The sequence below is a fragment of the Epinephelus lanceolatus genome, chromosome 2 (genome assembly GCF_041903045.1).
Source record: "Epinephelus lanceolatus isolate andai-2023 chromosome 2, ASM4190304v1, whole genome shotgun sequence".
NCBI lineage: Eukaryota > Metazoa > Chordata > Actinopteri > Perciformes > Serranidae > Epinephelus > Epinephelus lanceolatus.
The window spans coordinates 24,148,754-24,251,444 of record NC_135735.1 but is presented as its reverse complement, the minus strand read 5'-3'; the positions used below and the strand labels follow the sequence as shown (position 1 = coordinate 24,251,444).

At 40.8% G+C, this 102,691-nt stretch overlaps 7 protein-coding genes across 11 annotated transcripts; 4 read left to right on the top strand and 3 right to left on the bottom strand.

Moving 5' to 3' along the window:
- The first annotated feature begins 683 nt into the window (after window positions 1-683).
- eif4g2a (eukaryotic translation initiation factor 4, gamma 2a) lies at window positions 684-10,689 on the top strand. The gene is made up of 22 exons (XM_033625505.2): window positions 684-715; window positions 1,610-1,835; window positions 2,917-3,023; window positions 3,153-3,209; window positions 4,122-4,247; window positions 4,391-4,493; window positions 4,586-4,714; window positions 4,814-4,880; window positions 4,979-5,130; window positions 5,322-5,432; window positions 5,517-5,699; window positions 5,818-5,959; window positions 6,545-6,708; window positions 6,802-6,909; window positions 7,068-7,178; window positions 7,271-7,375; window positions 7,462-7,677; window positions 7,799-8,054; window positions 8,213-8,417; window positions 8,522-8,730; window positions 8,832-8,953; window positions 9,543-10,689. Exons 1-22 carry the CDS (start codon window positions 684-686, stop codon window positions 9,606-9,608), a joined length of 2,997 nt encoding a protein of 998 aa, XP_033481396.2. The 3' UTR covers window positions 9,609-10,689.
- A 1,689-nt stretch (window positions 10,690-12,378) lies between these two features.
- Window positions 12,379-21,743, bottom strand: ctr9 (CTR9 component of Paf1/RNA polymerase II complex). The gene is made up of 23 exons (XM_033630947.2): window positions 21,583-21,743; window positions 19,736-19,834; window positions 19,397-19,636; window positions 19,190-19,307; window positions 19,016-19,105; window positions 18,282-18,538; window positions 18,071-18,178; window positions 17,752-17,988; window positions 17,446-17,664; window positions 17,053-17,236; window positions 16,876-16,964; window positions 16,590-16,775; window positions 16,319-16,406; window positions 16,084-16,232; window positions 15,878-15,994; window positions 15,642-15,787; window positions 15,468-15,539; window positions 14,918-15,053; window positions 14,618-14,764; window positions 13,645-13,796; window positions 13,470-13,560; window positions 13,236-13,348; window positions 12,379-13,159 (listed from the first exon to the last, which is right to left on the bottom strand). Exons 1-23 carry the CDS (start codon window positions 21,625-21,627, stop codon window positions 12,733-12,735), a joined length of 3,510 nt encoding a protein of 1,169 aa, XP_033486838.1. The 5' UTR covers window positions 21,628-21,743; the 3' UTR covers window positions 12,379-12,732.
- Window positions 21,744-22,338: 595 nt separating this feature from the next.
- LOC144458932 (inositol 1,4,5-triphosphate receptor associated 2-like) lies at window positions 22,339-27,443 on the top strand. The gene is made up of 12 exons (XM_078162782.1): window positions 22,339-22,434; window positions 22,920-22,991; window positions 23,095-23,214; window positions 23,305-23,485; window positions 24,529-24,587; window positions 24,675-24,735; window positions 24,833-24,991; window positions 26,710-26,827; window positions 26,929-26,979; window positions 27,066-27,143; window positions 27,229-27,285; window positions 27,372-27,443. The coding sequence occupies exons 2-12, from the start codon at window positions 22,973-22,975 to the stop codon at window positions 27,441-27,443; spliced, it is 975 nt and encodes a 324-aa protein (XP_078018908.1). The 5' UTR covers window positions 22,339-22,434; window positions 22,920-22,972.
- A 2,956-nt stretch (window positions 27,444-30,399) lies between these two features.
- On the top strand, window positions 30,400-72,359 carry LOC117268210 (inositol 1,4,5-triphosphate receptor associated 1). Of its 3 annotated transcripts, XM_078175530.1 has the most exons (23): window positions 30,400-30,886; window positions 33,431-33,578; window positions 39,202-39,230; window positions 47,535-47,756; window positions 51,818-51,924; window positions 52,040-52,101; window positions 55,193-55,357; window positions 55,573-55,650; window positions 55,775-55,818; window positions 56,005-56,061; window positions 56,301-56,756; window positions 56,892-56,970; window positions 60,782-60,899; window positions 61,054-61,084; window positions 63,316-63,456; window positions 63,664-63,795; window positions 65,905-66,055; window positions 66,374-66,423; window positions 66,711-66,845; window positions 68,523-68,584; window positions 69,298-69,420; window positions 69,627-69,755; window positions 71,368-72,359. In XM_078175530.1, the coding sequence occupies exons 1-23, from the start codon at window positions 30,437-30,439 to the stop codon at window positions 71,528-71,530; spliced, it is 3,132 nt and encodes a 1,043-aa protein (XP_078031656.1). In that variant the 5' UTR covers window positions 30,400-30,436; the 3' UTR covers window positions 71,531-72,359. The 3 variants fall into 3 exon arrangements, with proteins under 3 accessions (XP_078031656.1, XP_078031663.1, XP_033500543.1); XM_078175537.1 differs by lacking the exons at window positions 30,400-30,886; window positions 33,431-33,578 and adding an exon at window positions 38,449-38,465; XM_033644652.2 differs by lacking the exons at window positions 30,400-30,886; window positions 33,431-33,578 and adding an exon at window positions 39,003-39,033.
- Window positions 72,360-75,181: 2,822 nt separating this feature from the next.
- Window positions 75,182-78,717, top strand: lyve1a (lymphatic vessel endothelial hyaluronic receptor 1a). The gene is made up of 6 exons (XM_033640165.2): window positions 75,182-75,388; window positions 75,511-75,694; window positions 75,788-75,927; window positions 77,247-77,465; window positions 77,596-77,668; window positions 78,381-78,717. Exons 1-6 carry the CDS (start codon window positions 75,307-75,309, stop codon window positions 78,520-78,522), a joined length of 840 nt encoding a protein of 279 aa, XP_033496056.1. The 5' UTR covers window positions 75,182-75,306; the 3' UTR covers window positions 78,523-78,717.
- Window positions 78,718-78,732: 15 nt separating this feature from the next.
- On the bottom strand, window positions 78,733-93,453 carry ampd3a (adenosine monophosphate deaminase 3a). 3 transcript variants are annotated; one of them, XM_033639970.2, is made up of 15 exons: window positions 93,379-93,453; window positions 87,368-87,590; window positions 87,037-87,217; window positions 85,437-85,602; window positions 85,127-85,346; window positions 84,866-84,995; window positions 84,498-84,692; window positions 83,549-83,680; window positions 83,303-83,466; window positions 83,068-83,194; window positions 82,466-82,629; window positions 82,014-82,134; window positions 79,918-80,091; window positions 79,640-79,750; window positions 78,733-79,537 (listed from the first exon to the last, which is right to left on the bottom strand). In XM_033639970.2, exons 1-15 carry the CDS (start codon window positions 93,434-93,436, stop codon window positions 79,361-79,363), a joined length of 2,343 nt encoding a protein of 780 aa, XP_033495861.2. In that variant the 5' UTR covers window positions 93,437-93,453; the 3' UTR covers window positions 78,733-79,360. The 3 variants fall into 3 exon arrangements, with proteins under 3 accessions (XP_033495861.2, XP_033495936.2, XP_078031687.1); XM_033640045.2 differs by lacking the exon at window positions 93,379-93,453 and adding an exon at window positions 91,456-91,680; XM_078175561.1 differs by lacking the exon at window positions 93,379-93,453 and adding an exon at window positions 89,461-89,608.
- A 3,704-nt stretch (window positions 93,454-97,157) lies between these two features.
- Window positions 97,158-99,634, bottom strand: adma (adrenomedullin a). Its single transcript, XM_033618482.2, has 4 exons — window positions 99,510-99,634; window positions 98,818-98,920; window positions 98,549-98,674; window positions 97,158-98,405 (listed from the first exon to the last, which is right to left on the bottom strand). Exons 2-4 carry the CDS (start codon window positions 98,910-98,912, stop codon window positions 98,102-98,104), a joined length of 525 nt encoding a protein of 174 aa, XP_033474373.1. The 5' UTR covers window positions 98,913-98,920; window positions 99,510-99,634; the 3' UTR covers window positions 97,158-98,101.
- Window positions 99,635-102,691: the final 3,057 nt, after the last annotated feature.

Below are 102,691 nucleotides of genomic sequence, written 5' to 3'. Positions count from 1 at the left end.
GTCCTAATGGTGGTGCTACAACAAAGGTCAGGTGATCATTTTAAACATTAAGATTCATCCTGAGGGGGCCAGGAGTATCCACTGCCAAATCTATGGAAATTTTTCCCATTAGCTTTTGAAAGGTCAGGTAGTCATCAGAACCATTAGGAATCCTCTGGGGGCATTAATATCTGTGACAACTTCATGCAAATGTGGCCAGTGCTCGTTGAGACATCTTACCCTTTATATCCCCACGTGAGTAGGCAGAGACAGCAAGGATGACTGAGACATAAGCCTGTAAGTCCATGTGGTTAAATTCAATAAATGGTTTAACCATCTATTCATGTCCCAATAAATTCAGAATTACACTCCTAGCTGGCTCACAAACCATTTGAGCATCAGGGTGGCTGACTGTGGTTGGTTTGAGTCCTGTGTCAACAGCCATCGATCCTCCTTCTGTGGCATCCGCGAGTAAAAACAATGAATCCCTCGTGATTCATGAGTCAATGCTCTGTAGTTAACCCTGTGCTCAGATATCCCTGCAGGGCATGAAAACTGCGTCTCCCTGAGAGGATCAATATAGTTTCGCTAGTGACTTTATAATCCATTCAGTCTTTTTTTTTTTGGCTGTAATTGAGGTCATTTTTCTATGAAAGGCCATTCCCACCAGGAGGAGAAGAAAAGAAAATAGACAAAAGGGCAAGATGAAGAAATGGAAATTCAAAACTGTGAGAGGGTTAGTCAAAACCATGCTGAATTTATGAGATAGTGAGTTAAAGTTGTGAGACACTACAATTCCGACTTACCATCTTTTAATTTTAAGTAAAAGTTATGAGATGAAAAGTCAATATTAAGAGGTATTAAATCCAAATTAGGAGATGAAGGGTCAAAATCATGAAATAATACCATTCTGACTCCCCATTTAATAACCTCTGACCCAAAATATTGAGACACAAAATCAAAATTTAGATGAAAAAACATAATTGTGAGAGGGTTAGTACATTTTACGAGAAGTTAATTCAAAACAGCAAGTCAAAGTTATGAAACACTCACTATCTCATAAATTTGACTTACAATAATAAGATGAAAAGTCAAAATCATTAAATAGTTCAATTTTGACTCACTGTTTCATATTTCAATTATGAAATATTAAGTTAAAAATAGAGAAAGAAGAAATTGTGAGATGAAAGGTCAATATTATACAATAGCCTATCAGGTCAAATTTATGAGATAGTAAATTCTGAATAACCATCCCATATTTGTGAAATTATTACTTCATGCATAACTTTTCATCTCTATTTTTCTTTACCCGACAAAAATAGCTCTTCCATTGTTTGCTCTATATCCAGCTGAGAGAAATGTAACAGGGCAGTGCCTGACCCATACACACAAGTAAAGAAAAATGGATAAAGCGCCAAAGAAAATAGAAATAAAAATGAAAGTAAAAATTAAATGAAAAAAAAAATGAACATGTTCATCATAGTAGTCTTCCATTTCCGGCGGCACATCTCCAAATAACACGAACCCTCTGGGTAAGATACCAGACACGCTGTCCTGGTGAGAGCAGATTGCGAAACGTTAATGGGTGTTTCGTAGGTGACGTCGGCAGGGTGGGATGATGACGTGTGAGACTGCCCCCATACAAAAATTGGTTTCCGCATGACGTAGATGATCAGTCAGCATTCTTACCTCGGTGTAGCCGGTATCCTCCACCGTCTGAACCGTCGTGTCCAAGCAATATAACCAAACTTTCTAGATTTAAACACGACTTTTTGAGCTCAACTTTCTTTCCTGTCTTTATTTTTTTTTCTCCGGGTCGAAGAAACAACAATTACACTGACGTTCCTTTTGTAAAGGTGAGAAATATCTGTGTGTCTTTCTAGCCTGGCTAACGTTAAGCTAACTGAGCTAACCGAGCTAACTGACCGGTTTGGTAGGAAGTTGGTCTTTAGTCGGTAATGTGTGATATTTGAAACGGGGAAATACTAACGGGGTGCTCAAGTTTAGGTTTAGTGTTGCCTAATCCCGCTGACACAGAGAGGTTGGGCCAAACTGGTTTCGTGGAAAACTCGACTGGCTTCCAGGAGTTGTTTACGGCATATTAGCTGTTAGCTTACCGGCGGCCTGCTAACAAAACCCCTCAAGATGTCGCTGTGTGTGGACATCCGGTGTCAGAACAAAGACCTCATAAAATCAGCTGATGGGATTTTCTTCTTGGTCTAACGTTACGTTAAAGTCTTTTTATATTTGAATTCATACTGATTTCGATGGCATAGAGACAATTAAATTAGCGTCAAACACCCTTTGTTTTCAGCGTTTTTGTTAATCTTATAATTAACGTTAGGGGATATGAGTTTGACCCGCATACCTCTGATTACACAGAGAAGTGTTTACCATTTAATATAACTCCAGATTATCCCAAACCGACCTTGTTTAAATTGACGTGTGTTATTCCAACATTGTACATGTAATCCTGGTTTTTCCCTTGGGTGTTTTCCGTGTACCGCTGCCATCCGTGATTGAGGTCACATTGGGTTAGATAAGGTGAGCGTGTGTAAATCAGGACAACGTTAGCGCACGATTATGATTCAGAGAAGACGACCGGTGGGGGTTTAGGGTTGAGTTAAGGTAACGTTAATGCGAGACACAAAGCGGCTGGAGAACAGACGGCGAGTCGACACAGCCAACGTCACGAGCTAGCTCTACCTAGCCACAGTGATGTGCTAAGCTTCCACATTCACTTGTACGGACACGTGCAGGCGCTCATGTACGCAGCAGTTTGGCTGAAATCCGCCAAACAGTCGTTAAAACGAGGCATGCTATGTCAGATGCTACTCTTGTTTGATTGCAGTGAGCTTGATAACGCTGAAATGAAAAATGCATTTTACTCACATTGGGCGTCAGCTAAATTGTTTCTGTGTCTGTCTTTATTTCCAGGTCGCTATTTTCCTCCCCTCTCCCGGAACTTTATTCTTTTCAGATATACTTTGTCAAGCCGCCAAAGTGGAGAGTGTCGTCGCACCAGGGGGTCCTTCTCGTTTCAGGTATTAAACACTACCCTGCTGACTCTTAGTTGGCCTAGTTATACTTATAAACCTCTGCAACACCTAATACAAAATCCTAGACTTACATATCCTTATGTTAAGTTAAAACCTTTTCTGTTTGTATCACAGTGTAGGGGGAGGAGGTGGGGGTGCACCTCAGCACTATCCCAAGACTGTCGGCAACAGGTGATTTTTCAAGTTTTCCTTTCACATAAAAGCCCTAGCCAGTAATCCTTATCACACATTAAATCCATCACCATCTCCATGAGGCACAGATTGCACTCCTGCATGTGCATTTTTATTTGATGTCAACACATCAGGGGAGAAGAGGACAAAACACATTTTCTACAACGTTTACTATAACCTTTTACCATTACTGGCAGTGGTTCAGGCTGATTCTGTGTTGTCATTGTCAATGTTATGGCATAAGAGCCAGCAGCATGTTAGCTTCAGGGGTGTTTTCATTAGGGTTGGACAGGTATTAAAGGGTTTAAACTGGTTTGATATCAAGCCAAATACCAGCTGACTGGTATACTGAACTTTACCACTAGATGTCCCACATGGCTCAACAACAGCTCCAGATTGGACCGTAATGACACAGTGTCCCAACAGCAAATGAGCGTCAGATCATCACTGAAGGTTGCATTTCATAACATCAGAGCTTCTTGCCCACACTGAATCCATTAAATATGCATTTCTGTTACATCAAGCAAACAAACCATTGTAAATGCCAGCTGTGAGCTTGACAGCATATGAAAGATGTAATCACTTAAATGATGGATGGGTAGCCTATTGGCTATTGTCCTACAGTTTTTCTTTTTAAACAGAAAACACACATTACTTATTGTGATATTTACTTGAAATGACATACAGTGTAGTCATCGGCAACTTTGAACTCTCTTGCAATCTCCCTGCAGCCCGCTGCTACCTGTTGAGGTTTTTGTTTGTTTGTTTGTTTTAAGGTGGAATAAGAAGTTATCCTATAGATAATTCCTCATTTAATTTTCGTGAATCAGCTGTAAATCTGTGGTTTAGGGTCACGTTTTTCTGTTAAATATTTCTGTATTGTAGTATTGACAGTTTTTGTGTCCATTACAGCGAGTTCCTGGGGAAAACCCCAGGTTCTAGCGTTCAGAGATGGGTACCTTCTCGAAGCACTAGACGAGATGCCAACTCCTCCACCGAGAAAGGGCAAAATGATGCAATCTTCAGAAAAGTTCGAGGGTAAGTTTCCATTTAAATCCCACCACCTCAGTCACATAAATCATTGTAAATTCTTGAGTATTATTTAAGTAAGATAGGGCCTGAATCGCTAGTGTTGGTATGTTGTCTTTGAAGTGTGATGTTTTGTCCTCTCCTCCTTTTAGCATACTTAATAAACTGACTCCTGAGAAGTTTGACAAACTATGCCTGGAGCTCCTCAATGTGGGCGTAGAGTCAAAACTTGTCTTAAAAGGAACCATCCTGTTGGTGAGTGTTCTCTCAAACTGTACTCGTGTATTCATCCTATAAACTATTAAAATAGTAACTCAATTTGTCATTTTCTGTTTCTTTCTCTTTAGATTGTTGACAAAGCCCTCGAAGAGCCCAAGTACAGCCAGTTATACGCTCAACTATGTCTACGCTTGGCAGAGGATGCACCAAACTTTGAGGACCCAACAGAAAATCAAGGATCACATAAGCAGAATAGTGTAAGTTTTTGTAACAACAGGATCTACACAAGAATATGGTCTCACTTTACCACTCTGTGGTATTTTCTCTCTGGATTTTGAACAAATTCTGTTTTACAGACCTTCAGACGGCTTCTGATTTCCAAGCTTCAAGATGAGTTTGAGAACCGCGCCAAAAATGTTGAAAGTAAGTGAAATACATTTGATACAAGTGCTGGTTACAAAATAAATTTGGTCATGTTTTGCATGACTCGTTCCTTATTTTATCCTCCTTTTCCCCCGTAGCCTTTGACAAAAATGACAACCCACTCACCTCTGAGGAGGAGGAGCAGCGTGCTATCGCAAAGATCAAGATGCTGGGCAACATCAAATTCATTGGAGAACTTGGCAAACTCAACCTCATCCACGAATCTATCCTTCATAAGTGCATCAAAACAGTAAGTTCTGTCAAATAACATTTACATATTTAGGTGTAATCGTAAACCATGTTAGTATTCATAACTTGTGTGATCCCAAAATCAAGATGATGTTGCCAATGTATCCTGGAAGTTAGATGCTTGAAGTCATATCTGTAGTTGTGGAAGAAATTATAGTAGTTTGTATTAAATGCTTTTTTTCCCTTTATTAGCTTTTGGAGAAGAAGAAGAGAGTCCAACTTAAGGATATGGGTGAAGATTTGGAATGCCTCTGTCAGATAATGAAAACAGTGGGACCTAAGCTTGATCATGACAAGGCTAGGGTGAGTATGAGAAAAACAGCCCAATGATAACCCTGTCTTAAATGTTGTTTCTTCCATTTAATAACAAATACATTCTCCTTTCAGTCTTTGATGGATCAGTACTTTCACCGCATGCAATCCTTAACGACCAACAAGGAACTGCCGTCAAGGATTCGTTTCCTGCTGCAGAATACAGTGGAGATGCGAGAGAACAAATGGGCTGCTCGCAAAGCGTATTCTGAAAACGGACCAAAGACTATCAGCCAAGTTCGTCAGGATGCAGTAAAGGTCAGTCTGCCCCCGTCCACTGTGGGGTGAACTGAGTGAGAATGAACAGTATACTAATCTAGTTGTCCACAATCTGCCTTTATCCTCAGAATTTGACTGAATTTTAACTGCTTTGCAGGATCTGGGTGTTTTTATTCCACCTCCGACTGATGGAATGAGGAATGGATTCTTCATGGATAACGCCTCCTTCCTGCAATCAAGGATCAAGTTTGACAGGGAAACTCTGGGTGGGCTGGCTGATATGTTTGGACAAATGCCTGGTATGTTACAGCTTTTATCCCCTGAGTGATAAGAGAGAGATAAGGTGTGTTCAGACCTAACACAAAGTGAATTTTTTTCTCACATTACTTGCGCAAATACAGCCACTGGAGTCCCTGCTGTGCTAAGGGTTTTGCTAACAAACAAGGAGAGGCAACTATGGTAGTATTAAATTACAACGGGTAGCTGGAATTAAGTAACAAATACACATTTCTAGAGCTTACGATGTAGACTTATGGCTTTGCGCACTTTTCTCCAAGCCCTTTTCCCTTTTGCCCAGTCTCAATACTGACGTTGAGTAGTAGAGCTCCGGATGCGTACAGAGAGTGACAGTAAGTTTGTCCTCCATTTTGATTCCCAGTGAATCTTGACGCTGATAGGCTTTTGCGACAAAGTGTCGCGAAAAATCTTTTTTTTTTTTTTTGCGCAAGTTGGAACATTTCAGTTTGCACAGGCACTAATTTGTGTCACACAAAAAATTTGCTTTGCATTCAGTCTGAACACTCCAATACACCACCTCTCAGTTAGCATTGGTCTTTGGTCTTTCCTAGACCTGTTTTTAATTTTTGTTGATTTACTTTGGACAGGAAGTGGCATTGGTACAGGTCCAGGAGTCATTCAGGACCACTATTCTCCTACAATGGGGCGTCATCGCACAATCCCGCTCTACAATGGCCACATCGGAAATGGCAACAGTTCACACCAGCCTCAGTATGAAACGGGAAGCAAACCATATATGAAACCTAACCAGGTAAATACTTCATCTAACTTTTTAGGACTTTGTAACTGTGATTCTAGGTAGTCATCATGCCTAACTATAAATCTTTGACATCTTTTTTCAAAGGGGCAGGGCTCTCCCGTTTTCAACCACAAGCAGAATCACTCAGTGCAGATGCAGTCTAAGGATATGGCGCCACGATTCAGCAAGAAGGGGAAGGTCAATGCTGATGAGGTACGTCCACCTACATTAATAACTTGAGTTTTGTATGGGTGCGGAGTAGTTTAGTATATTTAAATGGATCCCATTGATTCAGATTGATAATATTATACACCTGTAGTTGAGGAGTGTTGAGTGGTATTGTTCTAAACTCGCTGTCTTCACATCTCCAGATCAGTCTGAGGCCAGCACAGTCCTTCATCTTGAGCAAAAAACAGATGCCAAAGCTGCAGCCACAGATGACTATGATTCCTCCAAGTGCTCATGGTTCCCCTCTTGGACAGGTAACATTTTTACCTTTCAAACAAATGCGTTGAACTGATGTGGTAATTGCAGGTTCCAAGGAACATATATTCATCTGACTGTCTTTGTTTAGGCTCCACAGCTTGGCCTGAAAACCAATCCTCCTCCGATTCAGGAAAAACCTGCTAAATCCACTAAAAAGGCTCCTCCTACAAAGGAAGAGTTGCACAAAATGACTGTAAGTTTCTCTCACTCTGTGCCTTTCTTATGCACAATATACTCCATGTCTGGCACACTGTATCTGACTGTTCTTTCCTTTTGTAGGAGACATTAGTGGCAGATTACCTGAACAACAAGAACATCAATGACGCAATTAATGCTGTGAAGGAGATGAGAGCTCCTAAGCACTTTGCGTCCGAGATGCTGAACAAGATCGTGGTCTTTTCACTTGATCGTTCAGATGAGGATAAGGAACATGCAAGCACCCTGGTCTCTACTCTCTGCAATGAGGGCCTTGCCACTGGTGAAAATCTACTGCAGGTCAGTTTTGTAAACCCTCAAGGTTTTTTAAATTAATCAGAATATTTAATATTCATGTATGTTATTACTATCTGAATATAAAGCCCTTATTTATCTCTAACCATTGTTTTTAATTCGATAGGCCTTTTTGAGTGTTCTGGACCAGTCCAAGATCGAGGAAGAAGTACCGCTGGTGAAGTCCTACCTGGCACAGTTTGCAGCACGGGCAATCATCGCTGACCTGTTCAGCATCACAGATTTGGCCCATCAGCTGGAGGACGGTGCACATTTCCCACTGTTCTTGCTCTGCCTGCAGCAGATGGTCAAACTGAAGGACCGCGATTGGCTGGCTGACCTGTTCCAGCAGAGCAAGGTCAACATGCAGAAGATGCTACCCGGTATGTTCAAATCCACTCTGACCATATGTCTACACCTAATCTCATTAGTTAGGCTCTCGGCTCAGTTTTCAGTGATGCAGTGCAAAGAAAATTAATGAGAGTTTTCATTTCTAAGTGTATTTTGGTGGTGCTGATGTGTTTTTTTAATACTTCCTTAGAAAACGACCAGAACAAGGACAAGATGCTGGAGATTCTGGAGGGCAAAGGTCTCAGCTTTTTGTTTCCACTGATGAAACTGGAGAAGGAGCTGCTGAAGCAGATCAAAGTAGATCCCTCTCCACAGTCGATCTACAAGTGGATCAAAGATAACATCTCTCCTAAACTCCACACTGACAAAGGCTTTGTCAACATCCTCATGACCAGGTACAACAGCGGATAATGGCAACCTCTGCTGATAAATTATACTGAACCACAAACATATTTTGCCTTCCAAATTCACAGTACACTCATCTTCTCTTCTCTTCCAGCTTCCTGCAGTACATTGCCTATGAGATCAACCCTGACGATGATGAAGACCAGCTCTCAGCGCCCACTAAGGAGCAGATGAACGAGGAGAAGCAGCTACTGCTGTCTTTCAAGACCGTGATGCAGAAGTTCCTGCACGATCACATCGACCTGCAAGTCGCTGCGCTGTATGCCCTGCAGGTCCACTGCAATACCAAGGGTTTCCCCAAAGGTATGTACACACACTTGTTATTGAGTGTCGCAGCTCAGGCCCAAGTCAGAAAACATGTCAAAGTTTGGCTCAGAAGCTTAATGATTACTCTGCTTTTCCAGGTATGCTGCTGCGCTACTTTGTGAACTTTTACGACATGGAAATAATCGAAGAAGAAGCCTTCCTTTCATGGAAAGAAGATATCACCCAAGAGTATCCAGGGAAAGGAAAAGCATTATTTCAGGTAATTTTATGCACATTTAATAATAACAATGTTTTTGGTTGTACAATTTCGAAACCGCTCCCTGACAGTGAACAGCAGCTCCACACATGCACACTAGTATCCTGGTTAAGATCAGGTTTGTCCAGTATCCCAGATTAGGTTTGCTAATTAAGACATTTATTTTGTGACTGATAGCTGACCCTTGTTAACATATCATTAATTGTGGGTGTTTGCTAGGGCTGTTAAATTGCTCGGTATTGGATGTTAGCCTCCACTGCTGTGTTAGATCGTGCTAATCTGGCAGATGTTGAACTGACCGCTCTCATGTAGGTGTCCACCCCTGCCACTGTGTCATAAGCTCTTTGAGGGGTGGTCGTTGGCGTCATATGACTCCAGCCTGGCCCTTGTCATGTCTCCACACATAGCGGCAGTACAAAATAACCAGGTTCCTCTGTTCTATGTAAATATCCCGATTAAGACTCAAGAAACTGGGGTACTAATGTGCCTGACTCACTGTCTAAAGCTGCTTCAAATATGTGTTGTGCTACATGTAGTTACTAGTTCACCATGAATAACTCAGCCTAATGGAGATACTGTGTTAATGGTGCAGGTGAACCAGTGGCTGACCTGGCTGGAGACCGCAGAAGAAGAGGAATCTGAGGAAGATGATTACTGAGGAACAGGCCAAAGCCATGTGTTATCAGGATGCAATGATTTTTTTTAACTTATCTCCATGTGCTCCTCTCTGTGTCAACCCTCACTCTTTCCTCTCTTCTTGTTTTATGAGTATTTGCCAACCACTGTTACAGATTCATTCCACTAAGAGATGTTTTACCAGATCAAGCCAGCATCACCACCATGATAGTCATATTATATTTATCTTTCTAATTTTCAATCTAATTTGATGTCCATCAGCAGATATTTATATACTTATCAGGCTGTGTTTTCTTTAATTGTAGGCAGTGTTTTGCAGGAAACTGTACCAGCACCAAAACCTGACCCATTTTTATCACCTTTTACATCTAGTAGGAGTCACTAAGTGCTGCCATAACTATTTACTTAAAAACTGTTTACAAAAGAGAAAATGCTCTGACGTATTGCAAAGAGACTTTTCTCATTGTTTTATCTGCATTTGTTAAATCAGATTTTAGATGCACTTTGCTCAACATCTTGAGTCGTTGCAATAGTAAGATACACTTTTCCTTGATTTGTCGAAACAATCCTAAGTTGCAGTTGTTGGCTGCCGTAGTTATAATGGTTTTCTTGTGCTTGAGACTGAGCAGACCGTTTTGTCTGAAAACTCCTAACAATCTGGATTTGACTAACAATAATGAGCTGTTTGGTTTTGTACAGTGTGAGTTCGGTTTCCCACATTTAGTTTAATGAATCAAGAGCTTTTTCAATGTACAAAACTTTTGTGCTGTAAGGAATGAAACTGTGTGGCCTTTTTAATTTATCAACTCATATGGATATACCTCTAATGTATCTCGGACTATACTTGAATGTCTCTGTTTTTAACATCGAGACAGCCAAAGCTTAGTTTCCTGTGCAACAGTTGTTCACCACCATGTGTGGAAGTTTTATGTTGGTTTGCCATATTTGTCAAGTTTTTAAATGGTCTTTTTTATCTTCATGAAATTACAGAGAATGTACTGTATGTGTACACTTTTTCCTTCTCTTGGGGTGTCACTGTAATGTTGAGTGCAAGAAGTTCAGTGTACAACTACAGATCAACCTTAAATAAAGTTTAACAGTCATGTCGTTGTCCTGGAGATTTTCTTGAAATATTTGTAGTCTCTACTTGCATGTCTTGAAAATCTAGTTTGAATAATGTTTAATAGGTTAAGTAAGTTGTTAAGGGGTGGATCATGAGTACTCTAACATATGACAGATGGACTGACTTCCTACAAAGACTACACATTTTTGAAATGTATCCAACCATTGACAGAACACAATTTACACCACATGATGGTCCTTATTTTTAGGTTGCCTTGGCTCGAAACAGAAAACGTGCTTGGCTTCATGTAGGTCCAGGACGTGCAGAGGTACTTATTTTAACCAGAGAACATTTGGGACATATGATTTCACTGCATAACATCCTGCCAGTATGTACTGAGGCTCAGTGACACTTTAAAACTTTGATAATCAAGACTTCACACTAATTTTACTCATTAATTTATTACTTAAATCTGTCACATCGAGGGATGCAAATGACACATACTCTCCAGCCACTTTATTAGGTACACTTGTTCAACTGCTTGTTAACACAAATATCTAATCAGCCAATCATGTGGCAGCAACTCAATGCATTTAGGCATGTAGACATGGTCAAGGCAACCTGCTGAAGTTCAAACCGAGCATCAAAATTGGGAGTAAAGGTGATTTAATCAACTTTTAATGTAACATGGCTGTTGGTGCCAGACAGGCTGGTCTGCGTATTTCAGAAACTTTCACACACAACCATCTCTAGGGTTTACAGAGGATGGTCCATAAAGAGAGGTCAGAGGAGAATAGCCAGACTGGTTTAAGATTATAGAAAGGTAACAGTAACTCAAGTAACCACTCATTCAGGCTGCTGGTGGTGGTGTGTGGGTGGTGTTTTCTTGGCACACTTTGGGCCCCTTAGTACCAATTGAGCATCACTTATACACCACAGCCTACAGCCTATCATCTAACGGCTACTTCCAGCAGGATAACACACCATGTCACAAAGCTCAAATCATCTTAAACTGGTTTCTTGAACATGACAATGAGTTCACTGTACTCCAGTGGCCTCCACAGTCACCAGATCTCAATCCAATAGAGCACCTTTGGGATGTGGTGGAACAGGAGATTCTCATCATGGATGTGCAGCCGACAAATCTGCAGCGACTGTGTGATGCTATCATGTCAATGCGGACCAAAACCTCTGAGGAATGTTTCCAGCACCTTGTGGAATCTATGCCACAAAGAGTTAAGGCAGTTCTAAAGGCAAAATGGGTCCAACCTGGTGCTAGCAAGGTGTACCTAATCAAGTGGCCGGTGAGTGTATGTGCAATTTTCTTAAAAGCCAATTGCAACAACTTTCAGTTAGTTGCAGAAATCAGTACATGTATCATCAGCAGGGTCATATGCTTGCAGTTATAAGAAATTATAAAATGTCCCAAGTTAAGGACACACTGCGGATAAAGTTTGTTGCTTAAATTTTAATGGATCTGCAGTCATTTTTTAATTTACCTCCAGTTTATCAGTATTCACAGTGACATTTCACTACAGAAGAACCATTTCAATTAAGTTGATGCTGTTTTTCTAATTGGACAATGTTACCATGATGTCGTTGGTAACTGAATACATATTACATGGCAGATTAGTTAATTTAATGCCTTTTCAGAATTTTTAAGGATCCATGGGAACCCTGATGTAATCCGTTACTACCGAGCCCTGAAACAATCCACATTACACAATTCTTTGTTTCCATTTTCTTTTATTTGATATTGTGTTGAAGAATCTTCCCATTTTTGGGTCAGTGTCTGGTCTGACCATCTGAGATAGAAAATAGATGTTTACACCGTTAAGTTCATTTCAAACAATTTGATCTGTCTTTACAGAAAACATCTTTAACAAAACACAGCATCCGTGAAAAGATAAATCCAGTAAGATGGGAGGAATACACCAGTGGCTGTGCCAACAAAAAAACTACACTTCTCTAGGCTAATTCCAAAATATCGTACAGACAGAAATCCCTGCTTTTAATAGAAAATAAAAATGCAGATGTGCAGAGTTTTCTCAGCGTTAACATGGGACAAGTCTGTGAGGAGGATTTAATCGCTGTCGTCGTCGTTGTTGGAGGCTTCGCGTTCAGAGCCGTTGTCAGAGCGGCGTGGGGAGCCCTCGTTGTCTGACCCCACCTCAGATCCCCTGTCTGATCCCCGGTCGGACGCTGCGACAGGGGAACCAGGCCGGGACTCATCGTCGGATCCTGACTGACTCCTCTTGCTCTCATTGTCCGACTGCTCAGAGTCGGACTGCCGCTGCACCCTCCTCTTCTTCACTGGACGGTAGCTGCCTGACTCATCGTCCTCAGAGCCCGCAGAGCGTCGCGGGCTGCCTGCCTCGCTGCCGGAGCGCCGAGGGCTGCCGGCCTCACTGCCAGAGCGGTTCCTACCTCCATCGGACTCACTGTCAGACGCAATACGCTTCCTGTGGTCGCCCTCGTCATCAGATCCTGAGCCACTGTCTCTTTGATGTCTGTATGGGAGAAAGTGAGCTTATCAATTTTCTGTTGTTTCAGTGTAAATTCTCAAATACAAGTTCACGCTCTTACCTGTCTTCAGCTATTTTCAGGCCATCCTCGTCTGAAGAGGACTCAGAGGAGGAGATGATAGCCTTAGACTTGATCTTTCCTTTCAGAGACGGAGGCAGACGCTCAGGCTGCGGCTACAAACAATAAAAAGATGTTAAACATATAAATAAATTTGTCCAAAAAGAAACTAATATCAGAAGGATTTCAAGAACATAAATCACAATAAAAGAACAAATCAAAGAAAACTCAAAGGACCTTTTCAATCCTCTTGCGCTCTTTTTGTTTACGCTGCTTCTTGGGTCGTGATCCTCCTTCTTCGTCATCACTGTCATCTCCTCTAGTGGGTCTGTAATGAAACACAGAAATCTACTGTGAGTATCTTATATGCCATGTTCAGCAGTCCAAATGAACGCGAGTGTAGCAGACTCACTTCCTTCTCTTCTTGCGTGGCTTCTTCTCTCCATCCTCATTCTCCTCCTGCTCGCTGCCACTGCCGGGCCTCCTCTTCTTCTTCTTCTTCAGTGGCAGGTCCTCGTCAGAGTCATCGTTGACAAACTCATCCATGTCGCCGCCTTTCTTGCGCTTAGAGACAAAAAACACAACAACTTTGTCATCCAGGCTTCATACAGTGCAACTCAGGGTGCTTTCAGACCTAGAGTTGTCTTGCTTTGGTCCAAATCAGGGACTCATTTTGTTACAAAGTTGCATAATTGCCTAGAGTTGGTTCGTGTTCTCACGGCAGCATTTACAAGCAGACCAGATCAAATGTCTTGCGTGAGAAAGCTGCTCTTGATTGGTCAGAACTTCCATGAGGGAAAAATCCAGGAAGTAAACAAAACGTTGAAGAAGAGTACACTTGCAAGATAAATGTGACACTTTCTAATGTCACAATGGAGGGACAACTACACAGGTTGATTGTAGCGCTGGTCATCATGGACTATATTGCTGTCATTGTTCATTTTAGTCAAACCATACAGTTTGAAAACGAGGCGCGGCTCCAACTAGAAAACAATCTTTTGATGCATTGGATGTGCTGAATGTGCATATTAAGGCAGTACAGGAGGAGGCGCACATTAATAATCCTCCAGGACTGTAACATGCTCATGTTTAACCCAAACAATGTGTCATGTGACTACAGTTGGTTCAGATCCAGGTCGGAACACGTTCTCACCACAAACGAACCACACCAGAGTTCATTTGTAACCGGACCGAGACCACCTCTTCAAGGTCTTGGTCCGGTTGTTTTGGTGCGCACCCGAGTGTGATTGCTGTGTTCACACCTGCCCAGACAAATGGCACTTAGGGGGCAAACCAACTGGAGTTCGATTGAACCGAACCAAACAGGGCAGTTGTGAAAGCACCCTTATCCAGCTGTGGAGTTTGTTATCAGTGCTAACACTCACACGTCCTCCACCACTCTTCTTCTTTTCTTTGGCCATTTCCTTTGATCCCTCTGCGAAGGTGAGCAGGTTCTTGGTCTTCTCCACGTAGAGAGCTCTCTGCTCCAGGAGCTTCTTCTGCTCCTCTGCCTCTCTGTTCCGCTTTTCCTCCTGACAAGATTTAAGGGTGACAAGCAAACCAGTTAATAGTCAGGGCTTTATTGTGGCTCAAAATGCAATGCAAAAAAAAAAAGAAAGAAACCTAGTCATGGTCTGTTCCTACCAAAACCTTCTCTGGTTTCCTGGTGGTAGCACCATAAGTACCTGTTCTTTTAACATCTGCTGACGCAGCAGGTCTCTCTCCTGCTCCTGTTTGGCCCGAAGCTCTTTCTCCTCCTCATCCTGCTTTCTGGCTCTCGCCACGTGGTACTGAGCCTGACTCAGAAGGTCAGAGCACTGCCTGCAATCCCACAACACACACACCAACGTATAAGGCTTAAATTTTTTTTTTTTTTTTTTTATTTAATAATTGTAAAGCTTAAAGGCAGACCGATTTTCCTAATTACAAAAAAATATGTATTGAGTAATCCCTCTCAATTACCACTAATGGCCCACCAAAAGTATGTGGCTGTGTATTTATCTGCCCACTGCCTGTATTTTCTTATTTTATATCCCTCATTTTGCCTTTAAAAAAATACACACATACAATTAAAAGCCAATATGGGTGGAATATTTGACATCAGATGAATTTAAAAACTCCAGTATAAATATTATAACATCAGAACACAGGCAGTTTCAGTATTTTACCTGATCCTTAAAAACAAATAAAAAACAGCATGTTTCTAAATCGTGACGAGAATAAATTCACACTGACCTGGCCTCAGAGGCGGCAAGAGCAAGGTCAAACCTCATCTTGTCTCCAGACTTGCTGAGGTAGCTGAAATACCTGTGTGAGGAAGAGGAGGAGGAGGAAATAAAATTGCAGGATTAAGCCCTGGACTGCCCGAGGATCAGACTGGGAGGAGGAGGTATAAATTAAGTCTAATACCTGTGAGCCAGTTCAAGCTCTTTCACAGCGCTGAGCACAGCCTTCAGGTTGCTCTTCTCATCTTTCAGCACGAGAGTGGCGAGTCTCTGAAGCACCAGGGCCACGTTAAACATCAGCACTGTGTCGCTGGGCGCCACGTGACGGGCCTTGATTGAAAACACATCAGAAGGACGAAGTTAAACTCCCCTCATATTGTAGCATAAAATAAAAGCCTGTCAGTTTTTTCCTCATGTTACCTTCAGCAGCATCTGCTTGCACTCTTGGAGTTTCCCACATTTGAAGAGCGCCCTCGCGAGGTACAGCAGCACCTCCGTGTTCTGATACTTGTAGAATTTCTTCAGGCAGTTCTCATACTGTGAAGCAGAATAAAATACTCAACTGTACAGACAAAAACACGAACAAAGACAATTACTTTATAGGTAATCACAAGTGAGGCCCTTACCATCTGCACGGCGCTGATGTACTGCTTCTGTTCCACGTAGATGTGAGCCAGGTTCAGCCAGACGTCGCTGATGTCTGCCGTGGCCTCCCTCACCTGCGCAAACACATCACGAGCCTCTCTGAAGTAGCCCTTATGGGCCAGGACGGCACCTGGACACAAAGCCTTGATGTTAAATACTTCACACATATACAGCAGAAGGACTAAAAAGAATAAAAAACATTTAAATTCTACAGACCGATGCCATTGGCAGCGTAGAGGTTTTTGGCGTCATTTCGTAGGACTTGTTTGTATATTGCCAGGGCTCGGTCCTGGTGTCTCTTTTCCTGTCAACACAAAAAAAATACATTTACTCTATTTGGGGATCTATTATATTAGATCTATACATCATAAATCATTACATTGTATGAAACATTATATTAAAACTTCAACTAAACTTGAAGAGAAGACAAGCAGAATCGCTCCATCAGATAAGCAAGATGATAACAGAAATAAACATGTGTCTGCACCTTTTCCCGATCTCTGGTGGGCTGATGCAGCGTCTGCAGCCACACGTTACCCAGAGCCAGCATGGAGTAGGTGTCGTTCTGTGTGGACGGCTGCTTCAGGATACGCTCAAACTTCTTTTGACCCGGCCCCCACTCCTGTTTGGCCAAGTGAAGGTTCCCTATCAGGGACCAGGCATCCGGGTGATCCTGCACCAAACAGAACGAGCATCAGATAATGTTGAAGACATACGGACATCTGATTTTACTGAATTCTGATGTTATAATATTCACACAACACGTGACAGACCTGATTAATCTGCAGGGCCTCTTTGAACCAATCAGAAGCTTCGTAGAAATTTCCTTTGTCACGAGCCATCGCTCCGAGACGCAAATAACCTGTGGACCAAAAATCAAAACAATTCTTCACAATGTACTTTTTTTTCTTCTTGCTCACTTTTTCTATTGTGTAATGTTGCGTGCTTACAGTCCACGTAGTTGGGATGTTCTCTCAGGATGTTTTTGTAGAGTTTCTCAGCTTCGTGGAATTCACACATTGCCTCGTACAGACGGGCCAGATTGTAGGAGGTGGTGACAGAAATGGCGTTGTAGTAATGCTCGTCATGCTCCCCTTCAGCTTTGGCCCGATCCAGAGATGCAAGGAAGTATTTCTGTAGAGGAGAGAAGACAGGATCCATCCTTTAAATACCACTGGTGTTTATGCGAAACATACATTGTCCTGCACACTTCATGATCATTTATAAACTTAAAATACCACAATGAAAGAAACGTGTTAATGTATGTCCAACAAACTGTCAAGTGAACGTAGCTGTTTAAGGGTGTTATGTTTATATAAGCTGTGCTGTATACTGATAGCTACCTTGGCCTCTCCCAGGTTGCCCAGTCTGAAGTGAAGAGCCCCCAGGTTGTTGAGGATCTCAGGGGGAACGTCAGCCTGCACCTTCTCCTGCAGGATGCGGGTGGCTGTGCCGTATGCGGACAGCGCTCCCTGAATGTCGGTCTGCTCCAGGATCTGAGCCAGCTCGATCCACGCCTCCACGTCATCTGGATACTGCTCTGTCACCTTCTTTAAATGACCCTAAGGAGCAAAGACAGTGGCATGTCAAGCATCTTAATAAGCCACATTATTAGAACTGTGATTAAATAACCTGTACTGGATACATACTTTGGCTATGTCTCTCTTTTCCTGATCGTCAGATGTTGCATAGAGGGAGCCCAGAATCTTCATAGTCTCGTAGTTGTTGGGGTAGGCCTTTAAGACCTTTTCAAAGCACTGTGCCGCGTTCTCCTTGTCTCTTCGATACACATACATCTGCCCCAGGCCGAAGAAGGGCAACACGAAGGTGGACGAGGCGAACTGAGTGGCCTGGTAGTAATACTGAAACGCTTGGTCGTAGTCCTCCTGAAGAGAAACAGAGAACAGAGACATCAGAGACGTAATGTGAACAAACAGTCAGCTGCCTCAGGATCAGTTAGGATCTTACCTGCACGTGAAACGAGCGAGCTAACTGGTAGCAGCTCTCAGCCTGCATGGCCTCGACTTCTGTGTTATGGAAAGCATGGAGGGCCAGATGCTGCACTTTACTGTAATCCTGATAGAAAACAGAGAACACACAGGTGTAAATAATACAGTGAAATGACACACCGATTTTGATCTGTGTCAACATTTCAACGACAAACCAGACGAGTAAGCACCTTTTTGAAGAAGAAGTGGTTGGCGAGGTGGTTGAGCACCATGGGGTTGCTGGGGTCGATGGTGTAGGCCCGCGACAGGAGCTGAACTCCATTCTTGATGGAATCTGCCTCCTTGTTGTTGAGCTCTAATACCGCCAAACCAACAAGAGCTCCCACACATTTGGAGTTAAGCTCCAGTGCTCGACCAAACGCCAGTCGAGCCTTCTCCAGTTTGTTGAGCTTGACAAAACAGTGGCCCATCCCCAGCCTCACCTCAGCTAGACACAAGAACAAGACAGAAGATAGGTGAGGAATAATCTATGATGCATCTCTTTTTATGAGAACTGCATCTAATGACTATTTTCATTGTTGATTAATCTGTCCAGTATTTTCTCGATTAATCATTTAGCTGTTTGTCTATAAAGTGTAAGAAAATTGTGAAAAATGTCAATCAGTCTTTCTTAAAGCCCAATATGATATCTTCAGATGTCTAGTTTTGTTCACAACTCAAGTATATTCAGTTTACTGTCATAGAGGAGGAAAGAAGCCAAAAAAATATTCACACTAAAGAAGCTGGAATCAGAGAAGTTTGACTTTTTTTCCTTCAAAATTTAATCAGTGATTAATCGATTACTGAATTAGTTGGTCCTTAATTTCATAGTTGACATCTTATCTATTAATTGTTGCAGCTCTAGTAAACAGTAATAATGTCACAGTCATCAGGAGGAGGAAGTGGATACAGGTAATGTGTTTACCTGGGCAGCCGGGGTTTGTACGAAGTGCCTTTTTGTAGTACGCCAGTGCTCCTCTGTAGTCCTTTTTATTGAAGGAGATGCAGGCCTTACCTGTTGAACAACAACCATGTCATTATTTCAGTGAATAAATCACAGTGGTCAGGATTAATCTCTTATCTTCAATTTTTAACTTGCCGAGCAAAGCAGGGATGTTGTTGGTGGACTGATTGAGCACAAAGTGGAACTGAGCGTCAGCCTGGTCCATCTTGTCTCCTTCCAGCAGGCAGAAACAGGCTCGTCCCAACAAATGGTTCTGAGTGAGCAAAGAGCATTATATATTTACTTCTGATGCAAAATTGGTGAGGTCATGACAGTTTTCTTTCATCGTCACTTTATTCTTACCTGATCATACATGATGATCTTGTCTGCCATCGTATAGAGCAGCGTGGCCTGTGTGATGAGCTCTTTCTTGGCATCTTTGTTCTTTTCTTTACGAGCTTGCTGGACATAGTAAGCTGCCAATGTGTCCAGGCAGGTCATCTGGTCCTTCTCGTGGTCTCTGTAGTCGAGGTTTCCATCGATACGTGCTGCCTCTAAAAGCTTGACAAAATCTTCTGTTTTGCCCTGCTTGTAGTACTCCAACTGAAAAAGGCAAAGAGTACACACATTTATTCATGAAGCTAGCATTCTACATCACAGTAATAAATATAACCACTGTCTGTGGTATCGCCACTGACTCACCGCCAAAGCGATCCATATGTGCAGCTGTGTGTGCTCCTGCTTCAAGATACTGATGACCTCGTCTCCTTCTGGCAGCTGGTCAAAGTCAAGCTCGATAACCTGCAAGATATGATTTATTCAAGTTACTAAGCATACCCGTCTGACTCAACTCACACTCCATGCGGCATTAAGCATGTTATGAATGAGGGTTTGGTGATAAAACAATGCAAACTGTGAAACAATATACATTTGTCAACTGTCACCATTTATACAAGGTTACAAGGTTCATTTCAGGACTGCCCCGTTTAGATGTAAGATGTAGCCCCTTCACGCTACACACACATAGAATCTCTATGCAAATATGTAAATTAGAATATATTCAGTTACTTATACAAATCCTTATTTAGATACCTGTGGTGACTATCCCTGTTACATGTCTGGGTATATTAGTCCATTACAAGTGATGTTGAAAATCAATGCTTTAAGGCAGTAACACAAATTTAGCCCATGATAGGGTGGCACGCCAACCATTTTCTAATCCACAATATAAAATAAATGGATTCATACTGGTAATTTTTTGTACTTTGAATGTATAAAAGGTGCCAGAGTGCATAAAAACACATGGAAATAGAGCTTGTTTATCTAAAAATGAAACAAAAAAAGAGCCAAAGGATGATCCAGGGTCTGGGCTATGCCCCAAATGTCCTCAAATCCAAGAAACAGCCCTGTGTACACCTAACCTATGTGAGGCTGCAGCAACTGGATTTGCCTGGTTTATTTATTTTATCTGATAAATGTTATTGTTTGTTTAACTGGCCCTTGGCTTCCTGTCATTATGCAGAAGTGGCCCTTGGGCAAAGCAAGTTGATTATCCCTGCTTTATAACAATACTGGATTTTCCAAAGCTGACATTCCTGTCTTAGTATTTTATTCATTAAGCAGTTTTTTCCATTGATTTTACAGAAAACACACTATATCACACTATATACACTCAGCTGTCAGTTAATTAGGTACACTTGTCTTAAACTATACAGTCTAATACAGCAGCTACTGCAACAAATCCTATCATAACAAAGGTTATTATGATCAGTGTTTGTTACAAGGGTTTTAAAGAGATGCTAATGCAAGTTTAAAGTCATACTGGAGGCTGTGCTGCAATTTAATTGTTTTGTGAGTTACTGAAAAAGTGTTTCCAATATGTTTTATGGGCATTTATCAATATAATAGACCTAATAAACATCTCTGTATAGTTAGTAGCAATGCAACTCAACATCATCACAAACACAACAGTGTGCTGTGTATATATTGACATCACAATATTAAAATATGTACACTGCGACCATTGCATTCACTGCTATTATGAATTAAGATCCAGATGTTTCAACACTTTTGATGTCATCTTAGCTTGATATAAATATATAAAGATGCTTAGAGAGTTAAGATTGTGACAGATGTTGTTGCAGTTTAACGTACCACATCATAGCTATATGACAAAATATGGAAAGTTCTTAAATTAAAATCTCTACATGTTGGACTCAATCACTGGGAGCGAAACTGACAGGAAACATCACAACAACTAACCTCACGTTACTAACTTGCATTAGAGCCTGAACCTGACAATAATAATGTTTGCTGACTTTTATTAAGTTACTTCTGTATTTAGTGCTTCAAACACTACTGGTGTTTACGTTTCGGGTCGATTTACAGACATGTAAATACCTCACGCTGACATTACCGTACGTTAAGTACTCCGCTAAGGAACATTAGCTAATGCTAGCTAGAGTTAGCATGAGCGGCTAGCAGCACAGCGAGGTTCACTTCGTCAAACAAATACAATAAATCAAATTTACATATTAGGCGACTTTTACCTCATCTGTGTCCCGTAGAGGGATCTCGATAGAGCCCCGAGACATCTTGGCCGAGGAAAAATCCACCCCGAGTTAGATTAATAATAAAAAATAAAAAAAATCTCCGGTCCGTTGTCTGTTTGTAGCTACTCCATACGGACGGTGCAACGGAAATAGTGTCCGGGTAGGTTGATGGGGATCCTGAAAAGTGTTCCGCCTAGAGGTGAACGCACGATGTTCTTTGATGGAAACACGGTTAAAATTGTAAGTAAAAGTACTAACACAAGAAACATTTCGATGACAATATACATTAAGCGTATCCTGGGACAATTTAGGTTGGTTTGCTGTTAGTCGGACGGGATTCGGTATCAATTTTGATCACAAACTCAACAGGTAGCTAAAAGAAATGAGACAATATTGTAAGAAACAATAGTTTCAGTAGCACTAGCAGTATTTTTAATGGAGTGTGAGTTATATCCTTTGCCACACACTGATTTACAAGGGAAATGCATGTTTAAAATGTGTCAGAAAGGCTTGGCAGACTGCATTTGATATGTTAAACTGGTGAATTTCAATTGAAATCCATTAACTGCATCATTGTCAGAGACCTCAGCAGGGCAGCACGTTGGCAGGAGAGGGGTGAGGTGAGGAGGAGGAGGTGGAGGAGGAGGATGGAGTGGGAGAGGGGGCTGTGAGGGGATGTCAGCTGGTTTTGATGTGAAGCAGGGAAAACAAGCATATGGGTATCTTGAAGTCTTCTTGTGCTTAAATCACAGTGAGTCAAAGAAGGACGAGAAAATTAATTTTGAAAATGAAAATTTGACATTTGACAATCTTGTTTTGTTTTCCAGAGGAACTGTCCCAGACTGAGAAGTAAGAATTTATTTTTATGACTTGTGTATCTTTATAGAGTAATATTTGATGACTATGTTACTGTAAGACAAAAGAAGTACTGCTCAGTCCTAATGTACACACAATTTAATAGAACACTGCCATCTCTGTATATTTAACACATACAAAATGAATTTTTTGGTTTAGCTGTTTTGTGCTCTTCCTTAAAAACATGCTATTATTTTAACACAATATTACCATCATTATTATAGACAAGAGCTAATAAACGTCACATTTTTCTACCTAATTGTAGAATGACAATTGGAAAATATGTGATATGTGACCCTTTGATTAGATCCCACTGCACACATGTAAGGATTAAGCAGTCAGATTTGGAGAGGAGGTATAAAATGTAATGGTTATTAATTGATTTTTATGTGTGGTTCAATTTTTAGCTGTATTTCTACTTTGATTTTTGGCCTTTAGATGAAATAAATGGAGATAAAGATGTATTTCATGTTTATTAGAATATAAGGCCATGTAGGAGCGTGACAGCAGAGGTTCAGGAGGAACACACACAATGTCTGACAGCAATGACAGTAAGTGTTACAGTTACTTTGTTCCTTTATAAAAGTATCAAACAGATATTTACAGTGTATCATCTTTCTTTACATCAACTTCTGCTCCTCTCTGCATGTTCAGTGTGGGAGTCAGCTGGCAGTGGGACAAGGGATGTGCTCGAGGACAGTAAAGACACAAGCGGATTCTCTGAACATGAACTCCTGGACATCATGTATAATGCATGTAACACCTCCAGCACAGGTACTCAGCCCTATGATTGATGATTGATTTTACCACAAATATACTGAAATAATCACATGATCTGTGAGAAACTGTCTCGCTCGTCCTCAGGGGAAGTGTTGGCCTCCACCATCGTGCAGTACCTGCAGACCATGACGGCTCAGAGTTCGGGGCAGGACAGACTGACTGCCCTGCGACGGCTGCTCGACCCGGATTGTCAGGACCCTCATGTGAGCAGAGAGATTTTCCACTCCACCATGAGAGAGTGGATCGCACAGTGCAGCCAGGACAGGTGAAGCAAGACTGCAGGAGGGAAACTGATTACCCTTAATCTGGCATGAAGTGTGTAGCTACATTAAAGAAGTACTTAAGTGTTATATTCAATGCTTCTAAAGTTGATTTAGCAAACACCTTTATATTAAGTGGCTGCCTTTACACTGCTTAAAGGTAGTCGGCTAAATGTATTCCGCTGTGCTCAAATATCTGCAGTCTTGAATGGCTAAAAAGCATCTGGAGTGTCACATTTTTATTTTATAACAATCATATTAAATTACAAAATGTGGTGTGAAATGCAGTCAACCAGTACATCTCTTAAAGAGCAGGACTTTTTCATCATTCTGGGGAATAAAAGAAGCCATGGTCATGTTCTTTTCAGCTGGATGTCAGTGTGCAATATGGATATCCAACCATCAAGTCTGTATTTGATATCCATGTCACTTGGTGACACGGCACAGTGTTAACATTGTCACCTCACTGCAAGAGGGTTTCTGGTTCAAACCCAGGGTGGGGAGTTCAGGATTTGCATCTTCTCCCTATGTCAATGTGGGTTGTGCCTGGATACTCTAGCTTCCTTCCACAGTCCAAAGACATGCAGGTTAATTGGTGACTGTCCTCAACGAGTGCATGTCTCAAGCCCATTACAGATGGAAGGTTCCAGACGTAAAAGCAGATTCACTGAGGTGATATGCCAAACAAGAGTGAATCTGTGGTTGGCTTTTATTTTTATTTTTGCTGGCGAGCATGTTCACAAACAATCCCCGGAAATCCTGCATAGTATACCTTTAATGTTTCTTTCATTACTGCTTTTCAGGCAGCAACAAGGTAAATTATTCCTAGAAATGAAAGAAGGGATGATGACCTGCAAGAAACTCATTTACTTAGATTTAATTAAATTCAATAAAACTATTGTTTTTAATGTTTATTTTCATTGTTCACAAACACAGTGGGTTATTTCCATTTAAATCATTCTGTTTCCAGTGAGTGTATGGTTGATTTATTTATCAGCTTTTTCTATGAGTTGTTGGAACTAACCCACTGACTCTTTCTGTGTTTTAGCTCTGATGTTGACGACAGTCATGTATCTTGCCCTGACTCTTCTAAAGTGCCTGTAAATGGTAGGCTGTGACTATTTTACTCAGACTTCAGACAAAAGTCTAAATCACATCAGACTCATGGATTCACTAAACCACATTTCCTTTCAGGGCTGGATTTCTCAGCTTCACAAAGCAAAGCTGCCTCTTCAGAGAGCCACCAGTGTTCCTGGTCAGTCATTTCACCCCTTTAATCACTGCATGTGTTTACCGTCTCTAATCAATGTGTTTTAATACTTACACACCACTAACTGTTTGTTTGGCTCCAGTGATGGAAAAGACCTGTTAGGCACAGTGGCTGAACTGAAGCACGCTCACCGCAAGCTGAGTGAGCAGAACAGCAGCCTGCTGAGGACGGTGGCTCAGTGTGAGGACATAAACCTGCAGCTCACTCTGGAGGTCACAGAGCTGCGAGCAAAGCTGGCGAGGTGAAGGGTTAACCAGTTTCTTCCTTATTGATCATCCAGTCACTGTACGTAGGATTATACTGTAACTAAGGATTATCTTATTTTAACTCACAGTCCTCATAAAAGCACATCATTGTCATCATTAAATTCATTATTTCCTGTGTCACTTCAGAGTAAACGTCCAACACAAAATATAACTTGTAATCTGTAAGAAAATAAAACACATTTAATATTTAAAAAGGAGCAGAGTTCAGGGAGTATAAAAGTCAACATCATACATCACAGTAAGCAACCAACTTCAATACAGCCTGATTCAGATCACATACAAGTGACACGTCTGTATCACATCACCTCACACACATCTTTTACCTGCCAGTAGCTGCAGATAATGAGAACGTCATCAGAGTTAGAAGCTTGAATTGTAAAAGTGAAAAGGTATGTTTGTAAGTTGTTGATGGAAATTGAGATTGACTATAAGAAACATGTTTAAGAAGGAGTAAACTAATAAGTGTTTATTTGACCTGAGGGAAGCATGAGACCAATTTGCTTAATTTGCAGTCAAACAGGGGCCGCTAGCTGAAGCCAGCAGAATAATTTAAAAATCAGTCAGATTAGCATTTTCTACTATGTGAACAATTTGTAGCACAGCAAACTCCCAAATAAACAGAGATCAGCGTCTCTGCCTGGCCATCACATAATATTAATATAATAATAGTTGTGTTTATATAGCACCTTCAAAAACCAGAGTTTACACAGTTCTTTGACAGACAAAACAAAAGCAGAATCAGGATATTCAGAAGGCAATATAGCAATAGAGAGCCAGACAGTCCAACAAAACATGAGTAAGACAAAACTAAGGGAAAGTTGGGATAAAGTTAAAACGAAGACAAAAAATGCAAAATGCAAGACACAAAATGTCAGAATACAAATAGAAAGAACAAAAGTAGTGAAAGCAAAAAAGAAAAGAAATAGTAATAATTGCAAGTTTATAAATACGATTTAAAAGAAGTCACTGATTCGGTAAGCCTGATCTCCTCATTCAGGTCATTCCAAAGCCACAGGGCCCTGATGGCAGGGGCTTCCTGCAAGAGGCAGGACTATATGTGTTTGGAAGGTTATTATTTGTACCTGGAGTTTATAGAACTCAAACGTTAAATTTCAAGTCAAGCAAATTTTAATTCTATAGCATGTTTAAAACAACATGAGCTGACCAAAATACTCTCCAAACATGCATAAAACATGTCAACTGAGCAGACAAGGAAAGCATGCATTATATGCAGATGTGATGTGATAGGACAGTTTGTTCCACAGACAGGGGCCCACGACTGAGATCCAATCCATGAAGTGCTTTGTAGACAAATAATAAAGTCTTAAAATGAACTCTGAAACTGAAACGGACCTTTAAGATCTGCATTCAAGTGATTGAGTCATTTATTATATTTTATGTTATTTGGTTTATTTTATTCTACCTTCATTGGTGACATTCATTCATTCATGGAGTGATTCATGAATCTTTCAAACAACAGCTGTCTCTCACATGATTCCTACAATATAGAGAGAGTTTCTTTATTAAAGCATACTGCACTATAGCCCCTCAGGTAGTGTGGCTCAAGCCTCACTCTTCCATGATTTGAGATTACAGTGCTAACGGATTAAAATCTCTGATCTTACTCATGTTTTTTGGCCGTGGGTAGAGGTGAATAAAACAATAAGTTCTGATGTTTCTGTGGTGTGTGCAGCGCTCAGCGGTCAGCAGTGAGAGCCAGATCTCTGACAGAAGAACTGGAGGAGACCCGTCGGGCGTTTAAAGAGGCTCAGGAGAGAGCCAGCCGCACCCAGACCAGCTGCACCAAACTGGTACACCACACGCTGACTGTCCTCCCAGTGAAGCCATACTCTGAGATCAATGTATATTTTATGGCACCTATTTGCATGTAAACCTTTTTTTTTGTCTTTAGAGTAATGAGGTTGAATGCCTGAAGGTTCACATTAGGAGGCTTGAAGATAAGGTAATGTAGATCTTATATTTAAGTCCAAATGTGTGAACTTTCCCTCAGAAAACTAACTTGTGTTTTTTTTCTTTGTGTGGACACAGAATGAAAAACTCACCTTTGAAAGGACGTGCTCTGAAGATAGCATCAACAAACTGAGAAAAGTAAACGCTGAGTTGAGGGTAGGGACAGATCAATAAAACACTCTTGTGTTTGTCTCTGCGTTATGATGTTTGAACAGAGAGTTAAACATCTGAACGTTTACAGGCCGGTCTCGAGGAAACCCTGGTTATGTTGACGCTGAGAGACAGAGAAATCACAAAGGTTGGTCTATCTGTGTATTTTCATCAGAAAAAAATGTCAATCCTTTCTTATATGTCTCTTAACTTTACTTACATGTTCCTGTATAGAAAGACATTCTTATGGATAAGATGAAGAACTCTCATGTGGAGAATCACAACATGATTGAGGTACGTTTTTGACACAGAGAAGAGACAACACTTTGAATTTGAAAGAAGTTTTATTGAGTAAGTATTTCACTGCTGGAAAGACAGTGTTTGCATAAGAATTGGCTGTCTATGTAGTAAAAAGATGCAGATACGTTTGAAATTGGTGCTACATGACCAGAGAAAATCGAGGAAAGGGGCAGTGGCATTTGCTTTTGCTGAAGAGGTAGAAAACCTACAACTACCAGGACCAATATCCTGCTGGTGGATGACATAATGTGAGCTTGGACGTTTTTGAACAGGAAACAATTTGACGGCCAGCTGGTAACAAACAATTTTGAATTACGGTTTAACAGTTAGTTAAAATATGTTTCTGAAAACATTTTAGGTGAGAAAATAGCATTGCAGTCACAGAATCTTGTTTCATACTTTATCAGCATCGTTTGATATCTTCAGCCTCTGTTTTTCCAATACAGGAAACAGTATGGCACTGACTTTCTGTTCTCAAATTCTCATATTATAGGCAAACAGTGCATTAAAATATGTATCTGAAGACATTGTAGGTGATAGATAGGCAGTACTGTAACATAATCTTGGCTTATATTTGATCAGCGCTGCCTAGTTATACCATTTGATGAGGGTTTGGTCTGTGTTTAAGAGAAAGAGGCAAGAGGGGTGGGTCTGTCTCTTTATCTGCCTCTATAGTCTTTGTATCCACGGTGGCAGGCAAATGAAAATGCGGGAGCACAATCTGTAGTTTGAGCAACAGCCAGAGATGAGCAGGGAGATCTAGATGTTGGTAAGATGGGGGAAAGTTAACCACATTGTTATGATACAGAGCTGGATGAAATTCGGCACAGTATCCCCTTAAGTGGATCTTACTTGACTTCTCATAATATAGAGTTATGCAGGTACTTTACATCATGTAAAATCATGAAAACAAACAAATTCTAAATGTGATGTGATGCAAACATTAATGTCAATCATTTCAAAGTGATGACTGAAGTATTACAACAATCAGCGAATATATCAACCTCAGAATATGTAACGATAAAACTGACTATTTGAAGTATCTTGCATGTATTTATATTTTATTAAATGGTGCTGAAATCACATAAACTGTGTTGTGGTGTTGCAGGGTCTGCAGTCGGAGCTGGCGAGGTTACAGGAACATTCACAACAAGCTCTTTTGAGGTACTTCCAACTGTGTCCACATCGAAATTTCTTCTATGTAACTACACTAAATCACTTATTCACACCTATTTTCCTTGTTTGACAAAGACGCACGATGTTGAGCACTGGAGACAGAATTGTGCATTAGCACGATGTCTACAGGTCCTTAAAGAGTCTTGAAATGTCTTAAAGTACGTTTTCTTAATATAAGGCCTTACATTGTCTTAAATTCAGATTTGATGGGTCTTAAATATTTTCGGTCACATTACCGTGAAAATTTCTCCAGCCTGACAGACACACACATATATATCTATAATGTGTATTTCCATTGCAGGTTTGGTCTTAATGTTCATATAAGGTGATATTAAAAAGGTCTTAAAAAGCTTAAATGTAACTTGGTTATGTCTATAGACACTCTGATTAACATCTCAGATACGTCAGCTCACATAGTTTTGTAAAAACCTGAGATATTGTACTGTTTTGAAGAAAAAAAGAGCTTAAGAAAATATAATTTAGAGAGAATTTCAATTTCACAGCCGAGAAGTGGACTTGTTATTGTAGGAAAAGCACTGGTGTTATGCATGAAATTAATTCAACTGTCCCAGTAAACCATGACAGTGTGAGAGAGAACCAGCATGCACAATAGCAGGACCCTGAAACTGAAGCAGCTAAATGTAATTCAGCTATCTTCAATTTTATCATTTACTTCTGTGCTTTTCCTGTCAGTGAAATGGATCTATTGCATGTTAATTGTACAATAATTAAATGTAAGTTTTCAGCTAATACATAGTGAGTTGGAGTTTTTCTTCTTTCTGTTCCTGGCAGGTACGACAGACACTGTATCAGCCCTCAGAGTCTCTACAGTCGAGATCCTCCAAACCACCGCTCTCTGCAAAGCGAGATGCAGGATATGCAGCAGGTCGGAGGCGCTCGCTGTCTGCAGGTTACCTTCTCATGGTGCTGATCTTCTGTTATATGTTGACTGTCACTGCTCTGCCCTCTGTGTCTGCAGCAGCATCACAGAGCTCTGGACGACATCAGCCTCCCGTCCCTGCACACACACAGTGATGATATTCAGAGTATCATCCAGAGGATCAAGTCTACAGAAATCGCTCATCTACTGCATAATAAGTATCCAGAGAGGGTGAGGAGAGTCAGTAAATATGATGATTGTTACATAAAGTGAGATGTATGTGGATAAATTTGTCCTATCTCTTTTGTGTCTTCTCACATGCAGGACTCTGCTCCTGTAGAGACACAGGAGAGGCCTCTTCCTCACCGCCAGCAGCAACAGGCAAGCATCAAGCAGCAGCTTGTCAATGTGTATGTGAGTTTTTTACCTCGCTTTCTCCTGTTATGGTAACAGGCTGAATTTGGTTGATGTTAGTCTCTCTAGTTCTGAGAAGCTTTCTCCGGGTGTCTGGTTTTAACAATGAATTTATGGGCATCTCCATTACGCAACAGATAGGATTTACTATCTACTGTGTGTTAGACCCTCAGGCATAAGTGCAGTTTTAGTACCCCTTGGTAACTGCAGACATAACAGTGTGTAGAGAAGATGTTTATAAAGCTGCCGTGGTGGTTTCAGGCTGCAGGAGCTGGAGCTGCACAAGTGTGTGTGGGAGGAGAAAGGGGAGAAGGTGGAGGAGCGGTGGAGAGCCTGGGAGAAGGAGCAAAAGCAAAGCCAGACTGGGAGCCAGACTCCCAACCAAGAGGCTAAGAAGGTGGCTGTGGTGAACTGGTGGAAAGCCCGCAGCGTGGAAGGGGCTAAGGCCCGGACAAAAGAAATTCAGTCAGGCCAGGAGCTCTCAGACACACAAGTAAAGCTCCAGCAAGCAGAGCAGACCATCACTGATATGAGGGAGCAGGTCTGCCTCCTGCAAGCCTCTCTCAGATCTGCACAGGTTTGTGTTGCCGAGCAAAAGAGCAGCAGTCTTCACATCGACCAGGGAACCAACACAGAAAGAGAGGAACCAGACAGAGCTGTGGAGAAAGTTGTGAAGGATCAGAGGGATGCTGCAGTGGCCACGGAGAGTACAGGAGGAGCCAGCGCAGAGCAGGAGCAAACCCAGCTTCGGGTGACCGCAGACGGCCTCCTGGAGACCCTCAGAAGGATGGAGGTGATGGTTAACAGCGCCCTGGAGACCGCCGAGCTGGTGAGAGAGAGTGAGCAGAGGGTGAGCCAGGTGAGAGTGAGGATGGAGAGCATCACTCAGAGGGTGGAGGAGGCTCTGGACCGAGCAGCCAACACTGACGAGCAGCTGAACGTTATGGAGGCCAGGATCACAGAACAAGCTCCAACTCAGGTTTGTCTGTGTTTAAAAAAATCAGTGTTTGCTTTTTGATAAAGTGACAGTTTTTAATGATCTTGCTTTTAAAAGGTCACAGTGGTTAAAGTAAGAAGTATGTTTCTCTGCTAAAAGTTATGTTGGAACATGATCAAGTATAGCTTTAATTAAGTAAATTTCACATACAGTAACACAGAGAAGTTAATATTAGCAGCAGAAAATTGCATGTCATTTAAAATCAAATGTATATCTATAATGTGTGTCCAGAATCGTCAGGTTAGTATTTAAAAACATGAATACCAGTGAACTATTTTCACGATTTTAACTTATAATGTGATCCAGATTTAATCTCAAATGGCTCCATGGAGATGTTTTTATTATAAGGGATTTATTTCATCATACAGAGCTCAAACACTCCTGCGGGAACAAAACCTGTCAGAATAAATCATGCTGGTATTAATGGTTTGGAGCTGAGGTTATGACTGCACTTGCACTATTATCACAAAAATAGAGGAATGTGGTCTCTGAGCTCCAATTTACTTTGCATTTTACTAACAAATCAAACTTTTGACCTCATGCGATGATTAATAATGTTTTTGTGAAAGATCAAAATTCCTTTAAATCATTTGCATAAAGTCCTTTAAAAAGCCACATTATCAGTTAAATGTAGGGCAGAGGTTTCCTAACTTTTTTGCTTGTGACGCCGTGATACAAAGTTCTGTCTCCTTTGAGCTCCTCGTCACAAGGTGCATGTCTCTGAGTTGTTAGTTCAAAGGGTCATTTTTTATTCTTAGACTGTTTCGTTTGCAGTGATGGAAGATTATTCATATCTGTTTACTTGAGTAGAAATAGCAGCGCTACAGAGTATAAATACATTACTGTGTTACAGGTAAAAGTCCTGCATTATGCATCAGACTGCATTAAAACAGTCTTAAGTACCAAAAGTATTAGTTCTTTGTGTTACAGAGAGAATGCCATAGATTCCAGAGTTGTGATATTGGACCTGTCGTTTTATTTGATCACGACAACTGGGGAAGAACATTGCACAGGCTAAATACAAACATCTCAAACAACCCACAATGTAAGACTCAGATAAGAAAATAAATAAAAACGTTTCTAGAAGAAAATGATGAGAGGGAGGTTGACGGACCACATTAGAGAATTGAAAGATCTTGAGTCGCAGCGTTAAAGGGAACAGAAACCCGACTTGTTGACAAAAATAAAGACAATTCAAAATGAAATAAATATGTTATATTTACAGGAAACTGAAAAAAAAATATGGTGTTTACAAAGTACCAAAAGTAAAATAATTAATTTTGCAGAATGGTCCATTTCAGAACCATGTATATTTATAATTAAATAAATATTAATACATTGATGTGTCGCAGCTGGTAAGGTGGAGTTCATTTCATTTACTGCATATTTTTTATCTGCTGAGTAGCTTGTGATCAATAAAGATTTACCTTATCTTAACCTATAATCATACATTGTAATTGAATTTTTAATTATATTTTGTGCTATTCATCTGAATCTGCAGAGTAACTTAAATGCCCAGTGTGAGGGATTTAGGGGGAAATATTGTCAGAAATGAAACAGAATAAGTATGTGTCCTCTGCCATGTTGCACCGCCATGTTTCTACAGTAGCCCACAACGGACAAACCAAACACTGGCTCTAAATAGGGACATTTGCGTTTTCATGTCAGCCACCACAGTCTCTTTATTCAATGTTTTCATCAGCTTAAATCACCAGGTCCTTTTCTTTTGGAGAGGAGAAGAGACCTTGCTGATAATTCTGCTCCTGGTAAAAAACCTCTTGAGCAATGAACACTGAGGAAATTCTAACTGGGAGAAGTTTCAGCTGGTTGCAGTCTGCAGTCTCCACCACTAGATGCCACTAAATCCCCCTAAATCTTATACACTGTTCCTTCAAGTTATAAAACAAAATCTAAGTAGAAAGGACAATATTTGCCTATAAATTGAGGTGGAGTAGAAGTACATTAAGTAGAAATACTTCAGTGAAGGTAAAGTACCTCAAAATTGCCCTTAAGTACAGTATTTGAGTAAATGTACTTACATCCTATTCAATCATGTCACTTCTAATGACCTCAGGACGTAAAACTATGCAGTATTTTAAAGAAAATGCAAAGATTAGATAAATGTCCAAAAAACAAACAGCAACATTTAGATTCTCTTGCATCCTGCACTGGTAATCATCTGATGACCCTTGTGGGCGTCCTGACCCCAGTGTTGGGAGTGACTGTTGTAAGGGAGTGTGCAAAAATAGAGATTTGAAAATTTATAGCTTTGGGAGGTTTTTCATGTTCACATTCAGTCACTGAACTTTCACCCAAATGCAAAAAAAAAAGTCTTACAATCTTAAATTTATAGTTGTAGTAAAAGTACTCGCACTAGTATTCATGTAGTGATTTCATTTTATTTAACGTTATATAAATTGAAGCTCCCCGACTGTTAAACATATGAAGTTGATTTGTTGTCTGTCTTTAACGTCTCTTACGTAAGACAGTGATCAAACAGTTCCCTCTGTCTCTACTTTTCTAAAGAGTCCAGGTCTCAGTCTGCCCGCTGATCCTGGAACAGACGTCACAGGCCTTAAGGCTGAGTCCGACGTGGAGCCTGAAGACGGAGACAGTCCTCCTCCATCTCCTGTAATCCCAGAAGTCAGCGAGCCTCCTCAGCTACCCATGAATGGTATGATGGCTGCAGCGCACTGTTAGTGTGGTTAAGGGGTACACTGTGAGACACAGATTAATTAAAGCTACTTCCTCTCTAATGGCAACCCCTGAGGATGTCTGAAAATAGACACGGCAGATATTTACATTGCACACAACAGCTGGTACAGTGAGCGGGAAGAGAGAGCGGGCTCTGAGGGAGTGTATGTTATTTATCAAAGTGGGGCGGCCGTGGGGAAAATTAGGGGGAGGTCAGACTGTTTGTTTTTTTTAATGTGAACACAGTGAGGGTAAGTATTTTTAGCCACTTCTCTTTTTTTTAAAAAAAAAAATTACAGCCCTCTAATACTTTGTTTTTGTGAGTTATTGTTTAGCACGCAGTTTAGGATTTTAGGTGCATTACAGTAAGAATTTAACAAAAGCAGAAAAGTTTAAATGTGAATAAGGAAAATATACTTTCTTCAGAAGAAGTGGAAAAGCTTCTAGCACACATTATTGAGACAGAAATATCTATTTCAACATTTTGAGGAATTCTTATTCACTCTTTAGATGACAGTTTAGATTGGTATCAATCTTCTCATCTCTTATAAAGACGGTGAATGTGTTTATTTCTTTGAATATCAAACTATTCTTTCAAAACATTTCTAAGATCAAATGTTATTTCCTTTAAAAAAAAAACTACATTCAAATATTTTATTTCTAGCTACAAAAAGGGGGAAAACACACAATCTTTATCTTATTTTAGTAAACCCTTTGCAACCAAAATATCCTCGATACAGCCATCTTGCTCTGATGATGTCATTTGGAGCCAGAGTCTGTGCAGTAGTGATCTCTGCGGTATCAAGTTTCCACTGTCCAGCCCTATTGCGAGCAGCACTGTTAATCATGAGCACATTGATTTGCACACATAGCTGTCAATCATGATGTCAAATAATTAAGTAAACCCAAACTAATCTGAACAATGAAACCTTGAACACACATCAGCGTGATAAAAACTACCTCAAATGACAGAAACCATCTTTGGTTATTTGACGTGTACTTTGATCCTTTAGTTGGCCCATGTTATATCTGCTAACACAGAAAGGGTGGGCTTTATGAGCTGTACTGCAGCCAGCCACCAGGAGGCAATCAAGATGTTTTGGCTTCACTTTTAGGAAGCAGTCATGTTGATCATCTTCATTGTGATTGTGCAGTCTATGTTTGTGACACCTTAATCCAGTGTTTCTTGAAGTGGGGATACAGGATTTAAAAAAAATCTGTCATGCAGAATTCCCAAAATAATAGTATTATAATAAGTTGAATGAATGAATGAATGAATGAATGATTTTATTTCGAACATTTAAAATAAGACAAGTGAAAACAAAAATAAAACAAAAAACAAGTGTCTCTACCCCTATTTCACCTTATTTATTACATATCTTTACTTAATTAATTATTATTATAAATTCAATAAATAATGTAAATGTAAAGTTCAATAAACCACATTTTATATTCAGTATTACTTTTTTCGATGCAGTTAACTGCTGCAACAAACACAGTTACCTCCACATTTATGTTTGTTCACTGTGTTTTTCTACCAGAAATATTTTTGCGCTGGCCAGGGGTTACTTAGCTGAAAAAAAATATTTTAAAGGGGTTTCATCATTGAAAAAAAGTCTGTTTTAATCTGCTCTAGTTGGATGTGCACTGATCATTTTGCCATTTCATCACATATTTTCCAGTACTAATCATGCTGAAACACATTTTTGGCCAAAGGAAAGGTCACTTTTCTTCCAACCCTTCAGGAAAGGTCATGGCAAATATTTCCAGAGTCTCCTTCCCTTGATGGCCCGGAGGGAAGTCTTATACGTAACTGTTTATTTGTGATGTAGAAAGGAGTTTGGAGCATGTTGAAGCTGCTGAGAACCAGTGAGAAGCCTCAGACGGGGAAATTACATTGCAAACGAACAGACACTAGTCGTTTCTGTGTCTGCTTGTTTGTTTACTTTATTACCTTCTGTGTAAAGTTTGCATTGTCCGGTGCCATGTTGGTGTGGCCTTTGTTAATTAAATGATGCATCACAGGGTGATGATGTTGGTCATTGCTGTCATAAAAGTTGATATGTGAGCTGCCAGTCTGTTGTTACTTTACATCAAGATGTGGATGGTGTGTCATACAATCCAGACATTGTCCTCAGTACGGCAAACTATAGATGCTGATGTGGTTCACAGTGATTTTGGGCACCGTGCACATCGTTAACTTACCACAAATGGTTGGTGTAGTTTGTCCGCTATGGAGAGATAAACAGCCGGTGGATTGGGTGGCAGCAATGACAGGTATTTCCCCAACACATCGATATCTTAATGGCATCTTTGTGGTTTTTTGTTTATTGACTGGATGACAGCATTGTGTATGACTGTTGTCATTGTGGTGGATTATGAATTACCCATGCTTCAGTTGGCAGTTGCTCACTTCAGCTCTGCGTTCAATACGACGATAGAGAGCTGCAGGGATGACGTTATATTTGTAGGCCAACCAGGAAGTTAACATCTCCCCGGTTCTCTTGACTAAAAGCCTGTGGGATTTTTCCATTGGATTTTGGATTGTTGCAGAAAATAAGCTCTGTGGCAAACAAACATTTATGATGCTCACATGCTTGTTCAGCTTACTAATCTTCACAAATAAATAAAACTGATATGATTTTTGAAGCCTGAATGTAATTGCCAGAGGTAGAAAGCTAATGTAAGGCTATGAATGTATATAAACGTCTGTCTGTCCTGGAAGAGGGATCCCTCCTCAGTTCCTCTTCTAAAGTTTCTACCATTTTTCCCCTGTGGGGAATGTTTCCTTTTCCACTGTGAGGGTCAAAGGACAGAGGGATGTCATATGCCTTAAAGCCCTCTAAGGCTTTTTTCTGATATACTTTCTTAATCCATGAGGAATTCCTTTTTTGTTCACTCTGTTGTCTTACACACAGACTCAAAATACACACACATGTACAGACAGGACCTATACATGCATTAAGTGGAGAGATGTCCGAGCAAGGGGACGCCCAGAGCAGTTGGGGGTTTGGTGTCTTGCTCAAGGGAACCTTGGCAGTGCTCAGGAGGCAAAGTGGCATTTTTCCAGCTATAAGTCCACACTCCATATTTGGTCCAGACGGGGACTTGAAGTGACAACCCTCCAGTTCCCAAACCAGGTCCCTATCGACTGAACTACTGCCGCTTCAATTTGTGATATTGGACTTTATGGATCAAATTGAAACTGAATTGAAAGTAATATTTGCACAGCCCTTGGGGGCGTGCTTTGTGATTGGGCTACAATGAACTTTAACTTGATTCATCTGTGAGCACTTTGGGTTGCCTTTGGGTACAAAATGTGCTGTATAAATGAATTTGCCTTGCCTTGCACCACAGTTGCATAACTTCAACGTGAGCACCACAGCGAGGCTGCAAAGCTACAGTCAGCATGATGATGTCCTGTGGTCTCATCTAGCCACTTGTTAGCAACTGTCTTTTTAAAACATGTAAAAGCTTATAAGTTCAGGAGGGTGGTAGGACTATTTACTGACGTTTTTTATGTCATAGAACAAAACAAGAAAGTCTCTTAAGCTTGTGTGAACCACAGACCTTATTTCAGGCATCTAACCAAAAAAACAACTCAGAAAACCCATTGATTTCAAGATGAAAGAATCAGGAGTGCAAAAATGTTGACTCATTCGTGCGTTTTAAGACTCATTACTGGAACACTATATAGGTGACTAACTGAGGCTGTAGCACTGAAATTTTAATGCAATCACAGCTGTGTGTTTGTAGAGTTTTTTTTTTACCATGGCTTTCATCTGTAATTCGTGGACATGTTAATGTTAAGCATTAAAAAACAAGCGAGACAAGAAGCACTCAAAACTAAATTAAAGCACATATTTTAGGATACAGCATAGATGAAAGAATGATAATCCCACACTTTGGATTTCTTGCCCGACATGTTATTAACTAGCCTGTGGAATAACTACAGGTACCAGCCCTGGAAATTAACATGACTCCTGTCTGACTGCTGAGCGTGGCCACTTCCTGTGTCTGTCCTTTCCGATTAAATTCCCACATGGTCCAGTTATATAGGTGTTGATATATTTTGACAATTAACTTGTTTTGAGCAATGAAATCTTGCCGACTAATGACCTTTCTGGTCGACTAACGTTTGGTTGACTATAAAGGGGCAGCCTTAACAATTCATCCACTGGTTGTTGAAATATTTCCAGAGAGCCACTAGCATGACTAAAAATTACAACCATGAAGAAGATGGAATCACAGGCAATAATAAATGTTTGACTTTGATGTATCTGTCAGTGCTGCAGTAATCCTGCTGCTGCTTTTGTATTTTCAATCCCATCCAGAGTACAACTGGAGTTCTCTGCCTCCATTACAGCTTTTAAAACTATTTATATTTTCTCTTTAACCTCCTTACACTAATAAAACATTAATGTGAGATATGAAATCCACTTTAGCCACATCACTGTAACATAACAAAAGATAAAGATGTGTTTTTAGGTTTTATGTTGCTGTTTAAAACAAGACAGTCCGGTTTTGTGATGAATAAAGATCCATCAGAGACTGAATGTAAATAATTTAGAAAAGCAGTGGTGGGTCTCTAATGCTGTGTGTGTGTGTGTGTGTGTGTGTGTGTGTGTGTGTAATTTGGCTGTAAACAGTGTGCTCTTTGATGGAGGAATCTAAAAATGAGACTAATACCAAAGTCTACTGTAGCTGGAATGCAAATTGATTAGTGGTGAGGTTGAATGCTTCCAGGAAAACAACAGTGTCACAGTGTCTGAAGTGAAAGCGAGGGTAAATCAGGACAAACGCAGCTGCCAAAACACTTTTAGAATCTATATCTTCATCACCTTCATCTCTTCATGCGCCGCTTCAGGTAGTTTCCCATCTTTTTTTCCTTCCTTCCTTCCTTCCTTCCTTCCTTCCTGTAATTTATGAAGTCAAATCTGGCTGTGAAATGCTGCAGTACTCAGGTAGTTTTAGAGTCTGATTTGTGCCCTCCAAAAGTCAAAATACTTGGAAATGACAGCATCAAATAAGCAACATAAAAGCAGATTAGTGTTGTTTTTTCATCTGTATCATATATGAATAACAGTGGTTCATTTAATTACCTAATTCGGTTCCCTTTAAGGTGTCAGCTGTGATGGTGCTCGACATAAAGTCACTGATATTTAGCCCTTTGCTTGGTATCACAATATTACCGACCTTTTCCTGAGAGAGCCTAAAGCAGACGACACAATAGCCTTTACTTGGGCCAAGAGCTCTCAACCGGCGGATCAAGCACCTCATGTACTCGAAATGGTTGCCAGGTTATTGTTGCCCCTAGTTATAGAGGTGGACGGGGGTGTGTGAGATACTTCCTGAAACAAGAGTTACAGTAGTTCTACCAATCAGATAAATATATCACCGCACCAGTGTCAACCTCTCAGGACAGAAAACTCAGAGTTTGGTTCTTCCCCTTTTGTTTTCTCATTCTGTTTCTCTCTCTCGCACACATGCTGTCTGACTTTTCTTTTTTTAAACCCTCTCATGACATTTGCATTGCACATGCTTTCCTGTTAAATGCAAATCAACTGTGTTCACTGTCTCTGTCTGTGCTCTGGCTCCAACAGGTGTCACAGGACCAGGCAGCTGCAGCAAGGTAAGACTCCGTCCTGCTCTACTGCAGTAAATTGTGATTTTATCTCTGTGTGTAGAGGCAGAGCTGCAGTGTAATGTGTTATGTGTTTGTGTGTCTTTACTGTGTTTCGAACTGGCTTGTTGGAAATGTTGTTTTTTTTAAGAGGACTTCCACTTTTTTCAGGCTTGCTGATGTAAAGATAAAGAGCAATGTGACATAGTGGTTTGGGCAGAAGTGGAAAATAACTTAATTCTGAAGCGCTTGTACTTTATTGTACTTTGTATTTCCATTTTATGCTACCTTATAGTTTTATACCTCTGCGGTTCAAAGGTGAATAATATACCCCCCCAGTCCTCCTGACATTCCCAGACATTTTAATGTGCAGTATTTATCAAGTTATAACTTCTGCTATGAACACTTTATATTATTACAACTATGTTTTATGATGTTGTCATTCATTACATAGTATACTAAATAATTATATGCTAACAACTACATTATAGTGTGTTATAACCTGTTAATTAAAAGTTTATGCACAGCTTATAAATGCTAAATAGAGGTACTTAAAGTGTTGTCCTTCTCAGATTAAGATTTTACATAAAACACCATGTACACTTACATATGATAAGCCTATAAAATACGTTAGATCTAATACAATATGAATAAATAAGATATAACCACTTGTTCCCAACGTTTTTGCTCCGTACAAAAGAGGCAATTACTACTTGGAGCAGCTTAAAATGAAAACTGGATTGAAACTGGAAGCTTTGACGTGACTGCTGGGCAGTGATTAGATTAAATAAAATTAAAAAACAAAAGCTTTATCCAGTGTTATACAGTATATGACACCAGTACAAACTGAATCTCAGGAACAAGGCAGGATGGCGACTGCACTTTTGTTTTGGAGAAACCAAAAAAAAGACAAGTTTGATGAATTCTCAAGTAAAGAGGAAAACATGAAACACAAAAGTATAGTTTACATTTTTACTACCTTGTCATTTTCAAGTGCTTTCATCATTTTAAGTGTTAATTGTAAAGAGAAATGTTATTTCATTACGGAGAAATTTGCCTTCAGACTTCTCATAGTTAACATTTTGAGGCTTACAAAGTAAAAGTGATCTGATATTTAACAATAAAGCAAAAATGATAGAAGTCCCCCAAAATTTGTACAGATTTATGTATCAGAACTTTGATTTTTCTTCTTTACTTTCTCACAATCTCTCAGATTTATTTGTGACCTTCTTGTGAACCACTGGACTAAACTGCTTAACTATAAGTTCAAACTATTCACACTTGAATAACCCAGTACCATGTAGTAACAAAATGTTTCAACTCAAACGATACCTACATTCAATCCTGTCCCAACCCACCGCCAAATCAGCAAACTTTCTGTTGCTGCCGTCTTCAGAGCTGCTCTCCTCTTGGCAAACGGTCAGTTTAACCTCTGCCCAACTATCACAAGCTGAAACAGCAGTAGTAGCCAACATCCAACACACTCAGTGGGTAGAGCTGGCATCTCATGTACAAAGGCAGTGTCCTTGCCGCAGCGGTCGTGGATTTGTTACAGCCTGCAACCCTTTGCTGCGTGTCGTCCCCTCTTTCTCTTTCCCCCGTCAATTAAAGGCAAAAAACCCAGAAAAAAATATTTTAAATAAACAACATTCCAGCAAACACCAAAATGGCTCAACTCAGCTAGCAAACCCATTAATAACTGCTCTGCAGTGTTAGCCATGTGATGCTAATAGATAGCCCTGTCACTGTGTGTGGGCATACTTTACCAACTGTCCCTGGCACAGAGCTCAAACACCAACAGCAGCAGCTACAACCCATATAATCTGTGTTGTGGTGAGGTCTAGTGAGGTGTATTGACAGAATTGGCAGTTCAGGGTGCCAAGATGACACCCAACCTTCGAAAGTATGCATGCATTATACGCTACTCCATTCACATCATGGGTATCCACTGAAATACTCTGTTGGTACATTTAGGGCTACTGGTATTGGTACTGGTATCGTAATTCGGTAAATTATACCCAGCCCTAACCTCAACCAGCTGCAACAGTAAAATGCTGTTTACATGTATGCAGTCATGTGTCAGTATTAATAGTCTAATAATGCAATTTATGATAGTATATCAGTCACTAGGGCCATTTTTCTTCAGAGTCCTGGTACTTTAAACTGAAAACTTTGACGCCACTGGCTTTGGCTATTTTAAGAAGATCTTCACTCGAGTCGAACTAACCAAGAAGAACATCTGATTTTCTTTTTTTTTGCACAAATTGCTCCCATGATAAACTTGTTTCCTTTTCTTACTTAAGATTTTCAGCTCACGTTAATTCAAACTGTGATGCTGTAATTCGCTGTGAACATCAGCTGGGTTCCTCCAAACAATGTGACTCTGTGTGCTGTGCTCTTTCTTTCCTCCCACAAACTTCGCCGCAGTTGATCGCAGCACTTAAAACCGAATCTCCCACCACTACGAAGCAGCACAAATGGTGCAAGGTTTGACATTGCAGTTTACCAAACAGTAATGAACTTCAAGAGCTCGGAAGTGGACGCGTGGATTCCTCTTAGGCTCCAGAGTAAACACAGATCGGACGGACACAATCTATCTATCTATCTGTCTATCTCTCACAAACACGCCCCAACATTCAACGACAACACAAAACAGTTTCCTTCTACTCCCACTTTGTGATTAGAGAGGAAAACAAACCCTGCAGAAAAAAATGCATAGTTCTGTAACTTTCCTTAGATTTAAGTGAGGGATGATCCTTGCAGCAGCAGCCTGAGAACACACACACACACACACACACACACGCACTCCACAGCAGCCCAAAGAGGCATACAGAGCCCTTCTCCTTAAATGGTCAAAGCTCCCAGGAGTGAAAGAGAGGCTGCTGCTGAAAAAAGACAGGGAACAGAGGGGACGGGAGAAGGAAGGAGAAGCCCCGAGGATAGAGGAGATTTCTGAGGCAAGGGCTGAGAGTGACAGTTTGACTGTGGGAAGTCGGTGTGAGTTGGAGAGATCAGCCGGAGTGCAGCGCTAGTGGTGGACTCAGGTAACGTGCGTGCTCTCTGTGGACAGGTTCAGATGATCGGGTGTGTGGAGCTGTGGGGTCTTAGTGGGTGATGGTTTTAAGTGGAGATGCAGTTTCAACGGCACCAGCCTACTGTCAGCGTCTCTGTGTCAGACACTGTGTGATTTTGGACTTTTTGACAGTCTGACTTGTGGCAGCTGGGGTGAGTTTACATAATCTGTCTGGAAGTGAAACTCTGTGTCATCTTTCCTTCTTTATGTGTACGCTTGTGCTTTTTTTTTAATGTCAGTGGATTTATCAACTTCCCCACCTGACCGTACATCTCTCTCTGCACCTATTTTTTCTGTCTTTCGCACACTTCCTCTCTCCCATTATCTCATATTGTGGCTCTGCAGCAACCACTTCCTCTGCTGGCCCTGTACTCCGGGCTTCACACAACCAAATTTTAAACAAATCTGGCAAGAGGGAGTGGGCTTATGTAACGGAGGAGGGGAGGAGGGTGCCGGTCCCCTCGTCTCCCTCTGAGAGAAGAGACAGCTAGGCCTGTCAGCCCTGAGAAGTTAATTCTGACTCTGATTATTCACAAAGACAAATACATTGTATTTTAGAGGATGGGTGTCTTCTTTAAGAGCAAGGTTGTCCTTGAGAAGTTGTTGTGCAGGGGCTGTCTGTGCTCAGACTTGTATGTACTGTCCTGTTCCCCCTGCAGGAAATAACCTGAGTGATTCAATTACTCTGCAATATTTATCTCAGTCTCATGGTCTGCTGGGAAAACAGTCTGCGCCGTCAAGCCTCCTGCAGTGCAGGATGGCATCTTTGTTTGGGCTGAGTCAGGATTCTGTCCTCAGAAGACACTTAAACTTGTTGAGCTGCATTTGAAAGCTTGTTTTGTTGCTTAGAAAGAAGTTTTTCCTAGAAATGGGCCAAAACAGACATGCTGATAGAAACATAGATAGAATCTGTTAAACTGTCAGTAATTACTTTGTTGTTTTTCCTTCTGTGTTTAATTATTCATCTCCGTATTTGGCTGTGGAAAAAGCAGAATACTGATGAAAGAATAAAATAAGTGGTTATATAAAAATACATTAAGAGTCATACGTGCTGTCAGTCAGTCACGACAAACGCAGGTGGTTGTTACCAAAGCCGTTCGGAACTCCAGGGGCGATTAGATAATCACGTTAGAAATATTTGGTGACTCACTCTCATATTCATATATGCAGTTGAACCTCAAAGCTGACCTTTTTTGCTCTGATTTGATCCAGCGGCAACATCTGAGGCTGAAAAATGAAGCCAGTGCTCAAGTGCCAAAAACTGCAGTTCATCTAATGGCCACTTGAGGCAGACTCCAAAACAGAGTTAATCCCCATAGACCCCCCTCCTGTTAAAATACCCGACTTTACAGCAGAAATAAGTTTGTTAACAGCCTGGTTTAAGATCAGGTAGCTTGAGTGACAGGCTGTCTGTACGGCCTCACCTCGGGCTTTCAGTCAGATCCACCCCTCACTCCTCCACAGCTCCACCCACTCACCACTATGGCCCCAAAAGAACATGATTGCAATGGCCAAACTCAAGGCTTTAAAATGGCACTCCGCAATCAAATGTTTGACGCCACTGTAGCCATGTTTTTTTATACAGTCTGTCCATCAGAAGAAACAGACTGAGAAGACAGTTCATATTTTTAGGCAGGCCTGCTGTCAGGAGGGGGTCAAAGGGTACAGATGACGCCGGCCCAAGGCCCAGCGGGGCCTGTATAAAGGTCTATGAACCTTAAATGGGGTCAAGTACACAGTTTGCTTACTGACTTTTATAACTGACAGTACAAGCTACATGTATTTTACATGATAAAGACATTGTTATTATTTTAAACACAGCAATTAAACCCGCTGAAGTGGGCTCAGTTTTAAAGTTGGAGTGTAGACACCGATATCATCTGAAACTAGACAACCTAAGGCATCCATCTATTTCTACATACTGGGGGTCCCTAAACAATGTTGGAATAGTGTAAATTAACACATGAAGGTGCTGGAGTGTGTTTGGATAAGGGGACCAATTCAGAAAATGTCCCCCTATTCATAATTCCTAATAGCTGGCCTGCTTTCAGGTATGAGAATCAGATGAAATAAGTTCTAAAGTGTTAAAAAATGTCTGCAACTGCAGGCTGAGAAAGAGTGTTGATTTTAATCCTGTATGGCAGTATTCTTGTACTCAGGAAATATCCTCGCAGCTCACTGAGAGACAGTTAAACAACCCATTTCCTCCCCAGTGACTCACAGCCTTTCTGTCCCTATATGTTCCCAAGAACTTGTCATGTTTGTGATGACACTGAACAGCGCGCTGCATATTCTGGCCCTGAATTCACAGAGGATTTGTTCTTGCGTAAAGTGCATGCCATACCTCTGAAATAACCAATAATTCATCACACCTTTCACTAGCCTACGTGCCTTAGTCATCATCTGCAGCGGCAGTAAAAACACAGCCACATCTGGACTGGTCATGCATATGTAAATCTTTCTATTTTGGGTGAGACCAAACAAATGGGTGGACATTAGCATCCTGTACACTAACCTGTCACAACAGTTTGTACACTCTCTGTGTGCAATGTGCTCCTCCAAAGGGTTAAATCTGCTCTGTACTGAGCTTTGCATAAATTTGTTACTAAAAAGGGAAGAGCTGCGAGTTCAAACAATGGTTCAAACAAGTTGCACACATAATATTTAACTTAATTAGCTCATGTTTCTCTTCAGTTTAGTCGGCCAGGTAACTGCTGCAGCTGTGATGGAAAACATCAGTTGCAGTGACGGAGACAAAGACAAAAGCAAAACCAACAAAAAATTTTTCTTTTCATTTTTAAACTACTGATTAGACAAAACAAGAAATCTGCAAATGTAATTTTGCACTAGGGATGTGCGACAGTATCGGCCGATATCAGCTTTAAACTGAACTATCAGAATCGGCCAACACGCTTTTTCTTATCTTGCACAGAAGAGGCTCGATGATCACTAAAATTAGGAAGGGAAAAAAGTGGATATATCGATATCAGTATTTCTTATCAGTCAAATAAGTTGTTAAATATCGGCATATCAGCAAAAAATCCAATATCGTGCATTCCTATTTTGAACTATGGGACACTAAACAATGATGGATTTTCAAGAATTATTTTCTCATGAGATGAAATTATTTATCAAGAAGTAAAAATACCTTTTAGTTGCACCACTATTATCAAAATAATAAAAAATAAGTGCAGCATGGCATAGGATTTTTTTTTTATATGGGAGAGATCTGAACACACACTCTTGAAAATAGTCCACTGGTTCAACTTAAAAAATTTGGGTAACAATTTGCATGTGTCTTTTTAGTAGTTCCAACTCTGGCATTATTGAATGAGTCTTTTATAATCTGACAAACTCAATTAGTTCAGCACAACCAACATGATTTGCTTCGACCGTGAAAAACCAACTTAATATTTATCCAAAAGTTGTGTTGATATTTAGTGTTCAAACTATTATATTTAAGATATTCTAACTCATATTGGCAGTATGGTGGTGCAGTGGTTAGCATTGTTGCCTCAAAGCAAGAGGGTTCCCTGTTCGAATCCAGGGTGGGGGGTACGTACATCAGGGTAGTCCTTTCATGCGAAGTCTGCATGTTCTCCCCATGTTAGCATGGGTGTTCCCTGGCTTCCTCCCACAGTCCAAAGACATGCAGGTTAATTGGTGAATTGCCCGTAGGTGTGAATGTGAGCGTGAATGGTTGTCTGTTTCTATGTGTCAGCCCTGCGATAGTCTGGTGACCTGTCCAGGGTGTAGCCCGCCTCTCACCCAGTGTCAGCTGGGATAGGCTCCCATATATGAAGTGTCCGCTATCCTTGAACATTCCCAGCCTCGATCGTAGGAGCAAGATACCTTTTTGGTCCAGTTTCCTCAGTTGCAGTGATTGATGAGTTGTTTTCTCCTTGAAGCAGCATGCTGCATCAGCTTGTTTACTGCTTTCCTCAGTCTGTGGTCTCTGTTATTATACTGACATCTGACATCTCTTATTCCACCTTTATAAATTAAGTTTTATGAATTCACATTGTTGATTACCTTTAAGTAAAAAAAACATTTAGTGTAGAGTATTTCTCCCCTCTGTTATCTTCCATGCCTTTTCCACACAGCATGTTCTCATACAAGCCCCTCTGTTTGCTTTACACCGTCCCTGAGGAGCTCACTGCCTCACTCAGCCTGTGAAAGCAAGTTACACTGAATGCAGCAGAGCTTTATAATAACCCAGTACATCCCTGTGAGTGTGTTACTGGTTAAAACGATAACTGATTAAAGTCACTGTGTGGAAATACAAACATACCTAACTTCAGGCTCAGGAATGATTAGTATTTATTTGCATTTTCGATCCCTGGTGTTGTAAAGCAGAGAACTGAGTGCTGCTGTTTTTCTCTGTTGCTCCGCTGAGCATCACTCAGATTAAAATGATAAAACTGCTGCTTGTTACTTCTTGAGTTTGGGAGAATCTAATCAGTGTTTCACCAGCCTTAGTGCATCTTTTTTCTCAACCCAGTGAAGTAAACATATTGACAAACAAACAGGTGCCCTGCGGTGTTTTCTTCAATTCAGTATTTCTCACCAAATGTTTGCAAAACTGTTTGTTCTTTTGTGTAGTACCACCATCTATAGTTCAGCTGAACAGCCTGAATCCAACAACAGGATGTGGATTGTGTATGACCTGTCTCGTGCACATGCACAAAACAAGGATCCACTCATACAAACAAAGCTCACCGGCGCTACTGGTGGTCAAAAACTCCACGTCTTCATTTGAATATTCACAGTTTTCGAGGCGTAAATGAAACAAAAATAGATTTCTTCTTCTTAAAAGTATTTAGTGAACTTCCACTAAGGAGAGTGCACCCACTGTGCCTTATTGATAGCATGGCTGATTAAATGTTTCATGAGATTTTTCCACTGTAACATTTAATGTTTACCTTATAATCTCACTGGAAATGAATGTACTCTTGTGAGAGTTTTGTTTCAATTGCCTGTTGGAGAAATTAGCTAAAGCTGCCGTTCCAAGGAAACAGAGAATTAAGCTATTTTGGGATTTATTTATAGTGTGACGGTTTTGTTAGTGTGTCTTTTTTTAGCTGTGGTTAACCAGAAAAGACTTTCTCCAGAATATCACCATTCCTGTGAAATTCAGGAGAAGATTTTCCCCCAACATCTACTCTATAATTAATGCACATTGTGTCTAATCATGCATATAACATACATGTGTGTGTCTTCATGTGTGCATGATCTTGCAGCTCCAGGAAGAGGAGGAACACTTCCTGCAGGGATCTCCTCTTGAGCAAAGTGACCATAACTCCGAGGATTCCCGCGCTGCCCCCTGCGCCGCTGCTGAGAGGCCTTTTATTTTCCCCCACACCCGCTCACGCCCCCCACTTCTCCCCGCCATGCCCACACTGCCTGAGGAAGAAGAGGACTCCCCCGAGGACATGGACAGTTCCTCCAGCTCTCCCAGTACAGTGAGTGTCACTTTTTGTAGCACACACTCTGTGGAAAAAGCATGTGAGGCCATAAAATCTGACGCTGAATAATCCATTTGGCTCAGGTGAGGAAATTCTATCAATGTTGCTACTGAAGTCTGGTTTCAAAAGAGGTCTCATCTTCGCCTTCAGAATGCTGCTCTCAGTTTAGGAGTAGAAGCATTCAATTTTTTCTTGTTTTTACTCTGGTTACAAATGTACCCTGTCATTATCAGACTCAGGCTGTGCTGTGCAGAGAGGTCACAAACGATCACAACAGCTACAAATTCTTGATACCACATTGATATATATTTTCTTTTTGGCTCTGTACTTTATTTTTTGTACTTTCCCATGTGTAATTCCACTGATTCCTGGATATTTTATGAGTCTTTGTAGGCCTCTGTCTTTGATAGTAAATCATCCATGTTAAAGCCACTGCTGAAGTCTTAAAAAAGATGTGTGTCTGGTGAATATCACGTCTCTATTAATGTCAGCTTTTCGCCCTTTGAGGCAAATTTGTGGTTTTGGGCTATGAAAATAAAAATAAACTTGACTTTAAACTTAACTGTTCATCAGATAATAGGATCTGGGAACTTTGGCAACCCCAGCAGAAACAAGTATTCCTGTCAAATTTAACGGATCAATTCAACCAAAATACTTTCTTAAAATAAGTTTTTCTCTGACCCCAGTGCAGATAGTTTGTGTTTTAAAAGCCCAGTGTGTGAGATTTAAGGGGATTTAATGGCATCTAGTGGTGAGGATTGCAGATTGCAACCAGCTGAAACTTCTCTGTCTTAGAAACCCTTCAGTGTTCATTGTTCAGGAGGTTTTTACCGTGAGCCGAATTATCCGCTGAGGTCTCTTTCTCTCCAAAACAAACAGACCAGTTGATTAAAGTTGGTAAAAACACTGAATAAAGCAGTTTCATGTTATAAATCAATGTTTTTCCAATGCTGTTTGGCACATTGGAGATGGGCTGCTAGCCTAGTGCCTGCAAATGTGTGCTCACCTTTTTTTCTCTGAGAATTTATGATCCAAATGTTCAGGAGGTTTTTATCAGGAGCGGAATTATTGGCAGAGGTCTCTTCCTCTCCAAAACAAACGGCTGCAGTGATTAAAACTGATGAAAACACAGAATACAACAGTTTCATGTTAAAAAAGGAGAAAACAAATATGTGTTTTTGTGAAGGGGCTCATATCGGAGGGTTGCTAATTACTGTGTCAAATGAGCAAACGAAAATGGCCCTATCTAGAGCCAGTGTTTGGTCCGTTCTGAACTCTGAATCTCAGTAGACAAGGATCTGCCCCTTACGTAGATAAAAAAAACGGCTTATTGAAAGGTAACAAAAACACAACAAATCTTATTTTCAGGTGATTATACACTAAAGAAAACATACTTATTATAATATATTTTTTCCAATATATCCCCCTAAATCCTACACACTGGACCTTTAAAGGAGCACTTCACCCAAATTAAATTTAAAAAAAAAATGGTTTTCTCAAACTTGCCCCCAGTGCAGATAGTTTGAGTTTTAACTTAAGCTTTGTTACTGAAACTATCTGCAAGTTAATGCAGGGGTTTTTTTCATATTCACCTCTGTTAGTCCTGCTGTCACCTCATCACAGTGGAGGTAAATACAATCTTGCGCTCCACAGAGCATTGAAAAAATTACATTTGTGAAACTTAACACCAGCGTATCTTTTTTAAGACAATGTCCTGATTACTTCATAATAAACAAAACTCATTGTCAATTTTTTTAGCCGTTATTTTCTATTAAAAGTGACCCTAGTGATGAGGACACTGTTTCTAGAAAGACATATTTCAGTTTTAGAGGCATTGAGCACCACAGATTCCTTTCATTCTCGCTGTACTGTGGAGGCAGATACCAGTAGTAGATACTTTTTCATCATGGCACAACAATGTGAAGAATATAATCTTTAAATGGGTCGGATTCAGAAGTTGATTCAGCAGCATCCTGCAGAGAGCAAATTGTTTAACAGTCAGAGAACATTGTCTTCCGCTGTAGTCGCTCATAAACACACAGGCTAAATAAGACATCTCTGCAGAATGTAATGAAGCCGTGTAATCAAATCTTCAGGGCAACACAATAAAAGTATCCACCTTTACTGCAGCACAGCCGTGGCCTTTCTGCAGCATTACCACCAGGAGGATTCCTTTTATTTGGCTTCTATTGCAAAGATAAGCTGAGAGGAGCTCTTAGGGAATTAGTCTTTGATCTCAGTCTGTGTTTACTTGCCTGCTTACCTTTTATGGTTGGACAGGGATTTTATGAAACAGGAATTGAACGACCTATAATTTGAGAAGATGTTTGAAACTGTGGGATTTTTAGAGGGGTGCTTCATCAATTTATTACATGAGGTTTACCCGCTTGATATTTAGCTTATGGAAATTCTTGTATGATGTGTTATGTGGCTCTGGACAGACGGCCTTCATTATGTGAGGTGTAGGATTTAGCTTCTGTAAAGCTTGAGACTCAGATGCGTCGGCCCCTGCTGCTTTGATTTTCACAGAATCTGTCTGTTGTGAGTCCCCCAACTTTATGGAAGCACAATTTTAAATCACTGCAGTGCCCCTAAACAGATTTATGACAACTGTCAAATTCAACATAATTTAACTGAGTGTAACTGATTTGTTGTTGTTCATTTCAAACACTGATCCTTAAAGGGACAGGTCACCCCAAAATCAAATATAGATATTTTTCCTCCTACCTGTAGCGCCATTTATCAATCGAGATTGTTTTGTTACACAGAAGAGAGCATGCATCTACTGCTAGCTAACCTAGCACCACTGAGCTAGGTTTGATGTTTTTAGGCTTTCTTTTTTCTGTCAATGAAATTGCGTGAGCAAGGGAAAAACTGCAAAAAAAAATGTTGCCTTTTTTTGTATAAGTCATTATTTATATTATTATTATTATTATTATTATTATATAAATTGCAGGCAGCTTGTCTTAGTGAGAATAAAACTGCAGTGTTTTGAGTCTGTGATTTATGCCACACAAATGTTAGCACTAACCATACATATTGATCTAACTGACATTGATTCTTTCAGCACTTGCAATAGATCTGGAGCCTCCGCTGTGGTGATTTGTCTTGTCTGGTGTCCATGTGTTTCAGCCATTTTCTGTGTGTGTTTTGTAGTAGTTTTGCGATGATTCTCGTTTTTTTTTTCCATCACAGCATTGCATGCAGCGCAAAATAGTTTACCCCTGCTTTAGTGCAGAACATCAAGGAAATAATTTGCACCTTCTTTACTAGTAAATTTTATTGAATGTGAGACGTTCGTGTTGCACATGCCAGCATCTTCACGGCCAGAAGGTGACTTTGATGACATAGACTTCTATGATTGATGAAATTCTCGGGAAATAACCAAATCTGAGGAAAAGTTGTAGTGATCGGACAAATTGCAAGTTTGCACAGAATTCATGGGGATTGATTGAATTTGCATTAATTGCTGCAAACACAACATCCCAGAGGGGCTCTCTTTTGAACCAAACCCATGGTTATATTTAGAGACATTTAGAGAAGTTTTGAAGTGTCTGTTGAATTTGTTGTTTTTTTGAGATGATCACAGTGGCAGACGCAAATCTTTCATGTATACACAATTGTGTGCAGAGTCCCTGCAGTTCAGGCTGTATTACCAGGTGGTGAGATTTGTTTGGGAACATGCTCCACCGTAGCACAATAAAAACTGCATCTTCTGGAGGAGTGTTTTTTGGGGAGGGGGGGGGGGGGTTGGTCAATATCTAGTTTTCATTCCTTTATTTTGTCTGTTAAAGGAGCATGTACTGGCAGAGATGGTATGTACTATCTGCCATGCTGTTCTACAGTAGCCCAGAACTGACAAACCAAACACTGGCTTGGTCCATGCTTGGCCTACTGGGGAAAATTTTTGGTTCTGCAACCTCACCACTAGATGGCACTAATCCTACACTCTAGACCTTTAATATTGTGCTAATATAATGCATGTTCCTAAACAATGCTGTGTCAGATCAAAGCAAAACATACTTTGACACGTTTGTATTGTTGTGTTTTTTGCACAGTCTGCACCAGGCGAGAGTCGAGCTGTTGTCATGACTGCCCCCACCATCGTCTACCCACAGCAGGCCACTATTGTTCAACAGGATGGACGCCCTCTGGAGCAGACCAGGTAATCGTCAGCCATCTCAAACACTGATAATAAATAGTTTTCTTTTTTTTTTTTCTTTTTTTTTTGGCAGTAAACAAGGCCAATGTGTCCCACTCATTACTGTTTCCTCTCTCAGGCCGCACAGTCCCAGAGCTCGCATGGCCAGAAACTCCTCGGGAGGAGCAATCACCACAGTTGGTGGGTAAACCCTGTATACACACACACACACACACACACACACACACGCATACACACACACTGCAGTTTTAATTATATCAAGATAACCACTGTGAGAGCTGTTTTGATGTTATCATCAGCAACATTTGCTTTAGTCCATAAAATTGAACTCACTGCTTGTTGAACTGTTTTTAAGTCGACATTTTTAATGTGAGTGAAAGATCTGTCTTTCCAAGAGTGAATAAAATCAAAGTAATGCTCCCATGCAGTGTAGTTACACCAGAAGCCTCACCGCATTTCGTCTAAGTTTGGTCATCTGTGTCCTGAGAGATGAATCTGTCGGTGTGTCCTCCCTCATGCCTGAAATGGTTCTGCTGCTGAGATTGCTTTTGATGTTTAGCTTGTTGCCCTTTTAGAGGAGAGGAGATAAAAAAACATCCCTGACTTGGCCGAACCTCATCACATGATTTATTGGCTCACATCCATCTGTGAATTATTTATTGGCAAGAGACTTAATACCGAGGAATCCCTCTTAAATATCTTTTTCTAATGAGTCCATTTTGAAAGCGCTTACAGACTTATAAGGGGACCTGTTACTTTTCTGGTTCATACTTGTATTTATGGTTTCTACTAGAACATGTTTACATGCTGTAATGGTCAAAAACACTTTATTTTCCTCATACTGTTTGTGCTGAAACACCTGTATTCACTCGCTGTCTGAGACGCTCTGTTTTACCACCTATCTCTATAAGGACACCCTCCCGAAAAAGCCCAGTGTGCTCTGATTGGTCAGTGTTTCAGGGTTTTTCCATATTTCAACATCTCTGCATCATCACTGCAGCCGAATAATGACTGTAACGTAACACTTTCTACCGTGAAAAATCACCAATAAAAGCTTCTAAACACAACCGAACATGTTCCAGCAGGAAAATGATACGAAATCAGGGAGAAATTGATGACATCAGCAATAAACATTACATTATTTTGGGATGTTAGCATGTAGCAGTGTACACTTCATAATATAAACACTTGCAGATGACTATATGACGAAATCCGGCACACTATGACATCATACTGTATCCAGAGTAGAAAAATCTATTTGAAACGGAGGGTTCAGAGCAGTAGGAAACCTGGGTTCTTTGCTTACAGGGATTACTTCTACATACAGTACAGGCCAAAAGTTTGGACACACCTTCTCATTCAATGCGTTTTCTTTATTTTCATGACTATTTACATTATAGATTCTCACTGAAGGCATCAAAACTATGAATGAACACATGTGGAGTCATGTACTTAACAAAAAAAGGTGAAATAACTGAAAACATGTTTTATATTCTAGTTTCTTCAAAATAGCCACCCTTTGCTCTGATTACTGCTTTGCACACTCTTGGCATTCTCTCGATGAGCTTCAAGAGGTAGTCACCTGAAATGGTTTTCCAACAGTCTTGAAGGAGTTCCCAGAGGTGTTTAGCACTTGTTGGCCCCTTTGCCTTCACTCTGCGGTCCAGCTCGCCCCAAACCATCTCGGTTGGGTTCAGGTCCGGTGACTGTGGAGGCCAGGTCATCTGCCGCAGCACTCCATCACTCTCCTTCTTGGTCAAATAGCCCTTACACAGCCTGGAGGTGTGTTTGGGGTCATTGTCCTGTTGAAAAATAAATGATCGTCCAACTAAACGCAAACCGGATGGGATGGCATGTCGCTGCAGGATGCTGTGGTAGCCATGCTGGTTCAGTGTGCCTTCAATTTTGAATAAATCCCCAACAGTGTCACCAGCAAAACACCCCCACACCATCACACCTCCTTCTCCATGCTTCACAGTGGGAACCAGGCATGTGGAATCCATCCGTTCACCTTTTCTGCGTCTCACAAAGACACGGCGGTTGGAACCAAAGATCTCAAATTTGGACTCATCAGACCAAAGCACAGATTTCCACTGGTCTAATGTCCATTCCTTGTGTTTCTTGGCCCAAACAAATCTCTTCTGCTTGTTGCCTCTCCTTAGCAGTGGTTTCCTAGCAGCTATTTGACCATGAAGGCCTGATTCGTGCAGTCTCCTCTTAACAGTTGTTCTAGAGATGGGTCTGCTGCTAGAACTCTGTGTGGCATTCATCTGGTCTCTGATCTGAGCTGCTGTTAACTTGCGATTTCTGAGGCTGGTGACTCGGATGAACTTATCCTCAGAAGCAGAGGTGACTCTTGGTCTTCCTTTCCTGGGTCAGTCCTCATGTGTGCCAGTTTGGTTGTAGCGCTTGATGGTTTTTGCGACTCCACTTGGGGACACATTTAAAGTTTTTGCAATTTTCCGGACTGACTGACCTTCATTTCTTAAAGTAATGATGGCCACTCGTTTTTCTTTAGTTAGCTGATTGGTTCTTGCCATAACATGAATTTTAACAGTTGTCCAATAGGGCTGTCGGCTGTGTATTAACCTGACTTCTGCACAACACAACTGATGGTCCCAACCCCATTGATAAAGCAAGAAATTCCACTAATTAACCCCGATAAGGCACACCTGTGAAGTGGAAACCATTTCAGGTGACTACCTCTTGAAGCTCATGGAGAGAATGCCAAGAGTGTGCAAAGCAGTAATCAGAGCAAAGGGTGGCTATTTTGAAGAAACTAGAATATAAAACATGTTTTCAGTTATTTCACCTTTTTTTGTTAAGTACATAACTCCACATGTGTTCATTCATAGTTTTGATGCCTTCAGTGAGAATCTACAATGTAAATAGTCATGAAAATAAAGAAAATGCATTGAATGAGAAGGTGTGTCCAAACTTTTGGCCTGTACTGTACATTTACCTCATTATTTAAAACTTTGGCTAGTTTAATGTGAGCATCCATAATTGTAAGACTAAGACACAAAATACAGAAACGCATAATAGGCCCCCTAACATCTTGTGCCCAAAATTTTCCTGTACAAAATGTGTATTTTTAAAGCTGTATTACCTGATGTTTGAACAGGCGAGCAAGCCGCCTCATTAACTTTGCTCTTTGTCTATAACTGCCTTTTGTTTTCTTTTAAGTTGGCATGTTAAAAACACAGATAAAATCAAGACAAATGTGCTTGTGCATGTGTGGATTCGTGTGTGTGTGTATTGTCTTTCTCAGACAGCACAGGTAATGTGATCGACCTGGTGAAAGATCAGCTGCCGGAGCTGCAGCTGTCTGAGGAGGATCGGCAGAAGAACCTGGAGCTGCTCCAACAGGCCAAAAAGGTCAGCGACCGGTTCCTGACACGCCGTGGTCGCCGCTCCCTCACTGATTCACCCACAGGTAGTGAATACACACACTCACACACACATATTTACTGTGCATAGATAGATCATTTCCGAAGCATGCGTTGATTGCTGTCTTGGTGAGTTTGATTTAATTTTCTATTTTTTTAGTTTGTTACCTTGACAAAGAGTTGACAGTCGCATTAAACTCAGTTTGTCCTGTGTTTAAATGTGTTTAATTCACTATATATATATATATTTTTTTCTATAAAGGTCTGTCTCCAATTCCAAGTCCGTCATCCTCGCCGTGTTCATCTAGAAGCAGCTCACTGACAGTAGCTCCTCAAACTGGTAATGTGCTATTTAAAATGACTATTTACTATTCATTAATAACTTTTCTACATTATTTTGCTGTTACTTTGTGATCATCACAGTTTGCAAGAATGTTTTTGTTGGTTGTTTTCTGTTCTTTCAGCTCCCACAGAGGCAGCCCATGTCAGCTCACAGCCAACTGGGCAGGTAAAGAAACTATAAACCACATTCACTCATTATGGCCTGACTTGTAATGCAGATATTTTTTGATGGACTCTCATTTTCCCCAGTTAAAATGGTAGTGTTAATGCTACTTCCCTTTGCTGTGTTTTAAAATGGTCTAAGATGTATTTATTAACACAAGAAAATTTGCCATGCTGTACTCTCTCATAGCATCTGGAGGTTCCTTCAGCGCGGGAAAAGCCTGACCTAACGACCCAGGATCAGGAGGTCAGATTAACAGATTCAGTCACTGTTTTTTTTTTTTTATTAACACAGATATGACAAAGTCAGTATTTGTCTAATGCATGCCAGATTGGAAGGTTTGTAGAGGAGGGGAAATGAGAACATTTATACAGACATTGATACTCCCCAGAGGATGAATCCCAATGACTTTGATCCCCTGCAATTGTAATTCACTACAGGAATGCTAAATGTATTACTAATAGTTATTATCTTGCCAACCTCAGGGTAACAGGCTGTTGGTGGACTGGAAGCCGTCTGAGAAGAGGAAAGTGTCCTCTGGGACTCTAACACCACGCTTTGCTGTTCAGAAGGAGAACTGTGATCCAGCTGTACCTAAGAGTCCTCCAGCAGGCAGTAAAGCGGACGAGGGATCTGGTCCAGGCCGAAACTCCAACCAGGCCCCGGCTACAGGGGTGGCCAAGCCCGTCCCCCGACCCCCTACTCAACAGGCCCCCTGTACAGCAGAGATCAAGACGATCGGGGCCTTTCCTCCACTTATGAGGGCTGTTTCCTGGGATGCTGTAGGCAGCCTTAATTCTAGAAACGGAGCACCGAGTTTCCCTCCTACACCCGAGGATACGTTCTCAGACAAACCCAGGGATGCTATCTTCAAGTCCTCAGGGTACAAGGACCTCCCCACCCAGCCGGGGGGTTTACAGACACTGTCTAAATTCAGAGAGGTAAAGCAGTAAACTACATGCTACTGTGTTTACTGCCTGCTTTTGTAGTCGGGGCCTTCCCTGGAATATGTTGTGTAAACACTTTGCTCCTGTGTGTGTGTGTGTGTGTGTGTGTGTGTGGGGGGGGGTTTACAGGAGCACAAGCTGATGCGGAACCAAAGCATTGTGGGATCCAAGCTACCAGACTTGAGTGAAGCTGCCGAACAGGAAAAAGGTAACAGTCCGTGTTTTCCCTCTTGTCCTTGTAAGACAAAGTACTTGGAGCGGTACATTCAGCAGTGTCGCCAAGGGTGTGTGCACTTCCTGAATCTCAGGGAAAATCTGTTCCAGTCAGAAAATGATAATGATCTAAACTGCTCTTGTTTTTTTCCCTCTGTGCCACCCGTTTACTGGCAACCTCACAACAGAGAAATACATGCTGTTTGCATTTCCCATCAGCAGATGGCATGATTGTTAAAGCGTGTGAGCCAAAGACCACCAGTGGAAGATGAAACGAGGAATTTGTTTTATGTATTTTGAGTGTTTTGGGGACCTGAGACTTGGATTTGAGTCACAAATAAATCAATAAAATTAGGACTTGAGACTATACTTAGACTTGACAGCCTAAAGATGCTCAAAGTTTGGCCCACAGTTCAATGACAGCCCTTAAGAAACATCTTTTGCAGGCCCTGAACGTGACATGAAATGCCTGCATTATATTGTAATCATATGCAGTTCATTTCAGTACTTTCACTTTTAATATCTTTATCAATCAATATCTTTAATCGTATCATTTTATACACTACTCAGCCACAGCTTCAAACCCTAACAAGCATCAAGTTAGGAATGACTACTTGTAGAAAGCTACAAGTAGCATGGCAACTCATGGCACCTCCTAAGTGCAGTGGGAATTGCGTTTTATTATCAGTGCAAATGCTGTTAGCTAAAGTTAGCAATTTCAGTGGAAAACTCAGCAGTTGTGTGTGAAAGTGAGAAGGAAAAGCCACCACAGAAAAATGCTGTATGTTTGAGGAGAAGAGGAGGTTTCAGGGAAAACATATAGACTCCTCCTGCGTCGGATCTCAGTGGGCAGATTAAGTGATCTGCCTCATCTGCAAACAGGTGAATTTGGTGCTCAAATCCTGTGAAAAATAATGAAGGTGTGACACAGGCGAGCTATGTAGAATAGGGCTGTCAACGAATATTCTAAATTCGAATTTAAATTCGAATTTGAAAAAAAAAAAATGGACCTTCGAATGTGAAAATTGATATTCGATTGTGGAGAGAAAAAAAAACACCACCGCAGCTGTCCTCTTTGCGAGTGGGCGTTGGCCTGGGCCACTGCACTGAAAGCAGTGGACAAGCGGTTCTGCTCCCAGCTGTTGTCTCTGTCACCCGGCTTGACACATCCACTCGCAGCTCGTGCAGAAAATAGACCAGAGCTGGCCACGGAGCTGTGCGGCGCTTCGAGGCTCTTCGCAGCGCTTCCGCGAGCGGTGTGGCCTGACGGGTCAGAGAGGGGGGGCGAGCGAGGGGTCCACGGTCATTTCTAACGTAATGTTATAGATAATTGTTTTATGTGTTTTAATGTGTAGGTATGTAAATGTTTTCAAAGACGTTTATGTTGAAATAAAAATACCTACAAGTAGTTATGTTTCCTTGTATTAATACATATACGAGTATGTTTCCTTGTATTAGTTTGCCCTCTTGTGGACATAATGCGAAAAAAAAAAAAATTCGAATGGTTCGAACCTATGAGTTATTTTTAGAAGGAATATTCGGATGTCATTTTTGAGCAATTTTGACAGCCCTAATGTGGAAGCTTATGAAATTGCTAAGTGCAATAAGCAGTTCAGTGATTAAGAGTTTGTGCAGGACTGCTTGGTAAAAGTGGCTGACACCATGGGCTGTAGTTTCCCGGCACGGCGCAAGGTGGCGAACCCCGCGCAGAGCTAGTTTCGAGCAGCGCAACCCAAGGCGCGCTCAGTTTGTTAGTTGTTTGTTAGTTTGGCAGACCGAGGTTAATGTGTCAGGCACATTAACAATGCAATAAATACCCACAAAACCACTATTCAATGCAGCTGTCTGCAATCAGCACATAAATGTATCTCTATATCGACTGTCCCGTCACATCTGATGTCAGATCAAAGGGGATTGGCACCGTTTGGCACGTTTGGCACACGTAATGGAAACCCAACCTGATTTGATTAACACAGCTGCAAACTAATGAGTTCACACCACTCTCAGCCAACCACACACAGCCACAGCATCAGATAGGGAGTATATATTCAGCATCTGTCATCTTAGAAAAGTCAAAAGAAAAGAAACAGAGTGAGACTGCGAGAGAGAGAGAGAGAGCGCGCGCACGAGAGAAACGCAACATTGATTTACAATTGTGGTGACCTCCTCCCAGGCTACCTTTGCATCATCAACCCGTGGAGGTCTGCTCACAGTTCCGTATATTCGGACACTGCGAGCTTGGACCTCCCGGACCAAAACATCAGTTTCCTCCTGGGAGAAGTTTGGCCGTCTGACGCTGCCGCTCTCTTCCGCCATGGCGAATTGAGTAAACTCTCATTACGCCATCATGCGGCGCATTTAAGGGCGAGGAGAGGGGCTCATTTGATTGGTGTGATGTGTGTAAAACCCACTCCACGCCTTCTCTCCTCCCTCTTTCCGACTTGCGCAGGTAGGAGGGACGGAGGTGGGAAGGAAGAGTAGCTGCGCCAGCACGCACGGTGTGTCAAACTTGCAAAATCTGCCTGGCCACACCCAGTTGGCAAAGCGCAGGTGCGCTGCGTCTCCGCCTCGCCCAGTCTGCGAAACTAGAGACCCATATGTCATGACTCTGTGCATCCCTAAATGATATGCTGTCTCCCTGAATTCAGTTCAGTTCATTCATTTTCATTTATTTACTGTAACCGCATATCCTGTTAAAAGTCTCAGGGGGGCTGGAGCATATCCCAGCTGACATTGGGTGAGAGGCAGGGTACACCCTGGACAGCCCGCCAGACTATCACAGGGCTGACACTTAACACGCATTCAATTCAATTCAATGGAATTTTATTTATCCCGAAGGAAATTCTTGTGCCAGGGAATGCTTCAGATTATTGTAACACTAAGAACAGTAACTACAATTTAACCAGTGGGTTCCCCGGGTCAGGGTCAGTCACTGGGCCCAGTTTTACAAACAAAAGTAAAATAAATATCTGGCAAAATATACAAATATACAAGATAAGAAGTGTTTTCAAGGAGAGAAAGCAAAACCAGTGCCTACTAGAGTAACAATAGGAGTGAGATAAGTACTAGCATTACTAAAAGTGAAAGTGGTGCAAAAAGCAGACTGCGCATGATGATCAATGTTATATTGAATGTGATATAACAATGAGAGGTAGTATTGCACATGATTGAGGAAATTATATTGCATGATATTAAAAAGTAATATTGCACATGATGTTGGTTTAAAAACTTGACTCGACATCTGAGAAAGCCACAATGTTCAAGCCTCAGGGTTTGACCTTATAGGATCTGTTTATAGTACCTAACTAACCATCAGCACAGCTTTGAAGGAGACTGTACAAATGTGTAATTTTGATTCAAATTTTAAAAGCTTTGGAGACTTTAAAGTGAGACTATGTCACTTTTAAAAGGAAGAAATATCACCGTCTAGAAATATCACCGTCTTTCATCAAATGAAAAATTGAATTTCTTAGAAATAGAATGCAGTCTTGTTCAAATCAACACTTGGAGGTTTTGATGCTGCAGCCAAAAAAGGTCTGGTATGACCAGTAGCTTGTGATGACTAATGTTAACTGTGTTGCTGTGTACAGTAACTCACTACTCACCTTACTTGTGCCACTGTAACACTACATTTCAGTACATTTAAAAGTTACCTAGTCTACCTTTAAAGACATGTGGTTTAAAGTAGACTTGAACAGTACTTGACTTTAAATCTGTTTCAATGACTTCAGCCTTGACTCAAAACATCTTTGGAAAAAGACGTGGTATTTTCTTCAGGACTGATTCATGTAACAATGTATCTGCAGGTGCTCCATCTTCTCCAAACTCAGCCAGTAGTGAAGCAAAGGAGAAATCCGACGCCATGCCAAACATTTCAGATGTGATGCTGAGAAAACTCAAACTCCACCGAGGTCTACCAGGCTGGTGTGTAACAAACCATCTGCTGCTCATGTTAACTTTTACCTTTTGTCTTGTTTTTCCTGTCTAATCACTAAAAATAACCCTCCATACATCCAAATTGTACTACTGTATGTACATTACTCACCATACTAACAGATCCTCTTTCATTTCATTCCAGTGCTCCTCCACTCACTGAAAAAGAAGTTGAGGTTAGTATCTGATCTCATCTGTTGATTTTCAGTCATTTTTTTCTACTAAAAACTAAAGATACAATATCACAAAAACATCAAATTAATCCATTTCATAATGAAGCATTCAAAGTTCAGTGCCTTCCCATGCATGCTACAGCTCATTTTGTTTCCTGTGGTGCTCTGCTTGTGCTCGCCTGCTATTTAAAGGACCTGTTTGACAGTTTGGGAAATACACGTATTTGCTTTCATGTCGAGAGCTAGATGAAAAGATTAGTATCACTCTCATATCTGTACAGTAAACATGAAGCTGGAGTTAGCAGCCTGTTAGCTCAATCTCAGGAACTAATGATGTTAAGCCTCTGCTGCTCAAATGTACAACATTACTTGGACTACAAACAGAAACTAGAACATTTCCAATACCGAAATCTTGTCCTGTTGCTCACAGATCCTGCATACATATGCAAATGTCGGGGAAACTGTTAGCCTGGCTCTTCCTGAGAGTAATAAAATTTGCCTACCAGCAGCTTTAAAGAGCAAAAGTTAACATGTTATATCTTGTTTGTTTAATCCGTACACAAACAGTGTTGTATAAACACAATTTGCTATTTTATAGCTGGGTATGTGCCGGGCGATTTCTTGGCCTACTAACTTCCTCGAGTCCATGATTGTTGTTAGGCAACTGGTTTTTGTATAGAATATTCAAGTGAGATATAACATGTTAATTAGTGTGCTTTATAGATGCTGGTTGGTAGACTTTATTACCTTTGGACGGAGCTGGGTTAGCCACCTTTTTCCAGTCTTTAGGCTAAGCTAAGCTGTTAACTTCATGTTTATGCTGCGTTCAAGTGCAACAAGTCAAAAACCAAGATGTACTAAGTAAGATAACAATGCATTATGCTGTATTTTGTGCATACAAGCACTTAAGCAACGTATCAACAGATGCAAGTTGGACAGGACTGTGTGTATGACTGTTTTAGTGAGACACAATTGAGACAGAAGTGCTAATAAACTGTATCTTACTACAGTATTCACAACTGTTGGAGCAGCCATGTTGGATTTTGAGGACATGGTTGGTGAGGTTCCTCTGACTTTTCAAGTTGGAAATCTGACTTCAGGTGTGTTCCAGTTGAAATTTCTGACTGGGAACTCCTAAAATCCAGCTTCCCAACACAAATGGATCAAGCATTAGTGAGCAGACATGAGAGTGCTATCGGTTTTGTCATCTTCCTCTTGGCAAGAAAGCAGAAAAGCATATTTTACAAAATATTTCTTGAACAATTTAACTTTTGAAAAGTCACTTTGGTGCCGGCCATAATAGTAGTAAGAGCCAGTTTATTTACAAATACAGGTATTTACTCACAACTTGAACTGTTTTATGGCAAACTGTAATTTGCTTCATGCCCTGTTCTGCTTTCCAAACAATATATATTCATTTTAATAATCTCATGCTCATTTCTAACTGCTCCACAGTCAAAGTACTGTGTGCATGAGTCATCATACAATGGGTCATAAAATCGACTGCCAACAGTAATCTGTTTACTTTGAGCAGTGAACTGTGTTCAAACACTGTTTCAAACAGAGCAGTCAGATCCATTGTTCTACTCACTGCAAACATTTGCCACATGCGGCTCCATGTTTATAATAACCTGTTTTGGTACCAGAGTAGTTAATTACACCTTCATAAAAATTGTCTGCCTGAGCTTGGCGGTGTTCTGTCAACAGGAAAGTGTTTTTCTGTTCCTGATCAGACCGAAGAGACTCAGAGTGATTTCCTGTGGAGAAAAATGCAAACATTAGTGACGCTTTCGGGCTCGGGCTGCAGCCCCTCTCGCTGCTCCCTCAGGGACGCGTCTGGACCGGGACAACGAGAGGTCATATATTTCCTCTCAGCCGCGGCCCATGTATGTTGGAAAACTGTGCAGACTGGCTTTGATCAATGCAGCAAAACATCAAGAGGTCAAATGTTAGAATCACAGCTTGTTCCCAATGCTCTTCTCCAGGGCTGCTTGATTCTCCCTCACACGTCGTTAACTAATAAAAATGCATATTAGTGTCACGTAAACAACCGCACTGACTCTTACTTAGCCTGCATGTGTGCGTGTGCTGCACTGTGGGAGAGTTTCCTATGGATCCCTCTGATTTATCCCTCAGAGTTGGTGCGTTGCCATCAGCAGCAGCTCATCTGAGTTTAATGTGCTGTGTTAATGTGCCATTGTGAGAGTTATATTGCAGTAACTTCCTCCCCACAGAACGCATTCGTCCAGCTGTCACTGGCATTTCGTAACGACAACTACACTCTGGAGATGCGGCTCAAACAGGCGGAGAGGGAGAGGAACCTAACTGAGGAAGACACCGAGAAAGAACTAGAAGAGTTCAAAGGAGCACTGAAGGTCAGCCCTCGAAAACAGCAGCTGATATTAGATTAACTTGCACAGAAAAATTCCCTCTGGCTCGTTCATCTGCTAAACGTTTCCTGGAATAGTCCCACAGTAAATATTTATCTTGTCTGAGTCCAATCCCAGGTACAGAGGGGGACACTGATGTACACTGTGTTGTCCCGAGAGACTTCTAACAAGATGTTGTTGTGTTTCTCGCAGATGACTTCTCCACAGTGGCAGAACTTGGAGCAGCGTGAAGCGTACCAGCGCTTAATAGAGACAATAGCGGTGCTGCACCGACTGGCCACACGGCTCTCCAGCAGATCAGAGATTGTGGGAGCAGTTCGACAGGTGCAGTTATACAAACACATGTAAACTGAGGAGATGCAGCACAGTTAACGACAGATAAAGAGAACGCTACATTGTGTAAATATACAGTACATCTTGTTGTTTAAAAGATACTGTCTTGTTCAGGATGTCCCGGGCCCACTGAGACGCCTGTTTGGCAACATTTTAAGAAATTATGGGGAAGATTTTTATCTTAACGCTGTGGCGGACCCCGTGCCGGCCAAAGCAAACATCAGTTAAAGATCAAATTTACTGTTTTTGCAGTACAAAGGTCTGAAGCTATTTAAAACCCCAGACCACTTAGATGCCGTTTTTTATCTGTCCTTTGCGCTGCTGTCATCAGTGGTGGAATACAACAAAGTACATTTACTCAAGTGCTGTACTTCATATATGAGGTACTTTTACTTTACACAAAATATTCATGCAATGAGATTTTATCAGTAATCATCAAGTTAAGTGGGTAAAGGAAAATAATAGAACTGCTAAAACAGTCTGGATTGTTTAGAAAATGACATGCTAAATGGCATTCATATACATTCACCAGCCACTTTATTAGGTACACCTTGCTAGTACCGGGTTGGACCCCTTTTGCCTTCAGAACTGCCTTAATTCTTCGTGGCATAGATTCAAAAAGGTGCTGGAAACATTCCTCAGAGATTTTGGTCCATATTGACATGATAGCATCACACAGTCGCTGCAGATTTGTCGGCTGTACATCCATGATGCACGACATCCCAAAGGTGCTCTATTGGATTGAGATCTGGTGACTGTGGAGGCCATTGGAGTACAGTGAACTCACTGTCATGTTCAAGAAACCAGTTTGAGATGATTTGAGCTTTGTGACATGGTGCATTATCCTGCTGGAAGTAGCCATCAGAAGATGGGTACACTGTGGTCATAAAGGGATGGACACGGTCAGCAACAATACTCAGGTAGGCTGTGGCATTTAAACAATGCTCAGTTGGTACTAAGGAGCCCAAAGTGTGCCAAGAAAATATCCCCCACACCATTACACCACCACCACCAGCCTGAACCGTTGATACAAGGCAGGATGGATCCATGCTTTCATGTTGTTTACACCAAATTCTGACCCTACCATCTGAATGTCACAGCAAAAATCCAGACTCATCAGACCAGGCAATGTTTTTCCAATTTTCTATTGTCTAATTTTGGTGAGCCCGTGCGAACTGTATCCTCAGTTTCCTGTTCTTAGCTGACAGGATCTCTGTGTGGTCTTTTGCTCTTTCTAAAATACTCAGACCAGCCCATCTGGCACCAACAACCATGCCACATTCAAAGTCACTTAAATCACCTTTATTCTTCTTAACTTCAGCCGGTCATCTTGACCATGTCTACATGCCTAGATGCATTCTGTTGCTGCAACATGATTGGCTGATTAGCTATTTGCATTAACAAGCAGATGAACTGGTGTATCTAATAAAGTGGCCGGTGAGTGTATATTCATATATTATATTAAGATAATAAACTGTTTCACAAGTTTGTGTTTGCAGCACATAACTTTGATGTGTGATCGTCCTCAGTGTCACAGTATCACATACTGTGTAAAGGGAAACTGCAAATATGTGAAGCAAGATTTAGTGTTATCATGAAGCCTTTTCCACCACGTATTTGTCTCAACATGTTCGGTGTTTATTTATTACCTCTTTAACATCTCACCTGTAAGATGTGAAACAAGAATCAAATAACTGCTTGTAATGTAAAAGTTGTTGCTTATACAGATGAACTACAGTAAATTATCCCCTAATTTTGCAGCTCGGAGGAGATTTTTAGCCTGTTTTAGCACATTGTTTTAGTTTTATGGCACATTTTACTGTGTGGTTCAGTCTCATTGCACTGTCATCAACCATGTTTCCAACAGCCATCAGAGGCTTTCAGCAAAAACCTCTGGTAAACCCTGTATGCTGCACGCCCAGCACCAAACAGCTTACAGACAGACTTCGCAACTCACTGCTGAAGAAAGTTGAATATTAAGAGACAGTTTTTTTTAAGGGAAATTTAACCATGAAACCATGAAACAAGAATATGTCAGTTAATATTTGACTTATATTCATCTGGTTAGTAAGATCATTTTTCTTTTTCATTGTGTAACAGGAGAAACGTATGAACAAGGCCACTGAGGTCATGATGCAATATGTGGAGAATCTGAAGAGGACGTACGAGAAGGACCACGCAGAACTGATGGAGTTCAAGAAGCTCGCCAACCAGAACTCAAACCGCTGTTATGGAGGCTCCGTGGACACTGGTGACCACATTCACATCAAACACAAGAAAACACAGAGACATTACAGGACATAGTTTTGAAAGGGTTTCATGCTTGTGGAAAAATATTTTTTAACTTTATTTATCCAGGCAAGGGTTTGATAAAGCATGCATGTTTTTTAGTGTCACTGCTTCATTGCTGCTCTGTAGGAATATTTTCACCAGGCAATGTTGTAACCTCTGTAACTGGTGTGTTACTGAGCAGCTTCACTGCAGTATTGAAACAATACCAGCATGAAACTACTGGTTTCTGTGCTTACATAGTGCTGTATTCTGTGTTTCTTCGTATGTCCTCACAAAGATGATGGAGTTCCACGACCGTCAAGATCCATGTCCCTCACCCTCGGAAAGGTAAGCACTTCAGTTTTTTTAAGAGATGTTTTTTGGTTTACCGTGTACACCAGTGCTAGCATGCTAACATTTGCCAATTAGCACAACAGGCTAAAAATGTCCCAAAATGTCCACATGCCGTCCTGTTTATAAAATTCTTTTGTGTTTCCTGTGCAATGTTTGAAACTGTCTTTCTGTGACATCATCATGTCTGTGTTGTTAAACATTTTAAAACATTACATCCTTGATACTCTCATTTTTTAAATTCTTACCACTGGCACATTTTCTGTCTTCTTTCACCTCTCTAGGCTCTGCCCAGACGTAGGGTGAGCGTTGCGGTGGTGCCCAAGTTTAACCTCCTGAACATCCCGGGTCAGAGCCCAGCTACAGCCGGCCCTGGCCCCAATGTGGGACCCACGGCTGGTGCTGCTCTTCCTGTCCTGGTAGGTCTTCCTGTCCTGTCCTGTTCTGTCCTGTCGGAAAATGATGGGAAATGACACATCAAGCATTAAATGCTGTGACACCCACTCTCCAGAATGACTGCTGAGTGAAAGATATGCGCAATGAGTTAGAAACATATGTAGGAGTCATCTTAGGACGCTTACTTACTAGTTCAATTTAAGGACACCGATTATTGTTGTAGTGTTTCTTTTTGTATTTCAAAAAGGATAAATTGTGTTTTAGAATGAAAAACTTGCTCATATTGCTGTAGTTCACTGATTATAGTAATAGATTTTGCTCGAAGTCATATCTATAATAATTGTCAGTGGTGGCAAGTGACTCAATACATTTACTCAAGAACTTTACTTAAGAAGTACAAATTTAAGTTGTTTTTTTTTTTTGCTTGAGTAATTATATTATATGACTTATATGACTTCATAGTTAGCCACTGCTTTTAGAGTCAAATATTGTACTTTTTATTCCACTGCTTTTATTTGACAGGTGAAGTTACTATTTAATTAACAGTTTAAGACTTTAAGCTTAAAAACCATATGATAAGGTTAAGAAATACAATAATCAAAAGCACTGTCTATTTGGGGTTTCTGTCATGTTTCAGATATTTTTGGAATTTTTGAACAAACTTCCTAACTTTGTATAATGTAGTTGAAACTAGCTCCACCCTGACCAGCTAGGAAAGTGAAATGCAGCTTTAACATTGACGCATCAATGCAATGACGGTACTGATCCATCGAGATGTTACAGATGCATCAAGATGTTACAGATGCATCGAGACAGCTTCAATAACATCTCGAGATAACGTGTCATATAATAATGTACCATAATGATGTACCAGTCATGGGGCTCATCTTTTTGCAGAATGATTACTTTTGTTACTTTAAGGGTAACTTTGGTATTTTTTTTCAACCTGGACCCTATTTTTGCATGTTTTTGTGACAAATGGAGACAGCGTGTTTGAAACTAGTCCAGTGTTTAGCAAGCTGGCAGTCACTAAAAGGCTGCAATGTGAACACTCGTTAATTTATGTCCACTAAAAGTGCTTGTTTTTGCCACTCAGATTATTATCCTAAGTGTCAACTAATACGAAGGGTCCCTACAGAGATAGAAGTTTTGCTAAAAGAGTAAGATCCTTTCTGTTTAATGAGAAAACGGCCCTGAAATCACCGTCGCCAAACCCACTAGACTTAAATTTGTTTGGTGATGCCGATCTCAGGGCTGTTTCTGGTTAAACAAAAAGGATTTTACTCTTTACTAAAAAGGTCTTTTTCTTTAGGATCCTTTCCATGATGTTTTCAGACCCTCACAATAATAGTCTGAGCCTGTCAGTGGCAAAAACAAGCACTTTTAGTGGACATAAATTGACAGAGCACAAATGTCCTGAGTGGTTACACAACAGTACTCTTGCTCGACTACTAGACCAGTTTCAAAAATTGTTTTCTCCATCAGTCACTTAGACACAAAAACATGGGAAATCTAGTGTCCAGGTTGAAAAGTACCAAAGTTAAGCTTTAAGTAAATTCAGCTCTAAATACGTCTGCACACTGGTATTGGTACTTTTACTTAAGTAAAGGATGTGAATATTTCTATCACACCTTTTGACTGTGTATCATTGTTAGAAGGCAAATATATTCCTCACCTATATTCAACTCTCTCCTCTCCAGTGTGAAGCGAATGATGTGAAAGCCAGCACTCCCACAGAGGCAGCTCAACCGGCAGCAGAATGGTATGTTTTATGTATTTGTGTTTTGCTTACACACACACACACACACACACACACACACACACACACACATTTCACATACACACGTGACTGCATGTACAGTATGTACACATACCATTGCTTGATTCCCAAGGTCAGCACACAGACCTTGAAACAATGGGCCAAGACAAGCCTGAACTTGTAATCATTCTTATCAAAAACGTTTTGTGCTGCAGTGGGACCTTTGTCTTGTTTGTGTGACCTTCAGGATGTGTTTTACGGTGCAGAGAAAGCCCCGCTGGAGTGAAAATAACCCTGACAGCATAAAAAATAATCAGACCCTGCTGCAGTTGATGGATATGCTATCCTGGGTCATAATCTAAACATTTGTGCAAAGAGTCTGACAAAGTCCAGGCACCAGGCTCCAATCATATCCTGGTTATAAAGTGAGCCTGAGTAGAGCTCTCAAGTGTCTAGATGTTCTCCAAGGAGACAAGAATAGAAATAACAAATGTGCAAAGTGCCAGCTCCGTGTCTTTTTTTTTCTCTTAATACTCGCTGATTGTGTCTGTAATGCACACTGCTATCATTCAGCCACTGCTGCAGTTTGGAAGTTATAAACAAAGCCAAGGTGTTGTGATGGAACCTAAAAGCACACTCCTCTCAGTTTTATAATGTCTGCTGTGATGGTGTTGGTGTCCAAGGCTGACTGTTCTTTCCCATCTGAAACAATGCAGTGGAAAGAGTGTGTCGGAGCAGGAAAATGAGCCAGCCAAGCCCCCTGTAAACGTAGAGGAGATCAGAGCCGAGATCAGAGCTGAGCTCAAGGCAAAGATCGAAGAGGAGGCATACAACAAAGGGTGAGGCCTTCTGTCCTCATCCTTAACTGCACACAAACACACTGTTGTTGTTTATTATAAATCACCACATTTATGGGACTCAGTTATGTTGCTGTTGTGCAGGTGTATATAATATTAAGTAAACAGAGCCTGCCTGATTATAGGACATCAGTATATTACTGTATATCCTTTGGTGCTGCTGGTAAATGCGAACATTTCAAATGCAGCTACCAAGAGGGACTGAAGCAAAGTAAAGTGCTCCAGGAGGAGAAGCAGGAAGAGGAGAACGCTGCAGAGAAGCTGCTGGAATCGAAAAATAAGGATGAAGAGAGTGGAAAGAACAGAAACACAAGCAGGTAAACTGAATCTGCTGTTTTAGAAGATAAATTCAGCATGTTGTTCTCTGACAGTGTTAACATAAGCAGGCCAAATGTCCAGTCTTTAAGTTCCATTCACAATGCAAAACTCTAAAAGTGAACCCAAAGCTCATCTACACCATGAGTATACATGCCAATAAGACCTCTCATTACTGTGTGTGGCACATCTCAGACCTTCAGTTTGCTGAATTTAAGAAATATACACTAATTTTACACAATTTTCAAAGGAATACTTCACCCACAAAATGAGTGTTTGTGTATCAGTTACTCATCCTGTGTTACACTGAATTCCTGAGAAAACTTTGCTCTTCTCAGATGTCTCCACGGTGAACGAAGAATCCAAAAATGCAGAAAAGTCTAGATGAACTGAAGACTAAAAAGGGTCTATGTTTAACAACAGCAAAACTACATCAAAACATCTGTTTAAAAGCTCTCACACAGCTTGTGCAGTATAATCCAAGTCTCATTTATCCTGCTGTATGCTCAGTACTTCCCATACACACCATCCATCCATCCACCCATGCATTTCATCCGCTTTTCTGGGGCCGGGTAGCGCAGGCAGCAGGCCAAGCAAAGCACCCCAGATGTCCCTCTCCACAGAAACATTTTCCAGCTCATACCGCGAGATGTTCCCAGGCCAGATGAGATATGTAATCCATCCAGTGTGTTCTGGGTCTACCCCACAGTCTCCTACCAGTGAGACGTGCCCGGAACACCAAAAGAGAGGCGCCCAGGAGGCATCCTGATCAGATACCCAAACCACCTCAACTGACCCCTTTCGACGCGAAGGAGCAGCGGCTCTACTCCGAGCTCCCTCCGGATGTCGGAGCTCCTTACCCTATCTCTAAGGCTGAGCCCAGCCACCACATAAAGAGAACTAATTTAATGCTTACAACTGGATAAACGAGACTTGGATTATGTGGGAGTTGTGTGGGAGTTTGTATGATTGAGTTTGAGTTGTTAAACATGGACTCCCATTGCTTCAGTTCATTGTCATTTGCTGATTCTTCGTTCACCTTGAAGGCATGTGAGAAGAACAAGTTAAAGTCACGTCTTTAGGGTGACTAACTGATATACAAATAGTGGTTTTGGGGTTGAAGTATTCCCTTAAGATGTACTTTGTCATTTTGCAAATCTATGAGCCACATGCAGCCACAAGCCAGATGGTCATGATCACACATTTGTAAGGAAAAAAGGTAAGGGAAAAATAGTACGTTACAGTTAGTGAGAAAATGTTGTTCTTCAATTTCTGTTACTTTGAATCTTTTTCCTGTGCAGGAATGCCTTCCTTTGGCCTATTTCCAGATATTTCTTTATCTCTATTCCCCATTTTATTTTTTTTATTTTTTGTCAAGGTATTGAACATGTTAAAATAATACAATGACAAAATAAAACTTATAAGCAATAAAAACAAACGGGATCCTCATTGTTAGAAAAGTAATCAAAAAGTAATCACATGTAATAAGTTTCATTACTTATTTCATTTTTAAATAAAAATTAAAATGAAAAGTCTTTGAAGAAGATGCATATAAAGCTGTTAACAGCAATAAAAATATGAGATGTTTATTGTATGAGGTCATTGTCTTCACAGGAGGATGGAGGAGATCCTGGTTCTTCTTGGTCGCTATTCTCCCAAGATCCCCTTGAATCGGCGACTTCTCTGGATGGCCCTGACTCTGTTTGTGGTGATGTGTCTGGTTATCAGTATTTTCACATTCTTCAGTGACTACTACAACAGACGTGAGGACACGTAAGCAGAGACGGACTGTGTGCGAGGCGAGATGAAGATCTTTGGACTGAGTGTAGCAGAACAACCAAAGAACCCCGGTGCAGAGTCACAGAGTCGCCCTCTGTCTCTGTCAGTTTACCATATCACCACACTCGGACTCACTTGAATCCATGACCCTGACTTTCGAGGGCCAAAGACGTTTTGGGAGGCTGTATGGATGATGTTGCCTTTGTTGTGGTTAACAGCATTAAGTTATAATTTTGTTTGTATGGAAAAATTAACAGATTGTTTGCTACAGTGAGCAAAAAGATAATTTCTGTATAGGGACCAATTATATAGTGTGATGACACATATACGTATATTTAAATTAGATGCATACGTAACGACATGTTCTGGTTTGGGTACTTTCTGATGATGAGTATGGCATTTTCCATTAAATGCCGCAGTAGAAAAAGTGTATATTTATCTACACTCTGATGTTAAAGTATAAATCTCAGGTCCAATAGATAATAAAGACCTCGAGAGATTTTGAACTAATATTTAAAGATACAGAAAATAAAAGGTTTTGATGTTTTGTTTTATTTCTGTAATGTGTATTTAAATATTTTAAAATATAAGCACATTCCAAAGTAGTTCCTTAAGTGCAATATTTTGCAGTTGACGGTTCTTGTTTGTGCCATTTTGGATTGTGTCTTCAGAGCACTGAGAGATTTTCTTCTTGTATGAGAGCACTGATTAGATGGCATGAAGCGTATTTTTATCTTCTTTGCACATGTGTGCCTGCCGGTGTTGTTTGTTCTTTGTGGATTTGATGCTCTGCCACTTCACCTTTTGAATAAAGGTGCCTGAAAAGATACCGTATTCATTTCCATTGAGAAATATCAGGTGCTACCAGAGAAGATTGATGCTTTAATCCTTCTTCTAAAATGTTGACATCTTACTTTTTTTTTCTTTTCTTTTTTTTTTTGACCATTTGGGGGCAGCAGAAACAAGTTGTGAACACAACATAGACATATCATCACCTTTAAGCTGATATGGTGAACCAGTGTGAATCCAGTGTGTAGGATTTAGGGGGTTATATTGGCTGAAATGGAATATCGTCATAAGTATGTTTTATTTAGTGTATAATGAGAATTGTTGTGTTTATGTTACCTTAAAATGAGCTGTTTATATCTGCACAGGAAGTCGGTACTCATCTGTGGAAATCGCCATGTTGCTCGGCCATGTTCCTACAGTAGCCCAGAACGGACAAACCAGTCACTGGCTCCACAACGGTTTGTATGATATCCTACGAATTACCACCTCACAAATGATGTTATGTCTTTAATATAAAGTTACTGTTCTAATTTATGTAAAGTTACAGAGCTTAGGTTTAGGAAAAAAAACCTCAAAGTTCAGACAGTTTCCATCATCAGTCTCCTGGCGAAAGTCCTGTGTTTTGAGACCCATCCACCATCCCAGCCTTCCTCCTTACTGGACCATTCAGGACACAATTTTGTGAATCCTAGATAAGTGAAGGAATGACCCACCCTACTCTCCCTATGATTGGATGGTACTCGTTGCCTTTGTTGGCTGGATTGGTTAGGTTTAGGCAAAAGGATTGAGACTGGTAGGGTTAGGGTAAGAATGTCAGGGTAAGAACCAGAGTAAGGTGGGCTGTCCCTTCGGTATCCTAGGATTTACAAATTCATGTTCGGCACTGCTTCCTCCCTTACTCTCATCATCGCATTGGTCACATGATTGCAGCCTTCCAAAATACATAGATGATGCACAAATTACTGGTTCATGATTACGTAGGATATGAACAAATTTGGATGAATTACTTTTTGTAGAAAAAAACGTACAAACAGTGCACCAGAACAGCCTGCGTACTTTCATGATGTAAAGTCATTGCATAGGCCACTGCAAGCTCTCTCTGTCATCTCTGGATGACAGGGTTGTTACCAGAACTCATCCAGGAGCACACAGCTGCAATTTTAGTGGATCAAAACTCTCTATTTCCATTATCCAGTGTGCTCTTCTTTATTATACATATTCATATTGTTTTCCTTTGTTTTGGGTTAGACTGGCACTCTTTTAATTATGCCATCTTGTTGTTCCCTCTTCTGCAGTGGCACCTGATGGGAGAAATGGAAGCCCAACAAATGTGGAGTTGTAGAAAGCCAAAATATCTCAGTTATAGCCGCAGCCATCTTGCATTAGTGACATCATTTAGAGCCAGAGTCCACGCACTAGAAATCTCCATGGTATTGAGTTCCAAATAACTAGCTATAACCCAGCTTATCAGAAAGATGAACAAATGAACACACAAAAGCATGATGAGAACTACCTAAGATGACAGAAACCATCTTTGGGAAAAACTTATTTGACATGTACTTTGATCTTTTAGTTTGGCCCATGCCTCATCTGCTAACATGGAGGCGGCTGGGTTTATGACCTGTACTGCAGCCAGTCATCACAGAGTGATCAAGACTTTTATGGGGCGACAATGTTGTCGTCCATCTTTATATACAGTCTGTGGTTTAGATAGCTTACACAAACAAGGCATATCATGTAATTTGTGATATTTAGAAGTGCTGTTTGGTGGATTTTGTTACCTTTTAACAGAGCCAGGCTAGCTATGTCCCCGTTTCAAGTTGTGATGCAAAGCTAAGCTAATCTGCTACTGGCTGTTGCAACATATTTATGCTACAGACATGAGAGTGGTATTGATCTTCTCATATAACCCTTGGCAGGAAAGCAAAATGTATTGTTAACTATGTTATCAAGGGACCTTTTTCACAGAAGACATCTTGACTTGTCACAGTAGGAAAAGCGCTGATGTAAATAATAAAATTAATGATGGCTGAATTCCATTTAGCTGCTTCAGTTTCAGGGTCCTGGTATTGCTCATTAAAATTGTCTGCGGTAAAAAAGGTCTGTGCTGATCAACTCTTCTTGCTCACCAACATGTCTGTTCTCACTTTACAGCACATCAAAATTCCATCATATTCTCTCTGGAGCAGCTTGATTAACTCAGGAAACCATTTACTGCAATGTAATCTAACTCTACAAGGTCTTAATCTGACCCCATCGACACACAGCCACCTTAAGAGAAGTTAAATATCCGTCCGTAGCTCCCAATGGTCATTTATTATGCCCTCACTGACACCTCACATCTGACAAAAACACCGCGGCGTGTTCGTCAGCACTGCGTAATTTCCTGCCATCAGGGCTTGTGTGGAGATGTTTTTGTGGAAGTGGGATGTTGTCGTGTGCCAGAGGCTCATCAGAGGGTACCAGAGATCATAAGCATGTTCATGACTGAGTAATTCCCCCTGGGAGGAAATCATTTGGACGGCATGCCCAGTGTCAGTTGTCTGTAACAGTGCTTAGACTGAAACCACAGGTATTACAATCTTTATTTCCACTTAAATCCAACAGATGTATTGCTCATCTTCCTCACTTAAAAAACACCTGTTTAAGTCCAGTTCAAATCCTCATTTAATGATTCCTGGAACATGAATTCATTGCCTTTTGCCTTCCTCAGAATTGCTGCAGCTTTTTTCTCCTGCTGACATATTAGTTTTATCTCTCTGTCTCCTGGGCCCTGCTCCGAGAACATATGATGGCTCTTGATCTGACCCTTGGGCCGTACTTCCCTCTTCCTTTTCCTTTTACTTTCTGGCAATGACAGAGTCCACACACCCCGGTGAGGAGAATCAACTCTATTTAACCCTCATTCGGCACACAGGCACATAAACTGTGCATCACTTGCCATCCCTCTTCATTCGTCCGTCTCAGCTCTGAGCAGTTATAAATATGATCTGGCTTTGCATCATATCAGCACTGTCAGTTACTCCAGTCATCTCTCATCAAAAGACTGACACAGACCACATCAGTGGTAAGTAATTCCACCATTTTTGATATTTATTTGTCTATTGAATTCTATCTTTTTTATAAAGTGTCTATGGATAAATGTAGGCCACTCATCTTCCCTAAAGTGTTTGATTTGCTGTTTTTCAGTTTTCCCAGCAGAGAACCAAAGTATTGCTGGAGTATTCCAGGTGAGCGGCTTAAATTACCTCAACCAGCCTCAGTACGTCTTCAATGCCTCTGATGCTCGCACGCTCTGCTTGTCCCTCAAAGTCAACATTGCCTCAAAAGCACAAGTGCAGGAAGCTCTTAGTAAAGGTTTAGAGACATGCAGGTAAGACCAGAGAAGAAAGGGATCACCTATATCTCAGTGGAGTTTAATGATGTTGATGATACTGATGTTGTGTCATACTTTGTTTTTACTCAGGTTTGGTTGGATTGATGAACATCTTGCAGTCATTCCCCGCATAAAGGCCGTTTCTACCTGTGGCAAAAACCAGATAGGCTTGGTGACATGGCGAGCCTCGGTTACAAAAAAGTTTGATGTGTTTTGCTTCAATGAATCAGGTATGACATGTTTATATGCATTTATTGTCTAGAGCTTTACACTACACATTAAAGGGGTAGTTCTGATTTTTTGAAGTGGGGTTGTTTGGAGTGCTTATCCATAGTTAGTGTATTACATACAGCAGATGTTAGTTGGCACGCCCCCCGTTTGAAGAAGCAGACTGGAGTGCGACATTGAAGCTCAGCAACATACTGCTGTGGATGGGGGGCCAGCAACAAAATGTCTTTAACCCACCTAAAAAAAATCAGTATCAGTGTAAATGTACACTATATTGAGAGTATTTTCACCACTTTACGTTGTCAGTCAGCTTGTTCTGATGAAGAAGCCGTCCTGGCCTCAGCTCCTCATATATGTTCCCGTCAAAGCTGCCAGACTCCACTGACAAAAACAGTCATTTTAGCTCGCTGAATACAGGAGCTTCTGGTCAACTGCTGCTTCGATCAGTTAGTGTGTTTGTGTCATTGCGTGAATTCGGTGAATCCGAACTAGCCCTTTTAAATGCCAAAGTCCCACAATATTACATACTAACTAAATGATCAAGGCAGCGGTAGATTACTGTCTGACATCATGATGAAGCAGTGAACATATTCTCAATATAGCGTACACTTAAACTGATAGTGATTTTTCTGGATTCGACTTTTAGATGGCTAAAATGCATTTTGTTGTGGACCCCTCCAGTAGATTGCTTAGCTTCCATGTTGGATTCCAGCCTGCTTCTCCCAACTGGGGGCACACTGCCTGACATTAACTGTATGTAATATACTGTTTATGGATAAGTACCCCATACAACCCCGCTTCAAAAAAAATCTGAACTATCCCTTTAAAAGACAACAGTTAAGTGAAGATATCATGCATGCTTTTCTTAATACAGCCCTACTTTGTTGTTGTTCTTTAAGGTTTTAACTCAGATTAATGTGAGTGAATAGTCCTGTCAAAGGCTGTGCTAACAATTTATAGCACTTACATTTGGACTGAATTTGTGTCAGGAAAACTTTTCTCCAAATATGTATGAGAAATTAGTGTTTGACTTAAATTGTGTAGAACATAAAGGTGGGTTTAAACCTCCCCAATCATGTTTATTTTACAAGATTTGAATAAATATCTAACCTAAATTTGTACCATTACTGCTAGAAACCCACCCAGAAATGCCTTTTAAATATTTTCCAGCACAAAGTCAAGTCAGCTGTACAAGGAAATCGCTATCAGTAGTTACAAATGGGCGGCAGACACATTTTTTAAAAAAACATACATTCATCAAACGCCTTGCACTTTATATAACACTTATCTACTTCCCTGTGGCCTCCGTGTACATGCACAGATGCAGCGGCACAACTGAAGGATGCAACGACTGATAACCCTTTGAACGGCAGGGATTACTCAGGACAAACTCATTCTTCTAAAGCAGCAAGCTCCACCCGCACCACGCACTCTACATCTTCCTCCACCCCTCTGTTTTCTTCCACCTCAACTCCTAGAAGCATGGACAGTGAGGCAGTACCAGCTCCAATTGTCAGCAGGGCACAGAGCTCTACTGGAGGTATGAGGAGGATTTTGTTCACAAGAGAACTTATTGTCATGTCACAAGTAAAAACATACAAGTTAAAGAGAGTTTGGATGTGATTTTTGTTTTGTATGACTAATGTCTTTTTCATGTTTTATTATTCCAGGAAAGGCTATACTCATCACCTCCACTTGTGCCCTTCTCCTTATTACATTAATCATCTTTGTATACATAAAAATGTGAGTGGTTTTCAACATGAACACACTGTATATAATACTAAGGTCAAACGTCTAGGGCTGCACACATTACGAAAAATATGCAATAACAATATAACTTGCGATAAATAAACAGATAATAAAGTGTACCCAGTTCTTGACTTGCACAATGCCTGTGCTTGTGCCATGTCATCTCCCCTGCATCCAAAAATATTGGCAGATGGCTTATGTGCAATTTTTGGCATGCACTAGTTCCTTGCTGGCATTCACACATTCGTCTGCACTCACACTTTCTTCCTTCAACCATGCAGACTAGTATGGCAGCCAAAGAGCTGACAGCATGGCATGTGTCAGACAAAATAGTGCCTGCAGACAGAATGTAACTTAATATGTTGTTACTATATTAAAAGTGCAAGTTGATATCATCATGATGATTAAAAAACGATATTGTGCATCCCTACTAGACATATTAGTTGTGGTTAAATGATGCCATCTGAAGAAGTATGTGAATGTATCAGTTATGAGTGAACTGGTTCTGAATGGGCTCTATATACACTAGTGCTACTCTAACGAGCTTTACTGTACATCAGCCCTGAAGAGCTGTGGATAAACTCACAAGACAAGGCACCTTTCTTGCTTGTAAAAATTCCCGATAGTGCGTATTAAATGTATGTTCTTTGTTGTTATTACATATATGAATGCACTGTATGATTTGTGTCTTTCTCTCTGTGAAAAGGAGAAGGAGTCGGAGCTCGGACATCAAGCAGCAGCAAGACTACATCCAGACAGAGGAGTGGGTTTGTGTGACAAAAACAAAAGAACCCCAGAAAGGTGCTGAGGAAGAGGAGAGGATAGAAGTGGGTGATGACGCAAGTTAGACATTTTCTGATGAGACATTTTTAAGGACATGGAAAACTACCGAGTAATATTGTATATTAAGGATGATGTGTCCCTTGTTGTTTCCTTTAAAAGGCTTTTTTGTTTGTATGTGTTATGTATTAGTATTTTCAGTTACATGATGCTATTAAATAGTGCTGTTTCACCACTAGATGGCAGTGTTTACTATACAATCATTGAGAAGACTGGAGACCTTTTATTCTTTCACATACTGCTTGCTGCTTCTGATTGCATACATGTGAATGCAACATTTCTACAACAGTGTCAAACATTTTTAATAAGGCAAGTCATTATGAAGTTAGGTAGCTCCCAAAACTTTATTGTGTTGATATCTTTCCAAAAACTTAGTGAAACCTCTTTAAAACCAGCTATTCAAGGGAGAGACAGAGGAAATGACCAGACATTATCTGTAAACTAACATTGTGTAACTCAGCCATAAGTGGTCCTATACAGTGTATACATGTTCTAAGTGTTTCTATGACATACCTCAATCACAAAATGGAGTGTAAGGTACAACTGTTTATACATTGTGGGTTTGTGTAATGACAAGCGTCTGAGTTTACTTCACACACGTCTGGTCCTCCACAGCTTTTGTCTAAACCTTTGAGAACCAAAGTGCCATCGTCATTCAAACATGCATCTTCACATTACCAAACTCCTTATCAGCTTGTGACCAGCTAAGCACAGTTTTGCAGCTGACAGGATATTGTATTTTTCATTTAATCATCACAGTGACTCACTGGCACTTTTCAAAATAAAGATAAATGGTGATTACTGGGCGCGCAGCATGCTTGGATTCTGTCTAGTGCAAGGTCCCTCTCATTCATAGATGGAATTCATGGCTTCAGACTTCACTGCGTCGACTATGAAGCTGAGTTCATTGCACAGTGTCTCGTGTCTGTAGGCCATGCGGATCTGGGCCACGTTGGTCCGACGGATATCGTTCCCCTCAGGTCCATCTTTCAGATAGTTCTCTCCCAGGAAGTGCTTCTTCTCCTGTAAACAAACAACAAAGGGATGATGGATTGATGCTGATTAAATGTGTTGGAGGTTTGGCAGGACAAAAAAAAAAGAAAAAAGGAGGAGTGAAAGTGTCACCTGGTGAGAGAGTCCACTTTGCAGCACACTGTTTCTGGCTATTTCACACACATCACAGGTGCTGAGCTTCCACAGCTGAGCAGCGATAGCGTACTCTTCCATCAGTGGTTCCTTAAATCATGACACACAAACAGTGGATATGGTTTATTTACGCTGTAGAACTGAATCCACCTACAGCACACTGCAATAGTATGTTTACAATACTGTACACAAAGAATCAGGCGTACTAAACGTTAGCCTAGAAACCCATTATCTCCTGTGTGTTTGTGTCTGTTTACCTTGGTGTAGTGGAACTGCATGGGATCATCTGTGGACAGGGACACACACAGGCCTTTGTGCAGGAACTCTTTGAGAGGATTTTTGGAGTATTCCAGGAACAGGCTGTTGTTGCTGAGGGGGGACATTGCAATGGGCATCTGGGACAGGTAGTACAGGTACTGCAGCACAGGGCTCTAAAGGAACACAAAGTTTAAAAAAAGAAAGATAAATACTGCTCTGGCAGACACAAGGTACACACTAACATGAAGTACACAGAGCTCAAAAGAAGCTGTGTTAGTGTTTGATGTACATGCTGCACAGGCTCTCACAAGTACATTTTTTCCCAGATTCCTATATCGAAAACAACTTGACTTAACATTAGAATTTATGGGCCTTTATCCACATTGTCCAGACTTAAATGAGTTAAATGCAGTTGGATTATTGCAACTGTAATGAAAGTTACACAGATCAAATCCTAAAGAAGCAACAAGGAAGTGAGTGTCTTGAACAAAATGACTAGAATACTGTGTGACTGTGCAGTTTGTGCTGTAAATTGATAACAGTGAGTCACTGTCAGCAAGCCGTCTTTCTTCAGGACTTTCTGGCCTTTCTGTTTTTGGAACATACTGTCCATCTACACCAGAAATTCAAAACTCCCCGTTTCCTGTCTCACCTACAGTTGTCACATTTTCAGCTGTCCTGTGCTGAACTGCAGCACTAACAATGAGAAATCTGCAGGAAATTTCAGATACACAAGTTGAGAAAAACTTTGTCTCAAACCAACATAGACCTCAAACCAGAAGGAAGAAAAGTTAATTTTAGTGGTGATTATGTTGTCTTTTAGTTTAAAGTTATCAGTACTCTTCTGTGTACTCACACTGTGGTTGCTATTTTTGGTCTTTTGGGACAAAAAGCACAAAGTACAGTCATATTATTGATCTTTGGCTGGGGGTGAGCCCACACAGCAGCACCGTGTAATCCCTTCCCTGCTCTGGGCAGAATTGATGTATTGATACATGGATGCAAAGTTTTGATTTTTTTATTATATATATGTTATTAATGTTGCAAATACAAATTAAACCTTTGGTGGCCTGCTAGAATAATAAAATCAATTGCTTTTTAGTCCACTAGATATATTTTTGCTGCAATGAAAATGATTATAGTGAGATGAACAGACTGAAAACTTAGTATTATTAGATAAAAACAGATGTTGACAAAGTTTTCCTTCTGGGACACAATTTGCAGTTGATAAAACGTAATGAATTGCAATAAATGTTATCGCAATACTCATTCATTCATTCATTCATTCATCTTCTAACCGCTTCATCCTCTTGAGGGTCGCGGGGGGGGGGGCTGGAGCCTATCCCAGCTGACATTGGGCGAGAGGCAGGCACACATTCACACCTATGGACAATTTAGAGTTACCAATTAACCTAGTCCCCAATTTGCATGTCTTTGGACTGTGGGAGGAAGCCGGAGTGCCCGGAGAGAACCCACGCTGAAACGGGGAGAACATGCAAACTCTGCACAGAAGGGCTCCCACGCCCGGGATCGAACCGGCAACCCTCTTGCTGTGAGGCGAGAGTGCTTACCACCACACCACACCACCATGCCGCCCTCACAATACTCAGCATATCGCAAAATATATTGCATCAGTTTCAAGATTCTGCTTCTCACCTTTAAGGCCCTTCATAATTAAGCCCCTTAGTACCTGTCTGAACTCCATCATATCTACACACCCTCCCATACTCTTAGATCCTCTTCTGCAATCCAACTCACATCATCATCTGCCCGCTTGACTAACATGGGTTCTAGAGCCTTCAGCTGTTCTGCCCCCCGCCTCTGGAGGGCTCTTCCCCACGACATTCGCTATATTGATTCCCTTTCCACCTTCAAATCCCGCCTGAAAACACACCTTTTCAAACTTTTATTGTATATATGATCTATGGATACATTGCTGCTTGTTTTTTTTAACTGTGTCTTGTAAGGCGTCCTTGAGTGCTTTGAAAGGTACAGATAAATAAAGTGCATTATCATTATTATTAAAACATTTAATATTGTATCGTGGGGACCCTGCTGATTCCCACCCCATACCCTGCCCACAAATCTGAGGTACCTTCTTCAAGTTGAGTCCATGTGAGATGTTGTCAGATGTGAGAAAGGCAGAGACCAAGTGAGTGATTGATCCAGCTTCTCCACAGTGGGGACGGAACTGGAAGGTGCTCAGTCCACGCTCTCTATAAAGGACAGAAAAGGATGATCAATACCTGAAAAAATCATGAAACAGTACCTGCTCATCTTTGTATTCGTCATACTTAGAGTGTTTATAGATACACGCTGTACTGCACAGTGATATGTCCGAGTTATTCTCATCAGCTATGAGTTCAGTACATGTACGGTTCTTACTTTCCTATCATCAATTAATCACTTCTTTCCTGAGAGCTCTGCAAAGTAAACAGGTCCTGCATTTTAATGGCAAACATTTTCTTCTGTCAATCTTACAGCAAAGCGCTCTCCTTTAATAAAGAAGTGTGTGTTTTGAAGAGGGAAGAAGACATTAGCTCTTACTTTCTGAGGTTGTTGAGGACCATGATGTTTGCATACATGTGGAAGAGGTAGTAGCTGTAGGGAGGGTTGTCATCTGTTGTCCACTGTTCTGGTTTTGGGCTCCTGAAGGAGAACATGTGATCACTGTGTTTGGACTCATCGTCTACGCTGTCAAAGCCTGCCACCTGCACAAAAAACATTTACAACCGGGATGGTTGTGTGATGTCAGGCAGGTATTAAGGGCAAATTGTTTTTCTAATTATTTCATAAACAATAGTTATTTGTTTCCACTAACGGATAATTCTTCTTAATTCATTTATACAAGGTAACTCCTTAGTTTAGCCTGTTTAGCATCTTCAAGCATTATAGAAAGATTTAATAAATGGTTTAAACAAACCATAATGTTGTTGTGAGCAGATATGACATTTTAGTGTGTTAAGTAATGTACAGTATTTGTCAAAAATACACAATTTATTAATGTTTATATACTGCATATAAATTAGGGTGGTTAGAGACTTGTTCTTTTAACACATGTTAATGCTAACTATTTATTAAACACTCTTATATCCTGGCAGGCTTGGTAGGGTTTGTTATGATGGACCCTAAAAAATACAACATCTTACATATTTGAGGAAAACATGAAGATGTTTGTGCTTCTGTGGGTTAACAGTGGCCTCAAATAGAGGAAGGAAAACGTTCTCCAGCATCTTGGCAAAACTAGGCACCAGCTTCTTTGCCTTGAAAATATCACTGAAACAGACACAAAAATATATATCGTCTTACATTTTTAGGATATTTCAAGATTTCACATTTTAAGAAATTCTTTTACAAGTTTGACATTTTGTCTGAAGCACTCACTATATTCTGGGGACTTGAATGATCCACCTCATGTTCGGAGAGTGTACTTTGTGGTGAATAAACCACTTAGACAGACTGTCCCACTCCTCTGGAGAACGTCCGTAGATGGAAAGGCGTGGCTCTGCATGCTGGTACTTACTCTCCTCCAGGTCGTGGGCCACCTCCTATCAAAGGTGAGAAGTAGAGAGTGCTTAACTGTCTCTGCAAAGGTTCTGACTTAAAGTGTATGGTGACATGATATGATACCTTTATGATGCGAGCAAAATACTCTCCATTGATGAGGTTGTCTGTTTTCAGGAAGATTTCTCGAAGTTCACTGGCTCCTACTGGGTTATACTTCGAATTGAACTTGTCAAACCGGTGGAAGGTGTGTCTCCCCTGTGAAGTTCATGAATTACAAAGCATAATTGCAAATCCAGAAGGGTCAGTCATGGAAACGCGCTAAGTAATAATGGTATTTATCTGCACTAGAAGTAAAATGAAGTGACACAAATTAGAGGCAGAGAGAGTGAAGGAGTTGTAATTAGCAGAACTTTGACATGAAGTTCCCGATCTTTGTTTGCCTTGACAGGAACATAACAAACTGTTCTGCCTAATACAGGATCTGTCCTCTACTTTTATGGATAATACTCTCCTGAAATTTGCTTAAAAGTAACTGGCCAATCAACCTTTAGCCGGTCAGGGTCAGTGTGGCTGGGTTGATGTTATGTCACAACAGGGCGTTCATTAATCGGGTTCCACCCACTGTACCCAGAGTCTAGTAGAGGGCGAAGCCTGTGTGAAATAAAACGAAGGTTACACTGTAACCGTAGTTCTATTTGCACAGGCGGAGCCATCTACCCAGGAGCCTTGGTGCTCCAACACTGGTCAGTGGTGAGAGTGTAGGATAGCTGACAGTGTGATATGCCTTCTTACACAAAATGGGCTCTGCATGTGTTCGGGTAGACACGCCCTGATTGTTTTTGTTTCAGCAAATTTCAGTGGGCGAATGCATGCTCGTGGTTGGAGGAGAGTGTTGCCCATAGAGTCCAGTAGAGGATGGAGCCTGTACTAATAGTACTAGGCTTACAATACTGTCACCTTTGTTTATAGTCACATTTTGACAAACTGAGAAAAGTATTAATTTTGCTCCCCATTTCCACATCTCTTAAACTACACTTTATGAAAACATAATGGTAAAACATGCTTTTCTTACTGCATGTACATCCAGAGAGTCCACAGTAAGGTCATAGGGGTCCTTATTGAGGCCGTGGAAAACCTGTTTGAGAGTCATCATTTGTCCAGCCTTTTCCAACACCACACGGTCAGCACCAGTCTTATATGTTTCCTGGATGAAGGTCAGCAGGTGTTTCTGAGACATGCAGGCAGCTGCATGAATATGTGTGTCCACCTGAGAGACAGAAACAATGTGTTCATCTACTGGAAAATTATATGTTTAAAAACAAATAGTTAAACTTAGGGAAGAAGAGATGGCATGTACTGGATCACATGTTCAGGTGTTTTCGCAGAGACAATGTACCAGACACAGTGTCAGATTATACACCCTTTAGATAGAAATCTAACCTTCCTAACATTGTAGAAATCTCTGTGAGGCACACTTTTCAGTTCCTTTAGCTCAGCCATCTCGTTGAGCATTTCATGGAGGTAGAACTTCGAACTCAAGAAATTCAGTCGTCTGTGGCAGTAGGTCTTCCTGTAAATTAAGAGTCACTTTAGTGAGTGAAAAGTAAATACTGCATCCATAGGTGGCAACAACCAGTTTTACAACCAGGGCGGTTTATACAACAAGCATAGCTGTAGTATCTTTTTGTTTTGGCAACTTACGTGGGTCCATCTGCAATCATGGCGAGCACGTGACTGAGGTCTATGGCAAAGGTCTCTAAGTCTGGGTAAGGGAGGTCGTGGGGCTGGTTTTCTCTCAGAGCCTCGGCATTGTCATACACATTCACTATCCCGTCCTTCATCTTCAGTTCATAGTTTAGATTCTCAGGAATGTTCTCCATGCTGTAGGGATCCTCTCCCTCTGCTGGACACGGGCACATATCTGGAAGCGACAACATTGCTCAGTTAGTCATATAAACCAGAATGAAACATGAGTGTGTATCAATTACCATGATGCGAATACACTTCTCACCTGGTAGAACCTCCTCTTCTTCACTCCATCTCGTGTTCTCAGCGCTGCGGAGGAACTGGGCTGTGGTTCTGCAGAATCTATGATAGGCTAGCTTTGAGTATTTCTCACGAATAAGCAGAGCCTTAAACAGACTTTTGGCTGCCTGTTCATAGTCCTCCACTGTGATCTGAATGGAGGATGGACATGCCACATAATTAGTCTGAAGTATTGTCTTATTTAAGACATTTTGGTACAGTAATTGTATAAAAATATATGTAATATCTTTAAGCATTTTGTGAACATGAGGACAGTAAATATACACCATGTAAAGAAGCAAAAGCATTAAAGGGAAACACCACCTGAATTAAGAATACCAATATGTTATATCCATGGTCTAGGAAACTTCAATCAATGTTTGTGAACATTTGCTACTCTCCTTCAAAGTCAGAGGCTAGAGAAGTGAGTCTCAAACTTGTAAGGTCATCAAGTATAAAGTCTGGAGCTGCTCCTGGGACAATGAATGGGATCCGCTTTTGTGGATCCACAGGATGTTTGTTTCCTTTTTTATACCCAAATGAGTTTTATTTTAGTGTAGTGTTCTCAGTTCTGAAATAGAAAATGTACCCATATACTCAGAACATTCCCTTGGGTGCTCTCAGTGTCATCTGTAAGATCTTTCCCAATTCAGTGTCTATGGAACAGCTCCAGACTACTTTATATAACATCATAAATTTGAGTTTTAGTGCTCTAGTTTTTGGATTTGGGAGAGAGTTGCTCATGTTTACTTTTATTTTTGGACAGTCTAAGACCACAGGAATAAGGGCCCTGACACACCAAGCCAATGGTCAGCTGTTAGTGAGCACCTGTTGCCTTAGTTTTGGCGGTGTATCCCATACCAATGGCACTAGTCCCCCCAGAGCTTATCCCAACTGACACTGAGTGAGAGGCAGGGTACACCCTGGACAGGTTGCCAGACTATCACAGGGCTGACACATAGAGACAGACAGCCATTTACACTCATTTACACCTACAGGCAATTTAGAGTCACCAGTTAACCTAGCCTGCATGTCTTTGAACTGCGGGAGGAAGCTGGAGTACGTGGAGAAAACCAACACTGACACAGGGAGAACATGCAAACTGCACAGAGGGGCTCTCCCATCCCGGGGTCCGATCCCTCACCCCTTGCTGTAAGGCGACAGTGCGATCCACTGTACCACCTTGCTGCCCGAACTTGTTATATTAGCTAAAAAAAAAAAAAAAAATCTTATTGTGTTTTTAATATGTAAACTGGCAAACTAGCATCTTGAATTTGTCCTGTGTGTCTGTCAATTTCCCTTTCTTAATGATGAATACAAACTGCTGCCACCAGCTGCTATGGAGAGTTATTTTCTCTCCCAAGGTGTAGAAGTACATGCTGGTTGGCCTTGATTGTAGTCTTTATGGTGTGTTTAAGTGCAACCTTTTGGCCGATACACAGGTGACGTGAGGCAACGCAAGTCACCCTTGTTGCCAGCAGTTCTAAGAGTCAGTTTGGTGTGTCTGGGCCTTCACATGTATGACTTTTAACAATGGGTGTAGTATCTCTAACTATGATGCACAAATTTATGTTTATAGTACTTACTCCAGCACAGTAATCACCACTAATAGTGACCCTCTGGTAATCAGGGCAGGTTTCTGGCACTGATGAGCAGGTGGAGCTGGGGGACAGGTATGGCGTGGCTGCCAATGACCGTGTCCAATCTACATTCACTGGGATCTGCAGAGACATGGACTGGGAACGAATCATCTTCAAGCTTTTCCTCCTGCAAAATTAGCAATATAGTTTATATAAGTTAACGTAACTTTCCCAAAAGTCATGATACAATTCATCTGCTAAAAGGCTTTTATTTGTAACATTGATCTGACTGATGACAACATCAGTGACTTGGTGCCAGAGCAACAGCAGGGCCTACCTCTTGGTGCTCTCCTCTGACTGCTGCTCTGCCAGCTCCTTAAGCAGCTCATGTTCCTTGGCTTGCTGGAGGCCAATTGGGCAGTCCACAGGCATGGTGAACATTGATAAGGCATCTTTGTTGTCTTCTTCTTTTAGTGCTGAAGCATATACTTTCTCTGCTAGCAGCTGTGTTTCCTCCTCCGCTTCGCTCAGAGTTACCTTCGGGAATTGACGCGGCATGTCTGCAAGAAGGTAGAAGCTACAGTGGAGTGACTGTTGACAGTGACATGTCATCAGAGGAAACAAAGAGGACCTGCTCTCTTTATGAAGTCTTTACTTGCTCTGACCCGCTTGTGCTGTTGTGTAAACAAGTAAATCTACCTGTGTCAGGGTTTGGGTGCGGGACAGACAAGAGATAACTGCTGCACAGCATCACCACCTGAAGAGCTCTGTGTGAACTGTTCATGTCTTGCAGGATTAGTTTTAAGCACTTCATTCTGTCAAGTTGTTTTTCTCAAAACTAGAAATGAAAACCATAAAAAATCCCCTATTGCAGTGCCACAAATTAACCAGCGTTCAAGATTTTTAGGTTGTAACGCCTATTTTAGCCAGTTTATATATGCTTCCACAGACACTATTAACATTTATCATCTTTAACATTATCTAGCTTTGATGTTGTTGTCTATAGTTTACTTATAATGTTATCCTGTGTTCCTATCTGCTGTCTTTATTTGTTGTACTTTTCCATTCTTTGCCCTTTTCTTCTTGTCTATGTAAAGCAACAAGTCACTACAATTTTGACAGGTGCTATAGCAGTTATCAACAAATGACTGCAATGGGATACTGTAATGGTAACACTAGCTAGTCCTTTTGATTGTGCAGCGGTACAATGACATTTTGAAAATAACTCGTGTCAGATAGTTCCACTAAAGTCCCCAGGTTCATAACCTTTGTAGCAATGCAAGTCCTCCTTAACTATTCTTGACATGTTACTATGTATGAGCAGTCACTTCCACACCTTAATAAAAATAATAATTCTGTTTTAGTCCTCATCAACAGCATCACTGGAACAAGATTTATTTTTACTACAGAATGAAATCTTGGATACGCTCCATCTGTTTACAGTCATGCTCACAGACCCATACAGTACAAGCAGCTATGTCAAACAGAGAACTGTCTATTTCTGAAAGAAGATAACCTGGGTGAACTGACAGTGTCTTACTGATATCCTTAGTGATAGAGGATACAGTTATGGTCATTGGAGCGCTGAGGCAACACCAGAGAAAAGCCATGTTGCATAGTGTCATATTAGAAGCCAATTTTCCGCTCTGCCAGGGTGCTTCCAGGAAGCTTATCATTCCGGACACACAACACTATCCCGACAACAGCTGTGTGCATCACGGAGGCCGTGGAGCTTTATGGCACCACATGCACACTGTGAAAATGGGTAGACTCATAAAACTGTATTGATCTGGAGGTGATGGCCTTATCAATTATTAATTGTCCTCCCATAAACCCTGAAAAAACTGTGATACAAATATTTGCATTTCTTTTTCTCACAGCCTGGTGCGCGCACACACACACACACACACACACACACACACACACACACACACACACACCTCATCCCATCTGACAGCTGGACAGGAACTAGAATTAGCTATAATCACCCAAAAATTCCTAGAAAAGCAAAACAAACAAACAGAAAAACAAACAAACAAAAACCTATGAAATGAAATGACTCATTCAGTTTTCTCTCCACCAATTCAAATGATATCTGATGGAAAAAAATGAAGCTTTTGCGGATGAATTATGAGCTTACAATTTATGATATAAAATTAACCTAATCACACTTCCTTAAAATCAGTGCGCGGCTAACGTTAGCTGTAACGTTAGTCTACCATTAGGCTAGTTAGCTACAGTAACGGTTACGTTACCGCAACGGTTTAGTATTCGGACAGTTAGGTTTTACTTCTAGTTTTAAACCTATAACTAACCTTAATGTAACTACAGCGAGGTACAAATTACGCTAAAATGCTAATTATATTATTGCTAGCTACTAACCTTTAGCCTCATCTTAATAGCACGCACGTCCCATTGTACACGTCTTACCTTTTAAGTTAACGTTACATGCCGAGGTGCTGCCGCTGGTAAGTTTATTTCAATAGCTTTAACAGTTGTTTGTATTGCTTAGCTTATGTTAGGTATGTAAGACTTATTTTTGCGCATAGACTGTTTTTAGCAAGAGGAAGAAAGTTTTCCTTCTACAGTGCTTGGCCGTTACTATGACAACCGGGGTCAAAATGGCTTCTGGCTTCCGTTTAGGTGTTTAGGCGAAAGAAAATTGTCTTAGTCAACTGTAGTTTACATTTTATACAGCACTTGCTTTTATTCTTATTTTCCTTTACTATGTTTATTGTTATGAAGCAAAACACTGAGGCAAATCTTCTGTAACATTTTGTGAAAACCTAAGTTACCTGGCAACAAGCCAAAATGTCAAGGCACACCTGTATTTATATCTGTGCGCAATAGCCTCTGTGTCATCAGTCTTATCACAACATAATTGTTTGTGTTTATTTACTAATACACAATAACAATTGACAACCAGCTATTACTTACGAAATTTTTATCAACAAAATGATTCAAAAATTCATTGTAAAGTTTTCAAAATAACATCAATTCACCAATTACACATTTGTTTAAATGGGAAATAATGTAAGATAATGTGATGTGTCACACTTAATTTTCCTACATGCTAACGGCAACAAATAGGTTCCCTTTTAAGGTTTTTAAATCAAATTTTTTTTTTAGGTAGAGTTTGCCTCTTTCTTAGGAAATGGGTGTAGGCAACATACTGGTACAGTCAATTAAAAATTCGTTTATATCTTTTAGTCTCAGCCCAGTAAGATATTGCAATAATAATAATGTGTGGTTATCACAAATCCCATGGCACACCAGTGTGCTGTGACACACGATTTGAGAACCACTGGTCTGCATTGTTTTTACCAGCTGTTCACTCCTGGGAAGTCTGTTACTATGGTACAAGTGCTTTACATCAATTAAATAAAATATATATATATTTGAAGATAGAATTTTTACCAGCCACGACAATGTCACAATGGCTGGTATTGTGTCCACCTTGCAAGACTGTGTGTGTGTCACTATCGCAAAATGTGGTCCAAGTGATTCTAAATGCTGTAACATAGGCAGCTGGACTTTCTGTAGCTGAAGGAAATCCATTTGCCTACGTTATAGAATTTAGAATCACCATGACCTGGATGACTCAGATCTTCACTAGCATGTAGTCCTGGTGACACCTTTTGTAGCGGGGACTACCACAAAGGCAGTTTTGAGTATATTGACAGGGCCATCTGGCCACTTATCACACCTGGCCCACATTTGTTTTAAGACGTGGGTGCCTGTAGTGCAGCTGGTGTATCTGCAAGATGATTAGGGATTCACGATATTGGATTATTTGCTGATATCCGATATGCTGATATATAACAACTTATTTGGCCAATAACAGATACCAATATCGATAGATCCCCACCTATTTTGTTGATCATAAGTCTCTTCTGTAGTGGAAGAAACATCATATTATGCATGCATACTCTTATTGTGGTGGCCCATCAGCAGATGGACACATGGAATACAATACTTTTAAATGTATGTAATATTCATTCATTATGCAAAATAAGAAAAAGCATGTTGGCCGATTCTGATAATTCATTTTGAAGCCAATATTGGCCGATATTATGGTGCATCCCTAAAGATGATGTCTTGTTTTTCTGTAATTTTCATTTATTAAATATATTAATTTGCATCAAGTTAAAATTACTCAATGATTTCTTAAAAAGCTCTTTCATAAAAACATTAGTCAGTAGAGTCCGAGGTACTCAACACCTACAGTAGCAGGGACTCTCTCTCACACATGCTGTCTAATTTAAGACCAGCTCAACCTCAGATACTCCTTTCTGTTGACCATTTGCTTTGAATAATTGCAGATGTGCAGTGATGAGAAGAGCCTATATTGTGACTTGATTTCATAGTTTTTTAGCCGATTATCCTATATTACTCTTAAATGCCTTTAATCAGTTCTGCGCTTACCTTCAGTATCGCCCATAGCCATATCTGGGGGTGTTGTCATCTCAAGTTGGACACAGTGAAGCGCTCGACAGATTCAGTGGTACCCTAATAGATTCTTTCTGCATCTATCCGGGTCAGACCCAGTCAATCTATGAGTCCACAGTGGCACACAATTACAGTTTTGTTTTCCTGACTGCACATCTCTCTCTATTTTAAGGGGCCAGTGGCCTCATGTTGACGGAGCAACTAATCCTGAGACTATGTCAAAACTGGCTGTCAACAAAGAGAAGGCCTCACTCAGAGTAGATGGAGCCTGCTGCCTACTGTTCTACTTATCTCTCTTACTGTCTCTTAGACACACAGGGAGGGAGGGAGAAAGAGAGACTCCTCACTACTTTTGTGGCAAAGAGGCATCACAACCAGGTTGTCTTTGCAGTTGTCCTTTTTAGTCAGCATCACAAGCTGCTGTGATAATTTTCTGAAGTACCCACAGACAGGCAGTCTGAGAACAATCCAAGTGTTTGCCCATTTGTCAGTTTTCTCCTTTGCTTATTAGCACTGTTTTTATCTGGGCTCTGGCCTTGGTATTGTCCATCTGAAAATACATAATGCTACTGTGGTGTCCTGGCCAAAGTCACTTCTAAAAACAAAGAAAGGTCCCCAGAAGACATTATGCTACCATATACTCTCAGATTACCACTCAGATTTCTGTGATAACGAAGACAACTGACCCCATCTCCCATCTGTTATCCGTATATGATGCAGAGCTGCATAATGCATTTTATCTATGTATGTACTTGCCATCACTGCCCAGATATTTATAACCAGACTTATCCTTAATGTCAGAGGCGAGAACTCTCCTCTAGCAGTCAATGTGATAAATAAACCTTTATACTGTATGGTTCTAGTGCTCTTTAACCAGCCTAATAATAATAATAATAATAATTAGCCTAATATCATCCGGATGTGGACGTGGATAAACTGTCAAAGATAGATGGCAAAATTCACAAGCTGTGGCAAATTTTATAGTGCAACATTTCCCCTGAATCAGCTCAGACTTACTTGCATTTTTTAATTATCAAATCAAAAGCATTTGCAGAGCACTTCTGCTCAACAGCCAGGTGTTTTTCATATGTGCCTGAAATGAACAGATGGTCACGTTGCTTGAAAAATAACAACAATATGGCAAAGAGTCAACAGATACTGCACTTGCTGCATCTCTGCATGCTTGAACTCCCCAGAGAGACACAGCACATTTATTGTTAACATCAAAGTGCCTGCTGATTCCCACCATTGCAGAGCGATAAATCAACCCCCACTGGATTAAAGTGCCCTTTGTGTATATCGAGAACTCAGCACCTTAATAACACAGGAGATAAAATATTATATTCAGCATTCACAGGAGCCTATCTCGTATTGATCAAAGTGTCTGGTTTAGGAAACATCATATCAGATGGCTGAGAAATAGAGTTATAGTGTGGGTCTGCTGAAAGTATGCTTTGATACTAATGTGGGGAGTAGCTTAATGGAGCGCACTCTGGACTAATATGGGTGTGTGTGCCCTGGTGTTTGTGACTCTGAAACGTACTGGAAATGTGTAGTTGACCATATATCATCCCCACAGTTCCTTTGGACAGTAAGGATCATCATTCATCATTTCCCATCCACTCTGTGAATCTCACAGGAGGCCATTACCCGACCACTCACATAGCCCTATCTCAGACCGAGCTCTCTATACTCTATACTCTCTATACTCTCTATACTGTCTTTATCTTGTCTTTTTTTGGCTTTTCTCAGACACGTCACTGCAGTTAATGGCCGAGCCCCCAGGTTGGCTCTTTGTCAATGTCATATCAGAGAGAGAGGTCAACAGCACCAGAGAAAGTCATTTGCACAACACAGAGATAGCGATGACAGAGAGAGGGGATAAGTAAAGAAACTCACTCTTTCCCAAGCAAGGACTGGATTGCTGCTTTAAAAGAGGCGTGTCTCCTCTTCTCATCTTTCAAAGTGGCCAGGGCCTGAAGGAGAGTGAAGATGAAAATGAAGGAAGTGCACTCATCCATGAATGCGAAGCAGCCTCCTTTACAGCAATTCTCTAATATTCCTCAGATACATCTCTAGTTCGTCTAGATGTGTAGCTGTGTAGTTGTTTGGATTTGGATACACATAGATCAGTTACAGTTACAAAGTCTCACATACATCATAGTAAGACAGATTTTTTTTTTGAAAGGAGATTTTAAAACAGAAAGATACATTAGGTGATGTTTGCCTCCCCTTGACAAATATCAGTGGTCATCATCACTGCTAATATGTCAAATAAGCACACTCACCTCCTTGGGCTCTGCTGTCTCTGAAGTGTATACAAACTGTGCACAAGTTCCCTCAGAGAAACATCTAAGTCATGCTGTGCTCTTGTTGTGGCTAGAGTAGATCATATCTCATCCACCACCCTGCAGTGCTCATCACTCCATCCTTAACTCTTTCACTGCTGCAGTGTAGCACAAGGGCATCAGCCGAGCACATGCAGAAGTCAGACGTCATGCTCATTTGTACTGCGTCATAATGTTTTCAGGCAGTATTAATGGATATAGTAGGAATTCTATTCAAAATGGATCAACATTTAAAACACCTGTGTTTTCTCTTGTCTTTCTTAGAGATTAATCATGTCCTCTTGTGGATGTTTCGGTCATTTTCAGGATATTTTGCTCAGACGTGACAGGAGCAGAGTAGCAAGTAATAACAGCAATGTAAGAGAGCTCTTTTTTATGAGATAAACACTAAATGTACAAATAATATTTGTACATTTTCACTTGGGAGACTAATGTATTTCAAAGCCTAAATCCCCTGCTCTTGCTTCTGTCTCTTTAACTACAGTCCTGCATCAAAGATAAAGACTATTACAGCACAATCACCTGGACTTACCTCATCACTGCACGTCATGACAAGGTAATTGTCTATTATTGCATATATTTTGTGTATGATGCAAAGAAACTAAAAGCTGTCTGTACCACGGGTAACATCAATCTCTAAGTAGGAAGTCAGAGACAGATCAAAGGACTTTCTCTGACACCTTTAAGATTAAGCAGTCTTGCAGTACAGTATAGCACGGGAAAACTCCTCACACAGTCTAGAGGAAGGCCCAGATTTACTGCTGTGGCCATAAGCAGTCCACAGTCCCTGATTTAGCCTGACGGTGTTTGAGATTACGAGGTTAATCCTCTCTGCTCAGGTTAACAGGTTACTTTTAGAGTTGGGTATTGAGGACTGACTCTTAGCGCTGGGCCTGTATCATTTTGATTGACAGTAGTATTGTCAGAGTGATTATTCATTTGTCTCCTCGCCTCACGTCAATAGTGACATAACAGTGTGTCAGTGAGCAGTGCCACAAACAGTGTAAGTTGGTGATCTTATTATTACCTCAGACGGTCCTTTTTCGCTCAGTTGCATGAATGAATGAATGAAATTTTGTTGTTGTATCATGTTAACAGTTATGTCCATCTATGTAGGCTTACAAGACACCATAAAATCAAAATAAGCCAGGACCAGAGTCTAGTGTACATATTTTCAGACAACATTAAAACAAAAGAAAATTCCTGCAAAAAGCATTTTGGAAACAATTTGCAAAAATCGGTATCGTAGCAGACGTCCAGGTGAAAAGAGCAGGTCCCAGAATAATACTCTCCATGGCTGTCTGAACACAGCCATGGAAAAAATAAAACACTTGGAGCTTAGCATACCGTAAATACTGGAAAGTGTTTTTTTTTTTTTTGACCAGCTGACCTACACTGAGCAGTTTCTTGATGCAGTCATCACGTCAGTGGCGTCACCAGCTGATTGGCTTACTGAAGCAGCAACAGTGGTGCACAGTTAGAGAGTACATGGAGTGTGCCAGATCTAAATCCATTCAGTCTATAATTTGCTGAATGCTTTTATTGTGGTGAGTAACACGTAATGTTTTTCTTTTACCATGAGGGTTTTGTGGAGAAGCTAAATTCCCATTCAACATGTAGACACGTGTAACGTACTAGCCACTAGATGGCACAATTGCTTTGTTTTACAATATTTGCTGACTGCCTCAGGCCATTCAGTCATTTGAATTGTATTTTAAAAAATAAAAAATACAATTTAAGAAAGACTGAAGCCCCCAAATCAAATCTTGTATTGAACATTGTAGGCTATGTTTCTAAGTATAAATCCCTCCTTGCAAAAGAACAGGTTGTGAGCAATCACAGCAGTAAAGCAGGAGCACGTTGTTAACTATCTGTGTTGGGCTTTTGATTAATCACCTCTACAACCTATGAAGGCGAAAAACTGCCTGTACTCAGAGTGCATAATGATTTACTTACAGTATTCAAGTAAGACTGAAGATTGATTTCTCACCTATTGCTGTTCTTATGGGACTTCTTATAAAAATGACTTTGCTTGATTGTAGCTGTCTGATGTTATTGACTGAATCATACAACTACAAAACAAATTTTGCAGTTCTACCCACCTAATCTCACTAGATGGCAACAGAGAACATGAAATGAAAGTTTTGACCCTCACTTTGTTTCTATATGACCTGCTCACAGTCATACTACAAAGCTTTAAGGAGCTGTAACTGGCTTTTCCGGTGAATTCAAACAAAAGTAGAAACTGTCTCTTGCCAACATTTTTCCAATAACTTATGATCACATCTTTACTGTTAAACTGTACTGTTATGGGGTCTGTAAAAACTCACAAGCACATCTGTCATTTCTTTCATGTTTACACTAAGAATTTTTTGCAAAAATATTCATTTAGTTTGCACAGGAGAAGCTGATAGTCAAGCTGTTAATGAGCCCAGGGGACACTAAACAAGTGGCAATGAATATTTTGCTCTAATTATCCAGTTAGTTTGACTTTATGCTATCCAATAAATTCCTGATTTGAACTACTGTAGTGAATCTGTATGTGATGTATAAATTAAATTGTGAATTTCTGCAATAGGGACCGAGCAAAGCTTGAGGATAAGATGCCACGTCTGGACTATCCTCAGTGGCTCCTCATGGTCCATCACTCTGTGCTGTGTTCACCCTACATTTCCCCTGCTGCTAGCAAAAAGAGGCAAGTGCACATGATGTACCCTTTGCATTGTAGGCCTGGTCCAAATAAAAGAGAGTGAAGGAGTACAGCCAAAAGCGAAATCTGCAATATATGTCTTTGGCGGTGTAGTGTGAACTCTCAAAAAATGTGATTGGGCGGGGGGGTGAAAATGTGTCAAGTTTAGAGGTCTGCAGCCTTTCACTGCTGCTGAGTCTCAGGGGTCTGCTTGAATGTAAGGGTCACGATCAGTGCTTTCTTGGAGCAGTTCTTCTGATGCTCTCTCAAGAATGTTAGGCCGGAACCCCCCGCATCGGCCCTCTCGTGTCCCAACCGTCTACCATTGAATACAGATGGAGCTAAAGCCTCAGCCTCCTCTGATGGCTTTAGGGCTGCTCTGTGGTGTGGGGTGAGCCAACAAATATGAGCTGAACCAAGTAGGAATGTGCCTGGCACCCTGTCTGCCCTTTTTCTGAGTGGAAAGGGGGGGCGTCATAACAGGGGGAATGTAGTAAGAGGAGGGGAGGCTCTAATGAGACCCTGTAATCACTTAACAGAGACCAGGTGCTCTGTGTCTTGCTGTAGCAGTGCGCTTCAGACAATAGAATGCCACTTTCAATTTACAAGAGTCATGAGCAAAGGAGGTCTGGATGACGGTCTAGATTTTGTATGCAAAATGTTTATTGAATAACAATGTAATTGCTTTGAAACAAATAAAATAGAACACATTTACAAATATATAATATACATATAAAACACATATCCTATTACCACAGTTTGCAAAAGAATAATGACACTTAGCTACAATGCCCATATATATATTTCTTCCTGTACAAAAATAGTTCTATCTGCATAAGTACTTTAATGTAACCTCTATATAATATTTAAATAAAGGAATTCATATATACATATACCTGCAATAAAAACAAATATAGATTGCACATGTTTTTGTACAAACAACAACAATTTCAAGTATATTTCAATCCATTGTGGACTGGCACATAGCTCACAGAATCCCTTATACAGTGTCCAAAACTTGATATAAACTGAGAGCTTCAGAGCTCTGTAGCCTATCTTCCTGTTTGGCATTGTGATGAAGATGTCTTTTCCTGATGATTCATTCGACTTTAAGTCCAAATGGAAAAGTGCAGGCAAGTACTGACAGTTTGGAACATGGTGGTATAATCCTTAGAGGATAGCACTTATCAAAGTCCTGGCCTTGAGGAAGAAATGTGTAAAGTCCCAGAATGTTAGAAGAGAGTTCCCTCTTTAAGCCAGAGGATGTGTCCACTTTGCCAGCTAATAGCACTCTTCCTTTCCCCCTGCCAAGCAGAGAGCAGCACCTGTAGTTCTCTCCACGCCGTGCCATCCAGTGTCTGTGCGCCAGCTGCAGTTGTTTGCACGCTCGGCATTGCTGAGCTGCAAGATTCAGCCTCTAGAGAAACTCAGTGCAGCCAGTCTTGCTCTGACTCAGTTCTCATGCCTAGAAAAAAATGTGCCGGGAAATACTTGGCAGAAGTCTGAGGCATTTTGAGAATTTTAGAACAGAGAGAGCACACTAACTCCCTCGCTTTTGTTCCCAACTCTTCTTGCAAAATCCCGCTCATGTCCGTCTGAGGAGAGCCTCAAGCTTGTGAACTTGTGACTCATTTATGCTCCACACGGGCCTCAGCCTGCCCTGCTCTAGCCTCAGTGTGACTCTGTGCGCTGGGAGAGACCGACGCCTCCGGCCGTATCCCTGAGGGCTGATCTTGTCAACAGGGGCGCTCCCGATCTTCAACTTGTTGTTGAGTTGGTGCAGGCGGTGTGCGAGGTCATGCACTGTGCAGGTGCCCAGCGAACAACCTTGTCTTCTTGACTGGTTGGCTGAGTTTTTAGACCTCTTGGTTCGGACATTGGTGTGAGTGCTGGAGGACAGAGGGAGAGAGGAGAGAACATTAATCCATGGTGTTCACTGCTTAGTTGTTAATTGCTGAGAATTCTCTGCTTAGATTTTGTATTCCTTTTTAATGACTAGCAGAATGTTATGATTGCATGGATAGTGTCTTACCTGGAATGTGGCAGCAAAGTATCCCTGATATCTTCTGGTCTGACAAAGCTGTCAGACTCTGCTGTCCTCTGTACTGATACACTGTCAAGATCCCGTCTCATTCTGCTCCCTAGCCATATGCTTAGCCTGGAAGAGGAAAAAAAAAAAGTCCATTGGTCTTAGGAAGATTATTCAATAGACAGGCAACAGCTGTCCCTCACTTGCCAGACAGTCACATGTTATATCAAACGAAAATGATTATTGAATGAATTGCTCTTCAGGTAACTCACCTTTTTCTCAACTCCGGGTTCACTTCAAGTTCCACACAGTGTGCTACTGTCGCCAACAGACAGCAGGAGAGGAAGGACTGGAAGATCAATTGCATTTTGACTCCTGTGGAGAGAAGGGAAGACACTTATTAGTTACTTATTTATGCTATAAATTGATATTTAACTCAGTGAATTCCCTACTGTCCCTCAATGCATGTAAAACTTTTTCCTGCTCCCCTGAATACCACACTGGCACTTGCTTACACAAGAGTCCAAAAGCCAAGTTATTTGCACTTATCATTCATTTATTTAAAAAGTTAAGCTAAGGTCAGATTTGCTCGGTTAAGTAAACCTGCAACCATGCTTTGGGCCCCTGGCCAATAATGTGAAGGACAGTCTACCAATGAGGAGTCCAAAATAGGCTCAGCTTAAAAACTAAAGTGCTCTTCAACCCAGTTACCTTATCAAATAAAACAAGAAAATCAATTGCAACCATTAGATGCACTGCCTCCAGCAGATGCTTTACACCTTGAAGGCAATTCCCTAACAGACACACACACACACATTAAGAGCTGAACAGCTTATATAACCAGACAGATAACCTGTCCTTGTCTCTACACTTGTGCCCCGACCTCAAAAAAGCAAGGATAGAGCCATCAGCTGGCAGCACAGCAAATCACAGCAATATCTGCTTTAAAATAAAGTGCACATACCTGTAATTCTCTGGTAATTCAGTTGGATGAAAAAAAGTTCTTGTTGTAGAGTCAGCTGTAAAAGAGTACTCCACAGGTTTCTTGAAATTGCCACTAGTTCTGTAAGGCAGCTGTGTCACTCTGCTAATAGCTCCTACACACCAGACTGGGAGCCTTTATACAGGAGGTGGGAGGGGCTCATTGACTGACACACACAGTCTCTCATCCTTTTCCCCCACCCCATCCAGCACACTGCTGCTGCGCTGCTGCTCATTAAGTACAACAACGCAACACAGTGAAAAGATCAAAAATGATTAATTAAAATGATAAAAGAAAATAGTGATAGAGTAAGTGCAGTGCAGTGCAGCCACTGTATCCTGTTTTCAGTGTTGAGTCAAGACATTAGCTTTTCCTCAGCTCAGTATAAATGATATATCAACTAAATGTACAATTATCATAAAATGTTGTTTGTTTTATTTCTATATATAATGGCAACAATCAATTAGCACCAGTTATGTAAGTCACATAATACACTCACTGTGGCACCAAGAGTACAAAGTGTTCATCTCAGCCAGCTGCTCTCTATAAGGAGAGGTATTAGGAATCTAAAAAATCACAAAGGAGACGGTTCAAACATTCATCTTGTTTATTTGAACTTTAGGGTCAGTTAGTTATAGTTTTTGTTAAGATTCCTTTCAGTCCAACCTGGCTAATTGTGTAAAATAAAATTTAAGGAATGTGTCCACAGTCTGCTTTTCACGGCACTCCCTGACGCAGTAAGGTTCCATGTCAGCTTTGAAAGTACGCTGGGTGATGAATTTGAGATGTGGAAAAAGACAAGCATTGAGTAACTGATTAAATATAGACCGTATGCCCAACTATAAACACAATATACTCATTGTATTTGTTTGTACAAGGCAAATATTTGACTCTGGACTTACCATGTCATTTATTTTGATATTTGGATAAATGCGAAGTGGAATTTTACAATTAACCTAAAAATAAATCCAGAGTCAGAAGATGAACTTGAGCAACAATCTGTGATCTATGAACAATATTGGCTTAGACATTTTTTAAAATAGTTCTGATTTGTTGCTGTTATAAATTATACGTAATATGACTTCACTTTTTGCATCAGGAATGCAAACACAGGACTCTTTTAGGTGATAATGGGGGAGCCATCAAGTCTGCCTGTATGTCTCAACCTCACACATCATGGGATGGTCAGTGCAGTGAGTCACTCTTAACCTGCAGGCAGCACGTTTTACATGGCCACTCTTTGTCCACATCCAGAGAGAAAGATATGTCTTCCTCTGGTTTTTATTGATGTTTAGTCTGTAAGGCTCAAAGTAATACCCCTGTCGGTGCTGTTCATGATGCAGATGTGTATAATAAGCCCTCAGGGGGATACATGAACAGAAATACCATCACAAATAGCACATTAAGGAAGTTACAACTTTTTGTTTATCACAGCCCACATCTGGCTGATTGCGAGTGTGGATTTGTGTCTGAGATGAGCGCACTGAATATGTGATGCCAGTAACATTAAAATCATACTCCCTTACAGAGTGAAATGCTGTAAATACCAGAGGAGAGTCATTTGGTTTTATCAATGTAGAAATTCCACTAACTTTCCACAAGGTGTGGTGTAAATTTGTTTTGTCGGGTGCTGGGCTAAGTAATGCTTTCAGTTTACAGTTTTTTTGTTTCAGTTTCGATGAAGAGGAACAACGGTCCCTCGAGTTCTTTCAACATAATTTCAGAAAAACTTAACACGTGACATTCCGCTCAAGCATTTCAGCATCCCATAATTCATATCTCATTGTTTAGGTCCCTGACACAGAACCTTCCTGAGGGTATTTATATCTCATGCGACCCAGCTCAAAGAATACATAAATGTCAAACACATGTGCTGTAAACCAGAAAATGTTTTGTAAGCACTTTGTAATGATAATTGCCTCCGGCAGATAAGTAATCCCCTTAGTTTAGTTTACAACAGGAGATTGTGCAATCATGACAACAAAATTCTGCTGTTGCTTTTTGGCTCCTTATATAGAAATCTTTTGCTTGTCCTCCATGAAGTCCTTGTCGTAGGATGACTGTCAATTTTTGGATGACCTTATGCTGATACGGGCAGGTATGCATGACAGGAAACCTGAGCAACTAATGACAGGTGTGCCAGGAAAAGAGGGTGTCAACCCCAAAGGCACAAATTTGACATATGATTCATAATAATTATCATGCTGTGATTAAACTAGAAATGTTTGTCACCTGAAAAAATGTTTTGTTCCAGATCCCGTCATTCTTGTATAATTATAAACACTATGTGAACGCCTGGTCTGTGTTTCTTCTTGTTTTGGCTTCGGTTCAACTATTTGACTACCTCAATAAGTGGAATAGAAAGAAAGAGGGAGAGACAAAGAAAACAACTGGAGAGATGAAGAGTGAGAGAAAACGCAGTGGAAATTGCTTGCGGTGTTCCTGCTATTGTCGAGAGTGACGGTGGTTTGTGCGTTCCTCTCACACTCATTAGCTAGAGCACTGATTTCCATGCGCTGTTCCTGTTCCTGTTTTTATAAATATGCAATATTTTTGCACTAACCACAGGAGTTTATCCTGCCTCTCACACTGTATGTCCAAGGCACAACCACGCTCAGCTTAATGGAGCAACTTTAAAAAAAGAACATTGTCTGTGACAGCACCACTAATGATTTTTCTTTTGTAGCACTCACCACAAAATTGAAGCATTAAGCATGGGGTAAAAAGGCACACACAAATATGTGAGTCCATGGAATAACCCCTGATCATTTTATTGTTGCATGTGGAGCAGCTTTGTCATATTAAGAGGATAAAATGAATCTTTTTTTTGTTGTGTGTTTTGATATAAGGGCACACGTGACTAGTGGTTGGTTTGCAGTTAAAGTTGAGGACAAATATTTCCACTACTGAAGTGTCCCTGGCACTAAATGCTTGTGATAAATCAAAATTATCATACTGAAAAAAGAGGGCAGCAAGTAGCCTATAGAAAATGAATGTATTACTATTTAACCTGCTGAATATGACATGCAAATATTCTACGTTATTCTGTCAAAGTTGCTATTTCATTTACGTGTTATATGAGTGTTTTTCCATCACCCTGGATAATACGTTGGGGTAGCTCCTTTCAAACTGTAGTTTTGGACATCCGGCAGTTCTTGGAAAGC

What these genes read in the sequence shown, in the direction of transcription:
- eif4g2a (XM_033625505.2), top strand. Translation starts at nt 684, where the DNA reads ATGAAGAAATGGAAATTCAAAACTGTGAGAGG. An exon ending in TTCGTCAGGATGCAGTAAAG is followed by an intron (nt 5,700 to 5,817) that starts GTCAGTCTGCCC and finishes ACTGCTTTGCAG; the next exon opens with GATCTGGGTGTTTTTATTCC. An exon ending in AAGAGTTGCACAAAATGACT is followed by an intron (nt 7,376 to 7,461) that starts GTAAGTTTCTCT and finishes TTCCTTTTGTAG; the next exon opens with GAGACATTAGTGGCAGATTA.
- ctr9 (XM_033630947.2), bottom strand. Translation starts at nt 21,627, where the DNA reads ATGTCTCGGGGCTCTATCGAGATCCCTCTACGGGACACAGATGAG. An exon ending in TACAAACCCCGGCTGCCCAG is followed by an intron (nt 18,539 to 19,015) that starts GTAAACACATTA and finishes TCTTGTGTCTAG; the next exon opens with CTGAGGTGAGGCTGGGGATG. An exon ending in GCAACCTGGGAGAGGCCAAG is followed by an intron (nt 17,237 to 17,445) that starts GTAGCTATCAGT and finishes TCTCCTCTACAG; the next exon opens with AAATACTTCCTTGCATCTCT.
- LOC144458932 (XM_078162782.1), top strand. An exon ending in GAGAGCCACCAGTGTTCCTG is followed by an intron (nt 24,736 to 24,832) that starts GTCAGTCATTTC and finishes GTTTGGCTCCAG; the next exon opens with TGATGGAAAAGACCTGTTAG. An exon ending in AGACCAGCTGCACCAAACTG is followed by an intron (nt 26,828 to 26,928) that starts GTACACCACACG and finishes TTTTGTCTTTAG; the next exon opens with AGTAATGAGGTTGAATGCCT.
- LOC117268210 (XM_078175530.1), top strand. Translation starts at nt 30,437, where the DNA reads ATGAGGGAGCAGGTCTGCCTCCTGCAAGCCTCTCTCAGATCTGCACAG. An exon ending in AGCTGCCGAACAGGAAAAAG is followed by an intron (nt 56,971 to 60,781) that starts GTAACAGTCCGT and finishes ATGTATCTGCAG; the next exon opens with GTGCTCCATCTTCTCCAAAC. An exon ending in CACCGAGGTCTACCAGGCTG is followed by an intron (nt 60,900 to 61,053) that starts GTGTGTAACAAA and finishes ATTTCATTCCAG; the next exon opens with TGCTCCTCCACTCACTGAAA.
- lyve1a (XM_033640165.2), top strand. Translation starts at nt 75,307, where the DNA reads ATGATCTGGCTTTGCATCATATCAGCACTGTCAGTTACTCCAGTCATC. An exon ending in TGACACAGACCACATCAGTG is followed by an intron (nt 75,389 to 75,510) that starts GTAAGTAATTCC and finishes GCTGTTTTTCAG; the next exon opens with TTTTCCCAGCAGAGAACCAA. An exon ending in ATCTTTGTATACATAAAAAT is followed by an intron (nt 77,669 to 78,380) that starts GTGAGTGGTTTT and finishes CTCTGTGAAAAG; the next exon opens with GAGAAGGAGTCGGAGCTCGG.
- ampd3a (XM_033639970.2), bottom strand. Translation starts at nt 93,436, where the DNA reads ATGAGAAGAGGAGACACGCCTCTTTTAAAGCAGCAATCCAGTCCTTGC. An exon ending in ATGATTGCAGATGGACCCAC is followed by an intron (nt 84,996 to 85,126) that starts GTAAGTTGCCAA and finishes CTTAATTTACAG; the next exon opens with GAAGACCTACTGCCACAGAC. An exon ending in ATTTCTACAATGTTAGGAAG is followed by an intron (nt 84,693 to 84,865) that starts GTTAGATTTCTA and finishes TCTGTCTCTCAG; the next exon opens with GTGGACACACATATTCATGC.
- adma (XM_033618482.2), bottom strand. Translation starts at nt 98,912, where the DNA reads ATGCAATTGATCTTCCAGTCCTTCCTCTCCTGCTGTCTGTTGGCGACA. An exon ending in AACCCGGAGTTGAGAAAAAG is followed by an intron (nt 98,675 to 98,817) that starts GTGAGTTACCTG and finishes TTCCTCTTCCAG; the next exon opens with GCTAAGCATATGGCTAGGGA. An exon ending in ACTTTGCTGCCACATTCCAG is followed by an intron (nt 98,406 to 98,548) that starts GTAAGACACTAT and finishes TCTGTCCTCCAG; the next exon opens with CACTCACACCAATGTCCGAA.